The 123943-nt window shown below is 55.7% G+C and overlaps 1 protein-coding gene across 3 annotated transcripts; it reads right to left on the bottom strand.

The window, feature by feature from the left end:
* Positions 1-4584: 4584 nt before the first annotated feature.
* SHISAL1 (shisa like 1) lies at positions 4585-79815 on the bottom strand. Of its 3 annotated transcripts, none has more exons than XM_079936551.1 (5): positions 79803-79815; positions 51962-52057; positions 48180-48393; positions 37071-37388; positions 4585-4699 (listed from the first exon to the last, which is right to left on the bottom strand). In XM_079936551.1, coding segments are annotated over exons 2-5 (597 nt in total). In that variant the 5' UTR covers positions 52026-52057; positions 79803-79815; the 3' UTR covers positions 4585-4698. The 3 variants fall into 3 exon arrangements, with proteins under 3 accessions (XP_079792677.1, XP_079792678.1, XP_079792676.1); XM_079936552.1 differs by lacking the exon at positions 4585-4699 and adding an exon at positions 8633-8769; XM_079936550.1 differs by lacking the exon at positions 4585-4699 and having other exon boundaries at positions 37028-37388.
* Positions 79816-123943: the final 44128 nt, after the last annotated feature.

The raw sequence follows: 123943 nt of genomic DNA, 5'->3' as shown, positions 1-123943 counted from the left end.
GGTCAGACGGAGGGTGTGCCGTGTTTGTTTTCTGGAGGGGACAGGACATCACCCCAGCCTGGTGGTGAGTTCTGGGGCTGCAGGTGGCAGTGACCAGAGTGTCACCCACTCACTGGGTGGGTGGCTGCCCCGCTGACCTTGCAGATGGCCAGTGGGGACAGGTAGACACTGTCTATGCTCGCCAGGTGAGCGGTAAGATAAGAATCCCCCAAGGTTGCCGCAGAGAGGGGGCCACCCAGACGTGTCTGCGGTGACGTGGCTGCCCCTCCACATGGACAAGAAATGCCCCCAGCAACTCCTCTCGGGGCTATCATGTCAACTTGGACCGCTGCGGAATCTGTAAATTCACCTCTGAGGGCCACCTAAGGCATGGCTCCTGCCGTCGGTGGGGACCAATCAGCAAAGCTGAAAAAATGAAAATAAATCAATCAACAATTTTCAAAAAGTCTGTGACTCTGGGAAACTAATCTTCTTTTATGGCACGACCTCTAGGAGACACAGTAAATGGGGTGTCAGAGGAGCCAGGAGCCAGGGCCTGGGCAGGGACCGTGGTCCGGAGGGACAGCAGAGGGCTGGGACACCGGCCTGGTGCGGACAGGGGTCTGGGGGTCTGCTGGGCGCGTGGGAGATGGTGCCAGGCTCGATGTGACGGGATGGCCTAAAGGGAGCTTTTGATCTGACGGTGAGCTGAGAAGCATCTCTTGGTAGAAGAAGCCTGTTAACCCCCATTCCTGGCTGTGTTTCCCCTGATTCCCCCAAGCCCTCCTTTCTAGCCCTGGGGATGAATTTGCCGGAAGGGTTTTTTGGATGAAGAGGAGAAAGGCCCCCACTCCAGGAATGCTAGCTGCCTACCTGCTCTTTCTCTAAAGCATCAGAGACGGGCTCATCAGAGAGACGGGATCTACCTGCAGAATCACACGTGTGCATGTGTGTGTGTGCGTGTGCGTGTGCTTTCAGTTAAGGCCTGTTTCCTATAGGTCCCGGTCAGCATCAGATGTCGGGCTGGCAGCTGGCGGCCCCAGGCCCTTCTGAGCTAGTGGGCTGCTCCTTGAGGTGCAGGGGGATCTCAGAGGTTCAGGTGGGGGCAGAGAGGCCCATGGGTGCTACCAGGTATTGGTTCTGCGTAGAGATTCCAAAACGCACAATTACGCTATACACAGATGAGAAGGAAAGCATAAAACTGCTCGTTATAACACACAGTTCCCAGTGGGAAAAAGTCCTTACAAATACAGGGAGTCAAAGACAAGCTCCTCAGCGGGTACATTGCCATCTTCTCTCTCTTCTTTTTGTTTTGCTTTTCGTAGTATTATTATGGTGATTTTTACAAATTATGTGGTTATAGCCAGAAGCTCACAGTAAAAAGTAAAACTAGGCAGCTCGAAAAATCAGGTTAGGGAGTCACTAAAAAACACTAACTCTGTAAATCTCTACTTGAACCTGTCACTGCCCTGCATCTTATTCTCAGGGACACTACTCATTGGCGCGTCTGCCTGCCATGGTAGGATGGGGCAGGTTTTTGTCAGGATGGCCCGTGTCCCAGGGGCTTTGAGGAGCCCTTGACATTAAGAGGGAATGAACCGCACACGTGTGCCTTTCAGATGGGCGTTCACACCCACGCACACAGCCCTCTCCCCTCAGCCACTCCGTCCCACGCCAACACCCCACACACTTGACAGGTGAGGCTCAGAGAGGTGAAGCGATTTGCCCAATACCACCCAGCGGGGAAGGGGCAGCGAGTGGGCCCCTGCACTCCACCCCCTGCGTCCCAGGCTGCCCTGTGTCCGTTTGCTAAGTCTGTGGTGTCTGTTTCACGATGAGGGGCCGCCTGCACACCACAGAGGGTTCTGATCCCCAGCCCGGCTGCAACGGTAAACCTCCACGGGGTCATCATTTGCTCCTGGAAAGACCTCTGGTGGAGTCGGGAGCAGCGCCTGGCAAGTTCTCAAGCCCAGGGATGCAGATCAGGGGAACCCTAGCCCTTGCTGGTCTCTGTGACAGTGACCTCTGGCTCTAGTGCTCGGGGCAGAGAGGCAAGGCCAGCTCCTTCTTGGCAGGGGAAGCGTCTCCGTATGAACAGCCGCACGAGCAGCCCCAGAACCGCAGGAAGCCAGAGAAGCAAGCCCCCTAAAAGTCCCTGCGGAGCTGACGTCAGCTCTGTGGACAGATGTTGCGGGCATCCAAGTTTTTGTGGAAGCCCCGCCTTAAGTGGGAAGGGCTTCGACAGCCCTTTCTTTTAGTCAAGGCAGAGAAGGCACAGAACTTGCCTGGGGTCACACTGCTCTCAGCGCAGACACTGCTGTCAGTGTCTGTGCCCACACCGCTCTCCCCAAGGCTCAGGTCTCTCTGATTCTCGAGGCCATGCACTTGGGATGCAGGTGTTTGCTGATCCAGCTGGGCTGAATGATGCTGAGCTCCCCTCCATGGCGACTACTGCTCCGCATGGACAAGGCCCAGGGGCAGGTCCTGGCGTGTCTCAGCGTCCAGGGTAAAGGAAGCCACGCCTATCCCTAATCAAGACCCCAAGCGGAGGTTCTCTGACATTGCCTCTGCCAAAGCTGTACACCCGGGCCCTGGCGGCACTGTCTGGAGAAGGTGGGACTCAAGCCACAGGTCTGGGTCTTCCTTAGCTTGCCTGTGTGACCTTGGGCAAGCCACCTGACCCATCTGAGGCTCAGCACTGTAGGCCACGAAATGGGGAGAGTCCCTTCTTTATGGGCTTTGAGAGGACGAAAAGCCAGGCTGGATGGAAAACGCTTGACACCCTGGAAACTTCTTTCTGCTTTATCGAAGGACAGGTGTTATGTTTTTCCAGGCTAAGGTGACTCACAGCGGACCACGGCATCTGGGCTCTCACCCACCTCTCTTTCCACCCTTCCTCTGTGTCCCAGCCAACCTGGATTTCTTTTGGTTCCTTGAAAGCATCAAGCTAGTTGCTGCCTCAGGGCCTTTGCACTAGCTGTTCCTTCTGCCTGGAATATCTTTAATGTCCATGGCTGGCTCTTGCTTATCATTCAGAGCTGGGCTTAGCCTGCTCAGAAAGCCCTTCCCAGACCACCCAAGCTCAAGAGGACCCCCATGAACATTGTTTTGACCAAATTCTCGGCTTAGGGCTCACTGCTATTGCTACCTTCCTTATTCACTGCTTATTTCTCCCCTGTCCTCTCCCCCAGCTAGGACACCAGCACCACGAGCAGGGGCCTGCCTGCTCACTGCCACGTCTGATGGGCAGAGGGTCTGTGGAAGACACTGGGTCCTGCTAGGTGAGGGTACGTGAGCAGAGGAGCCGGGCCCACCCAGCTGGGCACTGGGGGAGATTTTGGCTTCACTAACACTAGGGGAATGAGGGTGTCTACACTGCCACCCTGGCCCTCGGGGATTTATGTGATCGTTTCCTAGGTCAGGCCCTTCCGTGTGTGTGCCCCCGGGCTGGCGGGGTGGGTGGTGACAGTGGTGAGCTCTGTGGACAGATGTTACGGGCATCCAAGTTTTTGTGGAAGTCCCTCCTTAAATGGGAAGGGCTTCTAGAACCTTCCCCTCTGCATTTCCACAGTGCTCATCACTCTGTCCAGCAAAGATCTGTGTGTCTGTCTCTCCCACCAGATGCGGCTCCCACAGGGCAGGGACGAGGCCAGCCTGACTCATCTCCCTTCCCGATCGCTGCCCAGCAGAGGGCTGGCAGACAGTAGGTGCTTAACCAGAATGTGCTGTGTGTAGGAGGGTCCTGGGGAAGCGACGGTAGAGAGCTTGGGTGATGGCCCATCCACTGAGAAGCCATTGGGGGGATGCTCCAGGGACTGTGTTGGGGGTACCCTGGGCTGGGGAGCTTGGACTTTGGGTTCTTATACCTCTGAGGTCAAACCGAGGACTGGTCTCCTCCCGGCTGTGAGACATGGGCCATTTCTGCAGGGAGTTCATCCCACCCACCTCCCAGGTGATGAGAGAGGGCGTACGTGAAGATAATCTAATGCCTGCCCCGAGGATGGCCTGAGACGTGTCTCTCGTTATCACTGTCATTATGGGAACAAATTCCATAAGAACGAAACCCCACCGGCATTTCGCATCCCCAACACCCCCTGAGACACAGTGTGGCTGTGCCCTGTGCTTGCCAACTCCATCTGGCTCACAGCTGCAGCAAGAAGCTGGAGCCTGGACGCAGGGCCAGACCCCCAGCACAAGGTGACTCAGGCCCATCAGAGAACTTGGGGGGACCCCAATAAAACCAATCAAACAAACAAAAAGGATACCCCTGATCACACGCACACGCACGCACACACACTCACATTCAATATTCTGACACAGAGAGGCCCACAGGCCACTACTGGAGGGAGCAGAGGCAAGGGAACCACGCACGGGTACGACACATGGCCTGAATCCTCCCGGCTTCGCTTGGCCGGAGCAGTTGTGTCGGTCATCCTGAGTCCACCATGGCGCCATCTCTCAGAAACCACTGGCCCAAAATGGGACTATTGCTTGCGGACGGGTGGCTCAGAAGCCCCCCCCTGCACCCGGCCCCCACCCCTGAGTTTGCTCGTAGTGCTAGAAGTCCGAGGAAGGGTTCGGGCACAGGTGGCGTTTTCTCCTCTGCCACCACCGCGGCCGTCTTGGCTCTCCCTGGCGTCTTGAAGCGGTACTTCTCGGAGGCTGAGCCAGGTGCTTTGGGTCTCACCTCCCCCATCCTGAGGCATGGCAAAAGGGTTTTCTAGGGAAGCAGAAAGGAACAAAGTATCACATGGTGTCTCCTCCATGGTGATGCACTGGGGACATTTCTCTCTGGCCTCAGTTCCAGGAGAACCCAGGTTTTTCTCTGAGCACATGACATGTTTTTGTCTTCTAGTTATTGAGACCTGTTTGACTTTAAAGCTGGAAGCAAGACAAGCAGGTCTGCTATCACTATGGTTTCATACAGCACTAGTGTCCCTGGCCCAAGCAATAAGACAAGAAAAGAGCATAGAGTGTCAGGAGTGGGCTAGAAGAACCCTAATTACCATTATTGGCAGATCACGTACATAGAAAACCCAAGAGAATCAACAGGCTAATTATTAGAACAGAGAGGACAGATACAAAGATACAATTTTCAATCTGTAAGACAAAACCAGATCAACTTATAAAACCTATTACTCAGTCATAAAAAGAAACGAAATTGAGCTATTTGTAATGAGGTGGATAGACCTAGAGTCTGCCATACAGAGTGAAGTAAGTCAGAAAGAGAAAGACAAATACCGTATGCTAACACATATATATGGAATCTAAAAAAAAAAAAAAATCGTCATGATGAACCTAGGGGCAGGACGGGAATAAAGACGCAGACTTACTAGAGAATGGACTTGAGGACATGGGGAGGGGGAAGGGTAAGCTGGGACAAAGTGAGAGAGTAGCATGGACATATATACACTACCAAATGTAAAACAGATAGCTAGTGGGAGGCAGCCGCATAGCACAGGGAGATCAGCTCGGTGCTTTGTGACCACCTGGAGGGGTGGGATAGGGAGGGTGGAGGGAGGGAAACGCAAGAGGGAGGAGATATGGGGATATATGTATATGTATAACTGATTCACTTTGTTATAAAGCAGAAACTAATACACCATTGTAAAGAAATTATACCCCAATAAAGATGTTAAAAAAAAAACTTATAAAACCAACAGTGTTTTTTTACCTCAACGGTTACCAGGGTGATTATATGTCTTAGCTTAGGATAGTCCCAGTTAATACTTATTGTTCTGACAAAATTTTTAATATTGTTCCCTTTTCAGCCTCAAAAGTATTCTACTTTGGATGATAAACCAGATGGTCACCCTTGTTATAACAAACTAGAAAATATTAAGAACAGATACAGATAACACTCATAATAATAAAAAGAACCATTGTAAACCTTGGTGGTACACCACTGGATAGGACCATATTGTACAAAGCCATGGAGAGGAAACCAGGACACCCAGGGCACATGGACAGGTCACGAGATCACTGGGATAAGGTCAAGAGTGTAAACGCCAGCCCACGGGGCACTTACAGCTTTGATTGGCAGAGTTGAGTTGCCTTTGTTCTTTCTCCTCTTGAGATCACCTCCAAACAAGGATAACGAGGAACAGAAATACAAACTCCATCTCTGGCAGACACAGTGAATCCCCTGTCCTATAGCCATTTAGAGGGGTAATTACCCAGTCACAAATATTCACCTTCCCATACTCCCTTGCAGACCGGAGTGGTCACATACCCACTCTGGCCAATGCTATGCAAGTGGAAGTCTACTGGGAAGGGGACATGGATCCAGAGGAAGAGCATAACAAAGGACCTTCACTAATGTGGCTGGAGCGGGAAGCAGGGAGAAACCTGGTTCTGGTGGCAGCCCCAGATTGTCCACCTCCACACCACTGTAGTTGGGTTTCTGCAACTTGTATCTGATTACAGCTACTAACAGATAAGCCATCTTCCACCAGACTCCAGTGTGTTCCAGGGGCAAGGGGGGAAGATGATGGAGGGGTTAAGCCAACAAAGTCCATCTTTCCAGAGGGCTTGATACTCCAATGGCAGAGTCAACACCCCATCTGCATCACTGGGCTCTGGGTGACAGATTCTGTGGTCCCCCATTACCTGCTTTATCATTCTCCATCCAGTACACCAAATATTTTACTTACTGGTCTAGCATTTTTTTTTTTTTTTGCGGTACACGGGCCTCTCACTGTCGTGGCCCCTCCCGTTGCGGAGCACAGGCTCTGGACGCGCAGGCACAGCGGCAATGGCTCATGGGCCCAGCCGCTCCGTGGCATGTGGGATCTTCCCGGACCGGGGCACGAACCCGTGTCCCCTGCATCGGCAGGCGGACTCTCAACCACTGCACCACCAGGGAGGCCCTGGTCTAGCTTATTGTTTGTCTCTCCCAACTAGAAAATTAGCTACATGAGGGTCAAGGTATTTGTGTGTTGTGTTCGTTTTTGCATTGCAGGGTCTGGAGCAGTAACTGGTACACATAATAAGTCTTTGTTGAATGAATGAATGAAGCAAGAATTGAAAGCCCAGATGAACCCGATTTTAAGTATAAAGTCAACAGAAAAACTTCTAAAAACACATTTTTGAATTATAGCTCCCATGAGCCCTTCTTGCATAAATTAACAGAGGATACAAAGAGGATAATAAAGGATAACATCCTATACCTTAGGATAACGAAGGGTAAATAGAGCAACTCTGGCAAGAGTACTAGCAATGAGAATCTATTTAACTGTAGGTCTATGTCTGAAACTAATGTATTGTGACTGTTACAGAAAAGAACAAAAAAGGAAACAGAGAACCAATATCAACTACAGTAGGGAAGGTGGAGGTCAGAAAGAGGGAGGTAACATATGTAAACTATGTCTTATTTGCTTATAGTTGGGAGTCCAAAAGGATCAGTTAGAGATGGAAATAACATTAGAGGTACAAAGGTAAATGGAAAAATTAATATAATATAATCAACTAAAATCATTTGATGGAAGTGAGAGAACGGGAGGGAGAGTAGATATGTTCTAATTTGCGCATCATTCATAGTAGGGAGAAAATAAACAGTGTCTAAAGAAATAGAGGATTAAGGATATCATATGACAGTATAATTATGAAGATAACTATGGGATGAAAAACACAGCTTTCCAAATTGTCAGAAGATATATAAACAAAAAAGAAAACAAAGAAAACAGAGGCCATATGGTGAAAATTGACAACCCCCACAAAAACTATAAAAGCATAAAGCATGTCATAAACTATGATGACAGAACTAAGACTAAATGTAGCTGCTGTATTAGTAAATGTTGATGAGCCACACACACTTGCTGGAAAAAAAAAAAGACTCAGAATGGTTTACAAGCAAAATCCACTGACGGTAGAATCATTCAGAATGGTTTCATATAATAAGATGAGTAGTTGATGGAAAAGTTTTGGAGATGGACGGTAGTGAGGTTGTACAACAGTGAGAATGTACTTAATGCCACTGGACGGTACGGTGGTTAAAATGGTAAATTTTGTTATGTGTTTTGCCACAATTACACAAGAAAGAATGGGCAGAAACAAAACAAGTGCAAACCAAGAGAAAGCAGGGGTCTTGATCTGAATGTTAGACAGAGCTGAAGTCAGGGCAAGAAATAGAGAATGAGAAAAAGACGGCATTGTGTGGGGATCAAGGATGAGAGTCACCATGAAGACTTAAAGTAATGAGTGTCTTTGCACCGAATAACATAGCCTCAACGTTCATAGAGCAAGAAATCTGAAAATGTAGGAAGAAAAAGACAGAGTATGTTAATATTGGTGCATTTTAATTCACCTCTCTCAGTCCCTCACAGATTAAGTTGACAAAAACATAAATAAGGTATAGAGAGCCAAATAACCTAATTAATAACATAGTATGTGTGTTTTTTTTTAATTAATTAATTTATTTATTTTTGGCTGCATTGGGTCTTCATTGCTGTGCATGGGCTTTCTCTAGTTGTGGCGAGCAGAGGCTACTCTTCGTTGCAGTGCGTGGGCTTCTCATTGCGGTGGCTTCTCTTTGTTGTGGAGCATGGGCTCTAGGTACATGGGCTTCAGTAGTTGTGGCATGCGGGCTCAGTAGTTGTGGCTTGTGGGCTCTAGAGTGCAGGCCCAGTAGTTGTGGCGCATGGGCTTAGTTGCTCTGTGGCATGTGGGATCTTCCCGGACCAGGGTTTGAACCTGTGTCCTCTGCATTGGCAGGCAGATTCTTAACCACTGCACCACCAGGGAAGCCCTATGTGTGTGTATTAAACAGAATCTTCCTTCTGTTCAAATGCTCTTGAAAATGCACACACAAAAAGCAATTATCAGGCCACAAAGAAATTAAATTCCAAAAAGTAGATGTAAGGCAACATTCTCTGATCACAATACACTAGAATTTGAAAATGTTAATAACAAAACCACAAAACAAAACGCAAGAAGTTTTAAAATGCTTTAAAATAACTCTTGTGTCAAAGATAGAGCAAAAAATCAAAGTTGCAGAATATCTAGACAATAATGAAAATAAAAAGATTACATTTCAGAACTTGTGAGATGCAGCCAAGGCAATACTCAGAGGAAAATTTATAGCTTTAAATATTTATATTAATAAATAAGAGAACATGAATTAGCTATCCAGCTCAAAAATTAGAAAAAAAGGCAAAATACCGAAGGAAGGCATAGGAAAGCACTTGATAAATTAAAACTGAGATGAAGTTAAACACATAAAAGGAAGAAATGAATAAATAAATACAATTTCTTACTCTTTTTGAAAAACAGGACACATTAACTGTTGGTGACTTTAATAAAGCAGAAGGAGAAAGTGACCACTTAGAAGTTATCTGTACTTTTCCTTTCCAATTCCGCTTCTCCACTATCTCTTAACCCCTCTAGATAGGCTTTTGACCCAACTATTCTGCAGGGTTTACCCTTGTTAAGGTCACCAAAGACCTCCATGTTGCTAAATCCAGTGGTCAATTCTCGGTCCTCCTTTTACTTGTCCCCTTGGCAGCACTGACACAGGTGATCACTTCTCCTGCTTCCAGGACACTCCAGGCCCCTCTCTTGGTTCTCCTCCTAATTTTCATGCTGCTTCTTCTCAGGCTCCCCCGTGGGTCCCTCCCCATCTTCTCGGTCTCCTCTTCTCCTTTCCATCTCTACTCACTCCTGAGGAAATCATCTCCTCCCAAGGAATTAACTACTCTACATACATTAATGTCTCTTTCAGCCTCAAGCTCACACCGTAGCTTCAAACTGTCTACTTGACATCACCAACTGTATAGTTAATAGACATCTCAAACTTAATATGCTCAAAACTAAAATCCTGATCCTCTGCCCCAAATCAGCTTTTCCCACAATTTTCCTGACTTCAGTAAATACAACTCCAACAGATTCCCAGAGCATCTCTTTCTCTCATCCCCAAATCCAGTCCACTAGTAAATCCTTCAGATGTATCCATGAACCTTGCCCTCTGCCACCTCCATTGCTTCTACCATGGCCTCCTCGCTTATCAAGCTCTTCTGTCTACTCTCCATACAGCAGCCAGAGGGATCCTGTGAAAATCCATGTCATGTCATGTCCCTCCTCTGCTCAAAACCCTCACTGGCTCCCGTCTCACTCAGAGTAGAAGCCAAAGACCTTCCTCTCCATCCTCTCTGGTCACATCCCTTATCTTCTCTCTTTTGCTCACTCCACTCCAGCCACGAAGGCTCATTTTACGTGTCAACTTGACTGGGCCACAGGGGGTGGTGCCCGGATATTTGATCATACGTGGTCCTGGGTGTGTCTGTGAGGGTGTTTCTGGATGAGATCCGTCTTTGAATCTGTGGACTGAGTCAAGTGGATCACCTACCCAAGGCAGGTAAGCCTTCTCCAATCCACTGAGGGCCTGGGTAGAAGAAACAGGCAGAGGAAGGGAGAATTCCCTCTCTGCCTTCCTGTCTTTGAGCTGGGTCATCAGTCTTTTCCTGCCTTCAGACTTGGATTTGGACTGGAATTTACACCATTGGCTCTCTTGGTTCTCAGGCCTTCAGACTTGGAGTGGTCCTGGGCCATCAGCCCTGCGAGATCTCCAGCTTGCCAAGTACAGGTTTGGGACTTCTCAGCCTCCAAATCTGCACGAGGCAATGCCTTGGAATGTCTCTTTATATATATAGCTGTCTCTGTGTAGGTTACACATATTTTATCTGTATTATATATAGACATATATTTATATATAGATATCTATCTATAATCTAGATTTATATATAGATATCTACATCTGTGTCTATACTATATCTATATCTGTATCGATATCTATCCTACTGGTTGTGTTTCTCCAAGAACTTAGACCAAGACAGCACCTGCACCAGCATGCTTCCCTCTCTTTTCCCAGATAAACACGTGTCTATTCCCTTTCGTCCTTCAAGTCACCTCTTACTGAGACCTTCTCTGACCACCTTATTGAAAGTTGGACTCCATCATCAACTCCCTCCCTGCTCTCATAGTGTTTTTCTCGTTAGCACTTATCACCATCTAACAGTCCACATATTTTATTTGTTATTTGGCCGTGCCGCCCTGCATGTGGGATCCGAGCTCCCTGACCAGGGGTGGAATCCACATCCACTGCAGTGGAAGCGCAGAGTCTTAACCACTGGACCACCAGGGAATTCCACACGTATTTTAAATTGTCTGTAGCCTCTATATAAATGGGAGCTGGCCCACTACTCTACCCCCAGGACCAATAACGACACCTGGCACAGAGCTGGCGCTCAGGAAAGATGGGGGGAACACACAACCTACCCACTCAACCCTGTGCAGCAAAAATCAGAAACTTGGATGAGATGGGTGAATTTCCAAGACAATAGAAACCGCCCAGAGAATCCAGGAAAAGTGAATCTAAACAAAGCAATGCCAGAAAGAAACTGTCCAACGGCAAATCCAAAGTCTATAAAATAAGAGCAACGCAAATGAAAGCCATAATGAGAAGGCGTTCCAGAGCACAGCTCAAGGGAAGCGTCTACACTCCTCCACTCATCACGTCTGCAGAGATCAAAAGGTTGAGCGCACCACGTGTTTGCTGGGTTTGGGGGGGAAACCTCTGCTTTGTGCTGGTGGGAGGGACGTCAGGTCACTCCTGGAAGGCAGCTTGGCGCGCACCCAAGTTATAGATGCGCACGCCCTCTGACCCAGTAATTCCACTTAACCACTATCCTACAAATACGCTCACAAGGGCAAAATCCTTACAAGCTCATTTATTGCAGTAATGTGGGTAAAAGCGGAGGATGAGGATCAAAGAAATGTCCATCACTGGGGAACTGGTTCAGAAACAATGGCTCCCCACGCAGTGGAGACCAAAGCAGAATGATGCCTCTGGAAGCCGCTGCTGGTAGCATCTTCTGCCAGGCCTGGGCTGGGGGCTGAGACACAGACCTGGAAGGAGTGGGCCCAGCCCTCGAGGGCTCTGAGCTGGGGGGAGCCACACTGGGACCCTAAAACGAGAGCGACAGATCCGCACTGTGTCAGTGCTGAGTGGCTGGGGGCGTGGCTTGGATGGGGGCGGGGACCCAGGGAAAACTCATGTCGGGAAGTGGGGGAAGGCACACCAGGAGGAGGGGGCAGCCTGAGCCCAGGCCAGTCAGAGGGTCACAGCAGGTGACGCAGGATCTTCCTGGTGGGCTGAGGCTAGACAGGCAGCCACGGAGCACTTCAACTGCCAGGTGAAGGCCCTACACGAGATCCCAGGGCTCTGGGACGTAGACGTGGAAGATCCTTCCTAATCCCAAGAAAGGTCAGAGTTAGGGCTTCTGTGATGGGGTATCTCTTCTGGGCTGGGCACTGTCCAAGCACTTTCTTTTTTTTTTTTTTTTTTTTGCAGTAGGCCTCTTTTTTTGCGGGCCTCTCCCGCTGCGGAGCACAGGCTCCGGACGCACAGGCTCAGCGGCCATGGCCCACGGGCCCAGCCGCTCCGCGGCATGTGGGATCTTCCCAGACCGGGGCACGAACCCGTGTTCCCTGCATCGGCAGGCGGACTCTCAACCACTGCGCCACCAGGGAAGCCCCAGGCACTTTCTATGCCTAGTCTCACTTCGCTCTCCCAACAGCTGTAGCCCTATTTCCCCTATTTACAGGTGAGGAAACCGAGCCTCAGGAAGGTAGTGTGACTTGCGCAGAGTCACATATCTGGGTAGTGGTGGAGCCAGGAGTCCAGCCTGTGCTGCCGGCCACTGGGCCGCACTGCCACCCCTCAGGTGCCGGGTGGTGGCCTGGCTAGGCTGGCTGTGGGGGGGCCAGCTGAACAGCAGGCACCGCTGCCCTGGAGAGAGGATGCAGCGCTGGGACCCGGATGGGGCCCAGCAGGATAAGGAGGGTCTCCAGCTGGCTTCTGCAACCTAACTGGGGAGATAAGACAGAGCTCCTGGCAATTTGCATAACAATGGACGCTTCCAGAAGGCGGAGAATCTGTCACAGTAACTGCTCAGGATAAAAGCAGAGGCCTCACGAGGCACAGCATGGCTACATTGCCAGGTGAGCTGCAGATACTGTGCCCACGGCACTGATAAGAGCTCAGCCTGGATCTAGTGGGGACGATAAGCCGGGAGTGGGGACAGGAGCCTTCAGCTCAATTTCTATTGCGTCCTCACAGCAACCTGAGAGGTGGAGACGCTTTGACCACTCCTCACAAAGGGGCGAACAATGCGGGACCACCAGGGTGGTAGGAGGGCACTGCCACGGAGGGGAGAGCAGAGTCCCCCGGCACAGATGGTGGCCTCTTAGTGGCAGAAGGTGTGGTCATGGGGGGTGGCATGGAGGAGGTGTGCTCGGTAATGATGATAGAAAGTGAAACGCGAGCGTGGAGAAGATGCAACGTAAAACGACTACAGGGAGCTGCCCTACAAGCCCCCTGAAACAAAGGGCTAAGATGAGAAAGACTGGTGAGGTGGGGGAGGAACTCTCACCCACGACCTGGGGAGCGCACAATGGTTCACCTGCTTTGGGAAACTGGGGAGCTGTACCTGCTGAAGTTGAATATGCCTGTCCCCTGATGGTACACATACACCTGTGTGGGTAGAACCCAGGCCCCCAGAGAGGTCTCCATCCTCATCCCCAGAGGCTGTGAATGTGGCCTCACGTGGTGAAAGGGATTCTGCCGGTGTGAATGGGTCAAGGGCCTTGTGACGGGGAGACTGGTTACCGGGTGGGCCTGGGGTCATCACAAGGGTCCTTAAAGGAGGGGGGCAGGAGGGTCAGAGTCAGAGAAAGAGATGTGAGGATGGAAGCAGAGGTCGAAGTGATGCCATCGCAGGAAGGGCCCACACGCCATGGAACACAGGTCACCTCCAGAAACTGGCAAAGCCCAGGGAACAGATTCTCCCCGGAACCTCCAAGGAACCAGCTCTGCCAGCACCTGAATATTAGGGGTTCACAAGGCTCACGTTGAACTTCTGCCCATCAGCACTATAAGAGGATAATTTGTGCTGTTCTAAGCCACTGAGTTCGTGGTCACTGGTTGCAGCAGCCCCAGGACACTTGTACGACACCCAAGAGAAACGTGGTCACCCGTTCACCAGAGTACTTGGCTGTGAAGGTTCAGAGCAGCTTTACGGATAATAGAAACGACCCAAATGTCCTCAACAGGCAAAGGGATAAGCAGAGCGTGCTACATCTGTATGATGGAGTACTACACAGCACTGAAAAAGAACAGGCTCTTGATATGCCCAACAACACGGAGGAATTCACCTCATAGATGAAATGTTGCGTGAGAGACACTGACCCCAGGCCCCACACCAGCCAATGCCAGCCTAGGAACAGCCCACGGTTGTGCAAAACCACTCAGGGGCTGGATGTCAGAGGAGTGGTGCCGAGGGGACGCGAGGAAGCCTTCTGGGTGTTGGGATGTTTCAATTTCGGATTGAAATTCACCACGCTGTAGCATCGAGATGGGCACTTTATGTACTTCAACTCGGAAGCCGTGAACAACCTCAGGAAATGAGCCTCTGGTCTCACCTTGCATGCCCCAGTGATGGGGAGCTCACTACCTAGTGAGGAGAGCTGCTGGGCTGTGAAGGGAGGCTTCCTGGCAGGAGGCTCTTCCTCTCCTGAGCCCGTAACCTGCTTCTGGCCTCCTCCTCCCCCTGCTGCCAGCTCGGCCTCGGGGTCCCTCACTCTAGTCCTGCAGACACGGTCAGGCTCCACGACCCTCAGAGCGATCAGCCTTCTCTGGATCAGGGCTTCCTTCCGTCCTCCCCTGCTTCAGGCGAGAGCTGCCCGGAGTGAGGCAGGGCCCAGGCCCCTGGGGTCCCAGCAGACACTCGGCCTGTGTCCTCGCTCACTGCCGTCACCCGCTGTCCGTCACCTACTCCGGGAGTTTGGGTTCACGCTTCTGCTAAGTGGGGACCTCGTGAGGCTCCCAGGAAGCAGAGCGTGTGAGAGTGCCTCGCCCGCAGAAGGCGCTCAGGGCATGGATGTCCTGTGAAGTGGGCGGGGCAAGCGTTTCACAAAGGGGACGTTAGAGACCCTCTAGGAAATTTTTATTTTGCCTTTAGCAAGACAGCTTGTTGGTCCTCTAGACGGATGAAGAGGGGCAGTGATCCCAGTGCAGAAGGAGGGGCTGAGCAGGGGAAGGTGCGTGCGTGTGTGTGTGTGTGTGTGTGTGTGTGTGTGTGTCGGTGTGGGATGTCTGGGTGTGTGATGTCAACAGTGTCTCTGTGTGTGGTGTGTGTGTATGTGTGGTGTGTGTATGTGTGTGTGCATGTGTGTGTGCGTGTGTGTGTGTCGGTGTGGGATGTCTGGGTGTGTGATGTCAACAGTGTCTCTGTGTGTGGCGCGTGTGTATGTGTGTGATGTGTGTGTATGTGTGGTGTGTGTGTATGTGTGTGTGCGTGTGTGTGTGTGTGTCGGTGTGGGATGTCTGGGTGTGTGATGTCAGCAGTGTCTCTGTGTGTGGCGCGTGCGTATGTGTGGTGTGTGTGTATGTGTGTGTGTGCATGTGTGTGGCGCGTGTGTATGTGTGTGCGCTGGGGAGGCTTTGGGCTAACTGAGTCCCCCTTGAGACCTGGCACCATGGAGGTGCTCCCAGCAGAGTGTAAAGAGCCCGACCGTGGAATCAGGTTGCTTCTCACTGGCTGCTTGACTTCGAATGTGCCAGCGACCTCTCAGAACCTTAGTTTCCACATCCGTAAAATGGCCAGAAAACACCTGTCCTGAGAGGCCGTGGTGCAGGTGAGACGGGCAGCGCTCTCCCAAGTGCCCCTCGCACCCCAGCTGTGGGTCACCGGGTCTCCAGGAGAAACGAGAGACCATCAAAACAAAGGTCTTGTTTGTGGACAAATTAGAATGATTTGGGGTCATAAGGCACTGCTTCATTTTAAAGAATCCAACGTGAAACCTCACTTTCTTCCTGAAGAGAGAAGCCAGCTGCGTAAAAGGCCAGGCGGATGGGAAGGAGAGATGATGCCTTTGGGAGTCAGACAAGCCGTCGCCTCCGTGTGTTTGCAGGAGCCGCTGACTGTGTTGCGGGACGGACACGGGCATCGTGGGAGCGGCGGGCAGAGGGCAGGGCATTCGGTCCTGGCATCTGAGGCTGACCCCGCCGCTCCAGGATCACCCCGTCTTCAGGGCTTCTGGGTTCCATCTGCCTCAGGGGCTGCTCCTACCCAGACTCCTTTGCCGGCGTCCCCTGGTCCCTTCCCACACACGTCATCCTCTCCCCAGGTGACTTCCTGGCCCCTGCACGACCTGATTCTGTGACAAGCCCCCTTGGCCAAGTCCAAGCTGGGATTCAACCCAGGTTTTCCTCCGAGCTCCTCCCCGACTTGTGTGCGGCACCGACATCACCCCATCCACGCTCACAGGCACCTCAGACAGCAGACACTCCACAAGGCTGATCCCCAAAGCCACGCCTGCCCCTGGGTCCCCACCTTGGAAAAATCCCACCAGCATCTCCCCAGTGGCTCAGGCCAGAGTCCGGGACACGGTCTTTGGAGCCCCTCACCCCCACCCAATCCACCAGCTGGTCCTGTGGGCTGTCTGCTTCCTTCTCTGCTCCTGCCACAACCCAGCCTGCAAGACAGTGCCAGCCTCTGCTGGACGGCCAGCTCCCTTCCCCACTCCCTGCCAGGGGGAGCTTTGAAAAAGGCACCTGTCCCTCCCCTGGAGGGCTTCCCTGGTCCCGGGATCAGGAAGCCCACCCCTCACCATGGCCCTGCACATCAGACACCCCCTGCAACTCCCATCCCTCCCCTCCTGTGCTCCCCTTTCTCCCCACACTCCTGCACCTCGACTTTCCTTCTGGTGCATGAATGCACTGGCTCTCTCTGCCTCAGTGCCTTTGCACATGCCACTCCGGGGCCTGGAATGTTCCCCGATCCCACCTCAATCTCCTCCAACCTCAGCAGCTCACTCTTTTCCATCCTAAAGGTCTCAGCTGCCCAGAGAGGCAGGAGCAAAATACAGAGGGCCATGAATGCCGAGCAGAGGGCCTGTCCTTATCCTGGAGGCCACGGGAGCCTCAGAAAGGCTTATGGCTGAGGAGTGCTGCCCAGGTGCCTCTGCAGATGCAGGGCTGAAGGCTGCTGTGGCGGGTGGTGGGAAATAGAGGAGGGGTCCGTGGGGAGCTGTGCCTGGCTCTGGGGGCATCATTGTTCAAGCCCAGCATGTACCCTTCCTGCCCGTACCCTTTACTCTTCTGCCTGGTGGCGTTTCCCATGGAGCTCTGGGTCTTTAAACCTCTACATCCTAAAGGTTAATTCTTAATGTTGCTTTGGTAAATATTTGACGCTGTTGCTTCCACAGGCGCTCTGCATCCTACATTAATGCCAGAGTCTGTCCTTTTCATCTGCAGCTTCTGTCCATAACTCCCCCCTCCTCCTGCTCTACAGAAAAACTCTCTCTCTTTGCTTCCTGCTACGAACTTTTCAAAGCGCTTTCCACATCCGTTCTTGTCCCCTATCGGCGTCTCCATCAGCCAGGTAGAAGGTCAGAAAGGTTCTAAGTTGAAAGGCACCATAGAAGCATTCTGTCCCTTCCCTCGACTTACACGAGGGGACAGTAAAGCTTGGGGAGGCACAAGGCTGCCCAAGGTTAAACAGCAAGCCAGTGGTAGAGGGGGTTGAACGAGCAGCTGTGACTCCCAGCCCAGGCTCTGCTCTGGGCCCCGGGATCCCCAGTAGGACTCAGATCGTCCTTGTTCTTGCTTGGTGCAGTGGGGACAGATGTGACAACAGACCACGTGGTCCTGGCTGTGATGGGAGCGTGGAGCAGGGGAAGAAATCCTCCAGAGGATGGAGGGAGGCGAGTGACCTGAGCAAGGCTTTGAGGGGTGAGTAGGAGCTCGTGGGGAGCTGGGGTAGGGAACCCAGTGAGGCCAGGCTTGCGTGAGCGTCTCATGGGCAGAGATGGAGTCTGATCCGTTCTGTGTCCTCAGCCCTGGCCCGTGGCCCAGGCTTTGGTCCCAAATCTCTGGGAAATTAACGTGCCTCCTTGCTCTGGGGAGTTTGCACCTTGCCCGTGGCCATCCGTGGCTCCTGGTCCCCTGGCCCTGGCACCATCCATGCCTCTATGCTCCCTCAGTCTGGGCGCTGACCTGGCCCCGTTCCTACTTTACTGCACCCCTGGCGGCCTCAGGTGCCCTGGCCCCTCCCCGCCGCCCTTCCCGCTGCCCTAGGGTCAGGACAGAGGTGGCAGGAGGGGGCTGAGGCTCGGGCCAGGGCCACACCCAAGCATATGAACGTGCACACAACACACACATCCACACACACACGCTACACACGTGCACACACACTATGCCCAAACTACACACCTGCACTTCACACGCACACACACACCCTCAACACGCACTGTATGCTACACACGTACACTACACCCACACTGCGTCACAAGCCACACACGCAGACTGCACCCGCCTACCCACGATGTACACACACACCCCTGGTCTTGGCCTTTCCAGGCAGGCTTCACAGCCAGGGAGGAGGCCGTCTTTCAAGGGCAACATGTCGTGAGTCCGCCAGCCCTCCTGGGGCCTCCCTCTGCCCACCTGGCTCACACCTGGCCCTCCTGGCGCCGCCATCTCTGCATCTCTCACGACGCATGTTCCCCCTTTACACGCCCCTCCCCCCCACAGCCCCCGCCCCGCCTCTCCTCTCGTGTGTCCTTCTGGGCTGTGGCCACACGCGTGTCACCCACGTCAGACCCCATAGTGGTCCTTGGCGCTCCCCCTCCCCCGCCTCCCCACATCCACTCACTCCGTAGATCCCACCTAGTCCACCTCCAAGATACTTCCGAATCGGTCCATTGTTCTCCGTCACCACCCCCCAGCCTCTACCATCCTGGCCTCTTCCCTGGGGCACAGCGGCGGCCTACCCTGCCTCCACTCCCGCCTCCTACTGTAAGCCCTGCCCGGGCCACGGATGGGGGAGCTCCCACCAAACTCCCATCAGACCAAGTTGCCTAATGCTGAAAGCCCTCCGCCCACCCCACGTTTTCCTTAAACTCACAGACACGCTCCCTCCCGTCACGAGGCCGCCAGCTGTGAGTCCCATCATCAGCTGGAACAGTGGCTTTTCATGAAGAAGTGGGCAAGTCTCCATCAATGCACACAGCCACGGGGGCACAGCTGGAGGCGAGAGACGTGACCCCTGGAGTCGTGAAAGTGACGGTGCCGGTCGGGGTCACAGGGACACAGTCACCGGGGTGCTATTGTAGCGACTGGTGTGTCCACACTTGGGGGCAGGGAAGGTCCAGAAAGGGGCGTCAAAGGCTCGGAGGAGGGTCACTCAGAGGTGCTGGACGGGAGAAGGGGGCCCATTTGCAGGGGGGCTGGGAGCCAAGTGACAGCCGGGGGGCCTGGATGCATAGAAGGCTCTGGCATTCCACCCGCTCCCCAGGACGTGTCTGCGGCATCTGCCGGCCTGGGGGCAGCGGTCGGGAAGGAGGGCTGGACACAGACGGCAAAGCTGAAGACAGATGGGGGCCCCGGGGCGCCTCAGCAGCTGTGTCTCCCTGGCTCTGAGACCACCAGGGCCGGGGATGGCTGTCTCCAGCCTCCCAAATTTCAGACAACTCTAGCCGGCCTCACCAGGGAGTGGGCTCTGGGATGTGAAGACCCCAGGGTGACCAGGCCACAACAGGACAAGCCAGCACCACATCCCCCTGTCTCGTCTGTTTGGACGAGTTGTGACCTAAACCCTCGGCAAACTCCAGCTGAGCAGGGGGCATTTGGCAGGGAGCTCTTTTCCCACCCACAAAGTGAGCAGAGACAAGGAAAGGGGGTACTTTGGGGGTCTTTCCTATGAGTGGGGTGCTGGATGAGGTCCTCTGCACACCCTCTCAGATTCCGTCTTCACTATCCACCCCACTGCCAGGTGGGGGTTATTTGCTCCCCCACCAATGTCTACGCTGCAGCTCAGAGAGGTAAAGCAATTTGCCCAAGGATGCACAGCTGGGCAGCTCAGAACCTGGTGCCAGCCCAGCCCAGGGGACTCCCGGGATGCAGCACCCAGAGATTCCCAAAGCCATGCTCCCAGAACCCAGGGCAGGATGGAACCACTCCCAGATCTCGCGGCCAAAGCGATCTGGCAGCGGGCTCTCCCCAGCACCCTGTGGGTGCCTTAGAAACAACCGGAAGACCATCCTGGAAGGCGCTGAGGAGGAGGGGGGAGGGGGGCCCTCTTGGCCCACAGGCAAGTGCAGGTTTCCGTCGTTCCGACGGGGCTGGAATGCTCACATCGGGAGACATTTGCTGCACCAACGAGCATCTATTCTCGGAAGCAAATATTTTAGCAGCTAAAGCCAGAGTGTTAATGGCGGGGATGGGGGAGCAGGATAAAGAAGGAAAGCTTCCGTGGTCCCCCCCGACCCACATGGAGATAAATTCCTTCTTCCCCTGCCCTGATCTGGGAGCTGGGCCTGGGAAAAGCCCTTGAAATAAGGGGTCTGGGGGAACATAACAGTCATAAGCCCCAACACGACTTCCCTCCCTGGTGACCCCGCTTTCTCTGGTTACACCTGCTGCAGCCCAGAGGGCGATGCTATGGAATTCCTGTCAGATTGCCATAAAGGAGCATCCTCCTTTCTTGGGGGTAATGATCCCCGAGATTCGCCCAGGCCTTCATGGAAACATCTCTTTGTTAATTGCTCAGGCGAGCTGGCATCTCTGTTTGCACAGTAGCTACCGCAGTTACTGGGTTACGGAATTTTAATTGATTTCAAACTTGGGAGCTGGGTGGGCCGTGTGGGTCTCCTCCAGGCTGGGTGGCCAGGTGCAAGGGCAGGATTGCAGGAGCCCCTCCCAGGGTTTGAGCGGCCGCCTGGCAGTGTGCCCCCGGGAATGGGAGCGCCACCGGGCTGATCTCCTGCTCTGTGCCAGGCTCCTAGTGGGCACCATCTCCGTCCTCCTGATGCCCCCGTTTTCACAGACAAGCAAACAGGCTTGGCAGGAGCGAGTGACTGGCCCAAGGTCACAGGGCCTGTGGATCTGGTTGGCTGGACCCACGGCCCTCACTCCCACCTCCCCACCCCTGCCCTGGCTGAGCTGCATCCTGGGCCCAGAGACAGTGGGTCTAGTTCGTTCTGGAAATGCCTTTTCAGTGATTTTCCCAAAACCTTCCCTGAGGTCTATTCTCCCTGTGGCTGAATACCTTGATTTTCCAGGCAACGCAAGTGGAGGGCCAGGATCGATTTCTTGCCCATCACCGGCCAGCGCTCCTTGCGGGCAGGGCTGATCCTGTCTCACCTTTCTACCCCCAGCACTTAGCACAGCCGTGACCTAGTGCTGACCTTGGATAAATGAGGGAGGTAAGTGTGCCCGGGCTGCAGCTGCACAACAATGCGGACTGTTTCAGGGAAGGAGGAGCAGGATGGAGCCGGAGGGTTTGCAAAGGGACGTCCGAGCTGTTTCCTCGGGGTCTGAGACCCAGACGTGTGACAGGGAGGGCTGACCAGGCTCTCTGCCTTCTCACGCCCCCTGCTTTCTCCGTGCCCAGAAGAACCAGGACCTGGAAAGGGTGGATGCATCTCCCTCCAGCTTGCTTCTTGTCCCAGCTACTGCTGCCCGGGACGCCTGCCTACGGGTGTCCCAGGGAACGCCGGGACCCTGCTTTCACAAGCACCTAAGAACATGTTTGCTTCTCCACAGTACGGGGCAGACCACTGGGGCAGGCAGATCTGAGCCATGTATAGCGATGAGCTGGTGAACATTTAATGACCTGTTCTCCAGCGGGGAGCCCTGATTTGTAGCATTTGCTGCCCATGTCCATGGTGTAAATACTGCCAATATGACGTAGCTGACTGCAGAGCTGGGGAGAGATGGGTGGTAGCCACCATCATGCGCATTTGCATCACACAGATACAACAGACCTCAAACCTCAAGAGCATAGAAAGTAGCCGATGTAGCCATGCAATTAGGAAGTGAAGAGTTTCAAGTATCTGTTACCTTTGTGTTTGATAAAATTTATTTAATTGGAAGTTTATAACAGTGAATTTTTATAGTGGTTTAACTACGGGCTCTGAAAATTTCTCAGAATTTAACTATCAGTGCTGCTGCGGCGGCCCCAGCAACTCTTGGATACGTTTATTGTTTTCTGTGTATTAGGAAAAATGTAACTTGTTTTTAAATGGAAGTATAGTTGATTTACAATGTTGTGTTAATTTCTGCTGTACAGCAAAGTGATTCAGTTATACATATATATTCTTTTTCATATTCTTTTCCATCATGGTTTATCACAGGATATTGGATAGAGTTTCCTGTGCTCTACAGTAGGACCTTACTGTTTATTTTATATATAGTAGTGGTATCTGCTAATCCCAAACTCCCAACTTACCCCTCCCCACCCCTTTCCCTTTTGGTAACCAGAAGTTTGTTTTCTATGTCTGTGAGTCTGTTTCTGTTTCATAAATAAGTTCATTTGTGTTGTATTTTAGATTCCACATATAAGTGATATCATATGGTATTTGTCTTTCTCTTTCTGACTTACTACACTTAGTGTGATAATCTCTAGGTCCAACCATGTTGCTGCAAATGGCATTATTTCGTTCTTTTTTATGGCTGAGTAGTATTCCATTGCATACATATACCACATCTTCTTTATCCATTCCTCTGACTGTGGACACTTAGGTGGCTTCCACGTCTTGGCTGTTGTAATTAGTGTTGCCATGAACATTGGGGTGCATGTATTTTTTGAATTAGAGTTTTAGTCTTTTCCGGGTATATGCCCAGGAGTGGGATTGCTGGATGGTATGGTAGGTCTATTTTTAGTTTTCTAAGGAACCTCTATACTGTTCTCCATAGTGGCTGCACCAATTTACATTCCCACCAATAGTGTAGGATGGTTCCCTGGAAATATGTAAAGATATGATTGCTTAGAGCAAGTCTGAGTTTTCTAACAAAAAAAAAATGGCTTGATTTAAGATCAATTAAAAATGTGGTAAGTAAATAGTACAGGGAGAGAGATACACAGTCAAGACGAACACCTAGCAGCTGAAGTTTGGGAAAGAAATGTTGTTGATGGAAATGGCTTCAATTATCACCTGTCTTGGGGGCACAGTAAAATAAGTGGGCAACCCACAGGAGAGGAAATACAACTAATTAACAGATGAAAGGAAAGGTGTTCAACCTCACTAATAATCAAAAAAAATGCAAACCCCTGTGCTGGAGAGGGGGCTGTGAAATGAGCAACCTCAGAAGATGCTGGTGGGTGACAGTCCCTTTGGGAGTGAGGCTGGCACCTATATAAAGAACCATAACACTGTCGCATCCTTAGACTCAATAATTTGCCGGCCTGGAATCTATCCAGAGGGAATAATTCAGAAAAGGGAAAACCATAAACACTTAAAGGTGTTTGTTGCCACCCCTGATTTTCTAGAGTATGTGCCTCCCCTGCAATGTTTTTTGTCACAGTAAAAAAAACTGTAAGCTGTATAAATACCTTGTTGTAGGGGAATGGCTAAATTCACGCCAGCATATGGAACCTGGACTACTTGGGAGCTGCTAAAACGATATTTAGAAAAATTAAGTCAAAACCACAGGACAATGGCTAATTTAATGTTAGGTGAATAAAATTAGAATGCAGAATGATGTGTACAGTCATTCCCCGGCCATAACCATGGGGGATACATCCCAAGACCCCCAGTGGGTACTTGAAACTTCAGAGAGAACCAAACCCTACGTATATTATGTTTTCTTCTATACGTACATACCTGTGATAAAGTGTAATTTAGAAATTAGGCACAATAAGTTTAATAAGGCACATTTAACAACAATGACTACTAATAAAATGGAACAATTAGAACAATACACTGTAATAAAAGTTATGTGAGAGTGGCCTCTCTCTCTCTCTCTCAAAGCACCTTATTGTACAAATGTAATGCCTTTTCCATCTTAATGAAGCACTTATGAGGCACTGTGGCCGTTACTTTTGCAGTTTGAGGTGTAACAGCAAAACCACCAAATTTCCTTTTCCTTTTTCACGGCGTCACGGGTAGAAGATTCGTTCCTGCCGTAGATCTTAGCAAGATCTTGGCTATTTTTCTTTCCACCCTGAGAACTTTCATCCTTTCACTTAAAGGATCCACTTTGTGGCTTCCCTTTGGCACAACTGACTTGTCAGCATCACTGCACTTGCTCCGAGAGGCCGTATTTAAGTAGATAAGGGTCACTTGAACACAAGCTCTGTGACACCACAACTGCCCATCTGATAACCAAGAGGGTTACTAAGTGACTGATGGACGGGACACCCTGGACAACGGGATGTGTCACATCCGGGGCAAGACGGATTGAGATTTTATCACGCTACTCAGAACGGTGTGCAATTTAAAACGTATGAATTCTTTATTTCTGGAATCTTCCATTTAATATTTTCAGATCGAGGTTGACCGCAGGCAACTGAAACCCGGTAAAGTGAAACTTTGGATAAGGGGGAAACACTGTACGTCATTATTGGAAGAGTGGAAAAGCACGTGCATAAGAAAGCAGAAAATGCAAAACACCTGTGCGTGTTGGGGGGTTCTGTGGCTTCTCTTGTCTACTTTTACTCTTTGCACTAATAACACACCAATAATTACGATGAGCATGAGGCCCCTATCACATGCCGGGCCCTGTTCTAATCCTCGCAGTCGCCCCGCAGGGTTGGTCTACTGGTCCATTTTACAGGTGGGAAAATTGAGGCTCAGAGAAGTGAAATAATTTGCCTGAGGTTCCCCACTAGCAAGTGGAGGCACCCTCTGAACCCCAGGTCGGTACTGCGTCCAGATCAGAGGGGGCTTGGTCTGCCGGCGCCTGGAGCCCCAGACCTCATGCTCTTTTGGAGGACCCTCAGGGTCCTGCCCCAGGGGTGGGTAAGGCCTGACTTGCACAGGGAGGCTGTCGCCAGGTCCAGCACGGGGCTGGGTGCTTCGTGAGCACCAGCTCAGGGTGTAGCTCTCACAGCAGGAGAAGTACCGGGGAGACCCTGCTTCCCGTTCCAAGAACGTGGGCTTCGGAGTCAGCTAGACCTGGGTGTGAATTCTGCCTCAGCAGCCGTGCAGCTCTGGGAAAGTTGCTGACTCTCGCCGAGGCTCCGTTTCCTCCTCCATGCACGGAGTTCAGGGTGGCCAAGCTAGGGACGTGAACTGGCACCGTCTGCTGCAGCCGCTTAGCTCACCAGTTCCTCAGTAAATGGGAGCTCCTTTTATGAACAATAATGATGCAATCCACTCATCGGTCTGACATTTACTCGGTGCCTAATACGTGCCAGGCTCCGGGCAGAAGAAGATGCATGCACTCAACACTTACTTATGGAGCGCCTAGCCTACTTCTAGGTGCTGGGGGCACGGCTGGGCACAAGACAGACCAATCCCAGCTCTCCCGGGATTCCTTACAGCAGAGGAGACAGCAGACAAGAAAGCAAACACAACAGAGGTGGTGAGCTCCATGTAGAAACCGAAAGAGAAATAGGGGGAGTAGAGGGGGATGGTGGGGTGGGAAGGCTGTTGCTATCATATAAACCTTGGCCAGGGAGGGCCTCTTGGAGGAGGTGACATCTGGGCAGGAACCTGGTGGAAGAGAGAGAGAGCAAGCCATGCAACTATCTGGGAGGAGAGCTTTTCAGGCAGGGGGAGTGGCAGGAGCAAAGGCCCTGAGGTAGGGGTGAGCTTGGCAAGCTCCGGGAGCCGCAGGGAGGCCAGTGTGGCTGATCAAGTGGGGGAGAGGAGTACAGAGGGGCTGGGGAGGGGCGTCAGGTCAAGCTGTGAGCCAGTGAGAGAATTTTCTCCCCAGTGAGAAAGGCATCGGTGGGTTCTGATTCACATTTGAAAGGGATCGTTGCTCCATGTGGTTGGGGGGCAGGGGGGGGGGGTTGGGAGGCAGAGGATAGAAGCAGGGAGAGAATTAGGAGGCGTTGTCTCGACCCTGGTGGGAAGATGGACTGGAATGGTTGGTCTTGGGAGAGGGGTGCGGAGGGAGGGTTCTGGGTTCGTTCCGGTATCGCTCACAGGACGTGTGAAACGGGAAAGAGAGGGTGGGGTCAGCTTGGCTCCGGCGGGAGGGGGCGGGGGTCCCTGGATGTGCTGGTCTGTCGGCCGTGTCTACTGAACATCCGGGTGAGTCTGGAGTCGGGGGAGACGCGGGTGGAGACAGACCCGGGGTCAGGTACAGGGGGACAAGACTGTAACTGTGGGCCGGGTGGGGTTCCCGGGGCGGGGGGTGGAGATGGGAAAAAGAGGCTGAAGGAAGGGTCCTCCAGTGTCTAAGGCTGCAGACACGAGGAGGGAGCAGTGAAATGGACTGAGGTGGGGCCAGTGAGAGGCCGGGAGCTATGATGGGGTAGTGCCCAGGACCCGGGGCTCCCCAGGGTTCCTCACTTTTCCTCAGCCTTTTCCCTCCTCTGGGACGTTGCCAAGCTGCTCTCTCTGCCCTTTCTCCACTTCCAGAAAACTCCTACTCATCCAGTGAAACCCTTCCTTGTGTTGATCGCTGTCTGGTACTCAGCCGAAAGGGCTGTGGACCCTGGGGACAGCCGACTGCCATCTTCAACACTGCAGAAAGCCTGCCACACCTCGATGTGATGCCGGGGAGAGATGAAAAACATTTGTACAGCAGTTTCTATATGTCAGGCTCTTCCCACGTCTCATTTAGCCAGACAGCACCTTGTGAGGCTGATTTAATCACCCTGCTTTCCAGGTGAGGGCAGTTCGGCTAAATCATGTGCTGGAGGTCCTCTGGCCACCAAGAAACAGGGGAGCAAGATTTGAACCCAGGTCTGCCAGCCTCCAAGAGCCTCTGCCCCTCACCACTCTGCTTCCTGCCTGTAAAGAAATAGAGTTTCGTAGCAGGTGGAGTTGTTCAGATACAGGCAGCTGGCTTCGGAGGAGTGAGCCCTCCATCACTGGGTAGCACACGCCTGGGCAGGGATGGGCAGGGGGTTTCAGTGCCAACACCAGAAACCCTCTTGTCCTGGAGGCCGAGGGACCGGGGCACGAGAAGATCGATGCTCTGAGAGGTGGGAGGTCAGAAGCCCCCAGGTAGCCAGAGACAAGGAAGTGGGTCATGGAGTGACGGACCACGGCACAGTGAATGCAGCCATTAAAGCACTGCTCATGAAAAGTTCTCAATAACGCGGGCAGCTCGCCATGACATAATGTTGAATTAAAAACCCAAGACACACAATTTTCTGGGCGAAGGCAACAGCTATAAAGCGAAATGATGTGCTGACGACAAGAGAGGGCTGGAGGGGAGGAGGGGCCGCGTTTGGTGGTGTGGCCATTTGGTCCCTTGCTCGCGTGCTCTCCACTGAGCACGGGCAATTTTATGGTGGAAAATTTGGCATGAAAAGAAAGGAAACTGTCACGGCTACTTGGTGGAGGGCTGAGGTGGAGGAAATAATAATCAAGACCAGAGATAAGGGGCCCCGTGCTCTGGCTCCAGGCGGTCCTGCCTCTCCACGCATCTCATCATCCCCTCCCAAAGAAGACCCTAAGCCTTGAGAGACAGGGAGGGGGCAGGGAGGGGGCGGGATGTTGCAGGAATTGCCCAGGTCACATGACTCAGGAGGGCAGCCGTGGGATTTGAACTCAGGACTGTCCCTCCAAACTGCTTCGTCCACCCCCTTCCCTTCTGCTCCAATATCACAATTTACTCCTTGGTATGAGTGGGAAAATCCACCAGCATAGCCCCAGGTCCCTTTGAACGTGGACTGTTTGGTTCTTTTTTCTGGACCCTGGAGGCTGGCGCTTTCAAGGGCTGGGTTGGGGTCTCTGTTGGGGTTTATCGCCCTCGAGGAAGGGAGAGAGCAGAAAAAGAGAAGGCTTTGAGCACCGGAAGACTTTCTGGAGGGCGTTTCTGGCCTCTTGTGGAATATTATTAGCAAAGGGGGGTTCACTAGAAGAAGAATCTATCTGATAATTCTATCAGAGAAAAGAACCCTGAGTCGAACTCTGTTCCTGGACAGCTGCTCCCTTCGGAGACCTCGTGGGCCTGACCCCTCACCTGGGCCTTTGCACGTGCTGTTTTTCCTACCAGCAACACACTCCCGGCTTTTTCTTTTTTTTGCCTAACTCTTACTCATCCTTAAAGATCATTCCAGCCGCCACCTCCTCCAGGGAACTCTCCCTGATGCCCAGGATGGGCAGGTGTCTCCTCTGGGCTCCCTTTGATCAGATCTGATCACTCATTTCCTCTGTCTGCACCAGAGTCAGTCTGACTGTGTGTCCAGTTGCCCAACTCAGAGACTGGCGCAGGATAGGAGTGGGGGAGATCGGCTCCCATCCCTGCCCCTCTCTGGACCAGAACTGGACGCTATACCCCATCTTCCTCCTGGCCCCTCCCCCTGCCCTTGGCCCTGCCCTGGCTGGAGCCTGCAGCAGGGAGCTGCTCCCTGCCCAAGCCTTCAGGGGCATGCAGAGGCCCTCAAGCTCTATCTCCTGACTCCTGCCTTCTCTCGTCCGGCTCTCTGGCCAAGGGCACCAGACTGAAGACCCGGGCCTGACAGCCTGGGGTGGAGCACACTGCCTGGGTTCAAGTGCTGAGTCTGCAGGTGACCAGCTGGGTGACCTTGGACCAGTTACCTAACCTCTCTGTGCCTTCGTTGTCTTGTCTGTAAAATGAGGATTTGTCAAATAAGTGTTTGGGAGCTGGGAGGGAGGCATTGAATCAAGCAAACGAAACCCTCATTCTTATGTTCTAGCGGGGCTGGGGCAGGAACATAGCGTACCCGGCTGCACCCCTGCTCCAGGGTTGCTGTTATTTTAAATTCACTCCCCAGCACCAAACCCAAGCGTTCCCTCTTGGGCTAACTGCCCCGCCTCCGTACCCCCCATCCCGCTGCCGGCTCTTCTCCACTGAGAAGTCTGGCTTTCTGCCCTCTCCAGGGTAAGGAGGGACAGGCCAGCTGGTGAGGGGCGAGGGGACACTCCCCAGGAATAGCATCAACGCTCCCTGCAGCCCTACTGTGTGCTCAGCCCTGGGCTGGGCCTTTCTGTGTGCCCTCCTTCACCTCTCATCACCATTGTCCAGAGTAGATACTGAGACTCAGAGAGGGCCAGCGGCTCACCTGAGGACACACAGCACGTGAGGCCTCTGGTCTGGACTTTCTGTCACCCCTCATCCCTCATGGTACCCCCTGGTCGTGGAGCACCACTAATGAACAAACACTCTCCTGGGTTTTCACCAAAGCCGTGTGAACAAGGTGAAAACAGGGAGAGCTGGCAGAGGGTGCCTTCCTGTGTCAACTAGGCCGGGTGGGAGGAAGCCAGGGCCCAGCCGGGAAGGACAGGGGTCGGAGGGGACAGGGCCAGAGTGTCCTGATCCAGCTGGAAGCCCTAAGCATTTGAAACTCCAGCCCCACTTGGGACAGTCACTGTTTTCTGAATTCCGATCACGGAGGCCTCCTTGGTATTTGATGTGATGCCAAGGAAAGAAGATACCTGGTCCTCTCCCTTTGTCTCCTAATTTTCTGGAATTTCTCGCTGTTGGCTGGTGTCCCTGCAGAAACCGTACACCAGAAACTCTGGCCGCAGAGCCAGCAAAAAAGTGACGCCTGGGCTCTGCCAGGCGGGGAGGCTCTGGGGTTGGGTGAACTCCAGGGACCCCACGGGGAGGCACAGATGAGTTCTGCAATGGGCTGTGAGGGTTCTAGGTGGGGGAGGGAGGAGGTGGGAGAGTGATGGGCTGAGAGGGGAGCCCCCGAACGAACATCAGGAAAGAATGTCTGGTTCTCCCACACGAAATCTGCAAAAGTCACGTGATTTCAAGGGTCACCGGGGCCATTTTTCAAGCTGCTCCCTCTGTCCGAGGTGACTTTTCCATTGTGCGCCAACCAGGTGGCCTCCCCTTACCTCCTCAGGTGAGGCGCAACATCGCCTCCTCTTCCAGGAAGCATGCCCTGACTCCTCCCTCCCCCGCAGTTCATCGTGGGCTCTTCTGGGTCCTCTGGGCACTTCATGTGACTGTGGCCGTTCTCTCAAGTGATGGGACACTTCCTTGCAAACAAGCCCCTCCCTGGCTGGAGGCTTTCTTGGCTGGCCAGGTGGACCAGGGGGAGCTGCTCCTCTACTGCCCAGGGGGCCAGGTAATTCAGCATCCCCCCTGGACTCCAGCGCCAGCCCCCAGGCCTCCAGGGCTCCTTCTGCCAATCTGGGCCTTGAAGTCAGGCAGCCTGCCCTAGAGAAGCTCCTAGCTCTAACGGTCGCGGCTCTGTCCTCTAGTCAAGGGCTGGTCCCCAGACTGGCAGCATCAGCATCTCCCAGGATCTTGTCTACAAATGCAGAATCCCAGGCCCACCCCAGACCATGCACATCAGAATTTGCAAGTTTAACAGGACCCTGGGGGATTGAATACCCATTAAAGTTTGAGATACACAAACAACCCCCTTCCCAGGTCCAGTCAGGAATTTTCTCTTGGGAAGGCTTGGGGGCTGGGCAGCCTCCTGTCTCTCCTCCAGTCACCACCCCATCTCAGCCCTCTAGGCCTGACCAGGGACCCTGACCTCAGGGAAGGTTTTGAAGGATGAATAGGAGTTCCTCAGGGAGATGCGGAAGAAGAGCATTCTGGGAAGAGAATTGTGTGCAAAAGCAGGGAGGTGTGAATCAGCAAGAGCTGGAGGGGAACCAGGCCTCGAATGGAAGGTGTGAGGCAGGGGTGAGGGATGAGGTGGGAGGGGAAGACTGCGCAGCTTTCCTTGGTGGGAAGATAGAAGCCCCTGTAGTCCTGTCTTGCTGTGGGGTGTGCGGCTCCGAGGTTGGCAGGGGCTGTGGCAGTTGGCTCAGGGTCGTACTTAGTTCCGAGAAACTGTGGCCTAGGGAGACCCTGGCTTAAGTCCATGGACTTACTGTGTGGCCGTGGGCAAGTCACTTAGCCTCTCTGGGCCTGTGTTTGCTCATCTGTAAAAGGGGATGGTAGAGCTGTGCAGCTCAGTTCCCAGGGTGGGAGTTACAAGGACCAAGGGAAATAATGATCGGCGGGGGGGAGGGCGTCTAAACTGTAAGTGTAACCGCGGTTCCCAGCGCTCGACCTGCTCCCGTGCATGCATCTTAGAGGGAGGTGAGCAGCAGCCCGAGGCTTCAGAGAGAGTGAGACAGGCTGCGGAGGGCCTTGGGGGCCAGGTTAGGAGCGGAGACCCTCTCCGGGGGTGGGGAGGTGGGACACACCAGAGGGAGTGAGGCAGGGACAACGGGGGGCTGGGGCCCTGAGAGGGCAGCCAGAACCTCATCTGGTCCTGAGACCCCTGTGAGGTGAGGCCGAGATTGTCCCCATTTTACAGATGAGGAAACCGAGGCTCAGACAGGTCTTGAGGAGTCAAGCTGCGATTCAAAGCCAGATGTGTCTGACCTGGAGCCCCTGCTTCTCCCCTGGGCCCGTAACAGTGACGATGACGCACACAAGCGTCGAGGCAGCTGGGATGACACCGTGCCTCGGGGACCCCTCTCCCTGAAGCTGCAGTGAGGATCCTGGGGAGTACCTGCAGCACCTCGGCCACCTCCCTTTTCTCCTTTAGCTCCACTGCACGCCTAGGGGGGTTCTAGCTATAAAGCATGCAGCCTGAGGGTTAGGGTGATGTGTCAGGGCTGACTCCAGCTCTGTTGCTGCTGTGTCCATCAGACAGCATTAGCTGAGCACCTACTATGTGCCCTGAACACCAGAGACAAGATGCCTGCGGTGGGCGTAGGTTCCAGCCTGGGGGAACCGTAGCACAATAATAGAGATGTGATTCACCAGGAGGTAGACCCGGAGCTGGGGCAAAAAGAAAGTCAGGTGGAGGGAGAGGCAGGGGAGGGCGGCAGGAAGGGGGAGCACAGCCCGGAGTTGCCCTCCTGCCGCCTGGGAGCCGGCAGGGGTGCGACGAGGGCCGAGGTGAAACGTTCCTTAAGCTCGGGAGAAAACCAGAGCGTGTCAAGTGAGCAAGGGAGACATTATGAGCAGAAAAGCAGGGCACCTTGTCACCACTTTCCGGGAGGCAATGAGCCACGGAGGTGCGGGCGCCAGGGGAGGCCGAGTCCGTGGGATTTTAGCAGAAAACTTTGCAGTCCGAGGTCATTGTGCTCTAAACGAAGGGAAAGCCAGCTTCTCCGTGAAATTAACTGAAAGCGGCTGCGCTTCATCCCCTCGGACCGCACCTCCCCACCCCCGGATCCAGGCCGGGTCCATAACTCAGTGACTGTGGGCTCCGAGGCAGGGGCACCACCATGCCATCCCAAGTGGTGATGCAGTTTGGGCCTGGCCCTGCCAGGCAGCAAGGAGATGGCGTTTCCGGGGATGGGGATGGATGGAGTGTGGGTCTGCAGGGACCACGGAGGCAGGCACTGCTCTGAGATGCAGCGCCCCTGATGCGCGACCTCCGATACTGCTCTTGAAGTGGCAGCTTGGGGGCTGCCTCAGTCCGCGCGTCACCAGAGAAGCTTCTGACGAAGACGTTCCTTCCCCCTCCCGTGGATGAGGCCGCCTCGCCAGAGGCTCTGCGAGTCTCAGCAGAGAGGCCATGGCCCTGGGGTGGGACCCTGCATCAGTCTCCCCTTCTCTGGCTGACCTGGGCAAGTCAATGAACTCCTCCGAGCCCCCCAGGTTCCACATCTGAAAATGGGGCTCAACAGCCCTACAGAACAGGCGGCATGTGGCTGGCCTGTGTGGGGCACGGGGTGAATGCTGTTCCCGCCCCCCCCCAACCCTGGCAGGGCAGGACCCCCACCACCTTTATTTACCCAAACGTGAAATGACCTCAAGAATCGCCGGCACTTGAGGACCAGGTACCAGGCCTGCACGAGGATCAGCCCGTTTAATTCTCAGGATGATTATGACCCCTGGTGCTTACATGGGGAAACTGAGGCAGGGGCCGGTGGAACGGGCTGCCCAAGGTCGCAGAGCCTCCGAGTGGCACAGGTGGGCCTTGAACCTGGGCCGTCTGACTCCCGGCCCAGGCACCCGTGCTGCTTCTGATAATGCCGACGGTGATGATAGCGCTGAAGGCCGACGGCTTTACGGCTGAGCGGTGCCCGCCTGCTGGCGGAGCCGGTGTGGGTGCCTGGCACATGGTCGGCACTGAGCAACGGCTACTGCCGTCCGCTTCCTGTCCTCCCATCTTGTTTCTTTCTGTGTCTCTGTGCCCTGAGCACCTGACACTGAGTAGATCAATGCCGGCTGCCTGGAGGAGGGTGCAGGGAGCAGCGCCCACAGCCTCCTTCGTGGGTTTCTGAGTGTTCGCTGAGCCCTGCTAGGTGCCTGGCCCCTCACAGGGCTCAGCTGGGGGCGCCGAGGCCAGCCCAGTCCACTGCCAGGCGTCCAGGTCTAGTACCTGCTCCCAGCCGCCGGACCGGGCAGCTGCAGCATCCTTGGGTCTCCCCTCCGGGGTGCCTATGATAAGCCTCCTGCCTCAGTCTCCCCTGGAGTCGTTCCGGGCTGGATCTTGGCTCCAGAATTCCCCATCGCCAAGTAAGGGCTCGAAACAGGCATATGGAGACCCCGGAAGAGGAAGGCACCTCGGGATGGGGACTCCAGGGACCGAGGCGCCGAGTGTGCATTTGCAGCCCGCTTCCTCCCCGGCCCCTCCTCCAAGAGGAAGAACTCTGGTCCTTCTCCCCAGGGAAGAAGCTGGGCCCTGGGCCAGGAATGGAGAAGCCTCCAGGAGCTGGAGAAGCCGAGAGAGAGAGACAGAGAGAGAGAGAGAGAGAGAGAGAGAGAGAGAGAGAGAGAAGGGAGGGAGGGAGGGAGGGAGAGAGGGAGGGAGGGAGAGAGGGAGAGAGGAGGGAGGGAGAGAGAGAGGAGGGAGAGAGGGAGAGAGGAGGGAGGGAGAGAGAGAGGAGGGAGAGAGGGAGAGAGGAGGGAGGGAGGGAGGGAGAGAGGGAGGGAGGGAGAGAGGAGGGAGGGAGGGAGAGAGGAGGGAGGGAGGGAGAGAGAGAGAGGAGGGAGGGAGGGAGGGAGAGAGAGAGAGGAGGGAGGGAGGGAGAGAGAGAGAGGAGGGAGGGAGGGAGGGAGGGAGGGAGGGAGAGAGAGAGAGAGAGACGCCCTTGGGGAGCGGCTGAGGGGATCCGTGCTCAAGGAGACGCATCTCAGCGACGTGCGGGGGTTGGGGGGGGGAGATCCAGGTGACAATTGGTAGTAAAGCAGCGCAGACGCTATAGCTCTTGTTCCGGGAGAAACACTGATTACAGCCCTGCTGTCCCGACTCTCCACCCTCCCCCCCACCCCCAGCCTGACATCACGCATGACCACACCCACCACCGCACCTGGTCCCAGACCTCCACCTGCCTGAGAAGCCCCACCTCCGCTCCTGTCCACAAGGCAAGGCTTGTTTAACCTCAGACTGCTGGGGCCCACGGCCTGGCTGTGCCCCTCATCCCGCCTGCGCCCCCCCCACCTGTACCCCATCATCCTGTGACGGTTACCCAGGTCTTCACTTGCCCGCTTGCTTCTGTGTCCCCAGCACCCGGCACAGAGCCAGGGTGGGGTAGTGGCTGCTTGGGAAACTTCAGCCAAACCAAACAATGTCAGGGAAGACGGGTACACACTCGGGAAGGGGAGGGATTCCTGCCGCCACAGAGGGCGGAGCTGGAAGCAAGGGGCAGTGGGGCAGGAGCTGGAGCCAGCTGTTCACCCCCCTCCACCCCCATCACGTACTGACCCTACTGGCTGGGTTCCTCCAGAAAGCTCCGTGCTTCCAGCACTTAGCCCCCGGGGTCGTAGTGAGAATGAAGGCGTGCCAACAGGGCCCGGAACACAGCAAGTGCTCCGCAGATGTTGCTGGAACCATGGGCGCCCACCAGGAGGCCCAGCGAGTGAAGGTCTGCTCTGGTCTCAAAGTCCATCCCCTCTCCCTTCGGCTGGTAAAAGGAAGCCCAAGCAGGAAGTCCCCGGCCCAAGGTCACACAGAGCGTGGAGGGCAGGATGGGAGCTGGGCGGCACCTGGGGATCCCCTAACCCCCATCGCGTCCTGGCACGTTCCTGATGCTTGTTCTTGTACGGAGACTCATATGGTGATGGAAACCCCGTTCTGAGTCTGCCTCTATGAGAACCAAGACACAAAGAGGCTCTGAGCTCAGAAATGAAACCATCTGTACAGAGGGCAGAGCCTGTGGGCTGGGAGCCCAGCCTCTCGTGAAGATGCCATGAACCCAGACTTCACGTGCAATGCCAGCGAGCTTGCATGCCCCCTTCCCCTCCATAGCTGACGTCCTTAACCCCATCTGGATCGCACAGCACAGGGCCTGGTACGCAGGAGGTGCACGACGTGTGCAATATGGAAAGGGGGAGACCTCAGAGACAGGCAACGGTTAACAGCAAGGGACACTGAGAACTGTTAGGACCAGACGCAGCGACTCAGAAATGGACCAGCGCGGTCCCTTTCCGTGCAAGCAAACCACCCCGGGTTCTGCAGGCAGGACGGCAACAGCCCCTAAGGGCTGGCTCACATCACCGTCTTGTCAGGAACAGGGCAGGGGCTGGGGAGCACCTTCGTTTACATGGTAGAGTCTCAGCTCTCAAAACACTTGGGTCCTGGTAATGAAGTTTTCCAATGGTTCTCAAACTGTAGCGCCTACAGGCATCACCCCCAGAGATTCCTGGTTAGGAGGCTGTGCCTGAGACCCAGGAATTTATTTTGACGAGCACCCCAGGTGTGTCTGCTGCGCGAGACTCACATCTCAGGAGACCACACCTCTGGGGCAGAGCCCACAGCTGTTTCATGGTCTGTAGCTTTGGGTGGGCTTGTGTGTCCCCTCCCCCCTCCTCAAGGGGAAGAGCAGCCTCTCCTCCACCCATCACCTCCACACCACCAGAAGCCTGCTCGGGGGCCCCGCCCAGAGGACCGGCTCAGTCCACATTTGTCCAGCCGAGCTGAGCAAGGCTGCGTCTTTGCCTCCTGCATGACCGTTGTGGCAAAGTGTATCTTATTAATTATTTAAGTCATTCATTATTGAAAAGGTCACTATCTGTTAGCTGCTTAAACGATCATGAACTAGCTTGGTTGCATCTCCTGCAAGGAAGGAGCAATGGTTAGCTGAGCACCTACTATGTGCCAGGCATTTTGTTTGATCCTCAAGACAATCCCAGGGTGGCGGGGGTGGGGGGTGGGTTCTCACTCTCCCCTGCTTCACAAGGATTGGAAGGTTAAGAGGGTGAAGGAGCTTGCCCGAAGTTGCAGAGCTGGTAACTGGCAGAGCTGGGACTTGAACCTGGGTTGGGTTGCCTGCAAAACTCATGGCTTGGCAGGGATCACCGTGTTGTAGGTTTCTGCACTGGATCTTGCAGGCTGGGCTCAGTACTGTGATGTCCTGGGATGATGTGCCCCGCGCCCTGTGTGCCCATGGCTGCAGCTCAGCCCCTGCAGAGCAGCTGAACCCCACACCCGAGCCCCGGACTTGAGCATCTACACTCAGCCTGGCTCCTGCCGGGGGCTGATGCCTGTTCTTGGTGCTGGCCAGTCACACGGTAGGTTCCTGCTTCAAAATGCACAGACCCCTCCTCTCTCCCTCCAGCTCTGCACCGCCCAGGGACGCCCAGGTTAGGTTATTCTCTGCCTCCCACCAGACTGGAGATGGCTAGACATGAGAGTGGCAGTCTGTCCCTTTCCAGGAAATCATGAACTCGCCCCTGGGGCAGGGTAACCAGGCTCTGCTGGGATGGCCACCCTATAAGGCCAGCCGAGATCCCACCTCCCTGACCGGCTTCCTTCCCTTCCCCTGAGCCATCGCTGAGCAGCCTGCCTGCATCGCCCTCAGATGCCTTTCTGCGACTCAACATATATGCACGATGGAGTCCAGTAATAAATATGCTTATTTTCAAATTTCATGCCAAGAAAAGCTTCTCCCTCAGCCCCCGACAGATCGACTTGCTTCCTTTGACCAGACTGTGAAAACTTGGGAAGCCATCCAATTTCCCTTTTTGCCTTGGCAGCTAGGAAACTCACAACTCCACTTCACGCTCAGTGGCAACAGCTCTCACGCCAGAATCTAAGCAAAATAAACTTGCAAGCTTTGTTTCTAAGCTCTGTTTCAACCTTTCATTTCGACTTTTCTGTCCAGGCACGCGTTGTTACCACGAGCCACTTCACATCTTTCTTGGCAAATAATATAAGCAAATCATCCGGTAATTGACAAGCCAAACACAGCAGCAATAATGATCTGGTATTTTCCAAGCTCGTCAAAGACAAGAGATCGCAGCCACTCACCAGGCAGACGAACCCTGGAAGCTCATCAGCGGTGGGCTGTGGCTGTCTCTCTGCAGCGTGTGGACGGCCTGGGGGGCTTGAGGCAGGGGACCCGGGGGAGGCTGGGACTGCAGGGCCGGCTGCTCTGGCCGGGGTGCCCGGGCAGGGTTCCCCCACCGCCTGGGGTCCTGTTTCATCCACCGTCCATGGATGCCCCACCGTGCCAGGTAAACCTTGCAAACGTCGTAGTTCATTGCCGAGTAATACAAAAGATCCAGGACGAGTAGCATCAACACGAAGAAGCCATAGATCCACACTCCCAACAAGGCGGTGTAGTTGCTGCGGGAAAACAGAGAGAGGCTGAGAGAGGCCGGGACAGCAGCCTCATCGAGGCTGGAGTTAATCGGGGGGGTTGATTAGAAAATGCGGCACGGAGGCTACTTCGGGGTCTCCGAGAGGAGGTGAACCCCTCTGGGGGGCAGGGGATCTTAGCTCCCTCTTGTCATGCCCACTCCCCACTTTCCTCTCCCCCACCTGTGTGCCCCTCCCAGATGCCTGCAATCCACTGCCCTCGGCCTGTCCCTCGAGCATCCCCTCCAAGGCCCCAAGTCCTTGGGCCGGGAGCCCAGGGGGCCTCACCCTGTTAGGCCCCCTGGAAGAAAATTTCCGCTGGGCATCTGGGGCTCTTGCGTTGTGGTGGCCCTTACTTTCACCTTCCTGCCCCCCCAGCATGGGCGCTACTCCCGGACCTGCCAGCTCTCTCCCGCAGGTACCTCCCGTTTGCCCCGCCTCCTGGCCTTGGCTTACGCCCCCACCCCCCAACCCCCGCCATCTAGGAGGCTCTCTTGCATCCCTCACCATCCCCTCCCCTCCCCATCTTTCTGGACCCAGGGCAAATGCAGGAAGTCTGGCGTCTGAGGACAAACTGACCCAAGTTCCTGCCCCTTGGCATCTACACTGGGCCACCTCACACCCCCAAGTTCTGCGTGGGACTCAGCCAGGGCGTCTCCCACCTGGGGCCCGCTCCCTTCCAGCCTGCGCCATCACGCTCCCTCCCTCGGAAGCCCAGGAGTCAGGGCATCAGCTCAGCTGCCCTCCCCACACCCCACGAACCAGACACTGGTGCATCTGCTCCACCAGCCACATGCCTTTCACACCCACCCTCAGGCCGCTCCCCGACAGCGCTCTCCACCAGACACCCCCAGACTGCACGGCTGGGGGGTCTCAGGGCCCCCTGACGTCGGTTCTTTTATTCCTTCACCCAGCATTTCCACGCTGAGGGCCAGTCTGCCCTCCAGAAGCAGAGATGATGGGGTTGGTTTTGAGCTGCAAATGCCCCTTAGTGAAGGGAAGCTGGCTGCCCCCTGAGGAGCTCACTGGGACACTGCGCCTTCTGCCCAGCCACCGCTTTCTGTCCCCCCACCGCCTTCCTTCCTCCCCAGCCTGACTCCCACTGCCTCTTGGAAACTGCTGGGCCCTTCCTCTGACCTGAGTGCCCCTCAAACCCTCCCCCCACCAGCCGGGGCCACGCTGGCAGGGTCCGGGTATATCCTCCCGCCCAGGCCAGGGTCTGAGTCTCTCCCGGGTGCCCGGGGAGGGCCGTTTCCTGGCCTCACCACTGCAGGGGGCCAGCGGAGCTCCACACGGGGCTCGCCCGGGACTGCGGCTGTTTAAGGGACGGATTTATTAGTCACTCAAATGCCCCCTCCACCGGCTCCCTGCTGCGGCCATCTGTTCAGGTGGGTGTGAGCTGGCGGGCGGCAAAGATGAGGCAAAGCCAGTGTCCAGCCTCGCTGCCCCCTGGGGGGGACCCGCCCTGGCTCTCAGCAGACAGGCTCCCGGGTGTCCGGGGTCCCCCGAGAGGTACCTCTGGATGCTGTCTGAAGCTGCGGCGCACGGGTCTGGAGCCAGGAGGCCCTGCCTCTGGTTTCTCCTTGGCCTCACTTTGCCGTGTGGCCTGGGAGGATGCCCGTGTGTCTCTGGGTCTGGAGGAGAAGATGTGAAGCCCCTCCCGGTCTCGGTTTCCAGACTCTGCATCTTCCCAGCTGGGTTCACCTGCTCAGCCTTGGCCGCTGCAGTGAGATGGGCGTCCCTCCCCTCTGGGTCCTCCAGCCCCCTACCAGGGCTGGGCCCAGGCTGGGTGGGGAGGCTGACTTTTGCCCACACGTGCCCCCTGCCTGGAACGCCCTCCTTCCCCACACCGGCTGGGGGCTCCTCGAGGGGAGGTTCTGTGTGTCCCGCGAGCAGGCACGCACTGGCAGGTGCTTAGGACTTAGTATCCGCTTGAGGAACGAGTAACCCAACAATTCCGCATCACGGCACCTTGGATCCCTCTGCGGCTTCATCTCCAGCCACCACCTCCATGAGGCCCGCGGCCGTCCCAGGGGCTTGTTCATGCTAAGGTGTGAATGACTGCCTGCCAGCTGCCCCCTGAGCTGCCTCATTTCAAGGGGAAGCTAGCTTCACCTGGAGATATCCAGGTGTGAATGCCTGCCAGGGAACAGAGGCCAGCAGCCCTGTCTGGCATGCCGAGGCAGGAGTCCACGTGGACAGGGGAGGAGGGCCTCCCCCTCTCCAACGTCCTCTGTTGCCCCCACAGAGTTGCTCTAAGCGTCAGGCTTTGCCTTGGTGGTTCCCATGGCGGCAGCCGCGGGCGCTGAGGGAGCCGGTGGGGCGGGAGAGGCAGGGGCTGCCACACTGAGAGAGGGAGTCCACGACGCCAGCTGGGGGTGGGAGCTGGACACGGCTGGGCCTAAACCATCAGGACTAAGAAATAATAACAGCTAGCAGAGCAGCAGCCGGTGGGCATTGCTCTAAGTGCTTTACGCATCTTAGCTCATCCGACGACACTCAAAACACACGTGGAAGGAAGCATTACCGCTATCATCCCCATACCCGAGATGGAAACTGAGGCTCAGAGGAATTCAGAGACTGTCTAAGAGCTCACAGCCATTAAGTGGCAGAGCCAGGATTTGAACCCAGCAATCCAGCTCCACGGCACACATTCCTAACCGCCGCACCACACCGCCTAAGGCAGGCGCCACCCATGTTTTCTGGGCAGACAAGCCGCCTCCAGGCTTTTGCCTATGCTGCTCCCCTGACTGGAACTTGCTCCCTACCTCGCCCCTACCTCGCCCCGCCCGCATGTCTGAGCGCAGCTATCACCTCCTCCAGGAAGCCTTCCCTGATGTCCTATGTTAAGTCCAATCCCTCTCCTGGGCTCCCAAAGCCACCAGGCTTCCCAGAACACATTGTGTTGTCTTTGCTGTCTTGTAGGACTGTCTGCATCTCGAGATCAGAGCTCCTTGGGGCCAGGGTCAGAGTTCAATGCTCGGCCTGGGGCTGCTTTCAATGTTCCTTAAGCTAATATATATTGCGTGCTTATAGCGAGCTGGTGTCAGTGGCAGCCTTGATAGGAATAACTTCTTCACTAGACTTTACCTTCTCTATGCATATTCTCTAGTAGTTAATAGTGATACTAGCAATCACAACGTGCCCGAGCCTCGTGTTTCCGAATCTTTGCAACAATACTGTGAGTTAGGAGCCAGTATCCCTCATTTACAGATGAGGAAATGGGGCCCAGAGAGGCAAAGTCAGTGGCCAGAGGCTACACAGCTGGGGAGTGGCCGCACTGGGATTTACAAGCAGGTCTATCTGACCTCGGAGTATGCTGAGTTTTGGGGAATCCCAAGGTCAGGTCTAAGATAGATGTCCAGGCAGGAATTCCCCACATCTGCTTGGCCCACCTGTCCTGGCTCATCCTCTACCAGGAATTGCGGACAGGCCCCAACCTCCCCTGCAACAGCATCCTGCATCTCAGTGTGTCGACATCACGGGCTGCATGGGCACTGCTGAGCCTGCAGGCCTCCGCAGCCAGCTTGCTCTAACTGGCATGGGGTTTGGGGGGTGGTAGCACCCCCCATGATCTCACCGCCATGATCTCACCACACCCCGCCCCCCCAGCTCAGGGAAGGGAGGGGCACACCCGCAGGAGGTGCCACCTTTGCTGACTCCCTCTGCCTTGCAAGGGAGGCCACCCTGGAGGCGGCAGCCGGCTGGGAAGCCTGGGCCATGGACGCCGTCTCCAGGCAGCTCCCTGCCTTCCAGGGCCTGCCCTCTCCATGGTTGCCTGGCTGGAAGCATTCTGGTCTTTTTAATCTAATTTAAAAATGTGATCTGGAAATTAATTTCATCCAGATGCAGGGGTCTTTGTTGAGTGTGTGTGTGGGTGTTTTATAAAGGGCAGGAGAGAAAATAGAGGCTGTTTTATGGGACAAGACGTGAAGCCAGCCAAAGCCGCAGATAGCAATTTTTCAGTATCTTTTGGAAGATTTAATGATTCAGATTCTTTTGCTGCTTCCCAAGCAGTAAGCAAAACCTTCTCTGACAGAGGAATGTCGCTGAACACCTCCCGGGGACAGGAGCAGGTATGTCAGTGGCGGAGGCCAGATGGAGGTCCCATCGCCACCCGTGGGCAGTCCCAGTTGAGGACGGAGGACAGAGTTCCTGAGGCCATGCTGTCAGAAAGGAGCATCAGCTGCAGAGCTCACAGCTGGCCCCAGGCTGGCTGGGAGATGGTTCATGGCCCCTTGGCCGACTTCACCTAAAATAACTGAACCCGCTCACAGGGGGGCCTGTCAGTCAGTGTGACAAGTTGATAACCCTGGTGACTGAATTCTGGGCCCAGGAGATTAGGCCTGTGTGGATTCAAATCCCAGCTCGGCAAAATTCTTTCTCCGTGATCTGGGGAAAACGAGCTTTACTTTCCTCATCTGTAAAATGGGGATAACAATATGCCCTACTTGGTGGTGCAATTGTGAGGCTTAATGAGATAACACGGGCCTGAAGGAGAAAGGACCCAGTGAGTGCTGGCTCCTGTGATTAAGGCACAGAGGGAATGCTCAATAGATCTAGGCCCAGAGAGGCAAAGTGACTTGCCCAAGGTCACACAGCCGGATTGAGGTTGTCCAGTGCCGTGGAGGAGCATGGGCTTGGGGCTAATGAAGCAGCGTCCAGTAATACCAAAATATTCACTGTTCTCCCTGCAGGCCTGCTTACAGGGCCCGGCCCTGCTGGTAACAGCCTTGGCCAAGTGATGTGCTTTGGCCAAAAAAAACATCAGCAGAAGTATTAGGCTGATTCTGGGTGGAAGCTTAGGAGTTACCTTGTAATTTCACCATCGCTCTTTTCCCTCTGCCATGGAGACATCCTGCTCTGGATCACGACTGCTTGATCAGCTCGGGTCACAGAATGCTCCCTGCCCAGAGCTCCAGGTGACCCAAGAAAGACATGGAGTGTGAGTCAAAAATAAGCCTTTGGGGCTTCCCTGGTGGCGCAGTGGTTGATAGTCCGCCTGCCGATGCAGGGGACGCGGGTTCGTGCCCCGGTCCGGGAAGATCCCACATGCCGCGGAGCGGCTGGGCCCGTGAGCTGTGGCCGCTGAGCCTGCGCGTCCGGAGCCTGTGCTCCGCAACGGGAGAGACCACAACAGTGAGAGGCCCGCGTACCGCAAAACAAACAAACAAACAAAAATAAGCCTTTGTGTCTCGACTCCCAGGGACTCTGGGGCTGCTCCTTAACTGAGCCCAGATGCCCCCCACACCGGTCCCAAACCCTGCTGGGCCACTTGTGTGCTGTACGACTACAGGAAAGCTCTCACCTTCTCTGAGCCTCAGTCCTGGTGCAGTGAGGCCAGCGGGACCTTCTTCATAAATACCTCTACTCGGATTAAAGGAGTCAGGGCAAGTAAGGCCCCTTGCCTTCCACTAGATGCTCGCAAACGTTCATATACGTCCCTTCCCCTGGCGTGGAGGGGTGTATTCAGGTTAGGAAGCCTCGCGGATTCTAGAACCTCTGGAGCGTCACGAGGCTGACAGTGTGTAGGTATGTTTTACGCCTAAAGGGGCATGATAGGGCTGAGCAACTGACAAGAACATCCAGGAACTTCCGACCCAACTCAGGAGCTGGATTCCGAGCTTGAAGCATGTCTGACGGTGATGCAAGGCCTGCAGGACAGGGCCCAGCTAGAGGAGACCCAGGGTGCTGGGATTCTCAGGTCCTCAGGCCTGGCCCACCGCCACATGGCAGCTCTCGGTGTGGCTGGAGCACCTCTGGGTACTGGGAAAGGAAAGCTACTGGAGGAAAGAGGTTTCAGTGCAGCCAAGGGAAGAATGACAGCCCATCACTTCCCACGTTGAGGCCTTGAAGACCCTTCTGTCTTCTGAGCATTCCTGCCCCAGGTTCCCACCCCTGGCAGCCCATCTGCCTGGTGGAGAACACCCACGCACTGCACCAGCCTCTAGTCCATACCACCTCTGCCCCCAGAGAGAGCTGACCGCTGACCCCATATACCCCGTGCCACCCTGTGCCCTGGATAGAGGCTGCCACCGCTTGCTCAGGGCCCTGGGTGGTCACTGCTGCTGGCGTCCCAGCCGGAAGCTGGCATGGGAGGGTGTGCAGTGCACTCCTGAACACCAGGGACTCTGCCCAAGTGGCTAGAAGTGGCATCTCACTGTGGCGGCAGGCTTGGCGAGGTTGCTTCCCTAGCTCTGTCCGCCTTTCTGCCAGGCAGCTAGAGCCAAAACAGACCATTCTGTTCCTCCGGAGAGACACAAATAAATAAGTCATCAGGAGCGCTCTCCTCTTCCCTTCCACCAGCCCCGCCTCCCAGCTGATTCACTGGCGGGGCAGGTGAGTGTCAGGCAGCCTTGCTGTTGACAGGCCCCATGCATCTTCACAAAGCCCCAACGGGGGTCACAGCTGCGCTGGTCCCTCTAGAGGGGTTGCCAGTGGGCGCTAACCTCCTGGGATATTGGAACACCTGGCCTCTCGGCTGAGGTCTGGCACACTCCCCAGCATCAGACAAGTCCTGGCTTTCCAGATGCACCTGGGAGTGGCAGAGCCCACTGGCCGGCACAAGGGCCCTGGTGTCCCTTGGCCTTGACTGGGTGGAACAGGTGACTTCACCTGCCTGGGCCCAGCCCCTTCTTCCTTCCTCTCAGAGTAGCTGTGAGGACTAATGAGACAACAAAGGCATCCTGCCCAGAAGGGTCAGAGCTCCAAAGGGCAGGACGGTCCCAGAGGTGGACTTTACCTGGCTCTCCTCACACACCCGGAGCACTCAGGACCTCTTGGTCAGGCAGGCCTGTCCCAACCCATTCACTAACCTATCCTCCCACACCCAGTGGCCCATCCTCCAGTTGTCCCCTCTCTGCCGCAAGCTCTGGCCGGACGCAAGGCCCTGGCCCCACTCCCTGGGCTCAGGCCTTCTCCCCAAGATGCCCCAGCTCAGGCAGCTAAACGGGGGCCTCCAGGGCTTCTTATCTGAGCTCTGGATTGGCTGTCTCCTGGGTGACCCCAGCCTCTCCTCTCCACAGGGCCCCGGTCTTGGCCAAGTCATCCTCATGACTTCTGCAGCGTCCTAGGTCCTTGTACCAGGCACCATCCGTGAGCACAAGCCCAGCTTAAAGCTCTCGGGACCCCTCACCATCCTCAAGAGGAAGCCCAAGCCCCTCCCCCTCTGCCCCCCCGCCCCGGTCCACGAGGCCCCACCCCATCCCGCCAGCCCCCGCCGCCTTGCCCCATGGTTCCCCTGGCATTTCACACTCAGGCTGCAGGGAACTGTGTCTGGAAACGTTCATTCCTCTGGACTGTGCGGCTCCCACCCTCTTCAACACTTTCGGATACAGGACACCAAGCGCCACGCCTCCCTTGTGAAGCCCAGGAGAGCAGAACAGCCTGGGAGGGGAGCTCAGCCCAGCTCTTCTGGGCCTCCGTCCACGTCTGCGGGAAGGGCGACGGCAGGAAGCTCGGTGGAGAATAATCAGGAGGGATCCCTCCAGAGCAGTGCTCTCAACCCGGAGAGTCCCGCGCCCCACGCTTGGCAGCGTCAGGAGACACGGTTGGTTGTCACAGCCAGTCAGTGGGGAGCGGGCACGATAAGCGTCTAGCGGATGGTGGCCAGGGTCTCACAGTGCACAGAGCAGCCCCCAGAAAGGAGGATTAGGCTCCAGGTGTCCACCGGGCCGCAGTGGGGGTCCCGGCTCTAGGCCCTCCATCAGTGGACGTCCCAGATTTATCAAAGCAGCTCTGGACCCAGGCTGGCTCTCGGCTCCACCCCGACTGGCTGCCTCAGTCAGGCAAGTTATCAACCTCTCCACGCCTCACCTTCCTGTGTGTAAAGGGGGCCAAGGGTGGGCTGCTAAGTGGCTTCAGAGGGTTGAGCGCAGAGCTGGCCCCCTGCCGCTAGCTCCATAAATGCTTGCGGAGGTGCCAGGAGAAGAGCCAAGCTAAACTTCCTCAATGCGCCCATGCCTCCCCGGGGAAGGGCTCTGTTTTGTGGTCCAACTCTTCATTATCTGCAGCCGGGACCCACTGTGCCTAAACGCTGGAGAATTCCGTGTGAATCCCGTGTAAATGTGCAGACCGCAGAAACCTGTGGGCTTCGAAATGAGGATCCCAGACACCATCGCCAGAGCCTCGGAGAAGTCTGGCCGTCTTGCCAAGCCTCTGTCTTCTGTCTGGCTTTCAGCTGGCAATGACAACACTTCAGGGTCCTAACCCCAGTCCTGGCACCGCCCTCCTCCCTCAGGGAATTAGTCTTTGGTCTTATAAAAGGCTTGGGTCAAGTTCCAGGCTTGATTCCAGTCCTCGTGACAGAAAAGACTTGCTGAACTACTTCACACAGAATTATTCTGAGGTCTGAGCAGATGGCAAGATATTCAGGGGAAGCACCCGTGCATTTGAGGAAGGAAGGCTGGGGAGCTGGCCTTGGTGGGAGGAGGAGAGATTCAGAAGATAGTCAAGGGATTTGCATCTCCTGCCTGATCAAAGGGAAGAGGCAACTTCCCCCCAGTGAGCATGGCATGGTGGCAAAACATCCAAGCCCCAATATCAGACAGAGAGATGGAGGCTCAGACCCCCACCCCACCACTCCCAGCGGTGCCACTAATCTCTTCAACAGTCACTCAACAAACACTCCTTCCAAGTGGATTTTTCCTTACCATGAAAAAAATACATCTACCCCAAGAGTCAACTTCAGGCTTACTGGGAAAATATCTGAAGCATCCCCATTAAAGTCAGGAAGAAGACAAGATTGCCTGACAATTTTAAAGATGGTTTTAGAGGTACTAGCCAACGCGATTGGACAAGAAAAAGAAGTGAGGCACAAAAATTGGAAAGAAAGAGATGAGATTATCATTGTTTGCAAATGGCATAATCGGACACCTAAGAGAATCAGCTGAAAAAAGTATTACAAAGATAAGAAATTTCAGTAAGGTAGCTGAGTTAAAAAAATACATATTTAGAAATCATTAGGTTTTATCATTTAAACAACAGTTGGTTAGAACAGTGGTGTCCGACCTTTTTGGCACCAGGGACCGGTTTTGTAGAAGACAATTTTTCCAGGGACTGGGTGGGGGGATAGTTCAGGCGGTAATGTGAGCGATGGGAAGCAATGGGGAGCGGCAGATGAAGCTTTGCTCGCTCACCCGCCGCTCACCTCCTGCTGTGCGGCCCCGTTCCTAACAGGCTGTGGACCGGTACTGATCCGCAGCCTGGGGGTTGGGGACCCCTGGGTTAGAAGATACAGTAGAAGAAAAACCCCATTATAAAATAGCAGCTTGAAAAGAAATAAATATGAACAAACGCAAAAGATACGTGCAATATCTATATGAAGAAAACTCCAAAACATTATAAAAGAAAATGTGAACAAATGGAAAGACACATTGTATTCTTGGATAGGAATATTCAACGTCATGAAAAGTCCATTGTCCTTGAATTAATCTATGAATTTAACACAATCTCAGTAAAAAGTACTAACTAGATTTTTTTTTTTTTTTTGGCAGGGAGACTACAAAAGCCAATTCTAAAGTTCGTATGACAAAAGACCTGGGGGAATAGACTAAGAAGACATTAAAACACATCAAAAGCAACAGTACTTAACACAATGAGGTACTAGCAAATGTATAAATAGACCAATGAAAGCCATCACAATCTACCCAGACACTCAAATTTAGTATACTATAGTACACAATAAGTTTGCATTTCGCATCAGTGAGGAAAAGATGGACAATTCAATGATTGCTGTTAGGATAACTGTCTACCCATGTGGGAAAAAAATAAATGTGGATTCCTACTTTACATCCAAAAAAATTACTTACATCCAAATTTAAAAAAAATCTTACATCCAAATAAATTCCTCACAGATCAAAGATTTGAAGGCAAAAAATTAAAACATAAAAGACGTAAAAGACAACACGAGGGGATTTTTAACAATCTCACAGTAGTGAAAGACTTCCTCTGTATGATACAAACCCCACCAGACATAAAAGAAAAAAAATGGGTACAATTTGATTACATAACAATTAAAAATTAAGCATGAGGAAAAAAGCATCACAAATTCAAAGACACACTGAGAAAATATTTGCAATGCATCCTATTTCCTTCATATGTAAAGAGTTCCTGTGAATAAATAAGAAAAGGCCAAACATTCAATAGGAAATGGCAGAGGACATAAACAGTTAGCTCGCAGTAAAAGAAATACAAGTGACTCTCAAGCATGTGAAGTATGCTCAGTTTCACTCATAGTAAGAGAAATCAGTAGATGCTATTTCGATCCTATGTGCCTTTACTTAGCATATTCTCACTGCTTTTCTACCAGCAAATTCCTCCTCCTTCTTTACACTCATATCCCCTCCATCAGGGCCCTGGTCTCATGCGTTTTAATCACCTTAGGGAAAGGGGCTGCATGGGATTAATCTCTGGGTCAGGAATGTCAACAAATATGTGTTGAACAAATAATGAATGAAAAAGGAACTCAGGCCCCGTGGATTCCAGGTCCAAGCACCTTTCATGCCTGAAAGTCTTCCACATCCTTGACCTCATTTAACTACCGCAGCAGCCCTGAGAGGCAGGTATCACATGCCCATTTCTCAGATAAGAAGGCTAAAGTCCAGAGGGCAGAACAGGTCAGAAAACCTGTCACCTGAAGACTTTCCCAGACTCCTTCCAGGTCCACGCATCCTTGCACTGGTTGCCCAACAGCTGGCCTGGAGGCTGGGGTGTTTCGGCGGCACCCGGACTTGACTGGGGCCCAAGGCAGTGGGGCTGTGGCCCCAGCGCAGTACTTACTTGTGCATGTAGCCCTCGGAGCCGGTCGTGAGGTTTGCCTGCATCACCGCCTGGAACTCTGTCTCATTGCAGCAGTATTTGAAAACCGTGTTGTTATGGTGACAGCAGAGGATGAAGGTTTTGTTGTCCGAGAGCCGGGGGCAGTGGAAGCCAAAGTGATAGCGGCCTTTGTGGTCCGTGTATGGCTCACAGACACGGAAATGCGCGGACAAGACTGGAAAAGACAGTCACCAGGCTTGGTGGGGTCCCTCCTCAGGCCCAGCTGGCCCGAGACCCCCACCAGTCCATGAGGACCACGGGCAGAGCCTGGTTGGCCTATTCTAGGGTTGTGCCCACCTCTTCCTTTGCCAGGAAGGCTTTGTGGCCCAGGGTGAGCCTCCCCTCTGCCAGGAGGACTGCTCTGGCTCCTGTCACCTCCCAGGCCCCCCTCGGCTACCATCCTGCTTCTACTGTGCTGCTCAGACTGGGAGTTTCTCGCAGGCAGGGCTGATCTTAGACCTCACGTGGATCCCCCCAGGGCTCTGCACACAGCTGGCACTCAATTAGGAAGCAACACTAACTGAGCACTTACTATGTGCTTTGCAGGCTCTAGCAGATTTAATCCACTTGGCCATCCCAGCAGGCAGGTCTGGGATCCCACTTTACAGAGGGAGGAACCCGAGGCTCAGAGGTGTACAGTGACCTACCTGAGCCGGTTAGAGGTGGTGGAGCAGGAATCCAACCCAGGCCTGCCTGGATCCAAGGTCCAGGAGCCTCTGCACTCCTCCATCACTGTGCGGACTGATGGTGGACTCACCAACAAGTCCAGGCTGGCCTGGGTGGTGAGTGGCATGGGTGCAAGAACCAGGTCCCACTTGTAGAGAAAGCGGTGTCCCCTCGTATCTCGGTTTCTACTAAACTGATGCCCTATACCCGGAGGTCCCCAAGGGCCCGCCTTGGTGGCCCCAGCTCATGGCGACCAAGCTGCCCTGGCCTTGGACCCTCATTCTCCTGGCTCAAGGCCAGAGGGCCCCTATTCAGCCACTGATGACGCTGAAAACCCAGGACAGTATTTACTAGTTGTGCTGCTGATGATAAAGACGAGTGAAAGCCTGAACAAACATAACAATGGAAAGCAACTTGGAGCCCGCTGTCTCTAGCTTAATTAGTGTCTTCATGAAAGGGACTGCTGTATCTAATTTGTATCGCTCAAAAGGGGCTTCCAAGGCTGAATACATTTCTCCAACCACCAAGGCTCTAGTTCTGCAGAAGCGCCTCAGTTAATTGAGAGCTCTGTCTCTGCTGAGAGGTTATTAGACTCCAGCCCACACAGCTCCCAGCGCCAGGGGCTGCCGAGGGGATCGCAGCTGGGCTGCGCTGGCCGGTGGGCGGGTGGGCCTCATGTGCTGGAGCGCCGAGGCTGGCTTGGGTGGCTTCGTGAAATCCTGGGCCCCTTCCCCAAAGTACAGCACCCTCTTTCGTGGGGACGGGTAGGATCACTGCGGGAAAAGGGTCTCAGCCTTTCAGGCGTCAGGGGAGCTCTCAGCCTCGACCCTGGGAAACAGAAGACCCTCTTATGGATGCCGTGGTCACTAAGGAAGCCCCAGGGGGATGCACCGTCTCATTTGATCTCATGTATTCCCATTGTACAGAGGAGAAAACTAAGGTTGAGAGCACCAGTCTCAAAGTGTGGTCCCTGACCTGCTGCGTCTGCTTCCCCAGGGGACATGTCACAGATGCAGTTTCTCAAGCCCCACAGTAGACGTTCTGAATCAGAAACTCTGGGGGTGGGGGGCGCAGGCTGAGTCTTAGAAAGCCCTGCAGGGTATGCCAATAGACTTGGTTTGGGACCCACTGGCCTGGAGGCACAACGTACCAGAGGCTAAAGGTGAGAGGCAGAGGCAGGAAGTGAATTCCAGCCACTGACCAGCCCCCGTCCAGATTGATGAGAAAGCCCTGATTGGGGGGGGGGGGGGTGGTCAGCTCACACTCCCTTGCAGGAGGCTCGATGTGTCAGCAACACCCAGTGGCTGGTCAAGAAGACAAGCTGGGGCCCTGAGGCCACAGGACCCAGGGAGGAAAGGAGCAGAGTGGTGGGGGGAGCCTTTGAGCTGGGCTTCAGAGGAGCCAGATGCGCAGAGATGGAAGTGGGAGGGAGGCCCAGCCAGGGAAGGGATGAGGAGAAGTCCCCAGTGGCTCACCCCGGCCACCCCTGGACAGCCGGTACCATCTGCTTTGACCATGTGCGAAGACAAGGCCACTGCTGCTTCCTGAGGAAGAACGTGTCGGAGCCCGAGGAGTCCTGGCCCGGAGCCAGGACAGCTGGTCTGAATCCTGGAGCGCACAGGATCACCTGGGCCATCACAGCCTCTCTGTGCCTCGTTGCCCTCAAGGATGGAAGACCAGTGGGCTCCCGGGGCCTGGGGGCTCCGAGAAGCATTTGTGAACAGCGAAGCGCAGGGCCCGCTTGGAGCAGGGAGGGTGTAAGCGAAAGAGTGGACGATAAAGGACAGCACTTCCGGCCTCCAGGCACGGGTGCACCGTGGCTCTGGGGCTGTGCCTGGGGCCCGAGGGCAGGGGGATGGTCGTTAGGAGGCCAGTGTGTCCTGAGTCACCAGGAAAACCGGCCCACGTGGAGAGGGAACACCGGGGGGAGAGCCACTCTTGGGTCCCGGGGTCTTGGCGTCCAAGATAGGACCCCGATCACCCCCTCCACACACACACACACACACCTGCGAGGCTCAGGGTCTGCGTGGCCATCATTTAACAGCCAGGTGACAGTGTCCGCTGATCATGTGACCTCAGGCAGGTCTCTTTCCTGGTCTGACCCTCAGGTTCCTCATTTGTAAATGGGTGGGGAGCTCCTCTCTCCCAGGGGACAAGATGACCTACTGCATGAGAAAGCAGCGGGGAAGGAGTTCTGTGCACAGGGGCCCCCAGACCCATGGCCTTGGCCTGGCTTTTTCTCTGCCATCCCAGGGCCCTTCATGGCCTCCTCCTGAACCACGACCCCCAGCAAAGGGGCAAAAGGGGCCCAAAGGTGCAGGCTGGTGTCCACAGCCCCGCCAGAGCAGGAGGGCGCGAGGGCATAGGTGCACACACGCACGAGAGAGACAGAGACAGGGACAGAGACACAGAGATACAGAGAGAGAGACAGAGAGAGAGACACAGCGAGAGCAGGCACGTCGCTGAGACCAGGGCTCGTGCGGGGCCAGCCCTGCTGGCAGGAGGCAGGGTGCACTTCTCCAGTCGGCCAGCTTCGCTTTGGAGCAGCCGAAGGACTTGGTTCATGTTCATCTTTGCGAACAGGAGCGTGAAAGCCCCCCTGCTGGGATCAGGGGGCCCGCCTAGGGGACTGGTCGGCTGCTGGGAGACGGGGCCCCAGCACCACTCTGTCTGGGTTGGAATCCAGCCCCTACACTAGCTGTGTTGCCTCTGGCTGTCAGTTCCCTCTCCAAGCCTCAGTTTCCTCCTCTGGACAATGGGATGACTACGACACCGCCTGACTTTGACTTGCTGGGGTCAGGGAGAATTCACTGCACATAAGGGCTTCTCCCAGGACTTACCGGCAGCCACCGTTAACCCCACAGTGTCCACGAGAATCTTCCAGCTGAGCTCCCCGAGGCAGGCACGTGGGGCACAGCACACAGTAGGTTCTCACCAAACATGAGCCCCTCACGAGGCTGATGCCACTAGGGCAGGCAGCCCCTCAGCACCCAGAAGCCCGGCTGAGCTAGAGCCCTGACACCAGGAAGGGACCACCTCCCCCTCCCGCCTCCCGCCAAGCATCGCGGAGGCTCTACCTGCGGAAATCAGCAACGAGAGGACGGCGAGCACGTTCAAGGGCTGCTGGCCACAACTGGTCATCGTTTGGCTTGCATCGATTCGTCGAGCGCTGCCTGTCGAACGAGAGCCGGGAGAGGCCGGGTGTGGGCTGTTTTGTCTGCGGTGCAGACACTGGCTTTGCTGCCCATGGCAGGGCCGGACGGGCACGGGCAGGGAAGCAGGTCTGCCGGGAGCAGGGGCCGGGCCGCAGATGATGGAAACTCCGCCATCCAATTTCCTTTCCGGGATGAATGACCTTCCCCCACCAGTCAGCTGTCATCTCCCTTTCTTTTCACGGCAAAATGAGACTTAATCAAAGGAGGACGGATGGCTCAGGTGGTGGAAATAACCAGCGGGCTGAGGCCGGTGGGCACGGGAATGAGAACGGCGGTGAGAGAGGGGATTAGAGGCGAGCTCATGAACCTGCAGGGGGCTGGCGGGACCCACGTCTCCCTGCTGTGTCGCTCACGGTGACTTCCATTAACCCCACCCCACCCCCACCAGCATGCATCCAGCTGGCACCTTCCAGGCATTAGGGACACGGCAGTGAACTAAACAGACTCGAGATGGAACTCAATAGAAGCTGTCCCTGCCCTGGCTTGCATTCTAGTGACCAGGGCTGACAGCTCACAGATGAGTAGTTCAGAGGCTATGAGGTCCCTGGGGTTGCACCCCAAAGACTGAAGGCAGAGACTCAAGCAGATACTTGTACACCCACGTCCATAGCAGCACGATTCACGATCGCAAAAGGAAGAGACGACACGAATGTCCATGGACGGATGACGGACAAACACTACGTGGCACGTACTACAGTGGAACATGACTCCGCCTTCAAAAGAAAGGAGATTCTCACAGGCAGCAGCACAGATGAGCCTTGAGGACATCACGCTCCGTGAAATAAGCCAGACACGAAAAGACAAACACTGTGTGATCCTACTCCTCCGAGGTCCCCAACGCAGTCGAGTCCATAGAGACAGGTGCCCGGGGCTGGGGGAGGGGGAGTGGGAGTGAGTGTTTCATGGGGACAGAGTCTCAGTGTGGAAAGATGACAAAGTTCTGGAGATGGATGGTGGTGATCGGAAGAAGCGTTGCATACTGAGGGAGCAGCAGGTGCAAAGGCCCTGAGGTGGGAGCAGCAGGGAGGCCAGTGGAGGATGAGGGGAGGGGTGGGTAGCAACAGGCCGCCTAAGGCAGGGCCTTGGCCCTCAGTGGCCACTTTCTATCAGGTTGTTGAAACCTCAGGACAAACCTGAGGGACAGGTTCCCTCACTATCATCACCACCCCCACACGCCGCCCCCGGGCTCTGGGAATGGAGGCTGCAGAGGAGGACCAAGTGTCCTCTGCGTGGCCTGCTAGAGCCCCACCAGGGTTGTAGCTGCATGTGGCTGGGGAGCAGTTTGCTGAGCACCTACTATGTGCCAGGCTCCAGGCCAAACAAGGTCCTGCACACTACCCTCTACCCTCACGGCACCCCTGATCAGGGAGAGCTCCGGGACCCCAGCTTGGGTCCAAGGCAGCTCTGAATCCTGCTGACTAGCGGGCAGGCAGGGCAGGAAGCCAAGGGGGCAACCCAGAGGCCAGAGCTTCGGACCGAGGAGACAGTGCCAGATTCACGGCCAAACACAGGCTGCTCACAGCCAGGCCCTGCCCCTGCTCTGGGGCCTGGGGCTTCGCACCTGCAGCACGGGCGGCACGGAGGCACCCAGGGTGTCAGTGCTGCTTGGAAGGTTGGTGAGCCGGAATAAGAAAAGGGGGTGGCAGGGCTGTTGGACAAAGCCTGAACGCCTTACTACGACGCTTACTCGTGGTGATGTTGGTGTCGGTCCCTGCCAGTCCCTGGGGGGACCCGCCCACCTCTCTGTGGAGGCCTCTCTGCTCCCCCAGGAGCAGCCCTGCCCCCAAGGGCTGTGAGCTTCTTAATCGCTCTGAGCCTGGGCCTCCTCCCTGCCTCCCTCAGGGCCCTCCTGGGAGGATGAAGGAGATTAAAGCATTTGAAAGGGCTTAGGAAAGGGTTTCATACTGGGGAAACCTAAAGATCAGTCCTGGAAAATGCACTGTGGGGGTGGGGAGTGACAGGTCCTCTGAGATGAGTCCTCCCTGCCATGTGGCCCCATTCCGCAGATGGGGAAGCCGAGGGCCAAGACGGGTGTCCAGATTCCAAGCCTTTCTAGCCCCTGAAAGGTGGCTTTCACTTTTCACTTTTTAAGCCGGGGCTCCAGTCTGAGAGCTGGTGGGTTCATGGAACAAATGCTTGGGTGGGGGTGGGGGTCCACCTCCGCCGGTGCCCAGCCCTCCTTCCTGCTGCTCCCACTCCCTACAAAGTCCTGCGTATACTGAGGGGGGCTATCACTCACACCTGGGGTGCCCTCCTCTCTTTCCTGTGAGTCCAAATCCTGCACCACCTTAGAAGCTGTTACAATGCCACCTCCTCCAGGAAGCCTGCCTCGATTCCATCAGCTTGAAGAAGTTTGTCTCTCCATTGAGGCGTATCATATTCTATCTCTTCTCTCCTTAATGTGTTAATTCATTTATTCATTCATGTATTCTCTCAACATCCACTTGCTGACCCCCACTTATCCGCTTGCTGACACCCGGAAAGGGACTGGGCCGGGTTCTAGGAACTCAGGGTGTCCTGGGTGAGGGCGCCCAGCAGCTCTACCTTATGGAACTGGTCCTCATGCCCTCCTCTCTCCGACTGTGAGAGTCCTGGGCCAGGGCCTGGCCAACTGGGGGTCACGCAGACTGGGTGAGACTCCCAGCACGACTGGCACCGGCCTCAAGCCCTTGGCCCGTTGGGGGCGCTGAAGCAACAGGGCCTGTTGTGGATGTGTGGGTCCCGCACAGCACAGGTGTATGCACTGTGACTCGTCTGTCCCCTGTCCAGCAGGGTCCTCCTTGCGATCTGCTCAGTCCCCTCTGCCTGGCCGTGCGCCCTCCGCCCTGCCTGGTCACCCACGGCTGCCTCAGGATGAGTCAACGGGTGACAAAAGCCACAGCCCTGTTGGTGGGACAAAGGTGGACGTGGGGGCTGCCCCACCTCCTCAGACCCCCGGGGAAGCTTAGGTGCTGGCACTGAAGGCTGAACCCGTGGTGGAAAGAAAACCCCACCATGTGTCACTGGGAAGTTACATAAAAATTCCATTTCTAATGACCGAAGACAGGAAAGCTATAAGCCAGCATCTCTATTCCTGGCTCGGTGGGAGAGCTGCTTTGGAAACTCCGCGGCTGCCATCCCTGTGAGGTTTCCATGAGAGGGCCAGCTTCTGAGGGCACACCACCAACAGCCCCCATATTCACCTTAGCCCCCCTGTGGGGTCCGCAGAGGGGGACCTGGGCGTGTCACGCTGTCAGGTGCCACCACCTGGGACCCTCCCCCACTGGTGACATTTGGGGGAAGCCCCTCCAGCAGAGGTAGGAGCTGGGGCTGAAAGAGTGAGCATCCCTCATCCCGCCCCCTGGGCCCAGCCCTGGTTCTGCGGTCTGCGGCCGTGGGGCTGCGACCTGGGACTGGCTTAGACCAGCCGGGCTCTTCACAGGTGCCGGACGCTGGCTTTTCACCATGTTATCTCAGATAGTCCCCGACAGCCTGATGAGGCAGATATCAAACTCCCATCTGGTAAAGTAGGACACTGAGGCTCAGAGAGGTGAAGTGACTTGCCCAAGGTCACACAGCCACTCAGTGTCTCAGACAGGAAGCAAGCCCAGCCTCGAAACTCACTCTCCCTCCTGGCACTATAGGAGTTTCCAGAGCCTCCGGAGCCCCCGACCCTCGCTCCTCAGAAAACACATTTACCACAGACAGATTCGATTTATTGACCCGGGTTCTATTTCTTTGAACACTGGTAAACCACCCACAATGGTAGCTGGTGGCCAATGATAAATCTCAAATAACAGGGGGAACATTCTGGATGAGCAGGACCCCCCAGGCTGACTGCCTCTAGAACCACAAGTCAAGCACGCATCTCTGCATCCACTCCTTGGGTCAGCCGGGGACTGCTGTTCCCAGATCTGAGGATTATTTTTAAACACCGAATTTGGCGAGGCCTGAGTGGAGAGGATGGAGGGCATGTGAAGAGAAACAGAGCCGGCGAAGATGAATTAAACCCCACTGGCAACAACAGCAGATCTGTTCTCCATCAGCCAGACTAGGCAGGGCTCGGGAGGGAGGGAGGGGAGGCGGGCCCTTGATGTGGGGCAGGGGGCACTGCCACGGACCCCCCAGGACCCCCCAGGCCTGGCGGCCCCCGGCTCAATGCCTGGAGGTTCCTCATCCTCTCTCGGCTTACCCAGACCCCTGCTTAGCCCACCATGACCTTCCCTGGGCGTGGCCAAGAGCACCCCCTCTTGCCTGGACCAGGTCGAGGCCCGGGTGGCCTGGAGGGTGGGCCTTGGGTTTGGGCCACACTGCCTGGCTCCACCTTTTGTAGCCACACCCTGTGTGACCTGGGACAAGTGTCCTCAGTCTCCTCGGCCCTAAAAGGGGGATGAAAATAGCATCTAATTCACAGAGTCCTTGTGATGATTGAATGAAGCAATGCATCAAAGTGCTTGGAATGGGGCTGGAGCTCAAAATACCCGTGGGGACTGCTGCTTGCCGCTAGATACCTCTGCCCCAGCCTCGCCCACCAATCCAGGTCCTACTGACTTCCTGAAATGCCCATCTGACCACCCAGCCACCTCCTTAGGGGTCCTGGCAGCTCCAGGTTCAAGTCCATGCTCACTTCCCAGGCCCCAGGTGGTCTGGCTTGCTGCCCCCTCTGTCTCTCTCTACTCCTCAAGGTTCAGCCCTCCAGGATGTGCCTCTCCTCTGGGCCTTTGCACACGCTGTCCCCACACTGGGGACACCCTTCCCCTGTCCTGCAGGCGGGCAGCCTGGACCCAGCTTTTGAGGTTCAGCTGCGGCGCCCGTCTCTCAGCAAAGCTTTTCTCCCTCTGATTCTCTCACTCCCCTGGGTGGGCTCCCGAGGCTGGCAGGGGCGGGACCATGCTGCCTGATTAGTTTGTGTCCCAGCTTGAGAGCAAATGGGTTAGAGAAAACGGGTGGCAGGCGGGGGCGTTGAGAACCCAGACCCCTGCCGTAGGGGCCTGACCTCTTTAGACCCGGCCACCTGAGCCCCGCATGTCCCAGCAGCAAGAACAAAGAAGGGCACGTGACTAGTTACACACCTGTCACCCAGACACATCCCACCTTGCCCCACCCCTGCAGGGGTGCAGATCTGCAGTCAGCCCCATGGCGGGCGGGCTGAGGATGGGTCCCGACCCAGCCTCCTGGGCATTGGGTGCTGGTGGTAGAGCACAGGAGTCGGGCCCTTTGCTCGGGCTGGCCCTTCCCCGGGCATCTCTTCCTCCAACTCAGATGTCCAGATCAGACCTACCATGAGGTCCGGCTCAAATGCCACCTGGTCCATGAAGCTGCCCCGGCTACTTGTCCTCCCCACCCCCAACGTCCAGGGAGTGGGTCCTCTTCTGCACGCCCATCGGTGAATGCCTAACGGGCCTCTGCAGGGGGCCAGACCCAGCGCTGGGTGGCGGTCGGATTCAGCCACGAACGAGATGGACCAGGTCTGGTCGCCATGGGACGACGGCCTGGGGGCAACAGTCAGGAAGCCACTGATTCCATGATGAATTAGTAATTAAGCTTGGGCATTCTTCTTCTTATTAATAGTAGTATGAGCATTATGAATTAGTAATTAAACAAGGATAGAGCCCTTTGGGGCCTCACAAACAGTCCTGTGGGCAGAGCAGGTGCCCGATAGACAGGTATTGGAAATAACCCTGGAGACAGCCACTGGGCGCCCACCCTGGGCCGGGAGGCCCGCAGAGCGCTTGACTATGATGCGCTCACTGACTTCTTGACACCCTTAGGCTGTACCACCGCCCTCCCCGGGGTGTGGGTGGAGGGACGGGCGGGCTAGAGCCAGGATGCCAAGCCCGCACTTTGCTCCTGTGCCCTGTCTCCATGGGCAGATGGGCGTGTTCACTCACCAGGCAGCACACGCCTGCACACATACGTCTGCAACAACACGCGCGTGCACATGCATGCACAACCCCCTGCTGCCCACACATACATGTGACGGGCACACACGTTATCCGCGGCGACCTTATCCTCCAGCAAGTCCCCAAGTTTCCAGGGCCTTTCTTTGGCGATGCAGACCTATTCCTGAGTTTGTGAACTTTTATTTTTAGGGCAACACACACTTGGAGGTTATGAAATCTCAGTCTGAAACGTGAATTCCAGGAATAGACACCGCTGTGAAGCAGGATCAAAGTGTGTCCTCCTGACCCCTGGGGCCTGCGGAGGGAGTGGCGGGCGGGTGGGGAAGCAGGAAACAAGAGGGAACCCGGCCAGACTGCGACAGGTTTGCCTGCAGCCCGGCTGTGGGCTGCATGGCCAGCAGGGCACGGCCACCGTGAAGCGCACCCCAGCTGGGGCCCAGCCTGTGTCAGTCAGCCCCTTTCCCTTCCCACATCTTCTCAACCTCACGCCGGCCCTGAGGTCCACGCTGCTCCCATCTCGGTGGCCTGCACCCCACCCCATGAATCAGTCAAGCACATGGGGCCCCCCCTACACTTCTGTCCCCGAAACCTACCCTCACCTCGGAGCCAGAGAGCTGCCTTTCAAAATGCAGATCCCATCGCATCACTCCTTGATTAAAACCCTCCGAGGGCACGGGGTGGGGGGATGGGCAGGGGGAAGGCCAGACTCCTGCCAGGGTCCTGGCACCTCCCCGGCCAGGGAGGCCCACCCTCCAGCCACACTGGCCATCCTGCAGCCCCTTCACCATGCCCCACACCCCACCCTGTGGCTTCCCTTCACCCGGTAGATTCAGATGAATCCCCCAGTGCCTGTGTCCTCCAAGAGGCATCCCCTGACCCCAACACGAGGTCGGGGACCCTGCCGTGCGTGCTCACGGCCTGTCCGCCTCTCCTTCACACACAGATAGTGGTTTATAGTCGCACGCTTGCACAGTGGCTCTCTCTGAGCTGCGTCTCCCGCTCCCCTAGACTGTAAGCTGGACAAGCGCTGTGACCCAGGACCGGCGGCATAATTTGCAGGACCCGGTGCAAAATGAAAAATGCAGAGAACCATTTTTGTTCAAAAATCAATAAGCATTTCTAGACAGCGACGGCGGAGCAGGAAACCGAGCACGGGCCCTTCTGAGCGTGGCTCGCACGCCGCGAAGCGGGCCTGGCTGACTCGCTTTTGGATTCTCACAATGCAGCATGGGCCCTGGCACACAGTAGGCACTTTATAAACACGTGTTGGCTTGGTTGAGCGAGTGCAGGCTTTACCATCTCCATTTTTCAGATAAAAAAATCGCAGCTCAGAGAGTCTAAGTGATTGGCTTAGAACTGGAGGCTGGCAGGGCTGGGACTTGAACTCAGGTGTGTCTGACTCCAAGCAGGGGCTCAAAGTGGGTGCTGGGGTGATGGCGCAGGTTTTGGAGTCAGTCTCCCCCGGCCTGGAATCTGAGCCCTGCTGCTAAGTAGCTGAGTGTTCTAGGCAAGTTATTTCACTGGCCTCAGCTTACTCGTCTGTAAAATGGGAACCATGACCCCCACCCCTTGCTGGGGTCCTAAAGAAAGGTGAAAAGGTCCAGGAGCACTAGCGGGGCACCCGGCACATCGAGCAAGTGCTCCGTAAATGGCTCTTATCTGGTGTTGCCCACTGTTGTTTCCAAAGCCGGTGGTTTAGGTCCCTGGGAAGTTGCTGCGCAGAGGAAAGTGTGTTTGAACTCTTCCCTTCATGAAGGGCTTATGCCGTTAGTTAGCACCGACTTCCTCCTGCCCCGCCTGCTTGTTCATTGCTTCCCTGCAGGGCACAAGGCCTTCTGTGTCTCTATCACCCACAGAGGATGCTTTTCACACAGTAGGTGCTGCTGTTCAAAGAGTGGGAACTGTGTCAACACTCATTGGCCTGGATGCGGGGTCCACTTTACTGCAAAGAGCAAACATTCTGATGGGAACAGCAGAGATGCAGGCAGAGGCCCGAGTGCAACTCGCACTGAGACGGGGTGTCAACTTTCACTGCCAACACCACGAGGGAACCTGGGCGTCAGCCTGTGGTGGATGCCACTCCTCTAAGCCAGGAAACCCCAACTCCGGAGTCCAGGGGAGCCCAGGTGGGACAGCGCAGGGCCCTGGATCTACACCTCTTGACCCCCACCCAATGTCCCCCGCTCCATGGGGCTACTGTAGGGTCAACTCAGGAGGGGAGAGGTGAGCTCTGCAAAGTGCGGTGTGGGGTGTCGGTGTGGGTGTGACCACGGGATGGCGTGCAGGTCACCACCAACTTGGAAACCACTCCTGCCCCCCAAGTCCCTCCTTCAAGAGGACATGCTAGTTGATTCCCAAAAGGGCTCTCCTTCCTCAGCGACATCTCCACCCCAACCTCTGCCAACTGGGCTCTGGGTTCAAGTTCCAAACCTGGCTTGTTTCCATCATCCCTTCTTGGGACTCTCACCGGGTCCTCCGTGCATGTCTCTTTCCTGAATGTTTGAGGTAGGCACTGCTGCTCTCCCGTTTCACAGGTGAGGAAACCGAGGCCCAGGGAGGGAAGAGATCTGCCCGAGGGCACGCAGCTAAGAGAGGCTGGGCTGGAAACTCCAGTCCTGCTGAAGGCCCGGACGCTCTGCTCCCTGCTCAGAGCCACACCAGATCACCAGGCGCATGGCTCCCCCAGTTAAGGGGAGGGCTTAGCTGAGAGCTCGTGAGGCCCTCTGCCCCTATGTGTTCTCCCGAATTATTTGGCTACACCATTCAGATAAAACAACCCCTGGAAATCCCAGCGGCATTTTCTTCCTACTGGAGAAGCATGAAAATATCACATGAAGAATGGATCACTTGAAGTGTCAGGGCAGGAAGAGGAAAGACAGGCCCACAGACTGTCGGAGGGCAGCGCTGGATTTCTTTCCCCACTCTGGGAGCCTCTATTCCAGCCTCCCTCCGTGGGAGGGGGCTCTGGCCCCAGGAACCTTCCCTCACTGGGGAGAACAGAAACCAAAGGCCAGCCTCAGTTTCCCATCTGTAAGTGGGGATAACACTCCCCCCTTGAAGGCGTGTTGGGAGGGGCCGTGGAGGTGATGGAGGCATTCATTCATTCATTCCCTGCCGAGTGTGATGTTGGGCAGCCCTGAGCTAAGGACTGCAGACACAGTGGTAGGCTAAACAGACCCCTCCTGCCCCTGTGGAGCCAACCACACGTGGCGACTCCGGGCACCCGAGCACAGAAGAGGGCCCTGACCTGGTCTGGGTCGTGGGTGTCCCCAGGGAACACGAGATCTGACAGGTCAGATCTCAGGCAGGCTCAGCTGGACCAGGCGAGGCGGGCCTGGGGAGGGAGCGCGCCAGCAGTGAGGCCAGCAGGTGCAAAGCCCAAGGGATGGGGCCGAGCTCAGGGAGGGCAAGGGAAGGAGGCGCGGCCGGCAGGCAGTGGGCGCTGCTGGCACGGGGTGGGTGCTGATGGTCTCTTTGGCGCCCACCCCCACCGGTCATGAGGGCCACCAGAAACCGGCAGCTTGGCCCTCTCAGGTGAGGAAGGGGCGGGGAGCAGAGCCGAGGACAAGTAGAGACCTTTGAGCACCTACTGCGCGCCAGGACAGCTGTGCAGTCTCACGCCCGAACCTGCCGGGGGAGGGGAGGAGGGAGGCGCTGGCCCGTGCTCACACGGGGGCCAGCCATGACCCTCAGGGCGTCCCCGGGCTCTGCCCACCCTGTCCTCTGCCTGGCCACGCCGGGCCAGCCGGCTGGGTGTGCGCACAGGAAGAGACCTTCGGGGCAGCTGGGTGCAAAGGGGAGGTGGGAAAGGGCACCAGGTCACCAGGGCAGGGCCCCAAGGGCAGCTGACTTTGGGAAAGAGCTTGAAGGGAGAATGGAGTGGGGGTGAGGGAGGAGGCTGGAGGTGGTCCAGGTCGGACCCTCACGCCTCCTCCGCACTCCCTGTTTTCCCTCCCATCCCAGTTTCCTCGCTGGTCCACAAAGCACGGAGCTTGTCGGAGCCGTTGCCCCTCTATTCACCCACCCTGTGTGCTCAGCTCCTGATACAAAGACACTAAGGCACAGAGATGGTCGGCAACTTGCCCGAGATCACACAGCCTGCAGGCAGAGGAGCCGGAACTTGAGCAGGTGGTCCGGGGCCAGCATCTGCGCTCCTTACACAGGGCTCCCAGCCTCTGTGTCCAGAGCCTGCTCTCCCCACACCTGCCCGTCACAGCCTCCCCTGGGGCCCCTCACATCCTTCTGGGACTGAGGGTCACTTTTTGGCCCCGCCTGGCTCCTTCCCCAGGCTGTGCGCTCGTCCAGGGCAGGGACCCGGGCTCGCGGCTGGGCTCAGTGAGGGTGAGCCCCTCACTCTTATTGCTCCCGAAGGAAGTCGTGCCTCTGCGCGCCGTGGATCTGGGAACATCCTGATCTGCCCAGCTCTGGATGGCAGAGACCAGGAACCCTGTCCCTCACAGCCGCTGGCCCTCCACTCCCCACCACGATCAACCCTGCACCCCAATAAAATGAGAGTGACTCAGTCGGGCCTTGTATAGGCAAAGGAGCATGGCTGCCGGCCTGTGTGGACAGGAACTCAGCTGGTTCTTCCGGGGCCACGAGGAGGCTAGCAGCTGGAGAGAGCCTCAGGCCTACGCCACCGCTGGGGACCCAGCTCAAGCCCGAGGCCTGGGGCCGCCACCTGGGGACTGTCCCCGGGGCCAGGCTCAGGTCCCCCTGCCTTGGTGTCTTCACAACGCCTCACCAAAAGTCCCATTTTACAGGTGAGCAAACTGAGGCTGTTCTCTGGGAGGTCTCACAGCTCGGAAGCGGCTGAGCTGGGGTTGCAGGGGCGCATCTGGGCTAACACTTCACAGGATGAGAGACCATGCGTGTGGATTCCCCCCGAGGCCCTCAACATCTGTCCTTGGTCAGATGCGGGTCAGTGACGCCACTGCTGGAGGCCGTCCTCCATCCCGGGCACTGCCCAGGTGAAGTGCGTTCGTGAGTGCGTTCGGCCCCCTGCCCTCTGAGGAAGGAAACCGAGGCACACGGAGAGGGTGTTGTCCACCTGCCTCCAAAGCTGGGCTGCCTTCCTGGCTGCCTCCCACGCACCCCCAGCCCATCTCCAGCCGGCAGCAGAAGACCTGTCCACCACGGAGGGCTGTCCGCTCCAGCTGCTGTTGGAAACACATCATGTGACCATCTGGACACAGTCAAAGGGCCTTAGGCCTCTACAGCCAGGTCTCCCCTGCCCCCAGGCACTGCCCCGCCCACCACCATCTCCACACTCAGGGCCCCCTGTGCCCCCATAGCTGGCATTTCTGTCTTGGCCAGTGCCACGGTGGCATTTAAAGCCAGGCCACAAAGGAGGCTGGCTCCTCCTCCTTCCCTCCCATCGCTGGATCCTGCCTTGGGCCAGACATAAACCTCTTTTCTCATCCCCTGAAGTCACAGGTGCTCTGCTTACGGCAGACAGAGTGCCAGGTCCAGACAGGCCTGGGTGCCCCTTATCTAGCCACCATCCAGGTGGACAGTGGCAGCCCAGGGTGACTGGGGCTGTGATGGGGAAACCAGGGCGCCATGATGGCCCAGGAGAAGTGCCCAACCGTCTGGTGGGATGGGGGGATGGGGATTTAGTTAATCCTCACGCGATCAGGAGGTGCTGTGATTATCCTCAATTTACAAATGAGGAAACTGAGGCACGGAGAGTTTAAGTAACTTGCCCTGGGTCACCCAGCTAGCTGTGGTAAAGCTGGGATTCAACTCACCAGAGGGTCTGGCAGTAACTCCTGATGGACCAGTAAGTGTGGGAGGGCATTCCCGGCAGAGAGACTAAGACACACGCGGCAAAGTGAGGGTTCATTCAGTGCAATAAATATGGGACCAGTTTGGGGGCAGTGCTCACCCAGGTAACGGGGCTTCCCGTCCTGCCTGTGGTCTGAGGGTCAGCACAGCAGCAGAGAACAAGAAGGAAGGGCTCTGACCTTGGGGTCCTAACGCTTGGGCTCTGCCACTTCTCAGCTGTGTGACCCTGGGCAAGTGCCTTCCCCTCTCTGAGCTGGGCTGCCTCAGCCAGATCCCGGGCCCCCACGTCATATGAAAGTGCAGCTGTCTCACTGCCTTTACTCCTGGTGATGACCCCATGCAGTAGGAATTCCTCTGTTCCTCTTCAATAGAGCCTGTGATCACAGCACAGACCAGCCTGCCTGGCGGGCTGGTGGGGGGCGGGGGAAGGGGGCCGGGGCCGGGCTGGAGAGAGCACAGCCCCACAGCAAGCTCGCGGAGGCTAATTTCACGGCATCCTCCTGCGCACGGTGGGTCCTCAGTGACTGTGGGATGAGTGCACTAACACCCCTCCTGGGCTCAGCAAAGGCCCTGCTGACCCCCGCAGGCGCGAGGTACGAGAACGTTCTCAGAGGCCATTTTTGAGAGGAAAACCCTGGAGGTGGCCCAGCTGGAGAGGCGGGAGAACGCATGGCAGGATGTCCAAACACTGAATGCTCTACAGCCGCCAAACTGAACCGTCGCCACACCAAACGTCACAGGACATTTTAGCAACCAGGGCTCAGGGAGAAACTGCGGTCCCCAGATCAAACGCTGCACGATCCACTTTAGGAAGCGAAAAAGAGCTTAAAAATGTAGCAGGCGTGTAGCCGTGATAAGGGCACAGAGAGGAGCGGGGGTAACGGTGTGGCCCCAAGAGGACGGGGCGGGGGGTGTTCCAGCTGTTAACGCTGGCTGGCAGGTTCAAGGATGTTTATCCCTGTGCTGGGGTCTTCTGATTCCAGCAAGGATTGATCTCCTCCTTCCGGGGAGCCCCAGACACTCTGCCCCGTCAAGTACTTCCTGGTCATGAGCTGTCGATGACTCGGTTTCCTCGCCTATAAATTGGGGACGCTGGCCCTGAAAGGTCCTCCTGTGCCCGGCAGCGCGCCCCAACCAGGTGGGCCCCTGTGAGGTAACCCGGGCATGGAATCCCACCGCCACCTCGCAGCTGCCCGGGCAGGTCACCTGGCCTCGGGGAGGCTCAGCTTCTCCTCTGTAAGTGCATGTCCTGCCCCTTCCCACCCCTCCCAGGTCACGGGAAGATGAGAGATGAAGAGGGTGCCATGTGGGAGGTACCCTCGATCATTCACAAAGTGACATTAGATGATTCGGGGGTGGCAGCCCGGGTCTCTGCCTGAGCCAGGGGATGAAACCAAACAGACGTTGGTAACTGAATGCACCGCAAAGTGCAGATGCCAGGGGTGGGGGAGGCAGCAGAGCCCCTGATAGGGGCCAAGCGCTCTCAGCTGTGCCCCTGACACCCTGCCTTCCCGCCATCATGCTCCCCCAACCCAAGGAAGGCAACACACTCTGACTTGCCGAAGAGTCGTCGCTGTCCCCGACGGCGGAGCCCGGTGTGGACCCCAGACATGGAACCGACCAGGCCAGGTAACCGAGCTGGGCCTGTTGTGCCCCGGCGGCGCGTGGTGCGCCCGGGGTGAGGTGCCTGGGTCGAGGGTGTAGCATGTGCTGGGGAAGAAGAGTGCATCAGCTCAGGCCCTCGGAGAAGCGAGGGACCTCTCAGAGCCTTGGCTTTCTCTTCCGTCTAAGGAGTATGGAAACTGTTGAGAGGGACCCTGGAGGTGGCTGGACCGGGGCTGCCTGGAGTGTGGCCCCGTGCTCCGCTTGGGAGCTCATTAGCAGCACGGGGTCTGGGGCCCCCCGGGACCCGTCGGATTAGAACAAGGGTGGGTGAGGCAAGGAATCTGCGTTCTACCAGCTTTCCGGGGGATTCTGATGCACACTCATGTATGAGAACCAGTGGGCTAGGTCGGAGGCGGGGACGTTTACCTGTGAAGGGCCACACACTAGATATCACGGGCTTCGTGGGCCAGGAGGGCTCATCACAGTGACTCAGCTCTGCCGTTACAGCAAGAAAGCAGCCCTAGACAATACAGGCTGCACGGCAGCGGCTGTGTGTTAATAAAACTTTACTAACAGAGCCAGGCAGCCCCGCTTTCTAGCCCCCGTGCCTTGGTACCCAAGTACAGTCCGCAGCCCATCGCGGCAGCATCTCCAGGGAGCTGGCAGGGCCTCCACCTGCTGCATCCCAGGCTGTGTGCTAACCTGTCCACACTCAGTTCTGCAGGCAGCTACGGGCCCTGCGGGTTCCTTCTGGGTCTAAGGGGGGCCGGGTGGCGGGGGAGCTGGGAGAGGGGCTGCCTAGCCAGTCTAACAAACCATGGTACCAACGCGGCTAATTGGAAGCAGCTGCCGTTGCAACCAGAGACTTAGCTGTGATTAAGCGAAGTTGCCTTTAGGCCAATCAGCTTCAAAATTATGCAAATAGGGCCGCAGCAGAGACCACAGGGATGGTGCCGAGTAGGCTCCCCGACCCAGCCCGGCACCCTCAACCCCCCACGGCCGGCCTGGAGGGCCCGCGGCCACGTTCCCATGGACCAGCTCCACTTCTGGGGATTAACAAGCCTGCCACCCACATTCTCTGTAAACTGGCACCAGAGCGGCTGAGCCAAGAGGGAGGTGAACCAGCAGCCGCCCGGAGACAGCGGGTCCGCCCCCCAGCCCCCGTTTGAAAGCGGTGGCTCGCCAGGCCTGGGTCGCCAGCCTGGCCCTCAGTGAGCCGGCCAGGGGGTGCTGCACACCAAGAGGGCTCCCTGGCGGCAACGGCTGAACATGGAGGAACACAGGACACTCCCAAAGGGGGCAGGAGGCGGCTCTCAGCCAGCCTCCCCGAGCGCTTGCAAACTCTGGCTCACCGCCACCAGCTCTCCCGGGCCCCAACCTGGACAGACAGTGGCCTCCTCCTGCCCATCTCCACTCCTGGGAGCCCCGGCACCCCACATTTGTTGCACCCCAAACTGAACTCCTCAGCCATCCTAGTCCATTGGGCTTTGCTGCCTCCCTCTGCCGGCCCCTCCCTTAGCTGATGTCCCAGGAAGCGTGAGTGGCCGCCGGAGTGGAGTGAGGGGCAGGGGCGGGGCGCGCTCCCTGAGTCCTCATCCTGGTCTTGGACGACGGCAGTGTCATATGTCCTAGGAGACGGGAGGGAAGCCCGGCTCTCAGGCCCGAGGTCATCATGTCCAGGGGCTGTCAGGTGTCTGGTTAGAGGCTGGATTCTGGAATCTGACCAAACTGCCCCGAGCCATTTCACTGACATTTTTCTCTTCCTGTCTGCTGGCCCCTCTTCCCAGCCTGGGGCACCTCCCCAGCAAAGCCGGTAGCAGCCCGCACTCCCTCTGCTTTTGCTCCCTCCTCCCCACATGGGTGACCCATTCCAATTCTGAGTTTACACTCTGGAAACAAAAGAATTGCTAAGAAATGTGCCTTGGGGCAGGCGTTCAGAGAGGCCAGAGCCCTCTGACCATCCCCCAGGTGGGCTCTGACACCTAAGACACTTAAGAAGGAGCAGGGAGCAAGGGGCTGAACACAGGCCCCTGATGGAGGGAAGTCCCCACCCTCAGGCTGACAGGCGCCCCTCCCAGCAGGGGTGGCCCCTGCTACTGGGCCAGAGGCTGGCGCCAGGATAAGCCTTTATCACGTGGGTCCTACAGGGGCCAAACGCAACTCCCGGGCCCATCACGGCAGGCTTCCTCCTTTGCAAAACTGAACATTGCTTATCATGCAGAGAAAATTGATAAATTTTATAGTGTAAGTTGACGTCTAGGTAAACAGTATTATGGAGGTCTAATTCGTGTGCCACTGTGGGGAATGCTGGCTCTAAAATTTCTGGGGAACGGAGAGGTAACATCAAAAAACATTTACGGGAGAGCCCTGCCGACCGGAAACCGGATCAGAACTGGGGTGCGAGGGCGGGACTTCAAGGGGAGGTGGGTGCTAGGCCGGTGCCAGGCAGAGGGCGGCCAGAGAGAGGACAGAGAGTGCAGGCAGGCTTGCAGGAGGGGACACGGTTGCCCTGTGACCCTGGGCACGCCACTTAGCCTCTCTGGGCCTCTCCCCAGAAAGTGGGGTGCTCACCCCAGCCTCACGTGGGTGGTGTGAGATTAAATGAGACAGTAGAAGTGAAACCTGGCCCCCGAGCTGAGCTCAGTAGGTGGTCAGTAAACAGGGCTTCCGTTCCCATCCTCTGACTGGCTGGGGGTTGGCTGAGAGCTGTCGCATATGCCGTCACATCCGTTCTCTTAGGTGAGTTGCACGTGATCCTGAGCAGTGGCCGGGGGAGGTTATTAGCCTCAGTTGAAGACGCGGAGGCTCAGAGAGGCTGTCGTTGCTGAGGGTCACACAGCTCAGACAGAGTAGACCTGGGACTAGCACCTGGGGCCCTAGAGTCTCAGCACAGGTTCCCCCCACTATGTCAAGCTGGCCTCGCCCAGCACAGTCTGCACATCCCCGGCGTGGTTAAGGGTGGGCGCGAAGACATTTGGGGCTCGCAGGGCCCTCTGTGCTGTGGCATAACCCCCCTTCTCAGCTGGGGGCGACTTGCCCTGGACTGGGCTCCAGGGTGCAGACGCAGAACCCAAACGAGAGTTGAGCAGTGTCTAATGACTGGGCTTCCACACAGTGGAAACAGGAGAATGAGACCATTCTTGAGCACTTACTATGTGCTGTCCAGCCCCATGACAGGCATTTGACAAATGTGGTCTCCTTTAATTTTCAAAAAAAGGGGGACGACCGCTCAGTTTGCAGATGAGACAACTAAGACTCAGAGAGGGTGTGTCACCTGCCCAAGGTCACACAGCTGCTGAGCTACTGGGACTTGGGCCCGAGCTGGTCTGGTTTCTAAGTCAAGGTTCTTTCTGGGCCTTAGGCTCTTGGCCTTGAGTATCTGGGGAAGGAGGGAGCTGCCACTTCCCCAAACTAAACCACTGGGAATTTCCCCCTCTCCCAATGCCTGGAGGAAAACAGAAGAGACCATTCTCTGGGGATGGGAATCTGTTGGTCTCATTTCCCTCCAGCACTGGAGCCCTCCCCTTCCCCCCCCCTCCCCCGCACTCAGGACTTCCCCAAATGTCCAGCCCCTGGTTGAACTCCCTCTGGAACTCAATGCACCACAGCCCCCGGGGAGTCTGTTCCCTCTGGGAGACAATTCAGACTGGAAAGCGGAGAGGGGGGATCTGCACTGCTGCCCCCCTACCCTCCTCCCCAGTCCCCCTTGCTCAGGCCCCATACTGAACAAGCTTATTTTTTTATTTGTTTTGAACAAGCTTACTTTAAAACAATCAGCATTTGGCCCCAGTGGTGAAAGACCCCTTCAGGAGTTGTGTCGGCAGGAAAAGAAAACATCCTTGGAGGGGAGGCCCTGCTTCCTGGCTCTCAGACCTGGTTCCTGGCCCCAGGGATGGTGGGGGGCTACATCCAGGTCTTGGGGTCGCAGCTCTGGTTCCAATCCCACCTCCACCACTAACAAACTGGTGGCCATGAGCTGGTCGCTTCATTCAAAGCCTCTGTTCCTCCCTCCCTCTCTTCCATCCATCATTCAGGCAGGAAACCTACTAGGTGCCAGTCCCAGCTCTAGGCCCTGAGGATACAGGAGTGAACCAGACACACCCGGTCCTTGGCATGGAGACGCCTTGGTCTGCCTTTTTGGTACGTCCATGTCTGAGGCCCCTGCAGACTGCTGGCTCCCCGAGGCTGCAGCCGGGGAGGACGTCCCTCCGAGACCCCTGGGTGCCCAGCCCAGCACTGGGCAGGGGGTAGGAGGGGGCCAGGGCAGTGGCGGAGCGGGCGGTGAGGGGGTGAAAGGCCCCGGCCACGGCCTCGGACAGTCTACGAATAAACTCCAGCTCATCGCTCTTCCCAACTGAGATAGAAAATAGCTTTCACACTATATTTTCTGATTTTTTTTTTTCACTTCACTGCTTCTAAATTGATCCAGAACAGATTGTCCAATTGTTTAAATTTCAGGGGAAAAGTCTCCTAATCTTTCCCTAGTCCTGCCCAGAATTCTGCCTGGCCCCAGCCCTCCCCCAGAGACCCCACTCCTCGGCCAGACCCCAGCTGGATGTCCGGGGCTGACCTGGACTTGCCCGCTGGCCTATGGACTTGTAGGTGATGGACAGGGGCTCACCCGGGATAGGCGGGTCTGCATTCCCAGATGGCGCTCATGCCTGGACCCACTGGAAAGAAAGGCTTTGTTTTCCCAGGAAGGACCAAACTTGCCCAGCACTGTAAGGCACTGGAGCCACACAGGAGCCTGGTGGCCCAGGTGGAATGAGAGGCTGCCGCCTGCCTCCTCTTCTATCAGGAAAGTACTCTGGGTGCCTGGATGAGCCACACAATATAAGCAACTGTGAAGTGCTGTCATTATTCCTATTGACTATGGCAGCAGGGCAAACAGGTGTCATCTTGGGTGCCTACAGGATCGACTGGTTGGGACTGCCTGGGGGGCTGGGCCGAGGCACATCCTGACTCCATGCTGTGATGGATCGATTAGCAATGTCTGCCCTAGGCACAGCAGTGGCTGGTGGTGGTACACAAGCCACATATCTGCCATCCTGCATCTACAGAGTCAAGTCCAAACTCCTTAACTAGCCAGAGTCCTTGGAGATCAAGCCACTGCCGACTTCTACAGCCTCACCTCCACAGCTTTCCACAAATACCATGGGACAGCCATGCTATCCAGAAGTTTCTCAAACCTCTTCCTCTGGGCTCCATAGGCATTGTTTCCTCTACCTCAAGATCACCCCAGCCCTTGCCTATCGGCCTGGTCGACTCATCCTCCATTTCCTTGGGTACCACCTCCTCTGACAAGTCCTCCTTGATGTCTGGCCCCTTTTCCCCAGGGAGAGTCCCTGCCCTGTCCTCCTGTTCTCACCCACATCGGTGCGATCCCTTACATGGGACTTGGACCCGGGCAGAAGAACCTTCCTGCGGACTTGGAGCCCCACCAGGGCAAGCCCTGGGTGCAGTCTTTGGAGGGAACGATCACATGACACATACCCAGGCTAATGGCTTGCCCACTCCTGTCTGACAGCCAGCCCCTTTGGAGGAGGCCACAGGCGGCAGCAGAAACCAGACTCCAGATGTTAAGGACCCCACTGCCCTCGAGCTCCAGGCCCAGACAACGCTGGGGCAGCCTCAGTGCAGACCCTCACTGGCTCCTGCCAGGCCCCGCCCGTTCTTAGGGGCTCGCTACCCCATGTCTCTCTCCGCCAAAGAGAAGGAATTCAAATAACAGTGACAAATGAGTGGGGACGCATGGAGGGCTCCCTCCTGGAGCGCTTTGCCTCCGTGACCCTCACCTGGACGCGTTGCAGGAGGGTCTGCTGTGGACCCACGTTGCAGAGGAGGAAACTGAGGCAGAGAGGACGGAGGTGGCTGGGCAACGCCACCCACATGTGAAGGGGTGGGCACAGGAGTGTGGTGACCCGTACCCCCACGCATGCGCCCCTCCTGACCACTGAGGGCACTCTGCCTTCCCCCCACCCCACGTGAGAAGATCCAAGTCCTGGCTTTGCTACTTAGCAGCTGTGTGCCCCTGGGGAAGCCATAGCCCTGCTCTGAGCCTTGGGTGGGACAGCAATCCATCCTTGCTCAGGTATGTTCTGAGAATTAAAGCAGGCAGTGTTTGTAAAGCACCCAGGAAAGGGCTCGGTGTAGACGGGAGGAGTTCTCAGCAGCTCAGGGCTCTGGGGACCCTTGGGCCCAGCACCCCATCCCTGGGGCCGTTCCGTGGCCTCAGCAGATTGGAGGTGCCCTCCGCCCTCACTCCTTCCCCGACTCCGTGCCTGGAGCCCCCTTGGGAAGGAATCAGATGGCCCACAGGCTGGTGGTCCACACTGCCTGCACCATGCCCGTCCCCAGCTCCAGAACCTCCCTGCAACCTGCCGTCTGCCGCGTGGAGCCCAAACACCTCCTCTGACTTCCCGTGCACCTTTACAGATCACAAACCACGCTCAGTGCGTGGTCTTTGCACATCACCGTCCCCCCAGAGGAAGACAGCCTTCTCCCGTATTATGGAGGAAGAAAGAGAGGTTCAGATAAGCCCTGGAACTTCCCTGCCCTGAAGGGGAGGAGGTCACAGTCTGAATGCAGCTCCTTCTTGCACCAAAACCGCACTGTCAGGGACACCAAGCAACCTGGGGCCCCAGACTCGGGTCACCATCCCTGGTGCCTGGAAGTGGGGGAGAAGCTCATGCAGAGAAGAGAGATCATATCTGGCTAAAAACTCACTCCATCTCATGGCTCATGGCCCTCAAAGAGAAGCCTCTGCCCCCGTCCCTGGGCGCCTTCCAGAGCTTCCCCGAACTTAGGCTTTTGAAGTTTCCTGACAGCCATCACTCACTCACTCACTCATTCATTTACTTACCCATCCATCCATCCACCCATCTATCCATCAGTCCATCCCTTCATTCACAGACCTGTCTGAAGCATGCCTGAGCTAGAAGCTGGCTACAGAGCTAAACCAGGAACAAGGTGGTCTCTACCCTTTGAGGACAGAGAAAAACTCCACTGCTTCTGTGCCCACTGGGTGTTTCTGTTATTAAATGTGGTGATAATGCTAACAGTATTATTTACTGAGCACTTACTATGTGCCAGGCTGTACACCAAACACGTTCCTTGAATCAACTCTTTTAATTCCTGCAAGAACCCTGCGAGGTAAGTGCTATCCCCATTTTTAGAGGAAGAAACTGAGGCTCAGAGAGGTCACATAACTTGCCTAAGGTCACACAGCTATTAGCGGTGGAAACTGGGATTCAAATCCTGACAGCCCCTTTCAGAACTCAGGGATAAGATAATAAATAATGGTTATCACTGTAATTGATCCAGGGGCCTGGCATGTCACAGTCCTTACCTTTAGTCCTCAAAATCACCCTTGTAAGTTATTATTATTATTATCAGCTTTCTCAAGCGGATTTAAAAAATTAGGATACTGAGGCTCAGAGAGTGAGATAAGCAGCCCAGCACCGGCCACAGGTAGGGGGTGGAGCTGGTGTGTGAAAACAGGCAGGTGAGATCCAGAGCTGGCTCCCTTGCCGCCCTGCTCTGTGGTTGCCATGGCACTGGGCAGGCACCAGAGCGGTCTAACGGTTCACTTGATTCATGTCCTCACTCAGTCCACAGGCAGTCTTGGAATCCCCTGCGCGGGGGATTCCCAGATGATCGGGTCTGGTTCCTGCCGGGCTGCTTCCCCGAAGGGCTGGGGCAATGCTGGCAGAGTAACAGTTAACAAGGTGAGACTACAAAGAGCTGACCTGTCTTTGAATAGACACGATGCACTAAGGAAGCTGCAAATTCCTCTTACCCGGTTCGTGCAATAAGCCGTTTCCCAGATGAGGAAACTGAGGCTCACAGGTTATGTAACTCGACCAGGGTCACAGAGTTAGGAACAAGCAGAGGGGAGACATGTCCAGGGTGGATCCGAGGCTGCTCCCCCACGATCTGCGCCAGGAGCTTCCCTGCAGCTCTGCTTCTCGCCCTGACGATGGGCCTCAGCTCAGAGGCTCTGCTCATTCTCCAAAGGCCTCATGGTCCCAGGGATCAGATTCCGAATATGATGCCATATTCCCGACCTGCTCCCGGAACAATCTAAACAGAGCCCTTCAGAAGCAAGCCCATGGGAGGGCGTGCCGTACTCCCACTGAGCTGAAGGCTGGACTCCGCTGGCCAGGCCTCCGGGGCTCGGGGAGGATGCCAGGCTTCCCGCAAATGGGTAGAGGCTCCATCCCCCGATTTTCTGGATGCAGAGACCGAGCCCGGCAGCTCTGGCATGGACATTCTGGGACCCCTGTCCGGAAACCCAGCCTGGGCTGTAGCCGAGAAGGAGAAGCAGGGCTCAGGTGGAGGGAGAAAGGGGATCTTCCAGACTTTGGTATTACTGTCTGTAATTCTTTGATTTAATTTTTAGAATTTCCCTTTAGCAGCTTACGATACTGATACTTGCTCTGCTGTCCCCAGAGAGCCCATCTGACCCAGAGCCTTGGGCTTCAGAGCTCTGGCTGGGACCCCGGCCACCTGCTTCCCCTCTCTGGGCTGTTCTCCTTAGGGAAAGGGAGACTTGGAGGTTGGCCTTGGGGTTGCCTGAGGGTGCTGGAAGATAATGGACAAGAAAGGGCTTTGTAATAAAGGAACTGCAAACTTTAAAATCTGAAGATGCCCTTGGGAGGCCATGCCTGTCTGAGACCCACTGAAGACTTTCCTCAGGCTGCTCCTCTGCCTGAATGCCCTCTTGTCCACTTCTGCCTGGCACACTCCTATCTACGCTTCAAGACTCAAACCTAAAGTTACCTCCTCCAGGAAGCCCTCCCTGACCTGACCTCAGGCAGGGTGGGACCTTGCAGATGACTGTTTTTCTTCTGTTCTCCTGCCCCCAACAAATACACCGCAAAACCCACCAGGGCAGGGTCCTGTTTTAATTGTCTCTTGTCCCCGGAGCCTGGCACTATGTCTGGCACAGGGTGGGTGCCCCGGAAATGTGGAATGAGCCAACGCTTAAATGCGTTTTCTGTTGGTCTATAAATCCAGCTGCACATGGACGATTCTCCCGACAAAGGCAAGGAACTCAAAGTGAAAGCGAATCACCATCGGTTCGGTAACCTGCTCAGGGAGCCGCGGAGGAAATTATGGCGCCGGATTACGGAAGGAATTGGCCTTTATTTTTCATTTGTGCCAATAGCTAAGAAAGTGGCACTTTATTTTCAGCCCATCGTGTGCCGAGGAGCTTCAGACCTGGCACAGGAGACAAACTTTCCCAGCCCCACTTCCCAATGCAAATCTCGCAGCCTCAGCGAAGCGGACGTCTCCGCCCTCCGCCGGGCATTTCTCAGACGCTTGCCAGGAAGGAATAATCAGATTATGTAGCTGGGTTTTAAAAGATCACGGTTTGTCTCATTTTCCAGGGAAGTGTGAACCAAAAAAAAAAAAAAAACAGAAAAAAAAATGTTTGCCCCTCCCAGGGTTCTGTTAAGAGATTCCAGAACTTAATGCAGTGTTAAATTGGTGTAATTCGGGAAACTCATGCATTATTTCTTAATTTCTTAAAGGCGAGTTTGCACGCATCTGCTGGGGTAGGTGTGCATGCAGACAGATGGGCGGTGACGGGAGTGTGTGCCCCAGACAGGGGAGGAAGGGGGCAGCCTGTCCAAAATACGCCAAAAGGGAACGCTCCATTCATGTCTGATGGCCGGAAATACGGGACAGGAGGCATTTGCACTTCATCCCTCGACTTCTGCTTTTCCGCTTGGATGGTCAGGGAGGGAGAGATTCCGAAGCCTCTTCCTGATGGGAGAGCCTTGGGGTTTTCAGGGCAAATTTCACCATCCAAGGAGCTGTTTACACCCCTCCCCCACCCTGGGCAGCGGCTTCAGAGGCTCTGGCTGACACCCACCGGGTCTGCATCGTGTCATGAACATCCTTGGCCTTCGAGGACGCCCAGTTCACTGTGACCTTGAGCATATGCCACCAGCCCGCTCTGGGCCTCTGTGTCCCCAACCGTACATGGGTAAGCGGACAAGCTTCTAGCTCCCTATCAGGCCCCTAAGCAACAGCTCTTCGGGCTTCCCACCATCACGGCACAGCACAGCACAGGCGCCTCGGAGATGCTGGGGTCCTTGACTCTATCTGCCCCTCCCCCCAGCTACAGGATGTGGAGGGTGGAGGCCCTCACACCGAAGATTCTGCCAGCCCCTTTCCCACCACCACCTTCATGAAACCCACTAGACAGGCACCAAGTCTCTGCATTGCTGAACGGGAAAACCCAGGCTCAGAGGGCAAGGGCTTTGCTGGAGAGTGGTAACACCGGGATGCCCAGAGGAGGCCCTCCAGAAGATTCCCAACCCGCTCACAGCTAAGGGGGAAAAGGAAGGAGCAGCCCGTCACAAGTGGGCCAAGCTGGCGTGTGGGAGGGGGTACGCCAGCAGAGCCAGGGGTGCCGGGACAGCCACGGTCTCAGCTCAGAGTTATTTACTCACATAGTCAGTTGTCAAACAGATCCTGAGCCTTGGTCACGTCTAGGGGCGGGTTTGAGGGGTCTTGGGCTGTTCTTTACCTTTCTAGGGGGTCAACCATGGGCGTGTGTCAAGGAATGTGTGTGCTGGAGGAGGGAAGGCAGGGAAGGAAAAAAAGGGAGGGGGGAGGGGGGAGGAGGAGACAGGACCTCTTCCCTGCCAGTCCCTGTGCAGGGCGAGACCGACACCAACAGAGTGGGTGACATCCGGCATTCCCAGGAGAGCATGGCCCAGGGTGGGCAGGGCCCCTGGTCACCCTTCTCACTTTCACTGGCTCCAGACGTTCAGGACCCCACCTTACAGAAGACTGTTTAGGAAACAAGGCCCCGCAGTTCTTAGGGCTTGACTACTGCTTCAGTAACTTCTAGAAAGAGTGGCTGGGCTGGGAAAAGCCACTCTCGGAGAGCCGGAGATGGGCTCTGAGTTCATTCTAAGATCAATATGAATCTGTCGTGTGACTCAGCTGGGTCAAAGCTCAAGCAAGAGGCTGAATTTATAGAGGTAGAGCATCCCCAAGAAGGGAGGTGATATCTTTCATCTGAGCCTAACACGGGCCACGCTCTGGATCCGTCCAAAAGAGGAAAAACAGAACAATGAGTAGGATGTGGGATTCAGCAGACCCTGACCTGCAGCGGCTCACTGCACGGCGTCTGAAGAGCTACCATGGCTGCCATCAGGCACGGGCTGGGCTCCAGGTGGTGGAGTGCAGCGGTTAGGAGCGTGAGAGTAGCTGGCTCATTTCTAGCCTCTCTGAGCCTGTTTTCTCAGCCGTACAACAGGATCGATCACGGCCAGCTCACAGGGTTGGTGTGAGGACTAAATGGGATGATGGGGTTCAGTGCCTGCCCCGCACGGCGCCTGGCACGTAGCAGGCCTCTGGGCCTTTGTGGTCGAGTGCAATCCTATTGCCGTGCAGGTGCGTCCTTAGGCTCATGCAGTGAAGTCGTTTATCACAGACTCGGACGGTTAAAGCAGCCTGACCTGATGTCCACTCGCTACTTTCCCCTCCTAGCAACCAAGGGCCTGGCGGGGAGGCAGTCCTCTCCCCCCATGTGGCCGGAAGTGGGGAGCATCTGGCAAGGGCTGGGCCGATTGCCCCAGAGAGCTGGAAACCAGACTCTTCTTCTCCTTCTCGCAAACCTCCCTCTTTTCACCCCAATCACAGGCTCCACCCACGGGCCATGGACGTGTCCAAGTGCTGAACTTGACCATCCGCCCCTCCTCCCTGCCCCACCCCCACTATCTAACCCACACCCAGGCTGGGTGGTGGTGGTGCCCAGATCTCCTGCCCTAGCCCTCCTCCAGCTGCACCACCTTCCCCTGCTCACTCCGGCTGCAGCCCCTCCCGGCCCCACCACGCCCCCTCCAAGCCCCGCCCACCGGTCCACAAGATGCCTCCCTCCCTGCCCCCTGTGGGCCCCCATCTTTGCCCGTGGAGGGTCTCTGCCCGGAACACTGCTGCTCCTCTCTTCTTCTGGCTGCTTCAGGCCTGCCTTCCGGACCAGGCTCCCCCAGCCCCGAACCCACCTCAGGCTCTCTGGGAAGATGCTCCCCACCTGCACCCCTGCCACTCAGCTTCCCCCAGGCAGGGCTCCAGCCGCACTGGCTTGTCGGGGGCTGTTTCCTTAAAAGCTTTCAAGAGCAGAGCTGATGCCCTTCCGCAGCAGGCAGGGGGCTCGCCGAGTTGGCTGAAGAAGGGGAGTGAGTGAAAGAATGAATAAATGGAGGGATGGATGGGTGACTGGGACCGAGGGAGTGGCTCTCTTCCGGTCTCCTGATCTCCCGATCTCCCTCGGGACAGGCCTCACTCCCTTTCTCTTTCACTCACAAAGGTCTAAGCAGCACTCGCCCTGCCCCCACCCATCCTGTCCAATCCAGCTGCCCCGATAAGTTCCAGGCTGGGGGCCTGGGAGAGCGGGGGTGGGGGGCGCGCGCGCGCGCGCGCACGCACACACACACACACACACACACACACACACACACACACACCCCACATGGCTCCAAGCCAATCTGCTCCCCCAGCTTCCCCATCATACCTCCCAGATGCCTGAGACAGAGTCAAGAATTCAGTGTGATTGGTGACAGTAAAGAAACAGGCAGAAACCCCTCCCTGGGGCTTTCAGCTGGAGCCATGAGGCGCTGGGGCTGCCTAGCTGCAGCGAACTTTCTGGCCACCTCTTGCTTCTGCTCCACATTCAACCCCCAGCCAGGACAGGCACAGCCAACAGCCTCTCTGGGGAGATGGATTCGCGCAGGGAGGTGTCCCACCCTGAGCTGTCACAGGTCTAGGGGATGGTGGGGGACTGACCCCCAATCCCGGGCCACCCTGACCAGCATGGGTATTGTCCTGGCTGACACCAAGGACCAAGGCTGGGCTGCCTGTTTCCCCACCACCTTCAGACCACCTGACAGGTGAGGGAACAGGGGGTGACGGAGGAGCTCCCCTAAGCCTGGTCTGATCGCAACTTGCTGGCTCAACAGTATTTCAATCGCAGCCCGGAGTGAAATTCACAGGACGACCGTGACTCAAGACACCCTGGGGTCCAGGCCCTCATTCCACAGACTTGGAAACAGGCCCAGAGAAGGACAGGCATCTGCCTAGGGTCACACCGTCAGAACTCACAGAGCTTTCTTGGCGTGACCTCGCAGCAACCTTCAGAGGTGGGAATGGCGCCCATGCTACTTTACAGATGGGGAAACAGAGGCTCAGAGGGGTCAAGCGCCTTGCTCAAGGTCACACAGCTGGGGGAGAGAGGGCTGGAGGCCGCCGGCTGTGATTCCTGGTGCAAGGCACTTTCTGCTCTTCCCATCCCGGCCTGGGCTCCCTGGGCTCCCTTGGGCGGGAGGAGCCGTCACTAAGGCAAGGGATCAGAGAGGCCGAGAGAGGCAGGGGAGACACAAGAGGCCCACAGACACACTCCCACGGCAGATTATATAACTCCCCTGCCCAGCCCCACCGCCCCAGGGCTGCCACCCCGGCAACTGCACAGGGCACCAGACCCAGACAGACGGCCCTGACCCACCAGCCGGCATCAGTTCTCTCTAAAGAGATGACAGTTGGAGGCGACGGGACGCGCTGGCTTTTTTTCCTCCTTTCTGGTTTCCTCTGGCTGAGTAACAAATACTAATACTAACAATGATAATAATAATTAGAATAAATATAACCTGAAGACGCTTGGGGTCTCGTTGCCATGGCAACCGCTGGAGCTAAGGCACTTCGGAGGCCGCCGCCAGGCCGCCCGGCCCCAGGCGCGGGATCAATATTGATTCGGCCCCGGGAGGCGGCGGCGGCTCCCCTGGGGCCCCGCGGCGGCTGGGGAGCGAGGGGCAAGCACTTGGAGGCGTCTTCCTGGTAGCCTGCGCCGCCCAGCTGGGACCCCCGGAACCAGTCGGGTCCCCAGCGTGGCTCCGGAACCCTGCCCGGCGCGCGCGGAGCTCCCGGTTCGCTCAGCTCCAGGACTGGTCCTCGGACGCCGGTCCCCACCTCGGACGCGGATGCCGGTCCCAGCTGCCGCGTCCCTGCACGGTGCGCCCTGGACTGGTCCTCGGACCCGGGCCCGGTCCTCTCCAAGGTCCAGAGACCCCGACCTTGGCGAGCCCTGGGGCGGACCGCAATGCCAGGGCACCGGCTGCCCGACAAGGCTCCTGCCCCCAGAGTCTTCCCCGGGCGTACCCCGTCCCTTTCCACAGCACCCCTGACCCCCGATGCACCGAACTCACCTCTCCCAGCGGGCCCACCCCTCCCCGCCCCGGGCGCCCGCACACCTTCTCGGAAGCCGGGGCGCCGAAGACCCGCCCCCCACTGGCCGGGACCCTCCTCCGCCAGGAGCTCCGCCCCGACCCCTTTCCCCAACCCCTGCGCCCGGACCCTGGCCCGGCGCTCCCCTCCCCCGCGCGGTCCCCGCCCGGCCCGCCCGGGGAGCCGCTCACCTTGTGCCCGCCGCCCGCTCGCTCCTTGCTCCGCCGCCGGGAGCCGGCGCCCGCGGGGCTGAGCCGCCTACCGGGGCGCGGGGCCGCTCACGCCCCCGCGGTGCCCCAGCCGCCGCCGCAACAGTTGTCCCAGCTCCGGGGGCTGCGGGGCCGCGGGGACTCGGGGCTCCGGGGCCGGCGCCGGGAGAGCGCCCGCTCTTAGGCGCGCGGGGCGCGGGCTCGGGCTGGCGCTCCGGCTCGCGGACCGGCCGCCGGCCGCATGCCCCGCCGGCCGCCCCGCCAAGCGCCCGCCGCTACTGGGCGGCCCGCGCCGCCCGCCAGCCCGCCGGCCCCGAGCCCCGCGCCGCGCCCGCCGCCGCCGCCGCGCTCATGCTCGCCGGCCCCGCGCTCGCCGCCGCAGCCGCGGTGCCCACTTCACTCTTTGCCGCTCGCCGCTCGCCCTCTGCTGCCCCCTCTCCCGGCTCGCGGCGCCCGGCCGTCCTGCCCTCGCCGCCGCCGCGCCGCGCTCCCTCCCCAGCGCCCGCGGCGCCCTCCTCCCTCTCCCTCCCTCCCTCTCTCTTTCTCTTCTCTCCCTCTCCCTCTCTCTCTCGCCCTCCTCTTCTCATTTTTTTCTTTCGCAATCTCTTTCTCCCCTCTCGCGCGCTCTCTCCCCGTGTGTGTTGTCTTCGTTTTTTCCCTTTTGCAATCTCTTCCTTCCTTTCTTTTGTGCTCCACTCTCTTCTCACTTTCTTTCCTCCCCCCCACTCCTTTCCTTCCTTTCTACTTTTCCTTTCCTTTTCCCCTCTCCTCCCTCTTTTCCTCCTGTTCCTTCCCTTTCTGCTTTCTCTCCTCCTCCCGGCACCCCATCTCTGATTCTCTGTCTCCCCAGCCCCACCGCACGAGCTCACCTGCCTCCTCTCTGGCGGCTCCCCAGCCTTCGGCCAGGCCCGGCAGCTGGGAGGCGGGCTCCCCCAGCCCCTCCCTGCGGGAACACCAGACCCGCTCCAGCCTGGTGGCCGCTGTCCTGCCAGCCCCTCCTGCCGCCCCTCCCGCAGCCTGCCACTGGAGGGCCCCACCTGCAGTGCCCCTCCCCCTGCGGTGCTAAGCAAGACAGTCCTTCCAGCCAGCCCCCCCCCACCCCGCCACCGCGGGAGGTGGTCAAAGTCAGGGTCAGGCGGAGGTGGTCCATGGCAGGGTCAGACTTGGGCAGGAGAATCCTTCACATCAGACAAGGTCTTCTGTGCAGTTTTCAATGAGAAAACCCGACTTCCCCAGGCGGTGGTACCCCTCTCCTGCTCCGGGCCCCCTTCTCTCCACCTCTCCTCCCCAGCAGCCCACCCCCACCCCCATTTCACCCCTCACCTGCAGGACAACCCCGTGCTAGACTCACTGTGTGGCCTGGGGCCAGTGAGCCAACCTCACTAAGCCTCAGTTTCCCCACCTTCACCCCCACCTGTCCCTGGCCCAGTGACCTCTGGTGGTAAAGAAGTACATGTGGGGGGACATTGCAGCCTCTTCAAAGGCCCCGCAGAGGGAGGGGACGGCAATGAGGATGGTTTATGTCGTGCAGGGTTAGGGAGCGTGGTCTTGAGTGTTCCGGAAGGCAGGTTGATCCCAGCGGGGCAGACTCTGTGTCTCCCACGTCATTGGATCTGGCGCCATTTTTACAGATGTTGATTGAACCTCCCCGGAAACTAGGCTGAGCCCTTCATACACCTTATTTTACTTAGATCTCACCACAGTGCTGGGGAGTGTCTTCCCCGTTTTACAGGTAAGGCAACTGAGGCTCAGAGAGGTTAGAGCACCTGCCCTGAGCCACACAGCCGCCAAGGGACAGAACCAGGGCTCCAGCCCAGATGCCCCCGACTTCCAAGCCCAGGCTCCCCACCTGTGACAGTTTTCTTCCCTAAAGAGGTCTCAGCAGCGTATCCCTCACAAGACGTTTCGCAGATTAAATGAGGCAGGATATCTGAAGCACTTCACCCAGCTTCTGCAAGCCCTCCCAAGAGTGGGGAACCTGATCATCCCACGGGATGATAGAAACCAAGGACCAAGGAGGTTAAGAAACAGACCGAAGGGCCCAGTGCTGGAGGCGGGTGGGACTGGGTTGAGAGCTGACCATCCTCTGCGCTAGGCTGGGCTGCGCTCAGTGCGCTCCCAGGGCCCTGTACCTTCCCTTCCCTACAGTCAGGCTCCCCAACCTCGGACAAAGCCACTTTGCCTCCCTGTGCCTCAGTTTCCTCATCTGCAAAATTGAAATGATTCCACTCACCCCAGAGTCAGCATGAAGATTAAACAAGAGGCTGTATCAAACAGAAGACGGTCCTGTTGATTTTCCCAAATAAATGAGGGCCTTGATCTGCAGGAGTGGCCCTTCCGTCCTTCCAGGAGGTGGTAGAGTGGGCAGCAGGCTTTGGAACTGGTCGGACTTAGGGTTGAATCTCAGCCTGGCCATTCACCAGCTGTGTAACCTTGGGCAAGTTCGCTTCTCCCAACCCCTGTGCACTGGTTTCCTGGGGCTGCCATAACCAATATTCGCAAACTTGTGGCTTAAAACAGCATATGTTTATTCTCTTACAGTTCTGGAGGCCAGAAATCCCCAAATCATTTTCACTGGGCTGAAGGTGTGGACAGGGCCGCCTCCCTGGGAGGTGCTCGGGGAGAATTCTTCCAGCTCCTGGTGGCTGCCGCCATCCTTGGCTTGTGGCCGCGTCACGCCAGCCTTCAAGGCCAGCATCTTCCCACCTCTGTCTGCCCCGTCTTCACGTGGCCGCGCCCCTGTGTGTGTCAGAGCCCCTCTGCTCCCTCTCAGGACACTTGTGATGGCATTTAAGGCCCACGGATAATCCAGGATAATGTCTCATCTCAAGATCCTGACCTTAATCAAATCTACGAAGCTCCTTTCTTGTTGCCGTATACGATAAGGTCCCCAGATTCCGGGGACTAGGACGGGGGTCTCTTTTGGGGTGGGGGGCATCTTCAGCCTCCCACACTCTGTGCATCTGCGATCAGGGCAGCTTGGGCTGGTAGGGCCGCTGGGAGAATCAGCAGAGACTAGCATGAAGACTAGCCTACGTGGACCCATTCAACAAACATGTGTGTCTCCACTCTGGTCGGGGCTGGGGGAGAGGTGAAGGGGGTCGGGGCTGTGCAGGTAATTACCCAGACCGCGTGGGAAACGTTGCCCCCATTTCTGAGCACCTACTGTGAGTCGAGGTGGCGGGGTGCTCCGCGCTCTGTCGCCTTTAATCCCTTCCCTATTTACTATGTCTCTGCCTTCGGGAGGCCTGCTCCCCCGCAAATGCTTCCCCCCCGCACTCCCCCCCCCCCCCCCCCCCCCCCCCCCCCCCGGGGCGGGCTGGCGGCCTGGAGGATGACTCACGCTCTCTCCCTCACTGCCGAGAGCAGCCTTTTCAAAGAGCTGGCTGGGGAGGGAGCTAAATTTAAAGCCAGGCTTCCCGAGAAGATCACCTGCCACGTCAAAGTTGCTGCCGTTTAATTAGAAGTTGGGGGCAGCGAGGTCCACGCCCGTGAGCCCCTTTGGGAAGGGGGGAGGGAGACTCTGGGATGGGCAGGGGGAGGGGCCCCGACCAGCTGGCACCCTGCCTCTGCATCAGCATCCCCACCTCCCTCTGGGGAGCAGCCCTCCCCCTCCCAGGAGCCCCCCAAGTCCCTCCTTCTCCAACCCAAGACCTCAGGGTTCCAAGCCCCCATTTCCCCAATTCAAGACATAAGGAACTGGGGTTCCCCCGCCACCAAGTCACCCGTGGAGGATGTGGCCGAGCTGGAGTGTGAAGTGCTGGCCTGGCCTGGGGGCTCGTGTTCCGGGCCAGCTGGCCACTTGCGGAGGAAGTGGCTGAAGGTGGTGGGCAGGAGGCCTGGCTCTTTGAGCCTGTTTCCCTCTCAGTCCAAAGAGGCTGAGGTCCCCAGGCTGCGGCCTGCCGCCACTGGGAGGCATTAGCTACACCCCGTTTACCTGGGAGGAGACAGGCCCCTGGAGGAGCCCGACCCCAGCTGGGCCCCTGCTGCCCAGCCCTGCCCCTCTGAAGCTCGAGGCTTAGGTCACAGCCATCCTCATGCCCTTGCTGCTCCGGCTCTCCCAACTGGCCCCTGCTGCCCAGCCCTGCCCCTCTGAAGCTCGAGGCTTAGGTCACAGCCATCCTTATGCCCTTGCTGCTCCGGCTCTCCCAACTGGCCCCTGCTGCCCAGCCCTGCCCCTCTGAAGCTCGAGGCTTAGGTCACAGCCATCCTCATGCCCTTGCTGCTCCGGCTCTCCCAACTGGCCCCTGCTGCCCAGCCCTGCCCCTCTGAAGCTCGAGGCTTAGGTCACAGCCATCCTCATGCCCTTGCCGCTCGGCTCTCCCAACTGGCCGTGGGAGCTACGTGTGGCAGCAGAGCCGCAGCCTCCCCGCGGCTGCAGGGCTGGGTCACGTGGGTGGCAGGGCACCCAGTGGTTAGAACGCTGGCTCTGGAGCCGGGCACGGAGCTGGCAGCCCACAGCGCCCTGGGCCGTTTGCTCTTCTGTGAGACGCTGTGGCTTTTGACTCTTCCAGTCCAGACACACGGGAGGTGCTCCGTGTGTGGAACCCGCTGCTACGGCTGCCTGTTGTCCTGGAGATCTGGGAGACCAGTAGGTCATCTGGTCCAGAAGCCTCCTTGACCAGACACACCCCGTTGACTCCAACCTGCGCTGGGCCAGGGGCTGTAAACTCACCGGGGGGGGGCCTCCTCCCGACTCCTGCCTGCCTCCCTCCTGGCCCTGGGTGTGAACTACCTACAGCCCTCCCGAGCCGGGAGGAAACGGGGCTTCCGTCTGCGCCCCGTCTGCATCAGAAAGGCCCGTGGCAGACCCAGTTCCAAGAGGGCCTCATCACCTTCCCCCTGCTGTTACTCCACTGTGGCAAAAGAGGTTTTGCAGATGTAATTAAGGTTATTCATCTGTTGATTAGTAAGATCAGGAGATACGGAGATTATCTGGTGTACCTAAGCCAATCACGGGAGGCCTTTGAAAGCAGAGACTTTTCTCCGCTGTCAGCAGAAAAGGAAGTCAAAGAGATGGCGGCCAAAGGAGGGATTTGACATCAGGGAGGCTGGCGCTGAGATGGAGGGGTCTCAGGGCAGGGAGGTGAGAGCAGCCCCCAACCAACACCCAGGAAGAGACCAGGGGCCTCAGTCCTGCAACCACAGGAATTGCATTCTGCCAGCACCCTGAAGGAGCCTGGAGTCTCCCCCGATCCTCCCCTAAGAGCCCCGCTTGGCTGACGCCTTGATTTCCACCTCGTGAGACCCTAAGCAGAGACTCGCGGAGCCCGCCCTGACTCTGCCCCACAGAACGGTGAGATAATACATGGGCGCGGTTTTAAGCTGCTAAATTAGCTACAAGCCACAGAGAAACCAATATACCCAGCAACCGCTGGTGCCAGTTCCTTTATTTTTAGGGGGCGAAGGTCTTTACGGCCATCCCTCCCCCTGCAGACCCCTGGGCTGGTCTTTGTACTGTACAACCTGACTTAGCCACCCCTCCGCCTGCAGACCTTCCATGGCTACATCTTCTCAGGGTGATGTCTGAGCCCCTGGTTTGGCATTCAAGGCCCCCTGTGTTCTGAACCCTGTTCCCCCACGTCCCCACGAGTGGCCCCGCCCGACGTGTGCTGTTCAGAGAGCAGCCTGGGTCTCTCGTCAGGCACATGTCAGGGATCATCACGGTTCCCCGTACTCAAGTTCAGCACCTACATGTTCCCAAGTGTTTCCGTTTCTTTAAATACACCCCCGATAGCTGCTTATGTGGATACTGGGGAGACATCAGCCAATGTTCTACGCACAGTTGCAAATTCCACGTTTTAGAACATTCAAGACGGGGAAGAAAAGACACCGTTCTCATCAGTCTGGAGAGAGTTGACAGCAAGGGCCCTGCTACTTGCTTGGGGCAGCTGATTAGGGCAACAGAAATCAATCCCAGGGAAACGGCAAAACTCGGAAGACCCCACCCCCACCCCCTTTGCAGACCTGCCTGCCTCTGGACCCTAAGACTCAGAGCCTGCTGTGTGGACCAGGGTTCCTGGGAGCATGTCTGATGCAAAAGGGCAGTAGGAACTAGGAAGGCTTGGAGTGGAAGGGGTAGGGGGATGGGCACCCAATCACCCTTCCCAAGGCTGGAAAACAAGAAACCCCAGCGGACTCAGTGTGCCCTTGGCCTCCTGGAGCCTCAGTTTCCTCGTCTGTACACCGTCACTGATAATAACCTCCACTCAGGTGGCACCAGGCTCTGGTCTCAGTCATAACAAGTCTATGGGGTAGGAGCCGGTATCCTATCTGTCACTGTAACAGTTTCGCAGGTGGTGATGCGCTGTGACCCCAGCACCCGGGTTGCAGGGGGAGCTGGTGACTGAGAGAGCCCTGGCTTCACAGCCCCCGGGCTTGAGTCCTGGCTCCCTGTGTGCCAGCTGGTGGCCTTGGGCAGATTGGTTCACCTCTCGAAGACCATTTCCTCATCTGAATTGGGATGACGCCGGCCTCAGCCTCCTGGCTTAGGGAGGCACAGCGCGAGGCTGATGGCAGAAGGCAGAGGAGTGCTTTTGGGGTGGAATGAGAGACCCCCACCCTTACTTCCGGGGCACTCGCCCCCACTCCAAACCTTCGAGGCATCAGCTTATAGGAACGGCGACAGCTCCATCCCCTGTGTCTATCCCGGGTTTGGATTCTGCCACAGCTGGCGGCGGCTCTCATGGCCTCCCTGCGTCTCCCCAGCCTCTCAAATCCAGCGCACAGATGATGAGAATTAATATGGTGCAAATTGGTAGGTTGAGCCAAGCACCCCGAGATGGAGGCCTAATTTCCACACAGCCCAGCCCTCCCCACGGGCAGCCGGGGAATAATAACAACAATGGTAATCAGGATAATTGGCGTAAGCAGAGCCTTTCAGTCACATGCCCTCCACACCCATGTACACCTTGAAAAGAATGCGGGGAGTCAGGGCAGGGATCTACCCTCATCTCAGAGCTGTAGGGCGGGGGCCCAGAGAGGTTGTGTGGTGGACCTGAGGTCACACAGCTCGTGAGAGGCAGGAATCTGAGGACTCCAATGCCAGTGCTCTTTCTACTGCTCGGGAAGCCCCTTCTCAGAAGCCTCTGTCTAGGGGACTGGAGTGGGGGCTTTGCTCCAAAGATCAGTCATTTTAAATCCCCAAGGGCAGGGCAACCTAGACTACGGTAGGATTCGCAGCTTTGTAGCAATAAGGCCTTGGACAAGTTGCCTAACCTCTCTGGGATGAGGATCTACCTTTTCTCTCGAAAAAGATCTACCTTTTCTCCCACTTACTGGGTGCTCTGTGGCCCCCAGTGTCACTTGGGTGGTCTCCTTGAATCCCCACCACCGTCCCAGGAGCTGCTTCCATTTATTCCTGTTGACAGATGACAAATAGGCCCAGAGAGGTTAAGTGACTTGTCCAGGGTCACACAGCCAGCAGGTGGCAGAGCTAAGATTTGAACCTGGGTCTGTCCCTCCCCTGCCCGTGCTCCAGGCCCGTGCTCTTGACCTTGATGCAAGGAGGAACAGAGTTGAGGGCCCTGGAATGGGAGCACGTCCTGGCTGTGCTTCCGCATTTCTCAGTTTCCCCAGCTGCTCCGTTCTCACTGCCGGTCAGGCGCCTCTGGCTCAGAGAGCGTGAGGCCCTGGCAGACTCAGCCCAGCTCTGGCTTCTTGCAGGTTTAGCCCAGCCGTAGGGAGGCAGGTTGTACGGGGTTTGACAGATCAGGCTCCCGTGGCTAAGGTCCCAGCTCCAAGCTTCTTTGATTTTGCTGAGCAGCCTCTCCCGATGCTGTAAATGGTTTGGCTCGGTCTCACAGAGCGACCTTTGTTATTGCAAAATCTCATGTTTCCACAGAACCCAGGGAAAAAGGAGCCTGTGCTGGTGGGTTCCGGCATCTGTCTGAATTCTATTCTGGTGAGGTTCCCAGCTGTGGGGAAGCCAGCCCCGGCCTGGGCCGCAGGGTGGAGCCCGTGGCCTTGGCCAGGTAGCCCCCGCCTGTCTGGCTGCCTGCCAGCTACAGCCTGTTCACCGGTCAACATCTGTGATGAATCAGAACCTCCAAAGGGCTACTCAGGGGCCTGACGGGAAGCGGCTGGAATAAGAATGAAGTGGGGGTGCCTTCGGCCCTGTCTGAGGTCTCCTCTGGCTGACCAGGGCCAGCCAAGCCCTGGTTCCATTGGAAGAGGGGCAAGGGAAAGGAATTCCAGCTTTCAGAGCCTGGATTCAGGTACCTCGTGCCAGGCCTGGGGCTTTGCAAACATTTTCTCCTGAGCCCCACTGGCCCCCCAAAAGCAAGGCACTATTATTTTTGCCCAATTTCAGCTGAAGATAGGGAGGACCAGAGAGGTTAAGTACCTTGCGCAGGGTCACACAGTGGGTAAGTGGAAGCTGCTGCCTGCCGTATGTTAGATTTCCAAGTTCAGAACCCTTTATACCATTTACATCACTTTCTTTTTTTTTTTTTTTTTTTTTTTTTGTGGTACGTGGGCCTCTCACTGTCATGGCCTCTCCCGTTGTGGAGAACAGGCTCCGGACGCACAGGCTCAGCGGCCATGGCTCACGGGCCTAGCCGCTCCGCGGCATGCGGGATCTTCACAGACCGGGGCACGAACCCGTGTCCCCTGCATCGGCAGGCGGACTCTCAACCACTGCGTCACCAGGGAAGCCCTACATCACTTTCTTGATCAGAGAAAATGTGGCCCCACTTTGGTGTACAGGAGATGACTTTGTCTCAGCCCTCCCCATCTGAGACCCAGACCACGTGAGGGGCCAGGCCCTCTGCAGTCAGTTTTCCTCACATATTGCTCTAAGGCCTCCTCAGAGCACCATGCCTGGTACTGGAGCCTAGCTGAAGAGAGGATGGGCTGCTTTCTGCCCCCAGGGCATCATGGGAATATCCTGGCATACCACCTGCAGAGAGAGAACCCCAGAATCATGGCCTGCTGGAGCAACCTTCCAAGGTCAGCAGCATGAGCCCTAATTGCAGATGAGGAAACTGAGGCTCAGAGAGGTCCAGTGACTGGGCCAAGGTCACCTCGCACATTAAGCCTTCTCGCCACCTTAAGGTCCTATTTTAATGTGAAAATTACAAAATAAGCCCCAGCTTCAGGGTCAGACTCTTGGGTCTGCCTCGCATCAGAAGAAGTCACTTTCCCTCTCTGAGCCTCGATTTCCTCATCTTTGAAATGGGGGCAACAGTTCCTACCTTTCAGGGGCCCTGTGATACGTGGTCAGTTGAGGCCATATTAGTAAGTGCCTTAGCACAAAGGCTGGCACACAGTAGGGCCGCTACTTGGCTATCCCCACCACTACCCCGCGAGTAGCTAGTGCCTAGAGTCTGGTATTTACTGGTCATAATAACAGTTACTAGGTCTTAACCACCTACGTGTGACTCACTACACTGGGCACTTTGCATATTCAGCATCGTGGAAATAACCACAACCAACGTCTTCGAGCCTCGTGTTGGGCACTGCTCTATGCATCTGACAAGCATCACATGGGCTAACGTGATGTGGGCTGCAGCCACGCCCATCTCACAGACAAAGAAACTGAGGCTGGAAGTAACTTACCTGAGACTCCTAAAACCCAGGTCTGCCTGACCCCCAAGCCCAGCTCTCAAACCTGGGCCAGAACCTCTGTCTGAAAAGCTGAGGTCTCGTCCTCCACCCAAAAGGGGACACCTGAGCTGGCTCGGGGAGGAAGGAGGAAGCAGGGTCATCGCCAAACCCAGTGGGGAGTGTGTGGGGCTGGATGTAGGTGGGCAACGCTGCAGGTTGCAGGCTGCTGGGCACCACCCCAGAGGGAGAGTCCACGGGGCTGATGGTCCACAAGTGCCCTTGGCCAAGGCCCCGCCCTGGTGGCATTCAGAACAGGGTGGGGTCGGTGCCGTGGACGCAGGGACCAATCTGTGTGGGCACTCTGCCCTTGATCATGCAGGCTCACACCTTTACCAGTCACCAGGTGTCTTGGCTTCGTCGGGCAGAGCCCCCCGAGCCCTCCACCGGCAGCCCCTGAGCCGCTCCTCCCAGTATTCACTGGAGCTGCTGGTTCAAGCCTCACTGTCTCCTGCCTGGACGCGTGCAGTAGCCAGCAGTCTCCCTGACTCTCTTCTCCCACCCAGTGGGCCATCCTCCAATGCAAGCCAAAGGGATCCACGTGGAACCCAAATCTGACAGCATTGCTCTCCTGTTCAAAGCCCTTCTACGGCTCCTTACTTGCCTCCAGATAAAGTCTGCCTTCCACCTGCCACTGAGCTCCATCTCCTGCCACAAGGGCACCCTAGGCTTGCTCTGCCTCCCTACTTCCCTGATCAGACTGTGCTCTCAGGTCAGCAGACCCCAGCTCGCTCTGTTTTCTCTTCCTGGACTGCCTGTCTTACTTCTTTTTATCTTTGAGGACCCAGGTCATTTGTCTCCTCCTCTTGGAAGCCTTCTCTGAGCCAGGCTGGATCTCTGCTTCCTCTGGGCTTCTCCACCCATCACAGCCCTGGCCACACTGAGTGACACTATCTGTGCTCCTGTCACCACCAGGAGCTCCCTCAGGGCTGGCCTGGGTCTGACCCAGCTCCGTGTTGCCGACGCTGTCCACCACAGAGCCCAGCCCTGAGCGGGCCTCGGTGTGAGAAGTTGCATAAGTGGTTCTAACAGGCTCAGCCCAGGAGGCCAAGAGCGACTGACGTCTCTCTCCGCCCCTGCCAGGACACCCAGTGCCCAGTCTGGCCGCGTCGGCAACTTGGCGCCGATATTTTATTAATAAGCACATTTGGCCTTGCGCCTTTCCTTCTCAGCTCTCTGAGCACCTCCCCACCTTTAATTAATTCTCCCCACACCCCATATAAGCTGCTCTTCCCACAGCAGATAACGATGTGTGAAGTCCTTTCCTTAAAGGTGCCTGGGATTCATTGCACAGTGTAATTAGAATCCTCTCTTCCGCATCTCCTGGGCCCTTCCCACTTCTACTCCTCCCTCCCCTGGGCCAGCAGGTGGTCTCAGAACCTTTGGGATGGAGTGTTAATTTATTATTGTTATTATAAGGCCATGCACGAGCTTGCTGTCTTAACAGCTTAGTTTTGTCATCAGAAAAAATAACAAGATAATTTTTGAAGAGGCAAGAGGCAAGCGGAGGGGCAGGGAGTGGAGTGGAGAAGCACCGCAGCCTGGTTTGTGCAAAGCTAGCTGGGTGGACTGGTGTTGCCGAGGGCCCTGGCAAATCACAGTTTCAGGCAACTCCTCTTCCTCCAGGAAGACTCCCCTGATTAGTCCACTCACATTGGGTTTTTCTGCTTCCCTCTGGCCTTTAGAGCAGAGACCCTTGTTCTGATAGGTGATTGCTCTGTGTGGGCCTGCCCCTCCCAATGACACTGAGAGTCCTCGTGTAGGATTCAAGTTTCCGTGTCTTTGCATCCTGGGAAGTGAGCAGAGGACTGGGCATTCGGTGACCAGTACTTGTGATGCATTGAGGAATGTGGGAATGAGTGAAAAGATGGTGGGTGGGTGGATGGATGAATGGATAGATCAATAGATGGGTAGATAACGGGTAGGTGGGTGGGTAGATGGATAGATAATGGATGGATGGATGGATGAGTGGGTAGGTGAGTGGATGAATGGATGGATGGATGGATGGATGGACGAATGGGTAGGTGGGTGGGTGGACATATGGATGAGTGGGTAGGTGGGTGGGTGGACATATGGATGACTGGGTAGGTGGGTGGGTGGGTGGATGGATGAGTGGGTAGATGAGTGGACGGATGGATGGATGGATGGATGGATGGATGGACAAATGGGTAGGTGGGTGGGTGGACATATGGATGAGTGGGTAGGTGGGCGGGTGGATGGATGGATGAGTGGGTAGGTGGGTGGGTGGGTGGATGGATGAGTGAGTAGGAGGGTGGGTGGGTGGATGGATGGATGGATGGATGGACGGATGAATGGGTAGGTGGGTGGATGATGGGTGAGCGGGTTCATGGAAAGATGAATATGCAAGAAGATGGTTGGCTAGATGGAGAGCTTCACAGAGAGATGAATGAAGGGAGGGCTGGATGGATAGATGGATAAGTGAATGATGGGTGGATGGGTGATAGATATGTGGCTAGATGGGTTAACAGGTGAATGAAGGGTGGGTGAGTCTTTGGATAGACAATAACAATAATAATATTCTACCCAGAGCTAATATTTTTTGCGGTTCCAGGAACTGTTCCAAGTATTTGTTCCAGGTATATTCATTAGCTCATTTAATGCTTGTAACTATCACTAGAGGGGAACGTGTGCTGGATTGGGAGATGAGGGATGCTTGAATGGGTGTTTTGGTGGGTAGACAGGCAGGCAGGTGCCCGGCTGGTGTGTGTTTGTGATGAGAGGTGGGCAGGAGCTCAGTCAAGCAGATGGGATGCCGGGCGGGCTGGGAGGTGAGGTGGAGGGAGCAGTGGACGAGAGGTCAAAGCGATGGGCAACAGCCTGGATATTTTCTCTCTGTTTCCACCCCAGGGAAGGGCGTGCCATTTCCTAGACACCCACCTCAGGAGCCTGGCGTCAACCTTGGCCACTGTCTCACCCTCCATCTCACCAACCCTCGGAGCTCCAACTGTCTACACCCACGACAACTGTGGCTGGATGTGGCCCCCAGCTCCCCTTAGCCGTCTTGGGCCCTCCTGTGTCCCTGCCACATGGCAGCCAAGGGGATCTCGCTAAAACAGCCCCAAATCCTCCTCTGACCCCGAACGCCCATGGGCCCCCAGCCTTCTCGGTGTGCCCAGCCTTCCATAGCCAGTGCCTGTGGACACACTAAAGGGCCCTGCTTTCCTCCCATGACAGGGGCCTTCAGGCTCCTGGGTCATTGTTTATGCAGTGCCCCTTCTGGAAAGCCAGTCCCCCCCGTCCACTGGAGGCCCAGTGAAATCTCTTCTTCCCTGGGGTTCCCATCACTGCCCACCATCTTCAAGTCACCACAGCGGTTTCCAGCTGGGCTCTGGGGTCCCTGCAGGAAGCGACCCCTGGCTTCCCCGTGGCCGGCCTTCCCATGTGTAAAACAAGGATCTCAGCAAGACTTCTCGCCTGGGTGGTTGTCACCAGGATGGATGAGGCGGCCACGCTCACTATAGCACCTGACCATGGGGTGCTTGCGAATGGCTGCTATGATCATTACTAATAAAGGGTCTGCCTCCCCCCACCTGACAGTATATTTCTCAAAAATAAGACTGGGCCTGGTGCACAGGCTAGTCAGTTCATTCAACAGGTATTGACGGAGCCTTTCTTGTGTGCCAGGCACTGTCCTGGGTGCTGGGATACATCAGTGACTCCAGGCGTCCCGGGGGTCAGGGCTGTGGCACCTACAGGAGGAAGGTGATCCGCGGTCGAATCACTAAACGACAGCGACCAAGACCAGCGAAAGGGTCTCGCGGCCGGGTTCACACCAGCTGCTCGCCCCGGTCGGTTCTTGGAACCAGGAACAGGCCTCGCCTTCCAGAGCAGGGCAGGCCCTCTGTCAGTATGTCTGAATCTGAGTCACTTCTGTCTCGCAGACAACAGGGTGACCTTGCTTGTGGGTCCCGAGGAGCTAAGAATAGCCTGGGAAGTCGAGCGTGCCACCGCCCTCCCTCCCCTGCGTGTGTGCGAGGTGGCAGAGGGGGGTACGTGTCCTGCCCCGCCGCGGCGTGGCCAGCTGCTGCTGGCATCTTCGGGGCATGGCTGAGCCTTGCCAGCTGTTCGGGAGGAGAGGAGCCAGGGGGAGGGAGGGTTTCCATCAACCAAAGTGCTGAGCCAGCCCTTGGCTTCGGTCCTGGAGGTCCTGCCTGGAGCAGGGGAAGGTCCCCGATCGGCCACTTACTAGTGGGAGACCTTCAGCCAGCCGCCTGTCCTCTGGTCTCTGTTTTCCAGGTGAGGAAACTCATATGCCTTTCTTCAGGGTGTGGAGCCGGCCTGGGGACCCCCACCCGATCCTGGCCCCCGCCAGTGCACTTGGAGGGCAGAGACCCTCGCCCCAGGCCTCCGCCCGCCACCGTCTAGCTTTGCCGAGAGGGCGCCCCGTGTGGCCGCCCCTGCGTCCGTGGGAACAGGCAGGAGCGTCCAGCAGCTCAGAGCGTTGCTCTGAAGCCTGATAGCCTGGGGCAAACCCCAGACAAACCACACACAGACTATGTGACCTCAGACCAGTCACTTGGCCTCTCCCAGCCCATTTCCCCTGCTATGAAATGGGGGTTATGGCCCATCTCAGGGCCATAGCGCTGTGGCGGGAGATACGCACGCAAAATGACACATGGTAGGTGCTTCGGAAGCACATAGTAGGTGCTTGGTGTTGGCGTCATGCTTCCTGTGGGAAGTGCTGGGTGTGGTGACTGGCACAGGGAATGACCTTTTAGGCCAGTCTGGGGAGGAGAGGAAATGGAAGTGCTCTTTGTGACTCTGAGGGAGAGGCCTGGGACCGGCAGGGGGACCGTGTGAGCAGATTTGGATGGAGGAATAGCCCCAACTATCAGAGATGAGAGAGACAGAATGGGCTGTCCCCTCAGATAGAGAGCTCCCCGTTCCTAGGGGCAAGCAAGAATAATCTGTCCCCTGCTTCCTGGGGAGGTTGCAACAGCGACTCACACGTACGTGGATCGGTGTCTACCCCGGGGTTTCATGACGCTGGGGTTTATCTGTTTCTGGGTCTGGTAGAGACAGACTGTAGCTCCGGGAGGGGAAGGTGTGGCTGCCCTGCAGCTTCCGGCGGTAGCTCTCTGGCCCATCCACCTCCCTGCCCTGGGGCTGCACAGTCCTGAGCTGCTGGCAAACGCACGGACGGTTTCCTCCTCCTGTGGACCCGCTGCAGGAGAGGGCACAGCTGTCTGCCCGCCCCCACGGGGTCCTTGCCCTGCAGGTCCCTGTGCTTTCCCAAGGCAGCAACCTGTGTGCGCCTCCAGCCCTCTGACAATCTCCGTACCCCGCGCCCTCGGGGGCATTTTACACAATCAATGTAATGAGGGCCAGTTTCTGCATTTAGGTCTCAGCTTAAAACCCTCCCACCGTGGCCTGGAATAAGAATTCATTCATTCAACAGGGTTTAGCGGTAAATACTACAGATCAGGAATTGCTCCACCTGGAGAGAAGCTGGTAGGGAGGGATTGATTCTTGGTTATATTTATAACCTTGCCACTTCTTCTTCCTCCCTCTCTTGTCCATCTGTGGACCGCCAAGTACCAAATCTCTGGGTCTAAATCTCTCCTGAGTGCAAAACCACATCACCAGGTCCTCAGGCCCCCGGGTCTGCAGGGAAGTCTGTGGTGGAACTCTGCGTCCTCCTGCCCCGAGCCCGTCCCCTTCCACTGCGCCCGCTGCATCCTGCCCTCCAATCAGATGCCTCCCCCTGGTTCTCCCAGACTCTGTGGGCCCCACCTCCTAACCATTGCTGGAGTCTGTCCACTTCCATCCACTACCACCGCACCGTCACTCTCACCTGTATAACTGACAATCGCAACAGCTGCCTGGGGTCATCCTCTCCCCTCTCCCCCCGCCACCAAGTGCAGGGTCCATCCAGCACCAGCATTGGACAAATAAGGCTGAAGTTCTAACCGACATGTCAGTGAGGTATCAGTGGTGCAGCTTCCCCGGACGCAGAAAGTGAGCAGGGACCCTTCCCCGAACCTCAGGGTCCCCAACCGTAACAGGACAGAGGGAGGCTGGAGGGACTTACTGTCCTACTGTGAGTCCCCGAGGGGAGGGGGCTGCCGCCTCCTTTACCTCCAGCCCGGCGGGGGCCGGTTGGAGAGTCTGTCCTGTGTTGCTGGAGCCGGGGTGCCCGGGGATCCCCTCCAGGAGAGGCCAGGAGAGACAGCAGGGATGGACATGGAGACGCCCCCACGGTTGTCCCTGCGAAGGTGCCTACCTGAGTCCTGTGGACCAGGCATGGCGCCCAGAGCCCACCAGGGAGAACAAGGGACCCCAACAGTGAGTCTTCCAGGGGCGGATGTCAGAGCATCAGGGCCCGGGGGTGGGGATCCGCATTTGAGAAGCCACCACGATGGAGGCGACGGAGGCTGGGGGATGCAAGACAGGCGGCAGCTGGGCTGGGGTTTGCGTTAGGAGCCCAGGGGGCTGCGGTTCTGCTGACTTACTTCCTCGCTCCGGGGGAAACACAGCAGGGTCCTGCCTCTGTCCGGGGCTCGCAATCCCTCTCTCCCTCCACAGGCTGAGCGGCCCTGTCCCTGGCCCAGACCATGGAGCCCTGTGGCCAGGCCGGTGGCACTCGCTGCCCATCGGAGTGGGACGTGCGGGGCCCTGGGCCTTCTCCTGCCTGGGCCTGGGTCTTAGGGACCTGGAGATGCCTGTGTTGACATGGAGACTCATGAGCTGGCCGTGGAGATTTCCAGACCGTGGGCAGGGCCAGGGCAGGGTCCCTTTCCAGCCCAGAGTCTGGCCCCAGGTGTCTAAGGCAGGGGATTGAGGCAGGGGGTGGGCGGGGGGAGATTTGAGCTTCATGAAGGACACGTTGCTGGCAGCTCAATCCCTGTTCGTGGAGACCAGGTGGTCCCCCACCTCCACTCCCTCTGCCTCCCAACAGGTGTGTGGCAGGTGCTTTGTGGGTGGATGCCCGTCTGTCCCTCTGAGAACTCACCAGGGCCAGTCAATGATAGCCATGGGACTCACACCCTCCAGGGCCCCACGGCACCCAGAGCAAAGCCTCCTCACAGCACCCTTCCCCGCAGGGCACTGGTCCTGGGACCCATACAGAAACTCGGCTCACTTCTCTCAAATCCTGTCTGAAATATCGGCTCTTCAATAAGGCCTCAGGGGGTCTCACTGCCGGTCCCCCATCAAGATTCCTTTTCTCAGTTCGGTTTCTGTTTCTCCCGCTACGGGCAAAGTGCCTTCTGATCGTCTGGACGCTTTGGTCCTTTGTTCTGTTGTTACAAATCCCCTTCGATCTGGAAATTCCACCAGCCAAGGGCTGGGCTCTGTATCTGCTGTGCCCCTGGGGCCTGGCACACAGTAGGCCCTCAGCAAAAATTTGCCAAATGAACGAACCAACCAGGATTCTGCAGAAACACCGGGCAGGACGTGGGCAGGGATCTGGGCACGCCGCTCTCAACTGTGCAAGTGTTTTAAAAATATTTTTGTTTCATTTATCAGAAATCAAGGCGGAGTCGAGCGCGGTAATACATCTAAACTGGTTGATCAAACCATAAGGAAGAAAACAGCACTTCGTAGCAGTTAGACAGAAGCTACCGGAAGATTTAGAAATACTGTGATCCCTTGAGCGGTTTTTGCAAATGGGGTTTCTATTCATAGTGAGGCCTTCGTCGTCTTTATCTCATTATTTCTGGGGGTTTTCTTCACTGCTCTTCCCCAGGGTTTCATGATATTGTTATATAAAGTGATTTCAATAATGAAAATCATGCACTGTTTGCTCTTGCCATTTTGGGAGCCAGGAGTGCTGTGCAGAGAGGGCTGGCCTGGGGGCCTTGATGTGACAGGACTGGGATTCGAATGTTGAGGCTTTTCACGCCACCTGACAGGGAGAACCAGGTCGGGTCAGAGGCTGAGTCCTGGGCCAGGGGCACACGAGGTAACCCTTCCCCCCACCCTTCCCACCAACTCTTCCTCCGCTCCAGCAAGCCCACTCCTGCCTCAGGGCCTTTGCACTGGCTGGTCCTGCTTCCCAGATAGTTCTGCTGTCCCCAGATATGCCCGGAGCTGGCGTTCTCCTTCCTTCCTGCCTTGGCTGAAATGTCATTTTCAAGAAGAGCCTTCCCTAGAGCACCCCTCACCTCCTGAAGCTTGCCACCTGCCTTCTCAGCGTTTTTTCCCTGAGACATTTATTGCTGTCTGCTATATTATATATGCACTTGCTTATTTGTGAAGAGCAAACAGACTCAAGAGTTCTTTATGTGGGTGGGGGGTCAGATCTGGGGGCTGAAGGAGAGGGAGGGGCGGAGACCACCCCAGGTTTCTGGTTTGAGGAGCGGGGTAGGAGGGGAACCAAGGCCACACTTCCATGACCAGCTGCTGGTTCCTCATGCACACTGGTGCCTGCAGAGCTCCCATCGGGCCCCTCCTCCAGCTGGCCTGCCCCCAGGGCCCACGTGGCACGCAGCCTGGCCTCCTTGAGCCTGTGGCTGGCCCCAATTACCAGCAGCAACCCTTTGGGTGCCCTTGGATTGCTGTTACGGGTTGAACTGTGTCCCCCCCCCGCCAGATTTACACGTTGAAGTCCTAACCTCCAGCACCTTAGGATGTGGCCCTTTATCAGGAAATAGGATTGTTGCAGATGTAATTAAGATGAGGTCATAGTGGAGTCGGGTGAGCCCTGGTCCAGCATGATTGGTGTCCTTATAAAAAGGGGACGTTTGGACACAGACATGTACACGGGGAGAAGGCCATGTAAAGATGGGGGCAGAGATGGGGGTGCTGAGGCTACAAGCCAGTGAACGCTAAAGGTGGCCAGAAACCCCCAGAACATGGGGTAGGGGCCTGGCCCAAATCTCCCCTCAGAGCCTCAGAAGGAACCAGACCCCTTGATCTCAGATCCTGGCCTCCAGACTGTGACCGCACACATGTCTGTTGTTTTGAGCCCCCCAGTCCGCGGTGCCTTGTCACAGCAGCCCCAGGACACTAACGCCGTTGCCAAGCTCGAACTGGCCGGCCCCCGGCCCTCACCCGGCGGCTCCACTTGCAGCCCCACCGAGTCTGGAACTGTCTGTCTGTCTGCCTCATCAAACAAAGAGGCAGCTCTCCAGTCCCTGGTTCCTAGTTTGAAAAATTAGGATAATAATACCCACCTCCCACGGCTGTCACAAGCCTTCAATTAAATACAGTGTCAACGCACCTGGTTCGTGGTAAGGCTTGGTAATTGGTGGCGGCAGTGCTGTGGTTATGTTTATTATTGTTGTTATTAATAGCATGATTGTAATTAGCTGTCAGTTGGCAGGTCTGAGCTGGCTGTCGAGATCAGAAAGCCTCGTGGTGGGGCCTCTGCTCACCGCTGTGTGCAGGAGAGGAGACGGCCTGTAGGAGAGGGCCAGATGTGCGCACCGTGATCCATTCACAGTCACTGTTGCCGCCTCTGTGCCTGGACGCATCTGCCCCCAAGGAGGGAGGCGCACCAATGGTGATCGCAGTGCAGCACGATCTGGGCTCTGATGACAGGACGCTGATGGGCTGCGGCGGCCCAGAGGGCACCAGATCCGGCCTATCTGGATAGGGTGATGGGTGCAGGGAAGGCTTCACAGAGTAGGTGACTTTTGAAAAGGGCATAAAAGGAAGGGAATCTGGGCATCCAGGTTCCCAGCTCCCACAGCACAGTGTGACCTTGGGTTGGTCCTTGACCTTCTCTGGGCCTCTGCCTCCCTGCATGAATAACGCAGGCCACCAAGGGCCTATCCCCCAGAAGAGCTTGGAGTAGTCACCCTGCTAAGCATCTCCAGTACCCAGGCCCCATCCTCAAAGCCAACCAAGGTAAGGACCCAGATGTCCCATGAGGCACTTGAGCAGGGCAGGCTTGTGGCCGACATTTCGGCCGGTTCTGAGAGCTGCATGCCTGAGGATAAGAAAAGAAACTCTGGACAAACATCTAAACCCTTTCATGACCCCCTGCCCTGCTGTTCCAGTCGAGGAGAAAACGAATAGCCAAAGCAATCTCTCTGAAGACGCACACCCAGCCGGGCCGAGCCTGGACCATCCAGTAGCTTCCCGGTTCTTTTATTCAGTTTCAGCTCTGCGGCTGGCCACCTGCCTGTCCTTTTTGAGCGCCGAAATAGAGCGATAAATGGGGACGCTGGAGCTGGACAGATGTCGCCATTTCGGAGAGTAGCCCCTCGCCTGCCACCTGGGATTTTGTTCTCCCCATTGGAAGACAACATCCCAGCAACGTGGAATCTTTCTCTGCTGCCAGATTGAAGGCATCTTGTAAACAGGAGCCAGAGGAGGGGAAAGAAACGCCCATTTGCTGAACACATGTTCTGCTCGGAGGGCTGCCTTGTGCGCGGTGAGTGCGGTTTCTCCTCTCCCCGGTTCCTATTTTACAGACGTGAACTACGGTGCCGGGAGCTTAGAGATGAGACAGCTCCCCCCCCGGGAGGGCAGCAGGAAGTGAAGTCAGGGCTCTGATTGTCAAGTTTGCTGTGGACCAAGACCCAGAGTAAGATTTCAGAGCTGAGCAGCTTTGGGAGGATGGCCAGATCGGTGGGGGCCAAAGGGTGCGTGATAAGGAGAAAAACTGCACCGGGCTTCTGCTAAAAATGGCAAGGAATACTTTATTCAAGGCTACTGCGTTAGGGGCAAGAGATTGAACTCAATTTCCGAATACAGCAAGGACAGCTGGGGACGTACAGCCAAGGAGCAGAGTGAGGGGATCAGCGGGTGGAAAATTACTAAGAGAGACTTGATTAGATTTCCCGGGTAGGGGAATTCTTGCTAAATTGGCCCCAAAGGATTCTGGCTAAAGGGTCAAGGACTTCGATACCAAGGGTCGGGAGAATGAAGATATGGGGGAGGGCATCCTTGATAACCTGGCTTAGCAGGATTCCTGGCTGAAACTGGGCTTGGCAGGTCAGGGTCAAGGAGGAAAGGGCTCGGGAAGCCTGATGGAAGTTTGGTCCAGGAGGGAGTCTGTCAGGTGGAGGGGAGACCCTTAGGAGAAAGAGGTCGAGTGCCATAGTGTGAATATCCAGCTCTCTCTGGGGACTGGGCAGGGCTCGGAGATGTCCCGGGACGTGGCGATGGGAAGTCCAACGTCTGGGACCAGGAAGAAGGCGATCGGGGCTGTGCTTTGACCCGCTGACTCAGTTTCTCCGTCTGTTAGGTGGGGCCCCTGGTGCTGACTGAGAACACACAGGAGCAGCGACTGCACATACGAGGGGTTTGACAGTTATGAACCCTCCCCCGATCCGCTGCCCCGGAGTCTGGGGGTTTGTAAGCTGAGCTGCCACATATAGGCCCACTGCATCCAATGTAATTTGGGGAGAAAATTCCAACTGGGACAAAGACACATGTTCTCTGCTACTGCAGCTCCCGGCCGTACGGGGCCGTCTTGTTAGGCTGTTCGCAGCTGGCAGCAGGCTGGGACCACAAGTGGCGAGGACTTCAGAGCTGGGGCCAGCGGGGCCTTTCATTCCAAGAGGATGCGTCCTCTCTGGGTATTTCTGGGTGGTGTAGCAAAGAGCTGAGCCACTGGCACCGCTGGGGACCGGCAAAAACACATGGGGGCCAGATTGCTGCCGAGGAATCCCACGAACCTCCGTCGTGACTCAGTTCCGGGACAGCTGAGCGCTTCGGAATTAGCTTGAGCCCCGCCAGCAGATGCGCAGAGGCCATTGCATGGAGGGTGGCGGGGCCCAAACCAGAGAGGAGAAGCGCCTGGCTCTTGGCTGCATGTCCCCGTTGCTGGGACGTGCGGCTGGCTCGCCGCCCTCTTGCGGGGTGAGTGCATTCCCCCAGGGCAGCGACCGCGCCTGCGTCATCCTCAGGTCCGTCCAGCAATCCCCGAGCAGCTGCTGTGTGCCGGGCAGGGGTGGGGCACCGCGGTGCCGAGATACATAGGTCTGAAGTTCTGTCTCCTCAAGCGCCTTCCAGGACTGGGCCCCCGGCTGGAACAGACAACCTGATATAAAGCAACTCGCCGTGTCCCAGCCCCTGAAGGCGGCTTGTCGGAAGTCCAGAACTTTCCCTGACCATTTTACGAAGCTGTTGTAGCACGTGGAAAGCTGACGGACTCGGGGATGAGCCAGGCCTTGGCCCAAGTCCTTCTCAGCCCCCGGCTGGCTGTGTGACCATAGACAAGTGACAGTCTCTCCAGCCACGGTTTCCCGTCGGAGGCGGAAGTCTTGGCGTTGGGGGACTGTTTTTATAGGAGTTACCGGGGTAGTGATCCCTGAATTCTAGAATTACGATGAATCACCAGTGTCCTGGGCTGAATCGTGTCCCCTCCCAAATCCATATGTTGAAGTACCACAGCGAATGACTATTTGGAGAGAAGGCCTTTGAAGAGGGGATTAAGCTTACGCGAGGTCATTAGGGTGGCCCCAATCCAGTAGGACTGCTGTCCTTATTAGGAGAGGAGATGAGGACATAGACACGCACAGAGGGACGAGCACACGAGGACACGGGGAGAGAAAGAAGCTCAGAAGAAACCAATCTGCGGAAACCTCGAGCTTGAACTTCAGGCCTCCGGGACCGTGGGAAAATAAATGTCTGTTGCTTAGGCCGCCCGGTCGACAGGGGCCCCAGCAAACGATCACAACCAGTATTGACGTTAGAAGAGTCAAATGGCCATCAGAGCCTCTTGGGCTTGAATTCACCTGCAACCTACCAGTACACGCCGTGGGACACTCCATGACATCTGTGGAGCCCCCGGGCCCCTCAGGGCCAACCTGAGCCGGCCCCAACCGTTCTCACTCAGAGCATCCCAGATGCTTTTCTCAAAGGAAATGCCTTCCACCATTCCCGACAGGCACGAAGCTGGAGTTTGTCGCACCCAGGCCCCGGCATCCGCCTCCAGGGACGGTCCATGGGGAAGCCCTGGGCACAGAGATGTTTGCTGTGGTCTTCATGGTAGCAAATCATTCAGAGAAGCAGTTAAGTGAGCCATGCGGGTCCACCCAACAGACTCTAAAGTTGCTTGAGCTCAGTGCGTCTGAAAATTACAGAGGGAAACGGGAGGAGGGAACTAATGGATTCTGAACGGCTGTATGAGGCCTGGCTCTGATAAACGCTTTTGATAGTTATCTTGTTTATTTTTCTTAGCATCCTACGTAAGATAGATATTTTTATCCCTATTTTATGAGGCTAAAAATCATGCCCAGGGCCACGTGAGAAAGGAAGACAAGTTTTAAAAGGAACACGGGAAGTGAAGCGAGCCGGTGATGAGGGAGGCATCTGGAGGGCATCTCTGCTGGCTCAGGGACTAGAGATCAGAGAGGAGTTCTCTCTCATCCACTCCTGCAGCGCTCCTTTTCTATCTGCCATAGAGAGGGAGGAAAGGTCTTGGGGTCTGATCGCCGAGGCCTGATCCACGTCCCCTCCTGGAGGAGGCCTCTCCTCTGGCACCTGCTGGTTTGTGTCCTGGTGTCTTGAAGGCAGACTCCGTCCCTCTCTCTGTCTCCCTCCCAGCACCTAACACAGGCTCTGCACGGCAGGTGACTGTGACAGCAAATGCTGACGTCACTGGCAGTGTGCCAGCTCCACTCTGCACTCCCACCTCATGCCCAAAACCTGTGGCGAGGGCTGTGATCGGGCCCATTTCACAGACAAAGAGACTGAGGCCCAGGGAGCCTAAGTGACTTGCCCAAGGTGAACGCCTGGACGTGGGGACACCAGGATCCACCCCTGGTACTTTGGCCCCCGCGGCAGAGTGTGTGACCATTGGGCAACCCTGTCTCTCAGCACACGTGTTGAGTGACTGCTGGAGCGAGCAGCTGTGGGGTCTGGAGTGAGTCCCTACGCCTGGCCGGGCTCCCTTCCTCAGCTGGAAAATGGGCTCCCTCTGAGGCAGGAGATGGGCTCCAGGCCAGACATTCGTTACCAGCCCCCTGTTTATATATCCAGAGGCAAGAGACCAACGGGCCCCAGAATACATATTTGTGACCAGGCTCCTGTCTGTATTTCAAGATCTGCACTTCGATATAAGAAACAACAGGAATAGGGTAGATAACTGGACATTGGACACTTTTGTGGCAGGGACAGAGAGGGGCTAAACCCTGTTAAAAGATCAAGTGGTCACATATCTCCCATCCTTAGGGCAAGGGAGACATTGCACATGCGCAGGAAGGCTCCTTGGGGGTCAGAAAGGTGGGGGCACCACCCCATAATAGGTGATGCTAAGGCCGTCCCACAGGCCTGTGGGCTGTAACCCATCTTGGAAAAAATTTGCGCACGCGTGTTGGGGAGGGTCCTAGGGCAGGTCACGTGTGGAAAAAGAAGCCAGGTAATTGGCCAAAGGTAAACAAACCCGGAAGAACTGCCCTATATGAATGACGTCACCACCTCTTTACTGGGCCCCTCCTCATTGGGGGGACGCCCACACCCTTTCTCTCCCCGTGTGCATCTCTGCCCTGCTTCTGTCTTAACTAAGCAAACTGCTTCTCTGTGTGCTCTCCCACTTGTTGTGCTGTGTCTCTAATAATAAACTTTGTACCTGTTTTTACAGTTTTGCCTCCGTGAGAAATGCATTTTTCACTGGAGGCAAGAGCCAGGGGGTGTGGCGGCTGGGATTCCTGCTTTTCATCCAGGCTCCCCAGGTTCAATTCCTGGGCAGGGAATCAAGATCTCGCTTCAGGCCACCGCTCCCTGCTGCGTCTCCGAGTTCACCTCCCCACCGCGAGCCCCCTGCGCGGCTGCGGGACAGGCAGGGAGGACCAGCCTGAACTGGTCAGTACTGGACACTGTTTCTAGTGCTGTGGACTTCTGGGAGGGCGGGGACGACTCCACCTGGAGCCTGGCTCAGAGAGGGCGTCCTGTGAGCGGCTGATGGTGGCCACAGGACCGGCAGCCTCCAGGCGTGGCCACTCTCCCTGGGCCTCCCGTCCCTCCTTGGCCAAGCAGCTGCCTTAGGGAGCCTCGTCAGCAAGCCCAGGGCTCAGAGAAGGAGCCGGCGCAGGCCCACATCCTGAGGCCCCTCTGCCCAGGACAGCCCCAGCCCTGTGCAAGGGCCGGCCGCGGGATCAGGACACAGCTGAGCGGTAACGAGGGCTCCCTGTGGAGCGGGTTGGCGGCGCCTGGACGCCACCCAGCGTTCTTCCAGGGCGTTCCGGATCCCCGCTGAGCTCCCTGTCTGACGCTGTTGCAACCAGTGCTTGCGCCAGCCGCCTGCTCTGGGCTGGTCCACAGATAGAGCCACCAAGCATCACAGGAGGGACAGAGTGTGTGGGGGCCCCCGGAGCACCCGGACCCAGAAACCTCCTTAGTTAGATGGGCCTGACTCACCGCTCCATTTCACAGATGAGGAGACTGAGCCCAGCGGGGGATGCTGCCTGTCACTCACCAGGGTGGCTGTGCTCCTTCAGGGCCCTGCCCCCACCCTGGCCTCCCCTCCAGCAGCTGCTGCCGTCGTCCTGCCCTTATTCTTGATGGCAGCAGTGGGGTCAGCCGTATCCCACCTCCTGCGGGGAGACTGGCTGGCCTAAGGAAGGAGGAATTGGGTAGGGCCCCTCTACCTTGGGTGTGGGGAAGAGGGTCATGTGACTCCCCCAAGGCAGCAGGACGGGTAGGGAGGGTGGCTTCCCATGGGGAACCCAATCCCCGGAGATGCCGCAGCTGCTCCCATCCCCCCAGGGTTATGACTTCCTGGCCCAAGATGGGCCTGGGCCCCATTTCATGGAACGTTGTCTGCTCACCAAGTCACTCTGATATTCTGGGGGTCCCACCGTGCGCCAGGCCTTCCTGTCCAGGAAGCAGTGTCTGCCTTTAAGACCTTGTGTGGGAGCGGTGGTCTCCAGGCCAGGTGGTCAGTGTTGAGGTGGGGGGGCACAAGGTGACAAGAGAGCCCGGGGTGAAGGCGTTGGAGGCGGTGCACACCCAAGCCAGCCCGGACCCCGGCACAGGCCCCAAAGGCAGCCATCGCTGTGCCTGGGGATGCAAATGGGGTTGGACTCCAGCCACGCCTCGAAGCCAAGCCACGCCAGGGGGTCAGCCTGGAGGAAGGGGCCTGGCTGTAATTTGCACAAAGGCACGGCATGTAGCAGTAGCTGCTGGAGGAAGATGGGTGGGGCTAGCAAGCAAACCACCCCCAGACTTGACCAGTGCCCCTGGGGTCCTCTGGGAATCCAGGTCTGGGGACAAGAGGCTGCTGGAGGGGAGCCAAGAGGCAGGACCGCATGAGGAGCAGTGGGACGACGGGGCTCATTCTTGGGTCCAAGTTAGACCCTGAAGAAAGCATGGATCCTGGAAGCTGGGGCAGAGGGCAGGGCATTGCCCAGGGAGCCGCAGGCTGAGGGGCCCTTGGGGAGGGTCTCTGAAGACGGCCACGCCCATCAGGAGACCCTCCCTGGCCCTCCTCTAGCCCTGCCATGAGCCCAGCTCCGAGGGGTAAGAAGCACCCCAGCAATGGACCTCCCTGGTGGCGCAGCGGTTGAGAGTCCGCCTGCCGATGCAGGGGACACGGGTTCGTGCCCCGGTCCGGGAAGATCCCACATGCCGCGGAGCGGCTGGGCCCGTGAGCCATGGCCGCTGAGCCTGTGCGTCCGGAGCCTGTGCTCCGCAACGGGAGAGGCCACAACAGTGAGAGGCCCGTGTACCACAAAAAAAAAAAAAAAAAAAAAAAAAAAAGATGCACCCCAGCAATGGGGGAGAAGGGGGGACAGAGGAGAAACTGACCACGTCCCAGGCCCCTAAACCACGCTGAGCTGAGCGGGGCCAGGCAGGAGCTTTAAATTCCACGAGGCTCTGAACTTTTATTATTAGACTTGCCTGGACTTCGTATTACCCAAAAGTGCCTGGAAAAACTATAGGAAATACCCTCGCTGTTCATGCGAGGGAGGGAAGAGTCTGCCGGGTGGGAGCGAGGGCCCAGAATGGAGAATGAAGCTGGTTCCACCCCCAAGCCCCCAACCCACGCTGAGTGTGTGGTGGGCGTGTCTGTTGAGGGGGGCAGTGGTGGTGATGAAGAGCCTTCAGCCAGGTGATTGGGGCTTGGAGAGCAGACCTGCGGGAAGGGGACGGGGTTCCCCTGGGCGGGGGGTGAAGAGGGAATAGAGCCCTGTGCAGGGGGCACGTGGGCTTGTGGGCTGAGCCTGGGCAAAAGGCTGTAGGCATCAAAGACCCAGCCCCGCAGCAGGGTCCCTGACCGTGCACTGGTTAAAAACACCCTTCCCAGAGGTCAGCGCCCACGTGCATCCTTCCTGCTCCCACCCGGCTCCGGGGCACCCGCTTCCATGTCCAGAGATCCCGGAAGCTGGGCCGCTGTAATGAGGCCTTTGAAGCCGAGTCAGCACACATCTGGAAGGGCTCTTTTGCCATCAGAAAACTTGAGACAGATTTGAAATAACGACGTGGCCTCCTGATGTTTGAAGAAGGGAGGCTTTGGGCTTCCATCTGCACTTTTGTTTCTTAGCCTGTGGACCAACACACCAGCTATCGACTGACACACACACTTGACACATTCACAGATGCATGCCCACACAGGCACACACAGACACGCACACGCACACTGCCCGCGTTGCCACAGCTGTCCTGAGGAGGGCGTGGCCGTGCCCCGTGCTGCCTGGGGCGAGGGCGGGGCACACTGGGAACCGGAGTTCCCTCACTGTTCTAAGCCGGTTCAGAAATTCAGCAGTTTGGCCCAAGTGGATCCAAAAAAAGCATGGTTTCTGGTGGAAATTAAGTAAAGCGAGAGAGAAGTGTTCCTGCCTCAAGCCCTGGCTCACGCAGACGGCGACCAGGGGTGCCCTTCCGGGGCCTCGGCGGGCAGGCATCCGCACCTCCCAGCCTTCCCAGTGGGTCCTAGGTCGGCAGGAAGGGACTTTGGGTCTCCTCATGTCTGTGGATCCAGCTCGAGAGACTCCAGCCTGGCTAAGCTTTCTCCAACCGCCTCGCTGCAGGGCTCCCAGCACCCCTGCACCTGATTCCCGCCACGGTCCCTTGTCCTCAGCACGAGGTGCCGGAGGGTCAGGTAAAGGGATGCATTGTTCCTGCCTGATGTCCACCTGAGGCCTCAAGAGGAGACACTGCTCAGGGTCACACACGGGGCTGCTCTGCGTTTCTGAGACTCCTCGGCCCCTGGGAGGCCTTTGCTGCTTTAGGAGGGGAAAGGGGGGCCCTCGTCCGGCTCCTCTCCCAGCCCCGGGCTCCCCGTGTCTCGGCCCTGGCACTGCGGCTGGGGGCTCTTTCAGGGCAGGCACTGGTCTGAGTCAGCTTGAAGGACGTACACCAAACTGATGAGGGAATGAACCAGCAGGTGCTTTCTGAAGAGCAGTGAGAATAACGCAGTGATAAAGCTGGCTCCTTCTAGCACCTGTACCATGGGCGGGGTTCGCCTCCAAGCGCCCAGGTAGCCACTTGTTTATCCTCGCCAGGGCCCTTTCCGTGGAGCCTATCACCAGGCCCACTTTCCAGAGAGGGCCACGGAAGCACAGAGAAGCTGAAGGAGTCCCCAAGGTCACACAGCAGAGTGAGGGCTGGCCACAGAGAGTGGAAGGCCGCCAGACAGACGGCAGAGCCCCCTCCCCCTCCCCTCGGCTGCCTGGCGGGGCCACAGCCGCTCCCATCCTGTACGTCTGTGACTCAGCTCCCCTACTGCAAAGGGCCCCGCGCTCTCTCACCCCTCTTAGCCCCCAGCTCCTTCCTGTTCTGGCTTCACTCTCTGTTCACCAGCACTGCCCAGCACTGCCTTCACCTCACACTGGATGTCCTCTTGAAGTGGAGTTGGCTGTTTGGGTTTTTATTTAATAGATTCACTTGCCCCCATGCACAGCCACCCCCATTACCAGCATCCCCCCTCAGGTGGTATATTTGTTACAACTGATGAACCTGCACTGACACGTCACTGTCACCCAGAGCCCATAGCTGACATCAGGGTTCACTCTTGGTGTTGGACATTCTGTGGGTTTGGGCAAATGTATAATGACACGCATCCACCTTCACAGCATCATAAGAGGAGCCTCACTGCCCTGAAAATCCTCTGTGCTCCCCGCTTTGTCCTCCCCTCCCCCATCCCCCGGCAACCACTGATCTTGCACTGCCTCCATAGTACTGCCTTTTCCAGAATGTCATAGACTTGGAATCCCACAGTTGGTAACCTTTGCACATTGGCTTCTTTCACTTAGTGGCACTGGCTGGCTTTCAATGGCACCCTGGCTGGGGGGTTGCTAGCACGTGTCCCTGCCCCCAGCACCACCAACCAACCGAGACGGTGCGCATGGCCACAGGGAGGACTACTCACCACCCACTTCCCCACCCACTGTATGAATCCTGTCTTCCTTATACAAATAACAATGATCTTAAATTGCAAAACTGGCCGCGTTCTTCCCCTCCTTCTTGCCTTGATCTGTGTAGTCCCTCCCGCATCGACTCTGGACTCGCCCATGGGGCTCACTTTGGGCAAGGGGACGTTCACATGATGCAAGCAGAGGCTTTGGGATTTGCCCTGGTGATGCCCTTGGGAGGCTGAGAGCAACAGGTGAATGAGCCGGAGCCAGCCTGCTGGAGACGCCACATTGAGGAGACCAAGGTGCCCCAACCAGCAACCTGCCAACTACCGAACATGTGAGTTGGCCATCCTAGGTCATTCCATCACCAACCTACCTGCCAGCTGACCACAAACGCAAGGCGTAGATTGCCCAGCAGAAGTGAGCTAAGCCAACCCAGACCCAGAACTTCTCAGGCAACCCACGGAATCATGAGCTAAACAAACAGTTGTTAAAGCCACAAAGAGTAGGGACGGTTTGTTACACAGCAGAAGCTGACTGATGCAGCCATTAATATTTGATTGGGACGCTGGGTATCTGGTGTGAGTGTTCAAGACTTCTGTGCATTGGGGTAGTTGCTTTCAGGGCAGACTGGTGTGGAAATTACTCTTTACGCACCAAAAGTTTAAGTTGCCACAACCCCCTCTGCCCAGCACAGGCCTCAAAGAGCAGCTGACTGACCCGCAAAGTTGCCCAGATGCAGAGAGCCCACGTCCTTCCTGAAGACTTGGATTGGGAGGCGGGCACTTCGCAGACTCCGCGAGGGGAGACAAGGCTTAGAAATGTGGTTGGTGATGACCTCAGGGACAACCAAAGGAAAACTGACCAAGAGCCTGAACATTCTCTGCAACAAGAAGGGTCCTGCTGGAGGAAGCAACGAGTCTCACAGGAAATAGCTCAGGACAAAGGACACTGTGGCCTCTCTTTTGATCCAGAGTTAATTCTTAATTAATTTTCTTCTTAATTCTTTCATTACCAATAAGCTGTGGCTGCAAACTGAAGAGTGGGGAGTCTGGCCTAAGCAAAGGACATTTAAGCTGAGACCCCAAGGTGGGGAGAAATCAACTGGCCACATGGAGAGGGTGGGGAAGAGCATTCTCAGGCTGGGAAACAGCTTGTGCAAAGGCCCTGAGGCAGGACCTCAAGATGTATTTGAGGCAATGAAGGATTCTCAGGGTGGCCCAAGCCGAGAGAAGGAGGGGTGCTGGGTGGTCAAGGGCTGGACCGGAACCCACAGGGCCTTATTGGTCCCGCTGAGAGGTTTGGTCTTTACCCTAGGGTAACCAGAGCGCTTGGAGGTTTTATGTGGGGTGATGTCATTAGGCCTGACGGCTCTTGGGTTGGATGTTGGAGCCTCTCTCTGGCCACCAGCCCCCGTCACCTGGCACCCCAGGCCCCGTCAGCATGAAGGCACTTTAGGCATTTCTCCTGCAATATGCAAACCAGACGCCTCAGGCATGGGCTTTGGTTCTGACCCGTTGATGCCTCGCATGTTGGGGGTCATTTGCCGCCACTCGGTGGCCGGGAACCGGCTGCGGTGGCTCAAGTGAGGGGTGCAGCTTGTACTAGGCCTCGCAGGGTGGCCTTGGGGGACGTGACCGGCTGCTCCACGGCCAGATCTGCCTGGGTCCCCAGCCACCAGGCTGCCTTGGTTCCTGGCCCCTTTCCTGGCCGGGTTCCGGTTTCTGATTCTGAGAAGCCCCAGATGTGCTTCCTAGAAAATAGCTCCACTGCCTGCAAACAAGCCCTGGATGGTCACCATCCAGGTGGCTCTGCCACTCACGGTGGGGACAAAGGCCTTGACGTGCCCTGTGGGTGACCCGTGAGTTAAGGGGAGTGGCTGAGCCTCAGAGAAGCAAGGAGCTGGGAGCTGGGAACACGGGAATGGTTGAGGCAGACTGCTCTCAAGGTGCCCACATCTGGGCGGTGGCTGAGCAGACAGATGCCAGGACAGCCCACCCAGCATGAAATCAGATCAGGGAGGCATCCTGGAGAAAGAATGGTTCCTTCTCTGGGACGGAGGGGTGAGGCTCCCCAGAGGAGGCAGCCTTGCAGTTTTGAGGGGTGAAGAGGAGTCCATCGGGTGGCCAGGGTCTGGAAGAGGCAGTGGGCAGGGGTTAGGAGTTTGACCTGGAGCCAGAAGCTGCTGGAGCTTCGGGAAAGAACCGGAATCCAGCACCTGAGACCCTAGCCCAGTACCCTCAGGCTACGTGACCTCATATACCCCTCCTCTGACCTCACCTCCCAGCCCTGCCCACCCAAACCCATCCACAGCTCCTCAGAAAGTCTCCATCTGAGGCCAAAAGGAGTTTCCCTCACACTGTGCCAGCCCAGCTGGCTCTCCCGTGAGTTTCCTCTGTCCCGCGGCCCCTGCCCTGTGGGGACCTTCGCTCCCCTGCACAGAGAAAGCCTGGATGGTCAGAGGTGTGTGGCAACTTGCTGGACCAGCTCTTCGCTACGTGATCGGCAGAGAGGAATGGGCAGCCAGGGAGGGGCTGGCAAGGTGGGGGGAAGCTCTGGGCATCAAGGGGTGGTCTCTGTTGCTGGGCTAAATCCTACACTGAAAGAGAGACCAAGGGGGGGAACCAGCAGTGTTCATCTCTTCTATTCCTCCAGGCTGCTGTAAACCCTGACTCCCCCAGCCCTCCCGTTGCCACGGAGAGGCCTGCCTCTGACACACACAACCTCTGGCCTGAGAAGGGAGTGGGGATGATGAGAATGTGGCCTGGCCAGGCAATGATGAGGGCTGGGCACAGTTGGGAGCCCAGGGGTTTGCTTTGGGAATAGCCTTGGGACTCATCCAGTGACCCAGTCAGCGTGGGGTCTGGGGATGCCAGCTGCCGGGAGGAACAGAAGGGCTGGGGTCCGGGGAGCACTTCCTCGGAAAACCCAGCCTCGCCACACTGCACACCCAGCTGGACCACCGTGGTCGGTGCCAGACGCCTTTGGACCCAGGAGATGCCAGTCTCATCCCAGGTCATTGTTAGACAAATTCGCATTTCTTTAATTAATTCATTCCCTCAGTGACCTGTGACCATCTCAGTGCCGACAACGCTGGGAACACAGAGCTCCCAGCTGTGAAGGAGGTGGACAAGGACACAAAAGATGCCCACGGCGGGGTCAGGGCTATAATGGGGGAGGTGCATAGGGAAGAGGTTTGGGCATCCAGAGGGGAGCCCGCAGAAGCCTGGTGCTGGTGAGTGTGTGCCCAGCTTCTCAGAGGCACAAACAATCTGCGCTTATCAGCACTCCTCCTCCCCCTGTAACAAATTCCCACAACTGCATCTCTCTCAATTCATCTTCTTCTGCCATCTCCATTGCCACCAGCTGAGTTGAGGCCAGCATCGCCTCTTGCCTACCTTCCTTCCTGATCTCCTAGCAAAGAGAAAAGTGAGATACAATGCAAGACACGTCTGTTTAAAGGCTTGAGAGAGCTACAGAGGCTGCCAGGACTGAAGGGGCCAAATCCCGGAGAGAAGGGAAACTCATTAAGGCAAAGATGATCGTCTCCCCTGATTTTCCCCAGAGACAGCTGACAAGTTGTAGCAGCTGTTCTTAGGGCCCAAGGAGCTAAGCCAAAACAAAACAAAACAAAACAAAAATAGGCAGACAGTGGCGGCTAATCCGAGCTCTTAGAAATCTCACGGGGCTGGGGAGATGAAACTTGGAGTTGAGGGCTGTCAGGGTACCCAGGACCTGAGTATCTAAATTCCAGGAGATGAGAAGCACAGAGAAGTGAGCGCAGTACTCACTCTCTCCACATCCCCTTCCAGAAACTTGCCGACTCCTAAGCAGAATGAGGCTGGCAGAAAGTGGCTGCTAAGAGACTGAAAATCTAAGCAGAACTTTCAGCAGGTTTATGATCGTGAGAAGAAAAAAAATATTGGAGTTCAGGGACCACCAAGGAGGAGTGTCAACACAGTTGGACCCATGAAGGTGGCTGTGTCTTAGGAATAAGGGTAAGTCAGAGATAAACACAGCCTGAGAAAGTCTAAGCCCCAGCAGAGAATCAGCTCAGGCCTTGAGTGGATTCATATTCTCTCTCCATACTCTAAATGCCTCCAGAAGCGAATGTCGAGCCTCTTGAGAGGATTATAACATTATACAGAGGCTCTGCGAGTTTGTACAAAATGTTCAATATTCATTTAAAAGTTCCCAGGCATCCCAATAACTGGAACAAGAGAAAAAACAGACAAAATAATGACCCACTGATGATGCAAATCCTGAAGTTATTGGACAAAGAGATGACTATGATTGTGATTAATACATTCAAGAAAATTGGTGACAAGCCAGAGAATTTCAGCCAAAAGCCAGGATTAAAAAATAAATAAATAAAAGAAGCAAAAGGAAACTCTACGTCTGAAAAACATAATAACTGAAAATAAGAACTCAGTTGATGGGGTTGAGAGCAAAGTGGACTAGGCAGAATAGAGAATTAATTAACTGGAAAATGAGTGAGTGCGAAAAATCTATATTAGAGCACAGAGTGACGGAAGAAGGACCAATACAGAAAAGATGATAAGAGACACAGAAATCAGTTAAAAGATCTGACATACATATAATTGGAATCTCAGAAGGAGGAAGGGGAAATGAATTAGACAGAAACAATGCATGACAAAATAATTTCCAAGAATTTTCCAAATCTGATGAATGAACTTAAGCCAACATTCAAGAAGCTTAATGAGCCACCAAGTCACCCCTAACACACTGTCACAAAACCAAAGACAAGGGGAAAGGCTTACAAGCAGCCAGAAAAAAAAGACACATGACCTTCAAAGGAACAACAATAAGACCGACAGGTGACCCTTCAACTGAATGATGCAACCCAGGAGACGATGGAAGAGCATCTTTCATTAAAGTGCTAAAAGAATATAAATGCCAACCAAGGATTATATACCTTATGAAAATATTCAATTCCTTTCAAAAACAAAAGTGAAATAAAGATCCTTTCAGAAAAATACAACTTGAAGAATTTATTCTCAGTAGACTTTCGAGAAAAGAAATACCATAAAAGAAGTTCTTCAGGCAGACACGTAACAATATAGGCAGAATGAAAAGCTGAAGAAGAGGTAAATGTGTGACTACGTGGGTACAGCGGAACAATAAGAAAAATATACAGAAGGAGCAAATAAAGTTAAAATGCTCTGAGGCCCTTGCATTTTTGCATTTTCTAGGAAGCGGTAAAAATAGTTACTTAAATTAGACTATAACAAGTCCTTTGACTTTGCATGGTATAATCTCTAGAGTAACCACTGACAGAACAATTAAAGAAAGGATAACTAGCAAGCTAATGGAAAGGAGGAAATTGAATAATAAAAATTTTTTGATTTTTCTAAAATTAAGAAAGTGAGTGAAGAAATATAAAAGAGGTAGGATAAGTAGAAAATAAATACTTTTCTTACAAGACAAATATCATCTCACTTAAACTGGTTTAATTTTAACCCAACCATATGCTGCTTGGAAAAGACATCTTAAATAAAAGGACTTATGTGATAGGCTGAAAGTAAAGGAACAGGAAAAGATCGTGAAAACTCTAACCAAGTGAGTGGGTTTCACTATAATAACATCGGGCAAAGTAGACTTTAGGGCAAAAATCATAAGTAGAGGTAAAGAGGGACAATTAACCAAGAAGATAAACTATTGTAAATTTGTATGCACTTTATAACATAATCTCAGAATAAATAAAGCAAAAACTGGACTGAACCAAAAGAGGAAATAGACAAAGCAGCGGTCGTGTGGGGGGGGGGCCAGTGCATTTCTCTCAGTAATTAACAGAATGAGTAGACAAAAACTTAAGATATACAAAATTTAGACAATATGATGAATAAACCTGATCTACTGACATATAAGGAACATTGTAAAAATAAACAGCAGAATTCACGTTCTTATCGAGCGCACCTGGTACATGTACAAGACTAGATTACATGCAGGTCATAAAGCAAGTCTCAACGAATGTCATTTAATTAAAATCATATGTTCTTTGACTACAGTGGAATTTTACTGAAATCCAAACCAAAAAGGCAACTAGACTATGCCCACCGTTTGTAAACTAGTTAAATATACTTCTAAATTCAGTGAGTTGGACGAGAAATCACAATGAAAATGAGAAAGTAGTTTGAAATGGGCAATAATAAAAGTGAATCATCAAAATAAGGGATGAACCTCCAGCAGAACTCAGAGAAAAACTGATAGTCTCAAAACTTATATTTTAGGGGGAAAAGGGCTGAAAAGAAATTGTCTAAATAAACATCTCAAGAAGCAGTAAAACAACAAAAACGAAGTAAACTCAAAGAAATAAGAGGGAAAAATAAGAGAGAGAGAGATCTTAAATAGTAAAATAGAAAATGAACATGGAATAGTGAAAATCCACCAAGTATTAAGTTTGTTTCTCAAATGTATAATAAAATTTATAAATCCCTAACATGACAGATCATCAACATGGAAAGCAGTATCAAGAATTAAAAGCTGACATCTCTACAGACCTTTCCAGCATTAAAAAAGGATATTGTGAACACCTCTTTTTGGCAGTAAATTTAAAATTTCAGTTGAGATGGACAAACTCCTAGAAAAACAAAACTAACCAAGAAGAGATAAAAAGTTTGAATAGTCTGATAGCTATTAAAGAATTTGATCTATAATTTAAAACTTTCTCACAAGGAACTCTCCAGGCCCACATGGCTTCAGTGATGAATGCTTCCAAACATTTAAGGAAGAAATAACATGAGTCACGTACAAATCACACACAGAATAAAAAAGTGGGAATCTTTTCCTACTTGCTTTAGAGGCAAAGCAGAGCCTTCATACTTAAAACTGAGAAGAACTTTACAAGAAAGGGGGAAGAATGTATTTTCCAAAGGCAGACACACCAATATGTTTGCCCTATCTTCTTACAAGGAGGTTGACCCTCTTCTCACTCTCTCTGAACCTGGGAGGAGTCTAGTAACCTCCCTGACCAATGGAGAGCTGCAGACGTGATGTTATGTCAGGTCCCAGGCTAGGTCTACAAAGGAAAAAAGAATAGAGCATATGCCTCACTGCCTCTCTCACACTCTTTCTTCCTCTCTCCCTCTTGGGACATTTGCTCTTGGCCTCAGGCCACCATATTGTGAGGGAGCACAAGCAAGGTCCCCTGTCAACAGTCAGCCTGTAAGTGACTGAGATTTTACGTGAATCCTGTCCCCAGCCTCCAAGTCTTCCAGCTGAGGGCCCAGACATTGTAGAGCAGAGACAAACTGTCCCTGCTATGCCCCATCTGAATTCCTGACCCGCAGAATCCATTAGAGATAAGATTAGTGTTTTAACCAATATTCTTTAGTGCAAGTTTTTATTCAACAATATGTAACTAACACAAAAGGAAAACATTAAAGGCCAAAAATTAAAAATGCAAAAATCTTAAACAAAATATTAGCCAAATAGTATCTGGCTATATAGACAAAGAACAGTACATCATGATCAAGTTGGGTTTACTGTGGGATGCAAAACTGGTTTGACTTTTGACAGTCAATCTGTGAAATTCACCACTTTAGAAGAATATAATACACACATAATCATATGTTTATCTCAGTAGGCGTAGAGATAGCATTTGATACAATTCAGCAACTATTCATGATTTTTTTTTTTTTGCGGTACGCGGCCCTCTCACTGTTGTGACCTCTCCCGTTGCGGAGCACAGGCTCCGGACGCGCAGGCTCAGCGGCCATGGCTCACGGGCCCAGCCGCTCCGCGGCATGTGGGATCCTCCCCTTCCGGATCTGGGCACGAACCCGCGTCCCCTGCACCGGCAGGCGAACTCTCAACCGCTGCGCCACCAGGGAAGCCCTATTCATGATTTTTTTAAATGTTTAGCAATCTAGGAATAGAAGGAAACTTCTTTAATCTGTTAGAAGGCATCTATAGTGCCTTCAGCAAACATCATTCTTAATGATGAGAGATTAAAAACATACCCCCCTGAGGTCAGGAACAGGTCAGGGGTACTCACCGTCACTACATCTGTTCAACGTTAAGACAGTACAGTAAAACAAGAAAAAGTGTAAGGACTTGGAAAAAAACCTGTCAGCATATATATATATTTCTTTTCTTTTCTACTTTTTTGTTTATTTTGTTATCTGCAAATTTGTACAAACGTATAAACGGTTCTACTCTCCAGACACGTGATTTCTGAGGCTACCACTGGGACCTGAGACTGTATTTGAACTGCAATGTTTTCTTAAAACTAGAGTCTACTTTTTTACCCAGGTCTGCTTGTAAATTTGTGGCATCCCAGATATTTGAGGCAGTTTCCATAATTTTCATTTTGTATTTCTAACTGGACCAGTACTAACTTTGTACGTGCTTAACTGGCTTGTACACCTAGGGACGCTACCTGGTATGTTTCTGACTCAGAAGCACCGTCGTTAGTACTCGCACCCTCAGTGGTTCTGGCCTATTCCAACAGGACAGTCCCGGGGACTTTGCCTTTCACGTTTGGGAGCATCTGATACGTTTTCACGTACATACTCTGAAGCACTCGCAGCTGCTCCCACCATCCTGTGGACTCCGCGCACCCACGGTGCTGTCTTCTGGTGCCTGCGTGCTCGCTGGCTGTCTCAGTTACTCCCGGGGGGCTCAAAACGTGTGCCCATCAGAAAGGGAGACGTGTGTCTAAAACTGGAGCTTTGGGGCAATTTAACCTTTTTGAATTGCGCTTCAGCAGAAGTTTTTCCTCCTAATCCTGCACCTGTTCTGGTCCAGGCAAAGGCTGGTTCTGCAGCTCTGCCTCGAAGGAGTGCGTCCACAGTCACTCCACCCCCTCTCCCTTCTGCCCTGAAGGTCACTCGGCACACCGTGGAAATCCAAGTTTAAAATGGGGCTTCAGTTGTTTGTAGAATACTTTGTGTTCATGCGTGCAGATGGCTACCAAACGGAATAAACTTGGTTACAAACTGGGGCAACTCATTTGAAAACCAACAAACCAAGCTGTAAGTTGTACATTCGAATTTATTTTTAAAGTCTTAGCACAAGTTGGAGAATTTCTTTAGCCTTTAGCAACCTAAACTTTAATTCCCATCATTCTGTTTCAGTATTTTCCAATTACCTGTAACAGACCAACCAGGCTAAACCGGCTTTGTGTCCTAGTTAATCCATCAATATTTCCAACTCGTGTGGAGTGCCCCAAGTCAGCACAGTGAAAGGAACAGGTGCACTTTGTGAAACGCCCCCCTCGCCTTCTTCAGGAGGCTCTGACTGCCGCGGTACCGAGCCCACATCACCTTCGCTTTGTCTTCCAGGGGACGTGTGCCCTGCTGGCTTGGTCTTCCTACAGGCTTCACAAGAACACCAGTGTTCCCGATGGATTCTCCATAGGCGGCCAGCTCTACTGCGAGCCCACCACCCCCACAACCCCCCCACCCCCCGCCTCCCGCCCCGTGACTTCTACTCCTGAAGATTCCTTAAATTCCCACCTCTCTAACCACGTTCATTGTCGGCCACTCCCAAACAGGTCGGATTTTAGCAGCCTGAGTTCCTCGGAGGAATACCTCCCGCACACGGGCTAGAACCTGCGGCGGCCGGCCTGCGTGCCCTCACTTCTGTTACCAGGTGCCGCCACTGCCCCCCTCCCGCCCCGCACCATCACACAGCAGGCCTCAGAGCGCCCCGTTTGCTCACTAAAGAGGCAACCACAGCTAAAATCACTGTTACAACCTACTACTTCCCAGAGTGACTTTTCAAAAGATGTTTCTTCCTCCTGAGTCTTTGTGAAATAGCGTTTTTCCTTCAAATTCTTCTTTGTGTTGAAATTCTCACGTGAATACGGGGTAGCTCCCTGGGGCACAGTGACACCCAGTGAAAGGTGTCTTCTCCATTTTGAAAACAAACATAGGTGACCTCTGGTCATTCTTTCTCTGTACAAACACTGGCTTTCTGCAGTACAGGCAGACCTCGTCTTATTGCGCTTTGCAGACGTTGTGTTTTTTTTACAAGTTGAAGGTTTTGGGCAACCCTGGATCAAGCAAGTCTATCGGCAGCATTTTTCCAACAGTATTTGCTCACTTCATGTCTCTGTGTCACATTTTGGTAATTCTCAAAATATTTCAAACTTTTTCATTATTACTGTATTTGCTGTGGTATCTGTAATCAGTGATCTTTGATGTTAGCACTACAACTTGACCACTGAAGACTCAGATGATGGTTAGCATTTTTTAGCAATAAAGTATTTTTCAACTAAGGTATGAACACTGTTTTTGTAGATATAGTGTTACTGCACACTTAAGAGACTATAGTATAGTGGAAACATAGCTTATCTATGCACTGGGAAACCAAAAGGTTTGTTGACTCGCTTCATTGTAACATGCACTCTACTGCGGTGCCTGGAACCGAACCAGCGGTGTCTCTGAGGTCATCAGTACGTCAGTTATTGTAGGGGATTACTGCATGAAATGTGCAAATGACATCATCTACATAGCCTTGTGGGATTATCTCCTCTGGTTCACGCTGTTATTAAAAGCACATTGCATGATAGAGCTATTCAGATATTTTAGATATAAAGATGTGTTATTGCTTTAATCTAGACGTATGGAATACATCAGGTAAAAGACGCATTACTCGGAAAGTTCTGCTTTGACAAACTGGCAAAGTCTAAATTAACAAATACTGTATCCCAGCGAGCAGCAAATCAATGAAACATCCCAAGAAGAGGAGAAAGACAAAATGGACACAGTTCTCCAAAGAGACACAACTCGGACCCGTTCCACGGCAGGGTGTACGCCACCAGCACGCCCCACCCCACTTACATGAAATTCTTACATCCAGCTCCTGAGAGGTCTTAACTTAAATACAACTGACTTTTAAAACTCCCCTTCTTTTTTTTTTTTTTGCGGTACGCGGGCCTCTCACTGTTGTGGCCTCTCCCGTTGCGGAGCAACAGGCTCCGGACGCGCAGGCTCAGCGGCCATGGCTCACGGGCCCAGCCGCTCCGCGGCATGTGGGATCCTCCCGGACCGGGGCACGAACCCGCGTCCCCTGCATCGGCAGGCAGACTCTCAACCACTGCGCCACCAGGGAAGCCCGATACGACTCACTTTTAAATGAGAAGTTTCTCTTCTGGTTTTAGTACAGATGCAGCTTCCCGGCCCCCTGAGTCCCATCAGACCGAGGTCACGCCCTCCCGGGCGGCGCTGCTCTAGGACCGAGTAACAGTGCGGGTCCCCTTCTCCTGTCCCAGCACCTCTGAGAAGTGCCTGATGACGATGACGTACTTACAGACACAAGAACATAAATAAATTAAAAGGAAAAAGAAGTTTCCACTGACCTGGTGCAACTACATTCGCTCTAATTTTCTTTCTTGCTACCTCTTTAGCAAGAGCGCGTGAGAGCGCAGCTAGCCCGCCTTTACTGGCGCTGTACACGGACTGGCCAGACTGCCCTTTACACCCGCAGTACTTCCCACATTCACAATGGACCCTGTCTGCTGTTTAATCATTGTTTTCACGGCAGCTCTACAGGTCAGCACGGAGCCCAAGAGGTTAGTATGAAGCTGAGATAGCATATCTTCGGCGTTTGTCCTTACTAAGAGGTTATCCCTGTTAATTCCAGCTGCATTTACCAAGAAATTAACTCGACCTAAATTTTTCTCTATCTCTTCAAAAGTATTTTGAACATCATGTTCTTTGGCAACGTCACATTTCAATGCCAAGTGATCTCCCGCGGCCCACGATCTCATCACTTCGGTGAAGCCATCGGTGACATTCCTGTAAAGGTGCCCCCCGCCCCCCCGACGGTGAAGTTGGTGCCCCTGCTCACAGCCCGCCTCTAACTCAACAACAGCTGCAAGCTCGGACCCGCACAGCATCCTGTCTCCCTACCATCCAGAAACTGAAATTCGCGGAGCAATTGAGAATCCATTCCTAATAAACGGGGTGGAGGGGGGATGCAATAACAAGGAATCTGGCAGAAAAAATCTCATTGTCCCTTGTGAAGGTCACCAAAGCAACGTAGTGACATCAGTGCTTTGGAAGCAGGAAAGCAGACCGGGTACAACCGGGACTGGCGGGGCTGCGAGCCTCCTGGGCCGGCATTCCCTGTCAGCATATGTTAATGACATAGTTGGTTATGATAGAGAATCCAAAAGAATGAATGTACAGATAATCTATTAGAGCTAATAAATTCAGCAAGGTTGCCGTATACAAAGTCAGTATGCCCAAATCAATTGTATTTCTCTATAGCATTCACAAATAATTAGAAAATGACAGTTTAAGAAATCATTTACAATAACATCAAAAGCACAGAGCACCCAGGAACACATCTAATGAAAGACACGTAAGACATCTGCATGGAAAAATCAGAGCATTCTTGAGAGAAATCAAATAAGATCCTTAAAAAGGTGGAGAGATGAGCCACATTCATGGATAAGGAGACTCAATATTGTAATGATTTGAAATCAACCCAAACTGATCTGTGTACTGAATGCTATCCCAGTCCCAATCCCAGCAGGCCCGTAGGTATGTTTGTGGGGGGCGGGCATTGATAAGCTGATCCTAAAATGTATACGCCAGCAAAAAGGATCTATAACGTTCAAAACAGTCTCAAGAAAGGAGAACAAAATTGGAACTCACAGAACTGGATTCCAGACCCACTATCAAGCCAGACACAAATGTACATCTGAGCACGGTGTGCAAAGGCAAGCAGGCATATGAGGGCATGAAAGGGGGCTGCCTCACGGGGGTGGGGTGTCAGTGTGACCCCTTGAAGAAAATGGGCTCAGAAAGTGGCAGGTGTGAGGGCAGGTCAGGGTAGGATGAAAAGAGTACCTGCCGTTTGCCAGGTGCTGAACTCTGCAACCGCTCTCTCTGAATTCCCAAGGCAGCTCTGCAAAGCATGTGCTGCTCACCCATTTTACAGAAAAGTAAACTGAGGCACAGAGAAATGAAGCCTCTTGCCCCAAATCACATAGGGCCGTGATGCGAACATAGATCCGACGCTACGACCTGTGCTTCCAGTAACAGAAAGTGGCCTGGGCCGGAGAAGAGGCCTCAGGAGTGAGCAGGTGGGCCACAGAGGTTCTGTGTCCTGGCAAGGCAGGGCTCCCCGGCATGTCGTGCCTGGCATCTCCAGGGCGGGCCTGTCTCTGTCTTCCTCTTCCTGGCAGGCCTGAGGCTTCTGCAGGCCAGATGTTCTCTGCTTACAAATAACACTGTTTCTGGGGTGGCCTGGAGGGGGAGGGAGACGGGGGGCTAATGGCACAGCAGCGTGTTAAGAGCTGGTGAGTGAATCGACTCTGTACTCTTTAAGCTAAAACTTGGCCAGCGCTCAAAGATGCAAAATAAAAATGATTCTCAGCATACTGGGTGCATTCTTTACTCATCCAGCCAATTCCAGAAGAAAGCGGACCCAAATGTTGGCTCCAATTTTCTCCCCTTCTGTGCCCCGGGGTCACACGGGGCCCTGGGAGGAATACAGCCAGAGAGCCTGGGGAGTAAAAGGATGGCTATTGGTCTGGGAACGAGGGAGGTCTTAACCCCAGAACCCCCACGGCACCGGGGATTAGGGTCAGCAGCATGACGGCTGAACGGACCCCATTCTTGTTCTGCAGGCCTCACTTTTCTCTTCTGTGAAATGGGAACATCACCCACCTCACCGGACTATTGATCAAGAAGGTAAAAGACTGCTCCCGGGGCCTGGCGCACAGCAAGTGTGCAGGAAATAGCGACCCCGCCCTCTCAGGCCGACGGGGCTGACAGGGCTGTGCACTGGAAGCTGCTTGCCCAAGTCACCTGCATGGGGCTGGTGGCAGGGCCCAGCGTGGGACCCTGAGCCCTCCTGTCCCCTAGGACCCATTTGCTGCTGGACTCCGGGGAACAGAGCAAGGGACCTCTGAACTCTGTAAATACTCGGGGATCAAAGGGGTCCCAGCATTGCACAGGCCCTGAGTAGAGCCTCTTTCTAGTAAACATCTGGCCTGGTGACAGGCACGGGGTTGGGGGTGTTCGGCTCTGCAGAGAAAGGAGCTGGCATCAGGAGCGCCAGTTATCTGTGTGTCCCAGACCCCGGGAGTAGAGCCAGTGCCGGGGAGGGGGGCACTGCTCCCTAGTCAGAGGCCCCCCTCAGGGACCAAAGGGCCCTGTGGCTTCCTGATCCCAAGAGAGTGAGAACAACTCTCCCTAGTGCCCCTCACCTAGGGAGCTGTGTGGTCTCGGGCAAGTATCTTAACCTCTCTGAGTCTCAGTGTCCTCAATAGTAAAATGGCATCAATATGGTGTGTTCTGCATAGAATAGTGAGAGGATTCCAGGAGTTTATATCTGTGAACTGCTGAAAACAAGGCCTGGCGCCTGCAAATGTGTTAGCTGCTGTTATTATTATCGTGGCTGTGGTGGTGGTTGTTAATCATTGTGACTTCCTGGCAAGGAGTGTGGGGAGGAGGGCAAGGGCTCAGAGGAGACAGGGCTCTAGGACAGAGGAATGCAGTTGCCAGGTGGCACCCTCGTGTTACTCCCTCTGAAACCCCTTGGACTGGTAAGCGGGGGCCCAGGATGACCCTTGTGGGGGAAAAGCACAGGGACAGCTGGTGCAAGAGACGTGTGGCCCTTATCCATCCATTCACTCCCCCCAGGGCCTCCTGGGCCAGGCAGGGAGTGATGCTGCTGAGAGAGGAGGGCAGAGACAAAGACAGGGCGAGGCCACGAGCTGTGACATCTTGCACCCACGTGGTACGTGGTCAGAGCAGCTGGATCACAAGGAGGACTGTGAAGAATGGTGGTGAGCACCCCATCACCAGAGGTGTGCGAGCCTCGGCGCTGGAGGCAGGGGTGGGGCTCCTGGGTCAGGGGTCCCCCCTCCCACCTCCTGAGAAGTGAGGGGTGGCTGGTACAAAGGATGAGCCCACAGGCATCCTGAGAATGTGATGATGGTAGCAGCAAACATCCTGCAGGGCTGCCGTGAGGACTGCATTTGTTCCTGTTTGCAGAGCCTGGGCAGAGTGCTGGCACGGAGGGACACTGGCTAGGATTACTGTCACACGCTTGAGGGCCTGGATGGACAGCTCGGACCTCACACCACTGGAAACTTCCTGTCCTCCATCAAGAGAGGCAGCCAGGAGGCTGGAGGTGGGGAGTGGATGCTCTCTCAGCGGCATTAGTCATCTCAATCATCATTCCTGCATCACAGAGCGGCTTTGTGGAGTGGAGAAAAAACCCATTAAGGTTTTTCAAGCAAAGCTCAAGACATAATCACCTCATTGTTAGGGACCTTAGTGGTGGCAGCCCTGCTCCCTCCCCCATCGGCCACCGGACTAG

Source organism: Stenella coeruleoalba, assembly GCF_951394435.1.
Source record: "Stenella coeruleoalba genome assembly, chromosome: 11".
Lineage (NCBI taxonomy): Eukaryota > Metazoa > Chordata > Mammalia > Artiodactyla > Delphinidae > Stenella > Stenella coeruleoalba.
This window is presented reverse-complemented; position numbering and strand designations above follow the sequence as displayed.

What these genes read in the sequence shown, in the direction of transcription:
- SHISAL1 (XM_079936550.1), bottom strand. Translation starts at nt 52,025, where the DNA reads ATGACCAGTTGTGGCCAGCAGCCCTTGAACGTGCTCGCCGTCCTCTCG. An exon ending in CTCGTTGCTGATTTCCGCAG is followed by an intron (nt 48,394 to 51,961) that starts GTAGAGCCTCCG and finishes TGTCTTTTCCAG; the next exon opens with TCTTGTCCGCGCATTTCCGT. An exon ending in TCCGAGGGCTACATGCACAA is followed by an intron (nt 37,389 to 48,179) that starts GTAAGTACTGCG and finishes GTTTTCCCGCAG; the next exon opens with CAACTACACCGCCTTGTTGG.